Source organism: Pseudonaja textilis, chromosome 1 (genome assembly GCF_049901715.1).
Source record: "Pseudonaja textilis isolate UNSWEBS1 chromosome 1, rPseTex1.2, whole genome shotgun sequence".
Classification (NCBI taxonomy): domain Eukaryota; kingdom Metazoa; phylum Chordata; class Lepidosauria; order Squamata; family Elapidae; genus Pseudonaja; species Pseudonaja textilis.
The window spans coordinates 60,179,066-60,323,244 of record NC_141990.1 but is presented as its reverse complement, the minus strand read 5'-3'; the positions used below and the strand labels follow the sequence as shown (position 1 = coordinate 60,323,244).

Here is a 144,179-nt window from a genome sequence, read left to right as displayed (position 1 = left end):
ACGGACTGTGAATAGTAATAGCACACCTCAATATGCACACATAATCTGGCTACTCTCTGCACGGTACTTGTTGCCAGCTTAATTTCCAATGGGGCAAAGAGAGAGATATTTTAATGAAAACTAAGTTTGCATTACTTTATTGTCTCCTCTCTTCTGCTTTTCCCCTACACTCAACTTAGGAGGAGCTGCAATTCCAAGCAGTGCATGAGGAATTGAATAGCCTGGCTCAGAAGCTTGAGAAACAAGGGAAGAGTGAAAGCAGAAGTATCATGGCACGACGCAAGTACCTGAATAAAATGTAAGCCCAAGCAGCAGCAGAATGTACTGGTGCAGAGACGATATTAGGACAAGCTAATTAAGACAAGCTAATATTAGAGTGTCATCTAATCACATTTCTCTTAAGTTTCCATGCTTGATATCTTTCTGTTAAAATACAACAATCAAGGCAGCTTATTCAAGAAGGAGACAGGGCTAAACTGTTTACTTCTCCTCCTTCCATCCTTTCAGGTGGCTTCAGCTTCAGAGGACATTAAAGGAACATCATGAAACCCTGCAGCAGGCACTAGAAGCAGCTTCTTTCCTCCAGCAAGCAGATGTGCTCCTTTCAGTCATCCATGCAAAGGTACTAAGGGATGAGATTACATTCTAGGCAACTGCACCATAAAAATAGATCGGGATCATTGAGTTACCTAGAAGCATATATTTGGTTCAGCAGGATGCATCACTTTTACCCAAGCCTTCAATTATGTGCAGTTTAATCCAGACTTCAGTTATGCTATATCCAGCAAGCTGATTCTGTGGCAAGATTGGATAATCAACCCTGTAGCCAAGAAGGAATACTGCTCCCTTCCCTGCAATATTTCATGGCATGCAGTTCTAGCTATACTATCTTACTCTATAAAGGGTAGGGTAACAAGGAATGGCTTGATGCTGTCATTTTGTGTTCCTTAACAGATGTCCTGCATTTCAGCTTCTAACAAGGTTGGGTGAAGCTGCTGCACAATTTCTAACTTTACAATATGAAGATTTATAATTGAAGTTATTCACTCAGTTAGATTTAAAAGTCGTCCTGAAGCTCAGAAATCTTAGCTTGGAGCATAAAAATTCAAACTTTAAAAATTTATTTATTTATTTATTTAAAAAAAGGTTCTTGGTTTTTATTAAGTAACATTAATAAATATTCTGATTTATTTTGAGAAGTGGATACCCCCCAAAAAGATTAGATTGCTAGCTGTCTCTCTGGGTTTAAAGTCTATCCTGTCTGTTACAGTTGAGGCATCTTTATGGAGAAAGAAAACAGAATGAATTTGAGTCAAGCTCAGACATGGATATCCGGGATATTGCCAGCCAGGTCATGGTGAGTAATGGAATTATTATCTGGAATACGTAAGCTGAGAAATCATTATTTTTAGATCATAGAGGACCTATTTAGATCATTAGATCACTTGCTACTTTGTGCAAGAATCCAAGTTAAAGTACTCCCAACAGATTTCTGTCCAGCTTCTGCTTGAACATATCCAATGAATAAGAACCCACCATATTCCTTTGTGATTGATCCATGGAAAATCAGAGACATCATAAATCCTTCATAGCATTAATAGGGATAGAAGAGATCTACAACCTCCTGTCGAGGGCAGGAATCCTCATACCATTCTGGGCAAATGGCTGTCCAATCTTTTATTGGAAACCTCCAGTGACAGAGCATTCACAACTTAAGGAGGAAGGCTGTTTCATTGCTGAATAGCTTACATAGTCAATAAAATCCTCCTTAGTTCAAATCTGGATTTCTACCAGTTGTTTCTTACATTGCCTCAGGTGCTAAAGAGAATAAATCTATTCCCTCTCTACTGTGACATCCCTTCATGCATTGGAAGATTGCTATCATGTCTCTCCTTATCTTTTTCTTCTTTAAGCTAAACACCAAGTTCCTTTAAATGCTCTTGATAGAGTTTAGCCTTACTATCACTGTTGTTTAAATCTGTCTCTCGGTCCTCTTTCTCAGTTTTGACCTATTTTCTCCAATCTGGCCACTTCCAGATCTGTTAAATTCAATCCCCAAATCCCTAACCATGCTAGGTTCTGATATTGGTTCTGCACTTCAGCTCCTGAACTATATCCATGGTCAGTGATCTATTGTACTAGTGGTTATACAGTATTAAAAAGTTAGGAAGCTAAATTTTCAGCAGAAGCTTTAGTTACTAAAAAAAAAAAATGTCCTCATTGATATGCATTTGCATCTGAAGAGCTAAGCCAAAACATTTCTTTGGCAATGTTATAAGATAGATGTGCACAATGTGACTCATCAAGCTGTATTTGGCTCATGAAGTAGAGCTTTCTGTAGCCTGTAACTGAAAAACAGAGCTTGGCAAGCGCTTGCCTAGCCACAAAGCCCATGCCCAGTCTGATGTCTTTGGTTTGGTGGGTCAAGTTGTATGGGCTCAGCCAGTGGCAGAAGGCCAGTTACCATTCCCAATTATTCACACTGTACCTTTTCTATACCTTTAGATGCTAGATGTGACCATGTCACAGCTTATAAGTCTTCACCCCAGTCTGGCAGCACAAGTGTCGCTCAAACACCAAGATATCAAGGAGAGCTGGGCCCGGTTACAGCAACTGTTGAGGTATTTGCTGAATATTTGATCTGTAACTCTTTTCATAGCTTTAGTTAAGTACTTCGTTTATGAAGCATCTAATTTTGGAATTGATATGAGTTATTTAAAAAAAAAACTAGAGTTACCATCAGCACATCCTATCTTCTTTGGTGTGACTGACTGAAGAAGGCATTCAACAAAAGTTCAGAAAGTCTCAGGAACTATAATGGTCTCTGCTTCAACAGCAAAGCAAAATTAAGAGTTTAGCAATCATTCCAGTTGGTTCAGGCTTTGCACAAAGCACCACCTTTTTAAGTAAAAGATTTAAGTAAGAAAACCAGTTTCTCAACCTCAACAATTTTAAGATGTGTGGACTTCAACTCCCAGAATTCTCTAGCCAGCATGCTGACTGGAGAATTCTAGCAGTTGAAATCTACACACCTTAAAATTTCTGTGGCTGAGCAACCCTGGACTAAGTGCAGAGAAAGGTTGGAATAAAAAGAGCCCCAAGGAGTTTATGGGTAAAAGGAGAAGGCTTGGTATGTGATCTATACTCTTTAATCCAGCATCAACTTCAATGACTATTCTGGATGGATAGTTTCATATATCTAGAGGACAACAGGTTGGGGAAGATGTTTTTAGGTCTCTTAAAGTTCTTCTTCCTTAAAAACTAGTCCTTATGCGATTGTGGTGAATATCTGTAACTCGGGTGTAGGATGTTACTTACACTGCTGAACATACCACCTAGTCTGGGAACAAAACTTTCAGAAACCAAACCACAAGTTCGGAGAACGAACCACCACCCTTACTTGTCCTAATATTTGTTCGTTTTACTTTCAGCCTCCAAAATATATATATTTTTGCAAGTCTGAGGGCAGGAACTTATTTTATTAATCTTTAAATTTCTACCTGTGGAAGCCTATAGTTTTACCCCCCAAAAAAAGAATCAAATGATTTAAATAGTGCAGCTATAATGAGCAGAGCTAAGATTGCTCTGAGACAGGGCTAGATTTATTTTGTAGTGATTTTCATGTTGGCTTTCTGCCTCTCCTTTCCCCATTCTTATTGGAATCATTTTCTTTTCTTTTTCTCTTCTCCGTTTTCCTACTTTCCCATGTCTTAGGAGTGATAATCCTCCACAATTGGCTTTAACAAAGGAATTTATAGATTCAAGTCCTAATCAGATACTGACTATAACTACGAAGAGTCCAGAAGAAGATCCAGAAGAAAAGCTAGTATGGGAGGTAAGTGTTGCATTTAGGGCTACGTTCCGATTTCTTCATCCATATAAAAAATAAATCTAATCAAATTTCCTGAAATGAAAAAAAAGATGTTTAGATTGAGATTAATGAAAGAATTTAGAATTAAACTTTATTATTATTATTAGGCAAACACATATTGTTTATCTTTATGTTTAAAAACAAATACCAAAGGATTATATTTGAAATAATTGAAATGAAACAAAATCGACTGAGATTAATGAAAGAGGCCAGAATTAATGTGTTTGTTTCTCTCCTTACTGAAAATTTGGAATGGAAAAGGCAATAATAGAATTAAGTATGCATATATCAATGTATAATTGCTGTCATACTTGTATGTAAAGATGATGACCCGGAAATATGTTGTCCACTAAAAAGAGATTTTTGTTTTTAATGTGAAAAACTGAATAAAGTTTCTTTTTTAAAAAAAAAAATCTAATCAAATTTCCTTTGCCCCACATCTAGTTACATCACAGAAATCATAATTAATATGCTACTAAACCCATGAATCTGTGATGACAGTTGAATCTTTTATATTAATCCCTGATGAATACATTGATCTTCACTTTGTTGGCTTAAGCCTGTGATTAAGCTACTACTGGTTAAAAAGGTCCTCTTGATGCAACTTTCTGTTCATACATTCGTGGGACAGAGTTAGGAGGATTTCTTTCTGAGAATATAGTTGAAAGTATCTTTTTCTCCTTGAATGTCTTTGGGGTGAAACAGTAGAGAAGATTATGGTCCATTATTAAGTGGTGGTCCTTTACTAGTCCAACATAACAAGTATGGAAGTTTGGGATTTTTGCTTAAATTAAATTCTGGCACAATAAATTTTTGTATAATAAAGAAAGGAAGGAAACTTGAGAATAAAAAATGGGAGATGTTCCATACCGTAGTTATCTTCTCCCATTCTTGCTTCTTGAGTGAGTACAAAGTAGCCATTCTACAAAATAATCGGCATGAACTTCTGTAAAATGGCAGCAGGCTGGGGTTAAAGGCAGTTGCCAGAAAAGGATTCCATTATCTTAGGGCCAATGACAATCTATTTAGTAACTGTCTAATCATTGGACATATTTTCCTAGGTGCAAAAGAATGCTCCAGAAATCACAGTACAAGGTGTAAGAAGCCAAGAGAACAACTCAGATTTCTTAGGAAGAGAAGCCATCAACGGTGATAGCAGGAGGTATTGGTATACACAGTGCTGCTCTAGGGAAAGTGTTCTGGAAAATGGGAAATGGTGAAAAATTGAGCTGTGGGAATATCCAGGCAGGGAACTTGTTTTGATCTGCTTTATTATTTAGCAATAAAGTTTTTTTTTCCATAGCCTGCTGTAATGGAATGTGTGGATGGAAGAGATGCTATATAGGAAACAATCAGAGAAGAGCCCCCAGTGACTTAACTATCAGAGAAAGAAACTTAGGAAGGACCCACCCTAATGGATCAAGCGGTGAAATGTGGTGATGAGAAACTTCTGTTGCAAGATTTGTTTAATGTAGCCTTACAATAAAGGAAATTTAGTTCATCTTGTCATGTTTCCTGTCTGGTTTACCCGGGAAAGCTGAATTATCCTGATAGTCTGAAAGTACAAACTTCCCTTTGCCACTTTTAAATGCTTGATCCATTAGGAAGGGTACTTCCTCAGTTTCTTCCTCTGTATTAAACTCCCCGGGGGCTTCCGTTCCTCTTGTCTGGTTATCTTCTGTATAGCATCTCTTCCCTCATCGACGTTTTCCATTAATCTGACTGAAGAATGGTTCATTGTATATAGAATGGACCGGAGAAATATTTACAGGTTTATTCTGTCAGCTTCATGGAAAAGCTGTATTGTCATGCATTTTAGATCAAACGAGGTGGGTAAATAGCAGTACAGAAGACTTCTGTATAATTTCATGGAGCTCTATTCCATTCTCCCTGGTTTTCTGTTTTAAAGTTCTCTCAAAGTTGCTGAATATTGTATGTCCACTGAGAATGTTCTGAGGTTTGTGGGGAGTTACTGTAGTTTCTGTTTTGTAATGTTGGAGTCCTCCTAACTCACGGATCCTTTCCTTTGAGTATGGATGATACTATTTGGTGACATGGCAATCTTATCCCTGTGTTTGCTAGTACACAAAATATGGATGTGGCACCTAAAATACTAATAGTCCCCCACTGAAATGTATTGCAGTCCAAAGTGCTCGCGAATAAAATGTATACACTCTTTGTCTGGGGGGGTTTAATATTTTATGGCTGTTTCACACATGTGCACTTGATATGGCAGTAATCAACGGATGAATTGGAATGCATGACCTCAGCCTACTTCTCCTCTCCTGCAGGAGGAGGAAGTTTCTCAGACAGCCAAAGTCTTTAAAGGATCTGCCTCAGCAAGAGGCACACCTTCAGGACATCTGCCAGGATACTGATCGGGTAATGTCTCTATAGAAGTTTCAAGGCCTTTTCATGTTGCAGCCCACATGGATTCCTTTACTGTAGCAATAATGCTCGCGTTCCTCAGGCTGCTGGTTAGCTGCCATTTGGATGGAGAACAGGCCCGGGCATGAGTAGCAGATCTGGTCTACACATGCAGTGGGATGAGGTGGAAGAAATCGGGAATATAAACAGGGAAAATCAATTCCTCAAAGTGCTGCTATTCAAATAAAACAAAGAAGGGAGAATGTTCTTTCTAAATTTCTCCTGGCTCCCCTAGCTTTTTGTATTTCCAGGAAGTCCATAGAGATTCTCAGTCATCAGGTCCTGGTTGTCCCAAAAGTGCTTTTTCAAAAGGCAACTGGACTTCCTTTGTTTTTCTTCGAAGACATTTAGCTTCTCATCCAAGAAGCGTCTTCAGTTCTGATTGAAGAAGTCAGAACTAAAGAAGCTTCTTGGATGAGAAGTGAAATATCTTTAAGGGGGAAAAAGCAGTTGCTTTTTGGAGATATATCTTTGGGATATATCCTAAAATATGCCTTTGGGATATTTTCAGGAAGATATTTTTTTCTACAAGGAAAGTTTAAAAATTTGAGCTTCAATAATGTGATGTCCTATTAGGCAGAGTAAGTCATCTACCTTAGGGGATAGATGATAGAAAATGTGAGAACAGAAACAGCAGAATGTTCCTTCTAAACTTATGGATGGTTCCTCGTTCAATCTTGAGTACAGCCAATAAGCTGTGCTCTCAATAAAAGATCTTTATTGTTGTGTGCTACTTAGAGTCTCCTCTAGAGAATTTGGGTAGATGTATGAATTTGATTAATAAATACATACATATATAAAACAAATAGAAAAGATGCTATTACTTGCTAATGTTAAAGGATAATCTTGCTCTCAGGCTAGTTAGACCAGTCCTCACTTTTTCAGAACTCTGCTGCCTCTTTACCATTTGCTTGTTCAATAAATGAAATCTTTGTCGATATCAAACTAGATGTGATCATTGTTGTTTATTATATATCATTTTGCGGAAAAATTTACTCTTAAACAGTTTGCATAGAACTCTGTAGTTTTTAAACACTGATTAAATCCCACCGTATAAAGTAAGAAGCTCACCCTTGGAGTTGGGTGGTCTTAACAAATCTACTGTTAACAAGTAGGAATCTGTCATCTGCACCTCTATAACTATCTGGTTTGGTTCTGCAACCCAACAAAACAGACACAGACTTCAGAGAGTAATTAGGACTGCAGAAAAAACAATTATTACCAACCTGCCTTCCATTGAGGACCTATATACTGCACGAGTCAAAAAGAGGACTGTGAAAATATTTACAGACCTCTCACATCCTGGATATAAACTGTTTCAACTCCTTCCCTCAAAACGACACTATAGAGCACTGCACATCAGAACAACTAGATGCAAGGACAGTTTTTTCCCAAACACCATCACTCTGCTAAACAAATAATTCCCTCAACACTGTCCAACTATTTACAAAGTCTGCACTGTAATTTTGTTGCTTGTATCCTTATATTGATTGTATCCTAGTATGATTTGATTGCTTGTTGCACCCTATGACTATTATTAAGTATTATACATTATAATTCTTGACTCTTGTCGAATGTATCTTTTTTTATGTATGCTGAGAGCATTTGCACCAAGACCAATTCCTTGTGTGTCCAGTCACTCTTGGCCAATATAGAATTTTATTCTATTCTATTCTAATATATAAAATACAGAGGAAACTTAGACACTTGACCTTTCCCCATCTGCAGCTAACCTTCTCACATTATCACCTTTTCTTTCCAGAATCCTTTTGGTTACATAAAAGGGAAAACAACATAAAAAGGAGTTGATACTCAGCCAATTAATACTAGAGAAAAGCAGATCTTTGTGAATAATAATGTACTCTATTCAGACTCTGCCTGTAGAGGAAGTCAAAGAGGCAGAGGCATTGCATTCTGAAGATCTTAGGTTAAAACCATTGCATCTCTTAATGAAAGGATTCGGAAGTGAAAGCTCTTTATTTGAGACCTTCAAAAGCATTGGTAATATTCTCTAGCAGGGGTGTCAAACTCGATTTCATTGAAGGCCCCATCAGAGCTGTGTTTGACCTGAGGGAGGCAAGGGAGACATGGCTGGCTCGATGTCCTGTGTGTCGGGAGTGCCTTTGGTGGCCCGAGTGCTGTGTCAGCAAAAATGGGCTCCCTCCCAAGCTCCATTTTCAGCTGCACCAGCCTCCTGCAACTCTCTGCCAGCGAAAATGGAGTTTGGGAGGCCGCCACCAGATCTAAGCACTCCATGGGTTGGATCCAGCCTGTGGGCCTTGAGTTTGACACCCCTGTTCTAGAGAATAAAATCAACGAGTAAGTGATATGACATACAGCATATGACAGATTTTTATTTTAGTCTATTAGTTTATTTTCTTATTAAGAATGTATATATTTTGCACCACTTAGGAAATACAGCAGTTGCCAAGTACTGATCACAGGTGGAGTCCAGAAATGGAAGATGCCCTTGAGGAGCTAGGAGAATTATGGGCTGAATTAAAAAAAAGACATCAGGAAAATGGCAAGGCGCTGCAAGAAATTGACACAGTGAGTAGTAGCCATCCCTGGAAGCAATATTGTATTCTTCCTTTCTTCTTTGCAATAGTTCAGCAAGTATTGTGTATGTTTCCTCTGCAATCCTGGATGTGGAAATGGAAGCAGGGGAATACAACATATTAAATTGGGACAAATGCTAGCGGTTGGGCTCTGATGGAATGGGAAACAGGAATTGAGAAAATAAGTCCCTTCTAAAACTTGTACCTTACTCATTGCAAGTTCTAATCCCAAAATAACTTCCATTTTTGTTCTCTCTCCAAGCGGTTCATTTGCTCTGAAATTTTTTTTGCAAGCATCTGGATTTGCTTCTTTTGGGGGGAAGGTTCCTACACAATTTTTCCTACTGTTAGAAAGTTGACCCCGGGGATTTGTGTGAACTCTTTTCTCCTCCAAAGAAGACTACTCGGGTGATATATGGCATATCATAGGCTAGATATAGCTCATGTATGTTATTCCTTTCTCTTTGCAGGCTTTGCAGCTGGTTGGGGAGCTAGAAGCAGCTGAGTGTTGGCTAGAAACTGTGGCAGGCTTGCTCTCTGAGCCAAGAGCAACAAAGAATCTTGATGACCTCCAGAGAGATCTGCAAAAAGTTGGCACCTTGAAGAACAAAGCTGGAGCCTGGGCTGCTAAGATTCACACACTGCAGGAAGAAATGCAGATGGTGGCCTCCTCGGAACACACAGCAGCTGCAATGATTCAGAGAAAAATGAAACGAGTAAAGAAAAAGTGAGTTCCTAAGGATCAAAATACTGTTCTGTGCGGAAGTAGTATAACAGCTGGCCTTTCCAGAAGGTAATACAAAGTGACCACATTTCTTCAGGGAGGCCTTATTTAAAAGACAGCTAAGCAAGAAAAGTTGACTTAAAGAAATAGGATGGTTTAATAAGGTCTTTCTTGTTGCTAGAGGTTTATCTCCCAAGCTAACCTGTTGTTTCTGCTTGATAAAGCAGAGTGCATTTTTATCTGTGCCATATATTGCTTAAATAGTTTATATTTTCTCACCAGGCTGGCCTGTGTGCAGGAAGCTGTCCAACGCCAAGCATCTGATTTACATGATTCCCTGATTTTAATGGAGTTCTTACAGAATGTCGAGATGGATCAGACACTAAACCAAAAAAGCCAAATAAAGGTGAGAAGCAAAAAAAAAAAAAAAAAGGAGAAATGAAATACGGAATTGTGGAATAACGAGAGTTGGAAAAACTTTTGAGGTTTTCTAGTCCAAATCCCTGCTGAACCAGGAGAACCTATACCATAAGCAGACAATTGGCTGTCAAATCTTTTCTTAAAGAACTCAAGTGATAGAGCACAGCACAACTTTTAAAGGCATTCTACTGGTTAATTGTTCTCACTGACAGGAAATTAGGTTGAACCTCTCTTTGATCAGCTTCTATCTGTTACTTCTTATCTTGCTCTGAGGTGCTATGGAGAATAAATCAGGTCCCCTCTTCTCTGTGACAGAAATACGATCTCAATCCCTTCCAGTCTGTGGGAAGTATGGATTATGAAAGACTTCTCTTTATTGTTTAGTTTGGACAGCAGATTGTCATCTGACACCTCAGTTCAGAGTTAATTCACCAAAATAAGTCTTTTGCTGTTAGGGTCAGGATTTCAGTCCTTGCTTGGATATGTTAGTTCTGTGATGGAATATTGTCTCTAAACAGATCATTTGGTGACCAAAAGTAGTTATTCCTTTTTTCAGGATTCATTGAATCTCGAGAAATATGGCATATAAATTACAATTGGTAAAGACTTTTTATAGCTGAATTTTAGCCTCATTCTAGTTCTGATCATCTCCAACCGTGAAAGCATTGGCTCTAATCTACTACCAGTAACTGCAACAACTGACACTTAGGTGAATTGCCACAATAATCTGCCTGGCTGTTCACTGAAATATCTCTTAAAGAAGTTCATGAGAAAGAACTGGGCTTTCGAAATATGGTAGATATCAATCTCCCTTATAGGCTGATTGATAGATTGATGTTAGCAACATTGTAGTTAATGTTTTGTGAGCATATCTGGTAAATAAGTCCAAGGGAAACTTTTTCTGTAGCAGTACAGTTACTTTGCAGTAATCTCCAAATTTAAATCAGTCAGTGTCTCATTTGCCATTGATTGAAGAAACTTTTATTTTAAATGTTCATCAATTACTTTTGTTACTGCTTTCTTATTTTGTTTAATTAACAATAGGTAACAATCTTTACTTTTTAATGTTAAAATAGGTTTTTTAGAAGGTTGTTTGTTACTGCTTCTATAAATTAGCTGTTGCCCTTATTTTAAGATAATGCTTAATATAGATGAAGAGCAGGGTCTAGTTTTTTATCATTTTTATATAAAAAAAGAAAGAAAACTCAAAGGCTTCTAAATTTCATGTACTGCAAAACTATTATGTGTATGGATGTCTTGTTACTATTAATTTTTATATGCCATTGACATTTAAATTGGTTTATTTACAGTAGCAAAGAAATATGAAGTAGACATATCAACTAATACTGTAGATGCAGCTCACATCTCTAATTAATTCTGCCAATTATGGATAAAATCCCAAAGGTGCTTTTTTCAAAAGACAACTGGACTTTCTTAGTTTTCTTGGAAGACATTTTGCTTCTCATCCAAGAAGCTTCTTCAACTATAACTTGGATGACTGAGAATCTCCACAGACATTATGGATAAAATATTTGTCTGAATATAAAAAGAGAGATGAGATCAGTTTTTCATATTGTTTTATAACTGATAGAGAATTGGTACCATTGTATGCTTGTCAGATACTCTGTTGTAAAGCATTCAGTACCCATTTTCTTCAGTTCCCAAATGTTGGCATATAATTCAAAAGAAAATAAGCATCAAGAAAAACAGTAAGTCTTCCAAAACAAAATTAATATGTGAAGCAAATGTCCTAAAGAGAATCATTATGAAAGACCACACCATAAGAACCAATCCCAGGCGTGTAATTTTTGAAAATAGCATGAAAAATCTTCCAGTACTAAGGAGATTCTCAAGCACTTAAATTTACCAGCCCCTGTGTAGACTTCAAACAAAGTTTTAACTGAATATACAATGATTCTGCTTTTCATGGAAAGGGAAAGCCCATTGAGCAACAATTAGTTATTGCTCCAATTACAAGGTTGAAGATATAATCTCCAAACCCTGTCCAAGTTCTTATGAAAGGATTATCTTGCTATTTTCAAATCTGGATTTCCCCATAACGTTCATGTAACATGCTCATACAGAATAAAACAGTTGGAATATTATCGAACGCTAACTCTTCACATCATTTAATACATTAGAATGGGAAATCCATGCTTGCCTAACAGCCAAACATGTTAAATACACCAGTTTACCTACAAAGGTAAAAACCCAGGAAGCAAAATTTACCATCTATGACACTAAAGTAAACTGTAGGATATAAACTGAAATCTAGAGCATTTTTTTCCTGAGTTTTAATGGAGCAGGATTTAGGGTGTATAAAACTTATTCTGTGACTTTGAAATTTTTTCATGATATTTGGATAACAAATGCAAATCATACATATCACTGGATATGTACATTAGTATAATATTGAATTTTTTATTTCTCTGACCACAGTTTACTAGCAAATTCATTTGGATAATCAGGAAATACTTTATTTTCTTGCCTTAAGCTTTTTGAGTACAGCAGTAAGGCTGGCTGGAGAATTTTGGGAGTTGAAGTCCACCCACCTTAAAGCTGAGAAAGACTGGAGTAAAGAAATATGGATATTATATTATCCTGTCCCTGTACATAAGATTTTACATGAAAATGTAACATGAAAACATCTCTATTTTTTACACAGCGTATATTTCAGTTATTATTTCAGTTATTTTCAAGACTAGTTGCTATATAGATTGATTCATTGGCTAAATAAATAAATATGCATTGATTAGCTGGGGACAATGTGTTACCTGTTTCATCCATATTGTGATTTATCAGGCATATGTAGCCAGATCTATTTCTAGATATCTTGCTAATGACAGCACAGTCATATAAAATGGAATGTTGTATGAGTGCACTTCCTGGATTTGAACCCAATAAGGTGCATCTGACTAAATATATCTTAACAAGTCCCAATAAGGATGGTCGCATACAGCCTCACAGTAGTCCATGAAATAGAAGATTTTTCTCTGACCTTATCAGGACCCTATACAGATAGCCCTCAACTTTTAACAGTTCATTTAGTTACTGTTCAAAATTATAACAGCCCTGAAAAATGTCATTTATGAGATATTCTAGTAGAGAGGAGTTCTCTGAAGATGGGCTCCAGCATGAGTCCGAAAGCTCAGAAAAATAAATCTCTGCTCGTGGTGACTGACCCAGATTCAATCTTAATTTATGACCATTTTTCACACGTACAACTGTTGCAGCATCCCCATGGTCACATGATCAAAATTTGGATGCCTGCAAATGGTTCATATTTCTTGGGACTTGTTAAGATGTATTTAGTCAGATCCACCTTATTGGGTTCAAATCCAGGAAGTGAATGCAGCGGTTTTGTGATCTTTTTGCGATCTTCTGACAAGCAAACACAATGGGGAAGCTAGATTCATGTAACAACCATATTAACTTAACAACTGCAGTGATCCACTTAATAACTCTGACAAGAAAGGTCATCAAATGGGTCAAAATTCATTCAACATCTGTCTCGCTTAGCAACAGAAATGTTGGGCTCAATTGTGGTCGTAAGTCGAGGCCTACCTGTATGAGCTCTTTGTGTTCAAAGTGTTTTAATCAGAATCAAGTGAGCAGACTCTATCTCTAAATGAAAAGCCCATTGGTAAATCAGACATTTCACAATTGAAGTCTCAATAAAGGCTCCTTTATTAACATCCTTTCCCCCCTATATTTAACAGTGCTAAAACTGTGTTTTTTCTACGTTACTGTGCTTCCAGATCCTTAACGTGGTTTGTAGTATTTTATTAGCTTTTTCTAAGTTGTTATAGCAGCTTTAGAAATTGTTTTACTAACTGGGAAATCATGTTTCCTCCTATATGCATTTAATCTTTACTTGTATCAAAAGATGTTTGGATTATATCCACTGAATCTTGTATTCCTCTAAGCTTACTAGTAAGGTTCTTGTTCATTTGTTTAACGCTTACAATTTTTCAATGGATATTTCAATGAACAGCTGGTGCTGTAGCATTGTACATCATTGTAGCACAAGTTAGAGGCTCAAGATATTCCTCCATTTGAAGACATCTAGGCAGTATAAAGCAATAGCACTTAGACTTATATAGCACTTCACAGTGCTTTACAGCCCCCTCTAAGCAGCTTACAGAGTCAGCATATTGCCCCCAACAATCTGGGTTCTCATTTTACTGACCTTGGAAACAGTGGCGGGATTCAAATTTTTTTACTACTGGTTCTGTGGGAGGGTCTTGGTAGGCATGGCAGGGGAAGGAAACTGCAAAATCTCCATTCCCTCCCCACTCCTGTGGGAAGGTTACTGCAAAATCCCATTCCCTCCACACCTCACTAACTTGCTTTCCAGCTCCATTTTCCTGCGCAGGGCAACAAAAGAAGACCCAGCTGATCAGCTGGGACTCGGGAGGCAGAGAATAGATGGGGGCAGGGCCAGTCAGAGGTGGTATTTACTGTTTCTCTGAACTATTCAAAATTTCCGCTACCAGTTCTCCAGAACTGGTCACAACCTGCTGAATACCACCTCAGCTTGGCAGGATGGAAGTCTGACTCAACCTATATATGTTATTTAGACCAAGAAACACAGATAGGTCACTTGTTTATTAATTCTAATTAAGGAGATATTTTTTTTCTTCCACTCAATCATGTATGATTCTTGGACACTGCCTGGACAAGTTCCTGAAGTTTTCTTGGCAAGGTTTTTCAGAAATGGTTTGCCGTTGCCTCCTATCTAGAGCTAAGAGAGAGTGACTGGCCCAAGGTCACCCAGCTGGCTTTGTGCTGGATCTTCCAATTTCTAGCCTGATGCCCTGACCATTACACAAAACTGGGTCTCAGTTAAGGAGATATATCTAACTAAGGCAACAAGAACAGAAAAACACACAAACATCTTGATGAGCAGTTTAAATAACAAGTGATTAATCTTATTGAGTGGGGTGTTAGTGTCTTACTACCTTTCTGTTTTAAATTTCTCCTTTGTAGATTTGATAATAATGATTATTTCTTTCCAAAATTGCTGTGATAATTAATAGAATGATCTATTACGTATTTTAATGCCAGTATTACTTGTATACTTATTTTGCTTCAGGGGGCACCAAACCAGTTCAGTTCCCCAGAATCTTTGCAGCTTGTCTTAGCCCAAAGTGCTCAACAGGGGAACAGTAAGGACATGAGTAGACCACTGAAGGAATTACAAGAAGCAGTGGAAATGCTGAACAATGTAGTGAAGGAACGAGAGGAGGCCTTGAAGGCAGCGACTCAAACCAAGATCCTGGAGTGCTTTCCTCAGGTCATGAAAGATAAGGAGGAAATTGGGGTAAGAGGTGCCACATATTAGCATATTTCTCTAATAGTTAGAGAGAGAATGCCTACGGTTTTTACCTTGCTCCAACTCATTGCTTGTTGTGATCATGTTTCTGCTATTGGAAGAAGTATCTGAGGCATACCGATTGGTAGCTTTTCCTAACTATCTGCCTATTAAAGATACACCGATACCAACAATGCCGGATCTTTTGCAGGTTGTCCTATTTTTGGCTTGCTTTAATCCAGTGCAATTCTTTATGCAGACTAAAATCTTGAAAGGTGTTTAGAGGAAGCTAATTTATATCAAGTCATACTGTTATGGTCCATTTAATTCTATATTGTCTACTCTGACTGTCAACAGTGCTTTGGAAAGGAGAATTTTTTCAGAGTTTTAGAGATCCTGGGGATTGAACCTCAGACCCTTCTGCATGTAAATCATGTCCTTCACCTGTGATGAGTTACCCGAAGTAAATGAGTTGCTCATTTACTCCCAGATGTTTTTTATATTACACCACATTCTGTCTCATACCTTTTCACTGTATTCCTACATGGCTTTCCACACATTCTCATCCCTTCCATATAGAAATCATGGGAATTTCTTGGAAGTAAATCTTCAAATATATTGGATCAAATGTATCAATAGCCCAAACTAGCACTACGGTGGATACTATGAAATCCTTCAACAAATCCCAAAAATGGGTCTGCAAATCTAAGAATCCTAAGGGAAGGTGGAATATGTCAAAAATGCATCAGACAATATTTTGCCTAAAGAAAAACAGCTGGTATGAATATCCTAGTTTTCATATAAACAAATCTGCAGTAGGGTGCAAATTAAGACCAACATACAGCCATTTTAGGGGGAAAAAAACAATGTAAAATCAGCTTGGACAGAAAATGTCCTTAAATAATGGAAATATGAGCCAAACTCAGAAACCAGGAATTCAGTCTGGGCTAAACCAAAGAGTTCTGCATCTAGACAAGTGCAATTTCACAGTTTGTGTATTAGATAGATAGCAACAGCAATAGTACTTAGACTTATATACCGCTTCATAGTGCTTTACATCCCTTTCTAAGCAGTTTACAGAGTCAGCATATTGCCCCCAACAATCAGGGTCTTCGTTTTATCAACCTCAGAAGGATGGAAGGCTGAGTCAACCTTGAGCCAACCAGGATCGAACACCTGGCAGTTGACAGAGTTAGCCTCTAATATTGCATTCTAACCACTGTACCACCACAGCTCTATATAACATCCTATCAAGAAATGTAGGGCACCGAGCTAAGCTTCATGTTTGTTCTTTCTCTTCTCAGCTGAGCTGGGTTACCTCACAGATTGAAACAATCCGGGAGAGATCAGAAACACTGGCTCAGGACCTCATCCAAGCAGAGAGGAGTTTTATCACAGTAAAAAGCGAGATGGATCTGCTTGACGTGCAGGGCATACAGAAAAGGCAAGAAGAGATAGAGGTGAGATCCAAAGCTTTGGTTCTGACTTTTCTAGCTTGAAGAATGTTGAAACTGTATTGGTTTTCCCCACTTCAGAAAGTTTTCAGATAGCACTGGTTTTTTTAAAATTGAAATTAATTTAATTAAAATGCACTGTACAACTATTCTGTGTTTTCCTCCTTTATGTTTCCATTTGTAAATATAAATGGAGGAATTGGTTACAAAAAGTTACAAATGGAGGGTAATATCATCTGGATCCCTTGTAAAAATCCAGGAATGAGGTAAGGAAATTGTTTAATAACTGTTCTGTTAGGAACCATTCCATCTCCTGTTAATCTTGTCTGCAATGAGAGCTAACTTTTCTTGTTTAGCTCATTCTAGGGGGTTTTTACGAGTTTGGCCTTGGGCTAATCTCAAATGTATGTGGGTGAGGAATATCCTGGGATTTAGAATTAGATTGGCTCTGGTATATAAGAACACATATATTTTGCTGTAGTCAGAAAGTCCCAAATGATACTTACTGGATGCTTAAATGCATTCCTGGACTTTGTAGGTTGCAGATTTGGGGGTTAATAGTTGGAAATAGTTGAACATATTCCAAGGGTTAAGTGGTGTGAAGTGCTTCTCATGTTTACACAGATGTAAATGCAGCAACAATTAGCCCAATGTCCACAAAGTTGCTGGGCTCATTAGCCACTCCCCCAAGTAAGTTTCATTATCTCATAGCAGATGTGGGAGCTATAGATCTTAAAGAAGACATTATATAGAGTTTTTTAAAAAAATCTATTCTGCCTAGTTACCGTTGCAAATCACAGAAGATTACCTCACAGGTTTAAGTTTGACTATTAGGAATAACAAGGTTACCTAACGTAGTTTGGGTAAAATAATATATATAAACTATGATAGTAAGTTTAAGTGTGTGTCACTTTAAACTGCAAAGCATGTAATTTTGGGTGCGGTGTTGAACCGCCATAAGAGGGACCAAGAGAACCTGTTTGATTGCTGACGATTCCTGGCGATTCCTGACGATTCCTGGTTTGATGAATTGATGGTTTGTTAACTGCGTGTTTTCCCTACTGCTGAGTTGTTGAAGGAAGAAAGGAGGTTTGACTTCTTCATATCTCTACTGCAAGGAGATATATTACTGGATTGATATTTGTAAGTTTATTGATCTCTCTTTTTCGACACTGGAATTTGCAACTGAATAATCCCCGGACGGACTGAATTAGTGAATGATATATGGACTGTTTGACTATGCTATAACTCTTACTGGAATAAACTATTTAACTAGCACAGTGTATCTGTTTTACTGAGTGTAAGCTACAAAAACGTTTATCTCACATATTTTGCCTGACTGCCTGACTGCCGTGCAGATTCTGCTTGGGTGTATCCCTAACAACTATAATTTTGAGCAGTACTTTTAAAAGAAGTATGATGTTTATTGGTTCTGACCATCTGTGCTTTTTTAAAGCTCCCCCCCTCCCCCTCAAAAAAATCAATAGCAAAAAGCCTATCCTTTCTGGGATAGCTACAAGGATTTGCTATCCGGAAGGAACCAGGAAAGTGTCTTCACCACTGTGAATCCTGTTTTCTGTGTCCCATAGAGTGATATGTCTCAGCTGGAGGGACATATAGAGGAACTGGAAAGAGCAGCTACTCACCTGGTGCAAGTATCTGATGACTCCAAACGGACTCTTGAAATAGGAGAGGCTTGGAAAGATCTCCAAAAACTGGTGCTAGAAAATTCAATTCATGGACAGCAGACTGTTCGCTTATGGCAATTCTTTAAAGGCTATCTGGCCATTATGTAAGTTAGTTTCTCTTTCTCTTATACTCCTTAAAATCTTGGGATGCAAGATGCCCAGAATTAAGAACTGTCTTAAATTACAAAAAAAAGTTGTTTTTCAGACAACATACCTACGTTTCCGTACAATTCATACCATATAGCTTTCTATCTAGTCTTATTTTCTTCATACTTTTTATACTTAAGCAAGAATGTGCTTTGCTCCGAGAGAAGTCTTGGAAAGGGCTTGACATTTTAAAATTAATCAAAGATCAGAATCAGGAAATAGTCCTTTTATTTTAAAAAATTAAACCTTCCTTAGCCTCCAAACTGTTTTGTTACTAATCACGTCTGTGAGATGTTTTTGTTTTGAAGGCAATTCAATTACTTCTTAAATCTCTTTCAGTCATAGGCACAGTTCTCTACAGCAAGTATTTCTTGATAGTGAACTGCATGCAATTTGAATGCAAATTGTCACAGTTGACAAACATACAGGGATGTTGCCATTGGTTACACATTTTCTTGCTGTATACTACCTTTTTTGAGCAAAATACACATGCAAATATTTTAGTGTTGTCAAGTATGATGACCTATGTGTGAGTTCCTTGCTAACTTTTAAACAATAGTGGGAGAAGTTGACATTGTTTTTACATCTTTAATATTTCCTGAGTAGACTTTGACACAAGGTAATGGAAAGTGTTTCCATGTCTTGCCAAGAAAACTGAATGGAAATGTCCATGTAAGTCAGTAGGTGTCCAGCACAGCTTGCAGGTGATTTGATGTTTTTAAAAGGCTTGAGGGAAATGCTTGCTAGCTTAATTAAGAACTATAGGCAGAGAAATTCTGCCACCTAGTGACCCAGATGCAGAATAGATATCCAGCGCAATTCTTGGCTCCTAATAGCTAATGTTCTGCCTACAGTCTAGGTCCGTGTTGGCGAACCTATGGCACGTGTGCCAGAAGTGGCATGCAGAGGCACTTCCGCCGGCACACGAGAGGTCGTCCGGAAGAGCCTCACTGCGCATGCGTGCGCATGCCACCGCCCAACAGCTAATTGTCGAGTATCTGGCGTGCATGCCTGGGGCGTGGGGGGGGTGGGAAATGCACGCACATGCAGAGAGATGCGCAGCGCACATGGGAGGGATCGCACACACATGTGCAGGGGATGTGTGGGGGGCAGCACACATTGCCTTCTGGGTACTGGCACGCGAGCGCGCAAGCACAAGCACACACACAATTTTCGGCACGGGAGCCAAAAATGGTTAGCCACCACTGGTCTAGGTCTAGGACTAGATGACTTGTTGGTAGTGCAGAACAAGGATGGGTGAGCTTCAGCTTTGTCTGGTATGTTTTATTTATTTAATTAAAACCTGAAGATCCACCAACCAAACCCTGGTATAAAAGATATGCATTTAGAATGAAGGAATAAGTCTCAGTGGCTAAGACGCTGAGCTTGTCGATCAGAAAGGTTGGCAGCTCGGCGGTTCGAATCCCTAGCACTGCGCAACGGAGTAAGCTCCCGTTCCTTATCCCAGCTTCTGGCAACCTAGCAGTTTGAAAGCATGTAAAAATGCAAGTAGAAAAATAGAGACTACTTTGTTGGGAAGGTAACAGCATTCCATGCACCTTTGGCATTTAGTCATGCCAGCCACATAACCAAAGAGACATCTTCAGACAGCGCTGGCTCTTCGGCTTTGTAACAGAAATGAGCACTTCCCCTTAGAGCCGGAAACAACTAGCATATATGTGTGAGGGGAACCTTTACCTTTAACCATCTTCTGAGCTTATGATTATATTTTGAGTACCAGGATTGCACTGAAACATGCAGCATTTTCACCCCTAAATCCACTCCCCATTACCTCCAGGTTTCCTCATTCAGCAGACAAATTTTAGTACATGAAGTCATTGAGGGTTTTTGTTATTGTTGCTGCCACTATTCTAACATCTCCCAAAAATCTACGTTTTGGTCTACCTTCTGGTCTATTTTTGCAATGGAAAGTTAAATTGGCTATATATTTAGGTAGGTATGAGGACCTGTTTCTTCTGCATTCACAGCTGTCCTCTCACTCTTGATTTTTTTTAGCTCTTGGACAGAGGACACCCGGGCACAAATTTTCTCAGAGAATCTGAATGCCCAGGGTCTTTCAGAAGCCCCCTGGGAGAATCTGAAGAATAGTATGGAGGCTAAATTCAAGGAGTTTGAAGAATTGGCTGCATCAGGGTGGGAGCTAGTAACTGAAGAGCACTATTTGAGTAAAACGGTAAGTGTGAAAGGCTAGGAATATAAATATCCCACAGGCTGTCAGATAAAATTCAATTCTGTAAATATATGTTGCCCTCTACAGAAGTGAAAGCAGTAAACAGTCCATGGTACAAGCAGACAAATATAATCACAACCCTCAGCGTAATTTGTAATCGTTATTGCACTGGATCAACATGCTAAGTTTCAAATAGATGTTTTAATTGCTTTGATTTCTTAAGGAAGTTCGAGTTTTCCTATAGCTTATTTTGGAGAAGTAGAAGAAATGGTTTCAGAGCAATGATTTGAATGAAGGATATCAAAGATTTATTTATTTTTAATATTGAGAACATATTCGGGAAGAGACAGAGGGAAGCTGTGGGGTCCTTGGCAATAACCAAGCTCAGACACCAACAAGGACCCCACAAGCTACAAATATTATCTTCTGTTGGTAGAGTGAAACCAATTCAAGGGCTTGAGAGGGAAACAAATGGACATATTTCCGAGCTAGTCATAAATCAGGTTGCAAGGGAAAACAGCAGCAGAAATTTGGGGGGTAGCACTACAGGGAAGGTTTAGGAATTGACTCACATAGAAGAATCTAAAATGGGAAGAAGCAATTAAAGAATATCACAGACACAGTAGCTGCTGAGGACAGGGAGTAGCATTACAGCAAACACTGAAAGGGGCTAATCCCAATTAGAAGGAAAAGTGAGATTAACTGTAAGGAATATCAGTTCTTGTCTGCTAAAACAAGTGCAAGAGGACTGCAAAAGGTGAAAGAGAGGTTTTTCTCTTGGGAACATTTGAAGAGAATCCAAATAATTTAATGCGTAAAATATACAAAACATCAGATTCCATGGTTCTGATAAAGCTCTCTGTGGTCTACAAAACTTTCACAGTTATCCTTGAACTACCAATAGTTGTTCATCATTAAGGTGCCAGTGGTTTTTGTGACAAAAATGATAGATTCTCTCAGCAGGCCTTATTGAGGTAACTGGACAAATAAGTAGGATAAAATAGCTAAACTCTTTGAACGAAAAAGGACAGATATAAATTTATTAATTTACCTGGCATCCTTAAGAATATGGAAACCAATATTTAAGAGAGCAGAAATAGTTTCAGAGATATTGTAATACCGTAGAACCTCTGGTCATGAACGTTTCTCACCACGACCAAATTGGGTTCTGACAAAAAAATTCACATTTTTTTTTCGCGGCCTATTTCCCCTTCTGCACCATTTTTTTTGTAAGCGCCAAATTTCCAAAATCACATTCGGGTCATAACCAAATCGGGTTGTTGTGACCAAAATTATGGAACGAATTATGGTGGTGACCAGAGGTTCTACTGTATGGCATTTCAGGTGGGTTTTTTCCCCCCATTCTCTTTCACACTTGTTCTGACTTTAGATAAAGGAGCGAATGGAGGAGCTACAGAACATGCTGGGATGGATGATGGTACGCTATCAAGCACAGTGTTCCCCAAAGGACCCTGGAAACAAGAATGATGAGCGAGAGACTCAGGATAGCACTCTAAACATGCCTCAGAACCTCCAAGTTAGTATGCCTCTAGAGTGCCCTTGTTACAAATAGAACTTTTTATTCATGGACTGGGGAAACAATGAAGATTGTATTGTGCAACTATGGGGGAGGATTGAAGTTTCCTTATTTTTTTACTTTCTTATCTTTTTCTCTGATTTGTATCTCTGGATGGTAATGCGTGAGAACTAAGAAGTATTCATGTATTGTTTGCTTTTGTAAATTCTGCCATCAATATTGAATCTGCAGTTAATGTATCTGATTGTTGTCCATGCCATCAGCTGATTGCCTATGCATGAGAACAGAGAACAGCTCAAGATGAAGAAACAATTTTCATTTCTTGTCCTCAGCCTTTCAAATTGGCAAAAGTAAAGATGGATCACCTTCAAACTTCTGAGAATTCCTGATTTAACTGCAAAAGCATTGTCTAGACCAGGGGTTTCAAACTCATGGCCCGCGGGCTGGATCCAATCTGGATTAAATCTGGCCCGCGAGGCTGGCCTGGAAATAGCAAAGGACCAGTCTCTGCTGGCCAAAACAGAGTGTGGGGGCCCCAAGCCCTGTTTTGGCCAGCAGGGTGTTGCAAGAGGCCGTCCAGGCTGAAAATGGGGTGCCCCAGTTTGGCTGGCAGAGTTTATCTTGTCTCCCCACCCACCACTCCTGGCCAGCTGGCAGAGAACTACAATGCTGATCCAGCCCACGAAGAAATCCAGTTTGAGAGCCCTGATCTAGACCAGCAATTTACTGTTCATAAAATGCATGTTCTGATTCAATATTCCTTTGATGGACTCCACCTATCTAGGCAAAGGGGTGAGATAACAGGAAAACAATTTGGATTTAGAATATTGCCCCACCTACCGGTACATAGGCTTGTGTTTGTATCAGTATAGTGGGCTCATAGTGTGCAGTGAATCAACCTATGCAGTGTGCATCTGGAATTATGAAAAAAAAAAAGGTCAAGTGCAACACCAGCAGGACTCAGGATTCTTAAATAACTCAATTCTGTTGCTTTGGCAACAGCTTCTTGTTCTAGGACTTATAAAGTACCAGTCCACTCTATTTTGATAAAGTTGAGGACATCTGCCCAAAGGATATGCGTATTTCTGTCAACATTTTGCTACTAAAAATAGAATATAGGTATTCTATGTCTCTGAGCTTACATCCTTTGTGCTTACATCCTTTTAAAAATTGCTGCTGTAGAAAAAGTGCAGGAACTAATCACCGGGATCCTACTTCCACTTGCAACTTAATTTATTCTGGTCTCTTAAATTCTTTTAAAAAACTGGAAGGACTGTGGACCTCTTACCTTTTCTTCAGGGCCCTTTGCTTGCCTGCACTTGTTAAGACTTGGAAGGAGATAGTGTTTCTTTTTTAAGGAAGAAAGCTACCTGGACCAGCCTTAGATAGTGTCATTAGAGGCTTGAGAACTGGGGGTTAGACTGAGAAGATGTCAAAACATCATTGAAGAAGTATATTTATGACTGTCTTAAGATTTTTAAATAATCACCATCTTGGCTCCCATGCTCCCATTTCTGAATCTGATTCCTTTCCAGTAATAAGAATAACAACAACAACCATGTCCTATATCTACTTGCTATTTTTCTCCAATGTTCTCCAATGAGTTTTCCCTTTTAAGATTTGCTATGCTAAGTATTTTAAGTATATTTTTGAACATCCAGATTAAAACTTTCCAAGAATCAATACAACAGTGGAACTTTTCTTTATGGTCTTCATTCCTATTAGATTTAAGCAAAAATACCATCAGAATAGATTTACACTAGGCTGGGTTTTTTTTTCCTTCTGAAAAACCCGTAATACAAGAGATTGAGGTAAACAGCCTGGTTTCATATGTAAAGCACTTGTTCACTTGGGTGCACTGTTTCCAAATTTGCAGCAGACTTGCCCAGATGGTCTTCTCCTGCCTCCTATGTGTGAAGCAACCACAACATAGAATAAGAAACCAATACTGTCCTTTCCTCTGATGATCTCTAATTTTCTGAGTAGGCCATGCTCTTATGTCCAATTAATAGTAACTTAATGCACATAAGCCTGTATAGTCAAGAAGGAAGTAGATCCCAGTTCAGAAGAAATAACAATGCATATCAAGCTGAAGGAAGAAAATTAGCAAACTACTCACTGCAGCTTATTTATTGTGTTTTCTTACTCCTTAGATTGAACTCGATCCTAGAGCTGATGTGACTGAAACAGATGGTATCCTGAACTCTAAGGTGTTAATGAAATGTTCAGCAGGCGATTTCCATAAACGACAGAATGAACCAGTCTCCACTGCATTTGCACTGAATGTTCCTCCAGGGTACAAACAGGGATTGGAAGAATCAGGAAATGATTTACCCTTTGAAGTGGATGTCCCTAAGGGAATTCTAGTTCTAGAACCCTCAGAGACCCCAGTGTTACTTGTGCCACAAGCACCCCCTGGCAGTTTAGGCAGCACGGTGAGCTTGATCCTGAACATTGAAAAGGAAGGGGAGAAAAAGGCTAGAGGAAGCCAAGCTGCATCTTCACCAACTGTAGAACAAGAGACTTTGCACAAGGTAAGGTCTCTCCTTGCCAAAGAGATAGATACGCTTAATTGCCAAATGCACTAAATGCAACACTGCCTCTAGAGCAGGGTTTCTGAACCTTGGCAACTTTAAGATGTGGGTACTTCAACTCCCAGAATTCCTTAACCAGCATGAATTTTGGGAATTGAAGTCCACATATCTTAAAAGTTCCTCAATCAGAGACATGCTGTTTTAGAGCAATGGGAGGCAAGAATTTCTAATAATGAGGAAATTCCAAACTAAGAATGTCAAAGAGGGGAGCACCTAACATCAGTGGAAAAGTTCTTATCTAAGCATTAGTACATGACTACTGTAAAATCTCCAGTCGGGCGTGGTATTTGCCGGTTCTCAGAACTACTCAGAATTTCTGCTTCTGATTCTCCAGAACTGGTCAGAACCTGCTAAATACAACCTCTGAATATGCAGTATGGATCAAGGAAGCTAGTTTTGTTTTCTGCTTCTTGCATAAAGAGCTGCCGTATATACATCTAGCACAATCTTTTTATGTGGCACCAACTGACTTTCCGCACCTTCATTTCTCTGCTGGCTGTCATTGCTGCTCCTTCACTTTCCATTTTTGTTTCTTTCCTAATATCCAGCTCTCTGAAATTAAACCCTCAGCCTGTAAAACATTTTGGAAACGTTGCCAGGGACTTTTAGAAAATACTTTGGGTAGTTTAAAGAGAAAGAAAAAGCTGTCCCATCAGCATGCAAAAGAGGTAAAATTGCTGTAATGGAGGAATGAGGGAGTGAGGACCAGGGATGCATGTTAGGGCACATGACTGCATGTTGCAAGGTCCTTAACTAACTAGCTCATTGCTACTCCTCACCGTTAACTCCTGCATTGATTTACAGTGATAGTAGGAATCAGGCAGACACCTTTAGCAAGGGTACAATGTATGAAGGCGTGAATATATTACAGCTGCATTAAAGTTTCCATCTCATATCCTAATATGTCCTATGAAAACTGCTCCCATAGAACTTTAAATAGCAATAGCGCTTAGGCTTATATACCACTTCACAGTGCTTTACAGCCCTCTTTAAGCAGTTTACAGAGTCAGCATATTTCCCCCAACAATCTGGGTCCTCATTTTACCGACCTTGGAAGGATGGAAATCTGAGTCAACCTTGAGCCGGTCAGGATCGAAAGAATCGAATTCCTGACAGTGGGGGCAGAATTAGCCTGAAATACTGCATTCTAACCCTTGTGCCACCATGGCTCTTAAATATCTTGTATTTTGTCCAAGCTCTCTATATGCTGTGTTTGTTCTTCTCCACATCTTGCATCTTCAATAATTGACCAAAGGACAGAATTGAAGCCTACACAGTTTCTGCTGTTAGTCTCTAGATTAATGATGGTTCTCTGTTCTGTATAACTATTGAAGATGCTGGACTGGTGTCACCTATGTAGACTTACAAATTCACAGGAGATATACTAGGAGGAGGAACAGTATGTAATTTAGATCCCACTATGAAGGAGTAAATCAATTTGCAAAGGAAAAAGAAACAAGAAATGAGTCCTGTGGTATACTGAATGTTGAGCTAAGTTATGGACAGGAGAAAATTTTTTATTTTTGGAAAATGGCCAATGCCTCTTTCAGCTGATCACTTTAACTTAACCCTTTAGCTGTTTTTAATACTCTGTTGATAGTTTGAATGTTGAAATGAATTGAGAATGGGTAGTACATCACCTATACTGAAATGCTTTGAGATGCATTTAGGAATGGTTCCTCTACATTTAAGTTCAGACTAACATTGCCTCCCTTCCTGAAAAGCCTGGAATAATAAAATGAAGTAAACTAGAATAGCTAGAGTTTCAGTTGGCGAGAACATTAATAAACCTGAAATGCATTGTCCATTTTGGGGGGATTGCATGAACGGGTCTTTCAAATGAAGAGTGAATAAACATTTGGCAGAAGACAGCATGTGTCAGTGCATGCCTTTAAATAAGGTCTTATGAGCGCAAAGTTTGCTACTGTGCTATCCTAAATATTTGGCCTAGACTCCAGCAGCTTCATACAGTTCAGAGATGTTCTTTACTTTTCTTACTATGTTTTACAGGTGAGCACCTATCTACATGTAAAGGAGAAAGATGGGCGTGGAAATCAGGATCCCGACTTTGGAAATTCAGACTTCATATCAGAATCTGTTAAGCAAGTGCCTCCCAGAGTTCCTTCTTCCCCATTTTCCAGGGTAGAATGGAGTAAAGCAGCCTCTCATACCTTCCCCAAGATTAGTTCTAGCTGCTCCTCGAAAAGCCCAAAGGGAAAAACCAAAGGAATGGAAGGAGATATTCAGAGACTCACTTTGCAAAGGATTATGGGAATAAAAGCAAATTATCTGCAAGAAGTGAAGTATAGTATGAGTAACACTTGGCCACCTAGATGCACCCAGAGGGTGCAAGTCCTGCAGGCATTGTCCTTACCACAAAGAGAGCTGATGGATCATGTGAAGAATCCACTAGATTGGGCTATTGATGCTGAATGTGATTTACCCAGAGAAACATCTGGAAAGTGTATATTCCTGAAACAAAACACAAGTCTTCATAGCCACCATGCATCCACAGAAAAGATGAACACATGTCAGCATCTTTCCCTGGGATCTGTTTTGAGCCTGGAACTTCCCAAGGACCTCAGTGCTCTTAGAAATGTCCATGATATTGTCAAGGTAGCAAGGGACGAGGTAGCAGAAAGGAAGGGAGCGAACCAGGTGAACCAAGTGACCCAAAGGAGCACAGAAGAGGCAAAGACACACGAAACCAGTATCAGCCTGGAAAAAGAAACCATAAGAGGACAGCGAGTAATGCATTCAAAGCCTGTGAGAGCAGAAGACGCTTCTCATAAGGTCCCCAAGACTAAGAAAGGCACTTGGTTTGAAGAAGTGAACCTCAACCCAAGCTACGGTAGGCAGAAAACTTACTCGGTTGCTTGTAGTGAAGAGGTGAGGCTGCATCCTAAAAGTCAAAACAATTCCAGTGATGAATGTTTTGATTTCAAGCAGAATAAGCCCCCTCATACCAGTGTATTCCATGAGCAGATAGATTTGGAGTGGGATAAATTAGCTGCCTCACTGGGTAAAATGGGTATTTCCAAAGAGAAGCAAGTAAAAGATGCAGATGACAAGAGAGCCAAAGTTCAAGAAGCTTTGAGGTTGAAACTGAAGCCTTTCTCTGCTGAATCCACAAGCAACCCTGATTTAGTTTCTCATCTAACCAAAATGAAAGATCCTTTAGTGAATGAGACATCAGAAAAAGAAAATACCCAGTGCTCTGAAGAAAGCATTTCAAGACACCCATCTACATTTCTGCACTTGGGATGTAAATCCCCCACCAAACCTTCTAAGCTTGATTGTGAGTTGGGCTATGAGGAAAATACTCAGAGTAACCCAAAACTCTGCCCTTTCAATTTGACCCCACGGGCAGAGGTACCCAAAGGAACGAAGTTGCAAGGTATGGCAGCAGAAGTTCGTCATCCTGCTCATGAGATGTTTGAAGAAGAGGAAGAAGAGCTGCAGGCCATATGGAATAATATGGAGAGGCACAAAAAAGGGTCAGATGTCCCCGATGACCCAGGAAGAAAGGTGGACAAAGAACCAAGTCTGGGCAGTTCAAGTGGAAAACTTCTCCTGACATCTGCAGATAATTGGTTGATAGCCAAATTCAAGCTTCCCACTTCTGCTGAGATGTTACAGAATTCAGAAGGAGGAAGAAGGGCTAGTCTTGGGGTTGACAAGAGGAAAAACAGACCAAATCAGTGCAGCAAAGCAGATATATCTTCTTGCCAGGAACTTAACAAAGAGGCAGCATCTTCACCTGGAGAATTGTCACTGCAAAAAATATATCCAGCGGATCAACAGAAATTCCAAGAAGAAAGCAAAAGTGTTAGCAAGGTTAGAAATGATTGGCTTTCAAGGGGAGGCATGGGAAAAATTGCATTAGAAACTTAGTTTTATCTAACATTTAAATTTTTGCGGTTCTTTTCCATATGTTCCCAAAAGAATTGATACTTTTATCTTCTCACTAATGCAAAACTCACACTTTTTCAAGTAGATTTCAAGTAGAATACTGAGCCCTGCAGCTGTGTGTAAGTGTCATATCAGCCAATTTGGCCAATTCCATGTGGCTGGAATAGCAATGGTAGACAAGCACACCTAGAATTTGTATAGCTAAAAGTCTGTAGACATTCTCAGTCGTCCAGGTCATGGTTGTCCCAAAGATGCTTTTTCAGGAGGCAACTGGACTTCCTTGTGTTTCTTTGAAGACGTTTCACTTCTCATCCAAGAAGCTTCTTCAGCTCTGACTGGATGGTAAGGAATGGAAGGATTTATATTCCTTGCAGACAGCTGGTCATTTGCATTCTTTTAGAGAGTCATTGAGGCCACTTGGAGGTTTGTCTGTGTCCTCAGGGTCACCTGAATAGTGCTAATGGTGCTACTAATGGTGCTAGCACTACTAATGGTTATATAGCATTAGCACTCAGGTAACCCTGAGGACACAGATAAACCAAATGCTTCAACAATCCTCTGAAAGGATGCAAATAACTAGCTGTCTGCAAATCCTTCCATTCCCTACCATCCAGTCAGAGCTGAAGAAGCTTATTGGATGAGAAGTGAAATGACTTCAAAGAGAAACGAGGAAGTTCAGTTGCCTCTTGAAAAAGCACTTTTGGGACCTGGAATTTGCTTACTTGAAAAAAAACCTAAACTAAAGTTAGAGTAGTTGCAAGTTTGGGTTGAAAAAACATTTTCCCACCCTTCTGCTATGTTTTGGGGAAAGTGATACAAAAATGCCACATGTTCCTTTGCAAGGTTTTTTTTTTAATGTTTTCAGGAGACTTTATATTATTATGTGTCATTTTCTAGACTCATCCAAGTAAATTGGAACTTCAGATGATGGAAGGACCTCTGGAAAGAAAAAATCTGTTGCAGGCAGGAGGCAGAAAGGTATTTATATGGAAAAAGGGGCAATATGTTAATTTCTTTTTACTTCTTGTTAATGCTTCTCTGCAGATGCAAACAACTACTGGTTATCAATAAATTGCTACATTGAAAGAATCTCATCCAGTGCCATGATGGTAATGTTGTCAGTGATTAACATTGATACAGCTCCAAATGCTTTTCAGTGGGATGATTCAAACATAAGCTAAAGTAACAAATGATCTGAGTTTTCAGGATAAATATAATCCACAGCTTTGTCAGCTAAAATAAAGTGAAAAACTAGTTTGATTTGAGGGGAATTAGAGGGAAATTATTACCAAGGAATCACCCATACTTTATTTGCTTGGTGCCAATTATGTAGCTTTTCATGCCCTGAAGGAGCTTTTGGACATTAGTTGTTTTTCTTGGCCCATGTTTTAAGAAAGAGCTTATAGGTAATCCTCAACTTATGATCACAATTTCTATTGCTAAGCTCCTGATTTTATGACATTTTTTTTGCCATGGTTGTTAAGCGAATCACGTGGTCATTGAGCGATTCCAGCCTCCCCTGTTGACTTTGCATGTTGGAGGCCAGCTGGGAAAATCACAATGGATGATCATATTACTGTGGGATGTTGCAACCATCATAAATATATTATGGTAGCCAAGCACCCAAATTATGATCACATGACTATGGAGATGCTATGAAGGTTATAAGTTCTAGGACAGGTCATAACTCACTTTTTTCAGTGCCTTGTAACTTTGGTCACTACATGAATTGTTATAAGCCGAGGATTACCTGTTCTAAAAGCAACTATGGACCAAAGAGGTTTCCTATTTGTGCTGCTTCATGTTCAGACCAATCTTCATCTGTTTTTAGATCTGACCTTGGATATTTGTTCTTTCAGGCAAATAGTCGTTCCTGGAATACATTTCATACAGTTCTGATGAGACGAACTTTGTGTTTTTACCAGGACAAGAAAGATACCCTCAAGGTAATGGCTGGTGAAAGAGAGCAAATAAAAATACAAAATGGAATGCTTGCTTGATTATATGCCATCAAATCTTTTTCTACTCCTAGCAGTCACATTGATAGATTTTCTCCATGAGAAATGGAATAAGTATAATATGTAAAAGTCTCTGCCAAACATTTAACAGTGTTGTTCTTTTTTAAAATTCTGTTTGAATTTGTTTCTCCACCATTTCTATATCCTATATAATCCTTCACCAATGTTCTGCATGAACAAGGTTATTATCTACTTGAAAACTTTATACTGTTTTTGTTGACTGAGTTTTAGAAATAAACTGCATTTTTTTCCAAAATAAAACTTAAAATGGCCTAGTACATCCTGGTACTGTCATAAAGGGTAACAGAATATAAACTACCCATAGGTGCCTTGAAACTAGGCTTAAACGGCAGTTATAAATGGCACTGATTAAAACTCACAAAATTTTCATAGAATCTGCATTTCTTGCTATAATGACATTGATCCATCAAGCAAGAAGAATGACCATGATCACAAAGAGATCCTTGCATTTTACATTGCATCTATCAGAGGTCTCCAACCTTGGTCACTTTAACACTTGTGGACTTCAACTGCCAGAATTCCGCATCCAGCATGCTCCAGTCCAGAAGTCTTAAAGTAGCCAAGGTTGGTGATCTCTGGCCTAAATCAACAGTTTGCCATTTAAGACAGTCCCTTTCTCAAGCTTTTTCTTGGTTAAATATTTACTAGTTTACTTCTTTGATAGCCATAGCTCTTCAGAATGATTACCCTATTCCAGAAAAAAGAATATTTGCTTACCTGAAAGTACTGTTCCATGGTGGCTTAGTTAGAAGCAATATTTTCAAGTAGGGGGACTTTATGTTTGCTTTCTTTGCATAGCAGAGCTCTGTGATGGCCATACCACTAAATCTGTCTGGAGCTGTTTGTACCCTGGAAACAGAATACACCAAAAAGAGCAACTGTTTCACATTACAGTGAGTAGCATCAATATTTCCACTCCTGTATGAGGTATCTGGATGCATTTGTCACTTTCAGATATAGGTGCTGTTAGAATGTGGAAATTTTCATTCTCTGACTGGGCATTTGGAACAGGTGCTGTCCTTTATACAATTTTTGTAGATATCCCAATATGCCAACAGTGGAATGCATTCACTGTGTTCAGTTGCTAAGGAAGAACACAGGCAGTTTGTCATATCTCTTCTTCCCATCAAATTTCTAGGACAACCCATAGTGCCTGTGAATTTCCCGAAGAGAACAGAATCAACTTCTTTTCAGAATTCCAGCACTAATTGGTCCCTCTTCACATACAACTTTCAGTCATTCCCATCCTCTTAACTGGTAGTAATGTTTAAGGTAGATAAGTTGTTTCTACCTATTACTTATGTCTTAATTTTCACTGAAATACATTACTGGAATGTGACCAGCCATCTAATAGTTCTATTGACAGGTGCCTTAGGATTAGGAAGTCCTGGAAAGTATTTTATGGAGAAGAGGAAAGTATTCTAGGCAGTTGTCTAGACCAGTTTCCAAAATTATATAGTATTTTTTATCACGCCATATGTGGAGGACAGAGGGAATGGCCTGGACAGATAGGAGGAAAGAGCCACTACCAAGACTTATTTTTCTTATATGTATCCATGTATTCATAACTATGTTTTTACTTATGCCTATTATCTTGTAAGCAATTGACAAACCAAATAAAATAAATAAATAAAAGACAACGGTCAGATAAAAGAGGATTGAGTCCAGAGCAGGAAAGTATCCTAAGTGAGCATCTCAGAAAAGACCCTCGCTAGATCTAATGAAGGGACAGAAGAGGAAGCATATTTAGACTTGTAAGATTTTGTTACTATAGCTTTACAATAAGTAGTACTGACTTAACAATGAAGTCTTAATCTGGGCTACCTTGAAGTTTGATCCCATAATACTTTTTCTCTCATGCACAACTAGGTTGAATGATGGCTCCAAGTATCTTCTCAGAGCTCCAACTGAACCACTCATGAAAGAATGGGTTACCAAATTACAGCAAAACTCAGGTAAGACTGAAATATAGCCCATAGCATAATGGTTAGGCCTAAGTGGGGAAATGTTTGGGCATTTTACAGCAACATTTATCTTCCATCACCATGTATCTCATTGAAACTGTGTCAAACCTAGGTCATAAAATGGGTTAATCTTAATATTTTGGGGGAGATTGATTAAAATATTGGGATTTATTTGTGGGAAACTGAAGCTAAAACAAAAGTCTCCATTCCTTGTATGTAACGGTATAACAGCAGTGGCTTGTACATGGGCAATTGTGCACATTTCATGTTTGAGCTGAATGATGCTAGTAAAGAGGAATGAAAGTGCTTTAAAATTCACGTTGTCATTCTTCTCTGTTCATCAGAGAGGCTATAGCACTCTGTTCTTTCTTGCTTTTTTTTTTTTCCTCTGAAGTGTATGAAGTAGACTTTTGACATAGGTTTGCTTGGCCATGAGACCACTTTTTAAACTACTCAAATGGCTTTATTTTAAAATGTGATGTCTGAAATGACTGCTTTGATTTGTTGCAAGGTTTACCTGAAGTGGATTTCTTCCCATCATCTTCCCAGCCTGCTCAAGGAATGACCTCTGCGGTTAGGTAAGAAGTTCAAGCAACTCAGCTATGATACAGATTTGCAGAGGAGAATACAGAAAGTTTTTTGAGAAGTCACAAACTGATATTCCTATAAATATTTTTGTGCTTTTTAAAAATGCAATACTGTATCAAGATACTGAGAATATCCAGGCTTCTAACTTTCTAAATGTGAAGTTATAGCCATGCTATGTGGCCATGAACTGATGGGGATTGCAGTCTAGCACTTCTGGAGAGACTAGATTAATAGCAGTTTAATATTTGGAAATGCATCTTGTTCAAGTTGAGTTAATATTACTGTACTTTGCTTGCTTTTTCTTCCTGTGTGATTCTGTATCCTCTACATTATTAGAGGCATCTCTGATGCCCACTTTTTGTTAACATGCAGTGTGCTGATTTATTTTCAGCCACATAGAATCTGCCAGTGGACCAAATGAAATTAATTGAGATATCCTAAAGTGGTGCCTATGAATAAAACAGCTCTGTTTGCTTTATGGAAAAGACAATCTACAACTAAACACTGCCTGAAATATGCCACAGGGCACTGTGCGTGGATTTGGATTTGTATCTCCTTTCCTATTTCCATGCCCCCTTTTTTTTTGTTTAGTGCAATTCCGAGCCAAGGAGTTTCCCACTTCCAGAGCTTTCAGAAAAAGCTTCCAACCAAGAGTCAAGAAATCAGATTTCTGCCCAAATCAAGTGTAAAGCTGCAGTTGCCTTATAGTGCTCATAGTGAACCACTGGAGACAACAGGTAAATGTATGGAGCTGACTGTAGATTTTTAAGAGCATTTTCCTGACTTGACCTCAGTAGCTTATTATTGTAATATCAGCAAATAGAGAACGTGGGCTCCTCTAAACCCATGATGGTAAACCTATGGCACGCCACAGGTGGCATGCAGAGCCATTTGTGCCAAGGCAAACTTAACTCACTGCACATGCGCGCGCCTCACAGCTGATTTTTGGCTGGCTTGAGGCCTTTTTTGGCCTCCCAGAGGCTTGAAAAAAGCCTGTGCAGGCCAAATAGGCCCGTTTCATCACTTCCTATAATACCAGAAGTGACAAAATGGGCCTTTCACCCTGCAGAGGCTTTTTCAAGCCTCTGGGAGGCCGAAAAAGGCCTCAAACCACCCAAAAATTAGCTGTGAGGCACAGTGCAGTAAGGGGGTGGCGGGGTGTGTGGGGCAGGGGGGTTGCGTGCACATGCGCAGGGGTGATGGGGCAGGTGCACATTGCCTTATGGGTACTGGCATGCGAGCGCATTTGGCACAGGAGCCCAAAAAGGAAAGCCACCACTGCTCTAGACCCTGAATTAAACAAGATTGGGTCTAATAAATAACTGGATGGGAGAATTACAAGTGCAGGCCTTATTGGGAATTCCCAAAATATGACTAAAGGAAATAGTGATGAATTATTTCTGTATTTCTGTCAGAAATCCATAGAGCCACTGAAAGCTGATCTTGAACAGAAAGACACTACCTTTGCCTTTAGTATAGTAATACAGCTATACTATCCAGTAATATAAGTTCTTTAAATAATATGTAGTAAAATGTTCCTGTCAATTCAATTGAAGCACCATAGGAAAATATCCTTTGAAAATTACTGTTGTAGAGGACGGGTAAGAACTAATGACATAGAACCCATTCAAGCATCTTCTTAATTTATTCTGGATTTCTGAAGTCTTGGAGAAACTGTCCCAGGCAGTGGAAATGGCCATTTCTACACAACCCTTTGCTGAACTGAACTAAATGGTTAAAAGGAATCTACTGAGAGAAGTTTTTTCCTCCAACTGTGGGTTGGGGACCTCTGTACTAAATCGTAATGCGGATTATTTTGATTAGGTTTTATATGTTGTGTAAAGCTAGTTAATCATATATAACCAAATCATGGCTTATCAGTCTTTCCCTCTCATACACATGCAGACCACCACTACATACCTGTTCTATGCTTATTTTGTGGTCCCCATCACAGCAAAGGTTACTTAATCAGTGTTAAAGCTAATATGCTGACATTGGTCCCATAAGCAGGTCTTCTGATCCAACCGTGGCAGGGCTTTAAAGGCTACAACTAACACTCTGAGATACACAACTGAAATATTTAGCCTTAAAGCAGTGTGTCTCTCCTTCTAGGAAATGGCCTCAGAGCTGCACCGATTTATACCACAGAACAGAATCTAAAGCAGTGTTCTCCTTTGGAGTCAGCAAGTTCACAAGAGCCTCAGTTCTATCAGGAAGATGACTGGGGACTGGTGACAAGCAAGAGGCGATCATATTCATTCACTTCAGGTATGTACATGCATATCTATAAAGAAAAAAACAGAATTATTAGGTGTAATTATTGATTTGGTCCTGTACAGCACCCAGAGTTTGCTAGAATGTCTATAGGTATTGTCAAAGAAATAAATAAGTGTTGTTAAGACTATTAAATTTTCTCCTGGCTTTCTAACTGCTTGTACAGCTAATAAGTTATTAAATCCATGTCCTTATGTTCAAATGCAGCTCAGATCTCTGCCATTAAAATTTGTTTACAGTGACTAACATGACATCATATGCTATTTATCATTTCCATTAGAAGTCAAGGTTATTTTCAAGTAACAAGTTTGTTGCTTAAAATCTCCACTAGGTGCCAGGAGCACACTTTGGGAGTCAGATCCATTTGTTTGATTTTTGAAAAGCACTTCTCACTTTAATGTGCTTTAAACAAGGTGGAGCAGACTTTGGTTATTCAGGTGGAATGCTAGATTTACACATCCCATCTACTGGGGCCTAGCATGGAAAACATATCTTTAAAATTAAATAATTCTGCTCCAACAATTGGTTGTAAGCAGAGAACCAAAAGTAAATGGTATTTTCAATTTTTTTTTTAGTCAGAAAAAGAAGTACATTAAAAATATTGTTGATAAAACTACAGATCTCTAGAGATTTACCAGTAAATCCAGATCTACCCTAATTATATGCTCAATCGTTCAGTTCTCAAGATATTTATTTGCCTGTGATAAAAGGAATTGTGACTATTCCTGAAATAGCAAATGCATGCTTATACCTTGGCAAATGTCTTCCAGAAGCAACTGTCGGAGGCAATTTTGAAAAGGTGATTTTTGAAAATTGATCAATGGTAATGGAAGAGCAAAATGCTCATCGACAAGTAATTGTCCTAAGTGTGAAGGAGGGGTCAGCAGGCCCAGATGGGGGACCAAATGCACCCTGAAGTTCCTCAGAGACCGGATATTCATGCCTTTTTCACTGAACACTAGAAACATCCAGATGTCAAGAGAAGAAGGAAATAGTACCATATTTGTTGACCTTTCCTGACTGGGAACAGTCTGTGGTGGCTGAGAATTTGGGGGATAGTCTTCAAGCTTTAGTGAGAGCCCCAGGGCTAGGGAAGACTCCATCCAATAAAGGAGAATTTTTATAGCTCAGGGTTCAAATGAAGGGTCCTTGGTACTCTCTGAGCTTGGCTGTTTTCTTGCAGGCCTTTCATTACCCAAATGAGGTAGCATCATTAGTGCAGTAGGAAACGCTATTGTTTTCTCCTTAAGATCCCAGCCAGCTTCTTCTTCTTCTTTAAGCGTCCTCACTCCATCCTTAATGGAGTCCGGCCCTTGTTATAATGAGAGGAAGAGCTGCTGGCTGTCTTCACTCTGCTCTTTGGGTATTTGCTCTGAGCCAAGGTTTTACTACATTGCCACCTCTCTCAATGTCATGCTACTGAGGCATCAAAGACAATTTTCTGCCAACTTGGTTTCTGAGAAGTTGGAATCTACACAACTTTCATTTTGTTGTTACAGAATTCCACAAGGTTTGAGGACAGGCTATTGGGGACATTTCTCATTCAATCAATGAAGTCTTGGCTGGCTTCAACTGGACAAGCATTACCTAGTAGATTTCACAGGAAATCTTATCAGCCAAGCCAATCTTTCCAATCAGTTTTACTACCTCTGAAAATAAAACTACCCAGCTTGATTTTCTCTGATTGTATCAGTGGTTCACACACAAGCCTTGCTTCACCCTGCCTTCCAGCCTCTGTGATCAAGCAAGACACTGCATGTTCCCCACACACATTTACCTGCCCTGCACTCAACTTGTTGGAAAAGATGCTTGAGTTTAATGGGTGGGACAGTGAAAGGTGATTTTTTGCACTCTTCCCAATCAGTTTGGAAAGAGCACTGATTGGTCCAACCTCTACTTCATCTACCAAAGTTAGTCAAAGTGGGATCACATGTCCAAAATGCTTTAGAAGGGGAGTTGAAACAGTGCCACATGGAAGTGTCCTATGCTTTGCAACTGCTAGTAAAAGAAGTAAGTACAATATATATAATTTTCATAATCCGTGACTTGGAGATGAGGCACAGGGACTAAAATTGGAGTTACCAGGCAATTCCATTAATATTATTAAAAATAATAAAGACACATACCCCTCTCTCTCTTTCAGCTACATATCAGAAGATCACACCTTTATCAAAGTCTAAAGAACCCAACAACTACTCTGTTACTCTGTACATTGGTGAGCAGGCTCCAACCACTCCTCCACGGCCCCGCTGCCATTCCTTCATAGCCTCTCCAGGTGGAGCCCGAGAAATAGTAGGTGAGCATAACCAAAGTGCTTCACCTATCCAGAAGAACAAATCCGTCTTCAGGAAATTCTTTGGGAAGAAAGATTGAATTTTCAGGAAATGGGGACTGTGGTACTAAATGCTGGCAGTGAACTGTCCTTTGCTGGATAGGTTGAGGGTCCTGACTGGTCCAAGAGGTTCTGCTACTCTGCACCAACCTTTGTCATTAGCTCTCTCCCAAGAGGGCAGAAATTGAAGAAGAGGAGATAGGCTTTGCTCAGTGAAATACTCAGCTCTCTATTCACCCCAGAAGAAATCAGCTGATGGAGAGGAAGGACAGGCAGCGAAACAACAAGTACCTTCATTCATGTTGAGGCAGAATGCTATGTAATTTCAATTATTACGGGGGTCTTTCTTTACAGTAGCAGTATACTGCCTTTCTTTGACACAGATACAATCAGGTAGTACATTCCGAGACACAAATGTTATTAATACTATATTTGTATTCTGGGATGGAGGAAGGAATTATGTTCCTTCAAGTCTTTTCTAACAAATCTGTGCATAATTCATGATGGGATCAAAAAACAAAGCAGTTCTTAGATGTAATTATCGAAGCCATGGAATTCATCCAAGCTGAAGGCTGCCCAGCTTTTTCACCTGACTGCTACTTTTGTGCCTTTAACCAGTGTGTAGACATTAGCCAGTAATAATTATGTGCTTCATGTAGAGAGAAGAATCGTCTTTTCTTTTATGTTTTTATTGTTATTCTTTATAAATTAAGCTGTTGTAAACATAGACACTCCAAAATAGGTCACAGCAGGATTTTTTCTGGTCAGTTGGCAACATTGAATGAGGCCCAAACAATACAATGGAAGCCTGATCTTTTACAGGAAGGAAAAAAAAACAAAGCGCTTACAACACCATACATGTGAACTATAGTTATTTTGAGGCTGAGGAAAACCTCTGCAAGATTTTTTTTTTAGATATTGAAGAGAGCCTTTTGCTGTTCAGTGTGGAGTATAATGCCAAGAAGTTTCTTGTCACTTAGTTTTCCGTCCTTCAGCAACTTTTAAGGCTGGTTTAATAGCCAATTGCATCTCCTGGAGAAATATTAATACCATATTAAAACACCAGTTAGTCTGTGTGCTTTCATTCAAAATGCATTAGGGTTAACTGAGTTATGCTTTAACAGCCAGGCTGCTACTGCACTTAAAATACCCAAACACATGCTGCACTCCATTTAAAAGAATGAAAACATCGGTATTGGCCCTTCCAAATAAAACAGGAAAGTTATGGATAGATTCCTAGATGTATTTTGTAGTCTTACCTGGAAGGCAAAATGGCACTCTATGGAAAAACTTGAAATGCAGCCCTTGCTGAAATCCAAGAGCAGGTAATAGCTCAGCATCTACTGGTTCCAAAATGTAAATTTGCTCAGATAACTGCAGAAATTTTCATTTGAAAATGGGAGCTCATTTGAAAATGGGAGTGAGGACTTATCCTTTTTTCACACCTACTGATTCTTTTAAGGAAATGCCTTTCACTGAGGTATTTTTTTCCAGGCCTGGCTGGGAAGAACCTTTAAAATAATAGCAAACGTAACATATGTCATATCACCCTCTTGCTGTAGGGAGGAAGAAAATAATGAGCAAGAAGGTGTCATATTTGTGGGGCTGCTCTAGGATATCTGGGTCTCAAATGCAGGAAGGGCTAATTAGCCCTCTGATAACCTTCATCATATTTGGATGACATGATTGAGTTAACTGAGCCCCAAAGTGCTGCAGCTATTTCTGGCTAAACTAATTCCTCTGGGTTAATTTCTGGAATTAGTTGGCTTGGTTAGATGTGCACAACAGGCTGTTAAAGCATGTCCTGCAAATTGAACCAGTGGGTCTGCAAATCCAGACAGCTGGGTTTCTACAGGAAACCATAGGTATGATTTCCCCTATACACACATTTGAAAGGTTTATGAGGTAAAAGGTGACTGCAAACCTGAAACTGCTGGTTTCACATTCTGGTTCCAGATAATTAGAAAACCGAGCTACTCTGATGTTACATGGTATTGCTGAACTTTAAGTAAACATGGTATATATGCAGGAGAGGAATAAGAGGACGGGAAGCCCACTTTCATTGGCAATACAGGCTGGCTCAACATGAATTACATTTAACATGTAGCTCTGCCACTTCTTGTCTCTCAAGAAAAGGAAAACAGAATTGTTGCTGCATTTTGTAATCTATTTCTGTGGATGGAAAAGAATGATGTTTCAAGGAAAAAATCTGCTTATTATATCCCATGATCCGAACATTTGTATCTGCCTCCCCAAGGCTGCATTTCAAAGAATAGGGATTGAATTGGGAATGATAGATTCCATTTCTTTAACTCTCCCTTTTCTTTTGCACAAATCATTAGCACTATTTTTTATTTGTATCCTCTGTTTTGGCACAAACCCATTTTTTCAAACGAAAACAGTGAGTACCAGACACCCAGAAAAATGGCCACACAGAACCATACAGTAATCCATACAGTAATCCATACTGGTAGCCTTTGACTTACAACAGTTCATGTAGTGACTTCAAAATTACAAAGGCACTGAAAAAAGTGACTTATGACCATTTTTCAGTTATGACCATTGCAACTGGTTCATATTTATGATGGTTGCATGGTCCCTGGGGTCATGTGATCACCTTTTGCGACTTTCTGACAAAGTCAGTGGGGAAGCCGGATTCACTTAACAGCCGTGTTTCCTAACTTAACAACTACCATGATTCACTTAACAAGTGTGTTGATAAAGTGGTAAAATGAGGCAAAATTCGCTTAATAAAGTCTCACTTAGCAACCGAAAATTAGGGCTCAATTGTGGTCATAAGTCGAGGACTACCTGTATATCAATTGTGAAACTCTGGTTCAATCAAACAGCTAAAACGGTCCAGTCCCACAGCTTTGTTAACAGGAATTAATAAACAAGAAATTGCAACTCCAAATGGATCTCTGTTTCACAAGGACAGTTAATTGTGCTTGGTTAACCACAACCTCCTCAGTTGTTCAGCCACACTTTTCACCTGTGGATTTTATTTTGCCACTAACCAAAATAAACACCATCATAATCGCTTCTGGACAAGGTATAATTCTAACTCTTGGGCTCATGCATTCATTGCACTTTTGCCTTTTTAGTGAACAGTTTAAAAAAAGAGTAACCATCTGGTTCAGTTCCAAGCTGGGAGAAAAACACTGGAAACATGGAGGCTGATTGGAAAGAAAGATTCTATTTAAGTGATGAAGCAGAACCACAACCACATGTGATTTTGGGACAGCTGATAAAATGGAGTTGAGAATGGGGGGATTTATGCCTTCTTTGGGTTTTTTTATTTGAGCTTTGTATTTTGGCTTTTTCCTGTGCAAAAATATGTCCTATTGGCTGTTGTCAGATTCCTATAGGGTCATGTAGGAGTCATGGCTGGCTCTATAGGCAAAAGTGGAAATGCAAATCCTAGGTGTTTGTCCAAGCTAATGTGGTCAGCCTTTGGGTTATTGTTTATCTGAGTTCCCAGGTGAAGTTTGGACTGCTCTGGGATGGTGCAATGAAGGGGCTTGTGTTCTGAAAGGGTGTTGGGCAATTCCTATTGTGCCTAATGACTTTCACCCTGTGTTGGATCTTGGGTGAGGGGCTACTTCTAATCCTACCATCCTGCCCTTGTTTCAAAATATCTTGTCTTGAATGATTTACCGAATCTGCATTTCTAAAAGTTTCCCTCCTCAGTTTCTGCTTGGGACAGGGAAATGGGGGCTAGTTTCTGAATAGGCCCGCCCAATATTTCTTCATGGGTACAAAAATCTGTTGGGGGCTATTAAGAAAGACTGAGTCTGCTTCCTGCCTCTAAAAGAAACTTGTTTCTCCATTTCTCATTTAGGGAAATATGATATTTTGCCTTTTTTAATATTCCTCAAAATATTTCTTTCTTCTGAGGGTGGGGCTCCCCACAAGGTTCTTGTATGCGCAAAACCATGAATTTAATAGGATAGCAGTGCTAGGATGACTGGGAAAAACATTCTAGTGCCTAGATTTCCATGGAGACCCATGCAATTTTATCAAAAAGTATCTGATTACTCAACCCATTGCAATACAACTAACACAAGATATGAAAAGGATATCATTGCTACACATTAAAAAATCTCAGAAACAAACAACAGACTATTACAACTACATCTCATCACCATGGCACATAAAGCTAATGCCCTTAAAAACCTTAAATCTTAAGTTTTAAATAAATCAAACACACAATAGTCCAAGAAGAAAAAATAGTCACCTGCAGAGTAAGAACGGTAACAGTTACTGTGTCGGAAAAATGGGCAGAAAACTAACTAGCACATCTAAGAATATCAATTAGAAGTCCGAAGACAACATGAGCATGCCTGAATCTCACAACACATGGACAGACTCAACCAGAGTTTCAACTGAGACATTGTGAGCATCGTAGACCAAACTAAATGCAAAAATGCTAAGGTATTTCGGGAAGCTTGGTATTCAGACAAATCGGCCAACAATATAAAGATAAATCACATTTATACCCCATTTAAAAGAGACAATAAAAAATATTAAGGAAACAAAAGACTAGAATACACCCTTTCCAGCAACCAATACCTAGAGAAGCAAGGATTAACACCAGAGAAATAATTGGGAAGAAAAAATACCTTAAGATACTACCATGGAAAAAAAATCACATCACCACCAATACTGACAGAACAAGCTACTGAATATAAACAGAGAGCAGCCCACGCTGAATGGAATGGAATGGAATGGAATAGAATAGAATAGAATAGAATAGAATAGAATAGAATAGAATACTTTATTGGCCAAGTGTGATTGGACACACAAGGAATTTGTCTTGGTGTAAATACTCTCAATATACATAAAAGAAAAGATAAAAGGAAACAGTCAATATAAATCGTAAGTATACAAGCGACAAAGTTATAGCACTGATGATATTACCTATTTGGGTAATAAAATGTCTAAGTAAACAATCAGGCTCAGAGAACACCAAGGAGTCCAAAGTTCAACCCTGAACTACATATGTTATCTTCTATTGAGTCTGCTTCCAAAACTGCCTTTTTTTCCTGAAATACTAGATTCTACAGTATCTATCAAACTAGATTCTATCTGCAGATATAAAGTCCTGTTTGGACAGCTTTTTATATAGGTATAGGTATGAAAAAACTTATATATGCTTGGATGTGTGAACACAGCCATTGTATTTATGGCTTAGGCCAGGGGTGTCAAATTGGAGGCTTGCACACGCGGGCCACACCCACCCCATCTCCGTGAAGGGTGGGGTGAAACATTGCAAAATGTCACGCAATGGCAATGTGATGCTGAGAGTTTGACACCCATGGCTTAGGCTTTAGCTTTCAAAAGCTGCTCTGAAGAAGATAATTGAAAGCAGACAAAGACCAGCAATTCTTTTAACTTTTCTTTTGTTCATTATTTCCCTCATCCAAAACAAGCTTCTGGGGCACAATGAAAAAAAAAATCAAATGTAGATTTATGAGTTCGACATTTCAAACAATACAATTCCATTATGCTGTAGCTATAAATGCCAGCATGACCAATTCCACAGGCATTCATTGTTATGTCTTTGGAAAAATGTTGCAGCTACATATTTACATGGAGAATGACTTTGATTCTCAAAATTATTCTGCTGGCTTAACTGGTTCTTCCAGGATTCTACATTTCAAAAAAAAAAAATACATCTAGAGGTAAATTTTTGACTTACAACCATTTGTTTAGTGACTGTCTAACGTTACAATAAGGCTGAGAAATTGACTTATAACAGATCCTTGCACTTATGACTGTCACAGCATTCATTTAATTACATGGTCATGTGATTAAAATTCGGGAACTTGGCAACTGGCATTTATGTTGGTGGCAGCATAGTTGGGTGACATGATCATACATTTCAGGGCACTTCCAACATGCAAAGTCAATGGGGAAACTAGATTTACTTAACAACTGTGGTGATACACTTAATGAACATGACAAAATAATTTGTATAATCAGGCATAATTGTTTAACAACTGCCTCAGTTAGCAATAGATGTTCCAGTGCCAATTATGGTTGTACATTGAGGACTACCTGCAAGGATCTATAGTAAAAATATGACTGCTAGCAAGGAAAAAACAAAACTTCAGATTCCAAGAAACTGCAGGCAGACACAAAAACTGCAGGATTCATCATTTTTGTGGAAGATTGTTGCTCCTTTTTTATCTTTCTTTTTGTCTTGAGTACAAAATTCATGTGAAAACTCTGGGGTTATTATAGTTTAGTCTGCCGGCTTAGTCTGGAAAATATTCTTTGTTCAGTTCCTAGTATTCAGTTCCAGATTGACATTGAAAAATCCACAACTGAAACGTTCAAGCAACTTCAACATTGACAATTCTGGTTCAGTGAACTAAAAGTTTGATTCAAATCGTGCTTTTGTTATTTCTTTCTCTTTAGTTGGACAGTACTTTTACCTAGTTGTACCTTGTGCTGCCTAAAAAATATTATATGCTACATAGTACTTTAAATAAAGCCCACTTAGAAAAAAAATAGACTCCAATACAAACACCAAGTTTGCCACCATAGTGGTTGATTTTGGAAATAGAGGCACTGCAAGGAGGTTTTTTTCCCCCCACAGAGCATGTATATAGCCATGAGAGAAAATCTGTAAACTCTTTAAATTCTCCACCATTTTATTAGACTCACTTTAGTATACTGTAGTAGTTAAGGCACCAGGCTAGAACACAGTCTTGGGCATGAAACCAGCTAAATGACCTTGGGCCAGTCATTCCCTCTAAGCCCTAAGAAAAAGGCAATAATAAACCACTTCTGAAATTTTGCCAAGAAAACTGTTAGGAATAATCCAGGCAACCAGTAGGAATGAACACTGGATCACATATAGACACCAATCTTTAATAATCAGAATTTTATCTAAGTGCTTTATCTAAGTTCTGTTAAAAAAAAAGATTCTGGATAAACAGCAGCCAACAATATATTGTAGCATTTTTATTGAACTTCCTTTTCACTGTTAACATTCATGTGTTGGAAGCTCCTAGGATAATTGGCTTTCTTAAGTTGAATCACAGGTATTTATAATCAATGAGGTGTTAATCACATGTAGATTTGAGGGACTGCCCCTATTTTAAAAATGTTAGTTGCCATCATTTGATTCTGTTCTTCCTAACAGTTCAGGACTCAGGAGAGAGCAAAGAAGCTCAGAGAAACAGCAGGGGATCTGCATACCACTCTTGTATTGTTGATGTTAGTGTTTATTAATCCACTATAAGAAATATAACGAGTGGCATGCAAGGAAGACAAAAAGGAAGAAACCACAGCCTTCCACAAAACACATTGCTGTTTCTCTGGTTTGACAAAGACCACTTGATGATCCAGCAAAATTATGTTCTCTGGATTGATGAAACTAAAGTGAAAGATTTTGGCTTTAATGAGGAATGTTCTGCTTGGAGAAAAACTATAATCCAGCAAAACAACCTTGTTCCAACTTTGTAACATGACAGTGGGAGCAGTACAATCATTTAGGGAGTGTAAATTCTGCAATAATTTGGAAAAATGTCAGAGTTTGGTCAGTTACCTGAAACTTATATGAGTGTGGGTAAGGCAGCATGATAAAGATTCTAGGCACACAAGTATATTTACAAGAAACTCATTGAAGCAGAAGAATCATTCATTTTGGAATAGCTAAATCAAAGCCTTCCTTTTAATTAAAATGAAATATTGTGGTAAGATCTGAAGTTCATCCAAAAGTATCAATGCACTGAAGCAGTCCAGTAAAGATAATTGGGTCAAATACCTCCAAGCAAAGGTTCAGGGTTGATTAAAGGTACAGAAAACATTTGGTTGAAGTAGCTGTTGCTAAAAGATATGCCGCCTGTTACAAATGTAAAGCTTCACGTAGCCCTTTTTCAATAAAGACAGTGGGTGTTGGCCCAATAGACATAGCACAACACATGTTTTGTGTGTTATTTTGCTAGCATCTACTTATTACATGGATTTAGACAAAGTGCAGATCACATTGTAGCACTCTCTATACAAGAATTGTAGTGGTGAGATAAAGTTCATGAACTTTTAAAGAGTGAGCAAACTTTATCTCAATATGTGCAGGAGAAGGCCTCCGATCCAATTCTTGGTACCTCCAGATTCAGCAACCAAGGATATAGAAGATATATAGGACCACTTTTCCCCCAGAGAACCTGGAGAGCTGCTGCCAAATGGAGCAGTCAAACCCAAACTCCAAGCCTTTCAAGTTGTTTGATTAGGGATAGCTTATTATTATCCTAGGTAATCTGCCTGTGCCAAAGTGAGTTTGTGCTAGAATTCAGGCCTAGCATCTTTCAGTATCATCTATGTGGACTGGAATATTTAATATAACCAAGAAATTATGCAAACTGCCTTTCCTTTCCCAGGACCTGTTTCCACACAGCAGGAATTAAGGAAAAAAGTCTTCCAAAACACAAGTATCTGGCCAGGCACTTTGTACATTCAATAATATCATTCAAGGCTCTTGGCTCAAGTTCCTTTTTTTGCCTGCCACTCATGTCCAAAAAATGTTTGCTCACTACAGACACAAAGTATAGTATCTTTGTAACATTGGCACATATATTCACCCCCATCAATAACCCTAAGCCATTTAGCAGGAAAAGAGTGAGACAGCCAAAATAAGTGGATGTAATCAACTATTGTGTGAAACTGATTGGTAGGCAAAAAACCTTTTGGTGGCCATAAAAGGAACAAGACCCAAGCTCTAACCTCCAGAATCAAGTTGCCTTTAATCAGGAAGACTGTTATTTGCTGTTCCTAAAAACTGAGAGGGTAATGGAGGGTAATGGAGGACTCACTGGTCTACCTAGAGATGGACAAGGTGGCTACATACTTGAGATTCCAAAATGTAGTGGAATCCAGAGAAGAAGACCTGGAACAACTAATGGTGGAAATACTGGCTGGATTATTGGAAAAGGACAAAGATGACATCTTAAGGGAGTGTGATGAAGTTTATAGGGTGAGCACTAATTATGCGAGATGCCATAAATGCCCAAGAGAAGTCCATATACGATTTACGAGAAGGAATGTCCGAGATATTATTTATAGACTGTCCAGAGATAGAACAATCACGTACAAAGGTAAAGAAATCTTGATTCTCAAACAGATACCGAGAAGAGTAAGAGAACAAAGGCAAGATTAGAAGTTCTTAGCAGCTTACTTAAACCAGAAAAGAATTGCATTTAAATGGCTAATCCCAGAAGGAATGTTAGTGTCTTGGAAAGAAAGGAAAATTAAAATAGATTCCATGGAGAAGGCCCAGGAATTCTATGAGCGGCTGGTGGGTCCAGAAGATCAGAGCAGTAAGGAGGAACTGGAAACAAACTCCCAGGAAGATCACGGTTGTTACAAAAATAAAGATGGAACTGTAGGAAATCAAGGAAATACTCATTTATATCAGGAGACAGAAGAAACTACACACTTTCAGACACAAGGAGAGACCAGAGTTGTTACAAGACAAAGTGTGAAACAGAATTAATTAAATGGAAGAAGAAAAAAAACTACTATCAATTAATATAAACAGTTTAAATTCGACGATAAAAAGGAAAAGGATACTAGCTAAACTAATCAAACAAAATGCCGATATAATATGCCTACAAGAAATTCATATAAAGAAAACGGATGAAAACACTTAGAATGTCCAAAATTAGGGAAGCTATTTACCGCACTAGCAGATACAGGAAAAAAGAAAGGGATTGCTATATATGTTAAAGAGGATTTGAAAGCAGAGTTAATATGGTCAGATTCTGAGGGAAGACCTCTGGTTTTGCAGATCTGGATCAATGCCATCCCAATTCTTTTAGTGGTAATCTACGCCCCGAATGGAGATCAAAAAGAGTTTTTTAAGCATCTTTATGGAAAAATGGTAGGACTGGAAAAAAGAAATATTTGTATCATAGGAGATTTCAATTCTATTGCTGATTATCAAAAAGACCATAGTAATGGGGGGAAGAATAAAGGGGGGGAAAGAGAGCTTCCCAAGATTTGTAGGGAAATGATGAAGGAGTTAAATTTGACTGATATATGGAGAAGATTACACCCCAAGAAAAAACAATTCACATTCTACTCAAATCCCCATCAAATATGGACACGAATTGACATGGCATGGATGAATGGGGAAATAGCAAATGAGATAAAAGAGATTGAAATTTTACCTAATGAATGGGCAGATCATAATCCAATTCAGATAATATGGAAGGGTAGGCCAAACCAAAGAAAAGATGGACGTTAAATACTCAATTAATAAGAGAAAAAGTTTATACCAACAAACTCAGGAAGGAATTAAATTATTTTTTAAAGGAAAATGATAATGGAGTAACCATGAAACAAAACATTTGGGATACAGTGAAGGCAGTAATAAGAGGTATAACAATCTCTTATAATGCCAAGAAGAATAAGGAAAAATATGCCCAGCAAAATAAATTACAACAAAAAATTAAGGAACTAGAAACTCAATTACAGAGTACCCCAAAGGATTCAAAATTGCAAAATCAGATAATGATAGCTAAACATAAATTGAATTGAATTGAACAAGAGAAAATGATTATAAATTTGAATTTGACTAGATAAACTTATTTCGAGCATGCTAATAAGCCAGGAAGATGGCTATCTTATAAACTAAAAAAAAAAACTAAAGAAAAGAGATTGATATATCAGCTAATAGATGGTAAGGGGGATATACAGCAGGAGATAGAACAGAAAAAAGAAATTGCTCATAAGTATTTTGAAGATTTATATAAAAAGGAAGATGTTAATGAGGATAGAATAAGAAACTATTTAGATGAAGTAAAGGATAAAGCAATCGGGGAAGAAATGGTAGAACTATTAAACAAAGACATTACTTGGTTGGAATTGAAATCAGCAATAGAGAACCAGAAAAACAACAAAACCCCAGGTCCAGATGGGATTCCAGGGGAGCTGTACAAGGCAATTGCAGAACAAATTGGACCTCTTATGGTAGAAGTTTTTAATGATGTTTTATTGGCAGCCAGGATGCCGGACTCATGGAGGGGGGCATTGATTTCGTTGATCCCGAAGGAGGATTCGGATCCCCGATATATCAACAATTATAGGCCGATTTCACTGTTAAACACTGACTACAAAATATTTACTTCTATTATAGCGAGCACATTAAAAAGAATGCTAAACGCGTATATACATGAAGACCAAAATGGATTTCTCCCAACTAGACAAATCAGGAACAATTTAAGAACAGTACTAGATGTCTTAGAATTTTATGAAGCTCACCCCGAAAAACAAATTGCACTTATGTTTTTAGATGCAGAGAAGGCCTTTGATAATTTAAATTGGCAATTTTTAATCCAAAAAATTTATAATACGAATTTAGGCACCAAATTTGAAAATATTATAACAACTATTTATGATACACAGCAAGCTAATATTTTAATAAACGGGGAATATACCCACCCAATAAAAATAGAAAAAGGAGTCAGACAGGGCTGCCCACTCTCACCCCTGCTCTTCATATTATCATTAGAAACATTATTAAGAGTCCTTCCTTCTAGGAATTTTTGATAAACAAATATCCAAAAAGTCAAAGTATATTACAATCCACATCTTAACCGCGGCCAGACTGGCATTTGCCCAGTGCTGGAAACTACCCTCTATCCCCACTGATCTTATGGTTATTCAGAAAATCTTACAATGCGCCGAAATGGACAAACTAACACAAGCATTAAAAAATAAAGAATCTTCAACCTATTATAGCAATTGGAATCCTTTGTACATTTGGCTTAATCAAAGATAGATCACCTCTAAGAAAATTAAGGCCGAGGCCTCCGAGGCAGAGATAAAGAAAAGCACTGCCGATGATAGTCTGGAAGAAGAAAAGACCTTACAGACAGTCACAAAAATATGGTTTTATTATAAATGTTTTCTCTACTTCTGTTATCCCCACTTTCCCCCCTTCCCTTCCCTTTCCCTCTTTTCCTCTCTCAAGCTTTCCTCTCTTTCCCTCTTGGCCCATGCCAAGACTTGTTCGTCTTTTTGTTGTATATACTTTGTAGCTGTGTTGTCGTTGACTTTTTAAAAAGTAAAACTAATAAAGTTTATTAAAAAAAAAAAAAAGAAACATTATTAATGTGAATTAGACAGAACCCAGATATAAAAGGACTAAAGGTGAAGAAAGAAGAATATAAGTTGCAAGCGTTTGCGGACGATATGATTTTTTTCATTGAGGAACCAATAGAAAGAGGACAAAAATTTATGAATGAGTTAGAACAAGGTGGAACAGTAGCAGGACTCAAAATTAATAGGAAGAAAACTAAATTAATGACTAAAAATTTAACAGAAAAACAGAAAATAGAGTTAGAAGAAGTTATGGAAATACAAGTGACAAAGAAAGTTAAATACTTAGGAATATGGTTAACAGCACATTGTAAGACACTCAAGGAAAATAACTATGATAAATTGATGCAACAGGTAAAGAAGGATTTAAAATCATGGGATAAGCTGCAACTTTCATTATTAGGCAGGATCGCTGCCATTAAAATGAATATTCTTCCAAAATTTCTATATCTATTTCAGACGATCCCAATTAAACTACACACATTTTTTTTTGACGAACTCAACAAAATAACTGTTAAATTTATTTGGCAAGGAAAAAAACCTAGAATAAATTTAAAGGCAATGCAGGATATGAAGAGCAGGGGAGGACTGGCACTACCAAATTGGGAGTTGTATTATATTGCTGCCTCTTTAGTATGGTTGAAGGAATGGGTGAATTTAACTAACAATAGAATATTATTTTTAGAAGGCCATGATTTGCAGAGGGGGTGGCACACTTTTTTATGGGATGTAGGGAAAACTAGTCAAAAATACTTCCAGACATCTAATCAGAGATTCATTATTAACTAATTGGAAGAAAATACAGAAAAAACACTATATAAAAGTACCAATCTGGATTTCAACAATGGAGGCGATGATCCACCCAAATAATCTGGATATCACTAAAATGATTAAATATAAGGATCTATTGGATACACAAGGAAATTTGAAATCGAGGCAAGAACTTCAAGAGCGGGGACTAAAAATTGATCAGTGGGCATACCTTCAAATTCTAAGTAGATACAAACAGGACAAGAAAGAATTTGGAATCAACAATAAACTCCACCAATTAGACAAAATTTTATTAGGATCAGGCAAAAAAAATATAACAGAATTTTATAATTACTTATTAGAAGTCGAACTAGAAGAAGAAATTGTAAAAGGGAACATGATTGCCTGGAGTAGGAATGTAGAACGTAGCATCACCTTAACAGAATGGGGAAAGGTCTGGGGTAGAAACAATAAGATTACAAAATTGGTAGCATATAAAGAAAATGCCTATAAAATGTTTTATAGATGGCACCTTCCTCCTTCGAGGTTAGTGAAGATGCACCCCAATATGAGTCCGAATTGCTGGAAATGCAAAAAAAAAGAAGGAACATTTTTCCATATGTGGTGGTCCTGTACAGAAGCTCAAAAATATTGGCAGAAAATTAAAATTTGGCTGGAACAAATTACAAAAGAGCAGATTGAATACAAACCAGAGTCCTTTTTGTTAGGGATCTTTGACAAACAAATATCAAAAAAAGCGAAATACATAATAATACACATTTTGACAGCGGCCAGATTAGCCTTTGCCCAATGTTGGAAGCAGCCTCAGGTTCCATCAGAGGAAATGATCTCATTCAAAAAATCTCAAGTTGTGCAGAAATGGGCAAACTAACCCTGGCACTAAAAAATAAAGACACCTCAATATATTACAATAGCTGGAACTGCTGGTACAGATAGATTGACCAAAGATAGATGTTACGTTATAAGGCAAAAGAGGATAGGATAAACCCATAGCAGCGATATACAGATATATGTAAAGATTAGGTGTGTGTATATGGCATAAATTAAGGGTTATTAAAAAAAAGAGATCTTACAAACTGTTGAAGATGAGAATGTTTTTAATTGTTTTCGATTTTTTCTATTTTCTTCTTCTTTTCTTTTTTCTTTCATTTGTGTAGGTGTAGTTGGTTTGTTTTAATTGTATAATTAATAAAATTTATTTATTAAAAAAAAACTGAGAGGGCAACAATCCTAAGCAAGCTATTTTTACCCAGACAGAAACTAAAAACCTACAATACAGCAAGAGGGGAAACTGGCTCTTTGATCAGAGTTTGCTGCTAGCTTTTCTCTAGTTTATCTTAGTCTGAGCCAGAAGCTGCCTCAGAACATAAGTGTTGACAGATCTTCTCCAGAATGATCATTCCCTGACCTGGCCCCTTCAGGGTTTTCAATGGTGCACTTGCACCATCGTATTTGAGCAGATCTACCTTGCTGCTAACCATTCTTTTTTCTCTCTCTCTTTCCCAGCATTATAAACTTCTCAAGAGAACCAAGTCTTGGAATATGTCCAAAATATGTTAGGCTGGTCATTGTACATCACAAGAGAACTCTAGGTTGACTTGTCCAATGATCCATTTGTTTGTTTTCTTAGCTATCCATTGTATTCTCATGAGTCTTTTCCAACGTCAATGTTCAAAAAAACAACTTCTGTTTTAATAAACTGGTGCAGGGAAAACCTGAGTTTTGTTTAGGGACAGCTTAGTGTTTTACATACAGGTAGCATTTAGCATCAAGAATGGATCCAGCAACAGGTGCACAACAGGGACCAATTTCCAAAATACTGATTGGATTCAAATATCTATACAGAACAGAAGAAACTTGTAATGGGGGGGGGGAAACTCCTTTAATTTATTGGCTAATTTATTAGAAAGCTCATGGAACCAGGTTAATTTTTAAGCTGCTTGTTTCGGTGTCAGCATATTCAATTCTGATGCCCAAATGACAAACCTTAAAAACCACTATCTTCTGCCACTCTAAGGATTAATATGCTATTTTATGCCAGACTAAATCCTTTTTTTTTTTAAAGGCAGCTATAAGCAGCAGCAAGCAATTGTGGCCGCTGTAGTCCAAAATGCGTGAAGGGTGTTAAGTTCTTCACTCCTGGTTTCAAATGCATAGGAAGCTAAGAAGTAGAGGCTGGATGGAAAGGCAATCTGCACGTGCTCAGGAACAGTCCCGCCCTCAAGTCAGTGTCCTGGCGCCGATTCCTGCCTCTGAAGATGGTTCGGGGACCGCCGAGCTTCGGTCTCCTGAGAGCACTAGGACCTGGTGATCGCCCTCAGCCGCTAAGAAATCCCAAGCGGGCAGCCGAGAGTCCTTTTAGGGACCTGGAAGAGAGCGGTGAAGGGAAAGCGAGCAGCGAGGTTTTGAGCGGAGAGAAACACCGCACCTCAGCTGTCGATATCGGAGAGAGGAAGACCTGCAGCCACATGTAAGGAAGTGGACAACCCCGCTTCCATGTTTCTTTCTTCGGAGGTGGGGGGGGGGGGAGGCGGGAAGCGGGAAGCGGAGCGTTGCTGGAGCCCTTTTAAAATCCTTCCGCCTCCGCCCCCAATGGGCTCAGTTCGATTCTGCTTGCAAGGGCGGCCACGTTTTCGCTGACCGGCCGCGGCTCCCATTTGCCTGTAATGAGGGTCAGTTTCAAGGTGGAGCTTAGTGTTGGGGCATTGCCTTCCAGCTAGCATTTGCACTTGGCACACGCTGTGTTCCCTCAGGAAAGTCATCCGCCGCGAGAGCCGGGCCCAATTGGGCTGCACGTGCTTTGGCACAAGTGCCTGGAGGCCGGGCGGCGTCGTGAAGGAGGGTGCCGTTGGTGCCCTTCTCGCCGCGCTTGCACGGTTGGTTCGTCTGGGTTCCTTGTATTTGGGGAAATTTAGATATGGTCTGTTCGGATATAGGTAGTCCTCAATTTGCAACGGTTCGTTTAGTGACCGAAGTTACAACGGTGGGGTGACCGTTGTAACTTCGGTGACCGTTTTTCACACTAAGGACCTTTGAAGCATTCCCCATGGTGACCTTATCAAAATGCAGGGGTCATATTTATGAGGGCTGCAGTGCCCTGAGGTGATGTGATATTTTACAACCTTTTGACAAGCAGTCAATGAGGAAGCCAGATTCATTGAGGAGGTTAATCCTTACTTTTAACAACTGCATTGAAATTGGGGCAAGAAAGGCGGTAAAATGGGGCAAAACTCACTGAGCAAATGCCTCACTTAGCAACAGAAATATTGAGCTCAATTGAGGCCCTAAGTGGAGGATTGATGTACCTGTATTGATTGGAATTAGTCCAATGTAGTGTATCAGTCCTTAATGTAGTGTATTTGTCAATGTAATCTAGGTTTAGGGATAACAACAACAACAACGGCCAGGCTTAGTGAGGGTGATAGACATTAAAATGCAATAGCTTGGGAAGAAACCAAGTTGGAAAAGCGAGGAGGAGCACTTTTGATTTGTTCTTGACCTTTAGCAAGAAAATATTGCAAAATCCCCACTCCCATGCACGGCTTTAGAAGGTATTCTCTGCTGCCATACAAAAACTTGCATGCAGCACTCTGAATACCTGTTAATAGTGATGATTTTTTCCCCCGAACTTGTATGCTCTCCAGTTCTCTGAAAAAATGACATACTGTTCTGAACAATGGAAGATGCCAGCAAATGAGAGAATTACATTCCTAGGCATAACATGTTTCTTATAGGGAGCCCATTACCATCTGTGGAGTAAGGTCCAAAGGAACTGTTGATAAGTTGGCCTGATCACACATTTTAATATTGATTAAAAAGTGGACCTTTGCATGTAAGTCTGGCTGTGCTTTTGTCCTATGTGTGTTTTGAATGAATCTTTTCGCTGAGTCAAAACAAGATTAGAATGTGTTTGAATATCAGGTCAAGCAGGGACGGGAACCCTGGTTTGAGTTGTCCTTGATGTTTACTACTCAGACCAGAATATCTGACTCCAGTTTCTCAAGATTACAGGCTTGTGAAGTACACAACAAAGGCTCACTTCCTTTCATTGCTTCCAGAGCCGCCCTCCTCCAAATTCAAAACGGTTTCCAGATTGGAAGGTCAGTGGTGGTAAATATCCATCTAGACATGAGAGCGTGCTACATTTGTCTATTGGGGCAGGAAACCAGAGATTGGGAGAAGCTGGAAGATTGCTTGTGATGCAAATAAGTATATATTTTGGAAAGTGTAAATGTGGCAGAATAGAATCTAGATGACCTTGGAACAGTCCTTGATCGTTTTCTCAGCCTCATCTTGCACTTGCTGTGGCATACAAGTGGATTGGGAGGTACCAAAAGGAAATATCTTTGTTCAGCTCTGTTTGGAAAAATGCAGGGAGTTGCTTTCTCCTGAAAAGTGATATGACTCCTTTGTTTCTGTTTTATTTTTGTTAGGAGACCTCCCTTAAAAAATTTGAAAACTGGGAGAGGGAGGGTGTGAAGGGGACAGTAATCACAATCTTTTGTGGAAGTGTGTCTGGTTTTACTTATGAAGTTTAAGTAGCCAGAATTCAAAATTACATAACAAATGCCTCTCTTTTATTGATGAGAACTATTCCTGATAACTTGAAAACTTTCTGATTTTTTTTAATGCTAAGCATAATCAATAAAACATCATTTTGTTATCAGGCTAGATTAATGAATATACACACATATAACAATTTAAGCCAGATGGGACAAAATGCCAGATGGGAGAAAATAGAAACAGGAGTGTTAGCTTTTGTTGTGTTATTTGTTGTTAATACTCAAATTTTATTTTATACTGTTTTTTTTTCTCCTGAAAGAGCCCAGAGTGATCTACAAAAAAAATCTACTATAACAATAATCAGCAACAAAACAGGTTTCCATAGAACAAAGGGCGAAAGCAGGATTAGGATATTTTTAGAACAGAGTTGATTGTTCTTGCTGTTGTGCTTTTTTTGATACAGTGATGATGGATGCCCATGCTAACTATTAATTTGATGATGCCATACAGGGTAGCAGACTCATTGTATGATAAGTGTATGTGGAAGTTCTTCAGAAGAAATCAGAATTCAGTTGTACAGGATGAGGGAGACTTGCTTTGTTTAATACTACTTGTGAAACATCTTGTAATAATAGCTGATTGCAAATTGAATATGTGTCAGCAGTATCAGCTGACAAAAAATACAAAAGATGTACAGCAATCTGTATTAACAAATTTGGTTTCCAAAACATAGAATATAATAATTCCACCTTGGGCATTGGGGTTCATAGGTGGGACTAGATTTTGAGAAGGATTCAGACCAAGCGTAACAGAGTCAAAGAAGTGTAATTCCTCTGAAAGAAGAGAAAGGGAATTGGGAATGGTCAGCCTTGAGAATATTAAAGAGATATGTGATAGCCTTCTTTAAATGAACAGGGAGTTAGACTAGAAGACCTCCAAGGTCCCTTCCAACTGTTTTCTTCTAGTTTATTCCATTCCATTCTTTACCTGGAAGAATGTCACTCAAAAGATCAAGATTTACCCGTATTTTCCACTGTTCCAAAGTCAGGACACTAAATTATGGTTTCTCATTACAGAAAGACAATTGTTGATTTAATAAGCTAACATAGTCCTTACTTTTAAGTTACTTTCCCCTTTAACAGATAAATTCCCATGGACACCAGAAAACCATCTACTGGACATGCTTTAATTGGATTTCTGTAGCAAGAAGTGGGGACTCCCTGGCTCAAATGGTCCCCATTCAACTCTGAGATTCTGCAAAGAAAAGCAAGTTACAGGGAGGAAAACTATTGGAACAAAGACTAGATGAATGACAGGTGCATGCAAGAGTGTTATTCTTTACTTCCCAATATATCCTTACTATTAACTGCAGTTGAAGTGCTGATGTGATTGTTATGATAGAATACTGATGTAAATTGCCCTCCTCTACATGCATTCCTAGGTAGCTCATTTCCAACCTTATTCCAATCTAATAAACTGTTCTCAGCAGCAAGCCATTCATTTAGAAGTGCCATTTTTGTTTACAACTAGTTCTTGTAAACAATCATTTGTACAACAATTTGTTTAGTAATCAGTTGAAATTACAACACACTGAGAAAAAGTGAATTATGACCATTGCAGCATTCCCATGGTCATGTGGTCAAAATTAATTTTTGGCAACTGACTCGTGATGGTTGTTGCAGTGTCCCAGGGTAATAGGTCATCTTTTGTGACCTTCTGACAAAGTCAATGGAGAAGCCAGATTCATTTAACAACCGTGTTAGTAACTTGACAAAGCAGTGACTCACTTAACCACTGGAGCAAGAAAGATCGAAAATGGGGCAAAACTCATTTAACAGCTGTCTCACTTAGCAATGGAATTTTTGACAGAAGGACTTATCTCCAGAGGCAGCTTCAAAGTAGTTTTTGTATTGTTTCTTCTGAAGTTGTGACTATTCATGCCACTGCAAGCATAATCATACCACACTAGGATTGGCCCTGCCCTCAAATCTCACTAGATGTTTGTTTTTATGAGAGAATAACTTTCTCACATTGTGCTAAAGGTGAATGCAATATTGTAATACTATAATATGATTTCTGGCATATTATGGTGGGCTCTATCCATGCCACATTTAACTCTGAGTATAGTAGCAGATGTGCATGAATGGTGTGCTATAAGCAGAAGCTGTGAGAATGGATAGTGTGCTTAAATGTTCTATGTCAATTCTAGCAGATGTCTTAGAACCTCAGCTGCCAAAATCCCAACCCTGCTCAGCCTTTGAGAATTATAATTCCAGACCTCTGGAAAGAAGTATACTAGAAAAGGGTAGCCAAGCTAAGGATTTCCCATTCTTGCTTGGTTCATCAAGTATTGGAAATGATTTAATTCTGTAAACCACTATATCTAATTCCTCATGAGCCTCTCATGTGATTTCCTGATCTTCACTTGGTCAAAGCATAGTTCCTTTCTCTATCCTTATTTTGCATAATGTTAATATGTTCTGCTCCCCATAGTTAGTGTCAGAACTCTAGTATTTGTTCCAACTGAAGAGTATCCTCTTTTATTTCCATGAATTAAAGCCAGAAAGTTCCTGGTTATAAATTACCTCTTTAGTCTCAGATGTCAGCATAATTTCCATTAACAGTCTAATACATTTGGAAGACTTAACAGCTGTCGCTGCTGCCAGTGAAACAAGGCATCATACTGCATACTGCAGGGCTGTCAAACTGCCAGCCCACGGACCGTATGCATCACATGCTGGCTATGCCCAGTTTAGCGAAAAGGGGGAAAAAGTCCTGATACGTCATGTGACACCACCGTGATGACATGAGTTTTACACCCCTGGCATACTGGTTCAAAAGTTGAAACAACCTGTGATTTCTGTAAATACAGCAGCATAGCATATTTAGTAATTGAGCAACTATTGCATCCAAAGTATATGTCATCCAGAGCAATGATGACATTCTTTTTAATGCATATTGAGTCTTGAGCCAGTTATATAGATTGCAAAGACCAATGGGAGATCAGGTGTGGTTAGGGCCAGGTGAGCAAATTTTGAAGGCTGATTAAGGTTTGTGCTGGGACTTTCAGTGACACTTTGAAAAATATACAGGTAGTCCTTGGCTTACAACACTTCATTTAGTGACTGTTCAAAGTTACAACAACACTGAAAAAAGTGGCTTATAACCATTTTTCACACTTAGGACTGTTGCAGCATCCCAATGGTTAGGTGATCAAATTTTAGATCCTTGGCAACTGGCTGATACGTATGACTGTTGTAGCGTCCTGAGGCCATGTGGTCACCTTTTGCAATCTTCTGACAAAATCAAGAGATATCAGATTCACTCAGCAACAATGTTACTAACTTAACAGCTGCAGTGTTTCATTTAACAACTGTGGCAAGGTTGTAAAATGGGACAAAGTTCACTTAACAATTGTCTTATTTAGAAACAGAAATTTTGGGCTCCGTTGTAGTTGTAACGTGAGCACTACCTGTACTCAAGAAATTGTGGGTGGAATCAAGGTAACAACTAAAGTTTACCTCATGTAACTGATTTCTACATTTAATTAGTGTATTAAGTGTAGGTTATATGATTATTTTGGTTGTGAGTTTAATAATTACATCTGTCACATTAAAAATGCAGTTCAGTCATAACTTTTGGAGGCTTCTAGGTCAAAAGGCAGAACTCTGATTTCATAGCATTGGCAAGAGGAAGAACCACATCACTACATCCACTCCCTCTGCTCCAACTGAGATAATCTCAAAACTTCTTGCTGGTCATTTCTGTCTAGGCTGGTTGTTTCATGGAATCTCTCACCTAATCTGGTTCCTTTCCTGCTTGTACAGTAACAGTCCTTATTCCATTGCCTCATTTCCAAAGATCAATGGATTTAATGGCACTGTGCAAAACTGTAGTTACTTGTTGCAGGGTAAGAAAGGGGACAATAATTTTCCAGAGGCACAGAGGCATTTCTTTTCTATCTATGCTGATAATTTAATATATACAGTGGCTTTAGCTTAACAAACCACACATACATAGTTTTGAGCAGTTTTGAATTTCAAATAGAGGTTTTCTTTCAGAGCTGGAGAGTTTTCTGTCCTGGTAGGATGTAAGAATAACTTCTTTTCTGGACTTTTTGATTCCATTACCTTCATCAAGGTGTCTTCTTGCTGTCTTCTGGTCTTTTTTTCCAAAAAGTGGAGACCTTTCTATCAGCCAACTGGCGCGACAGATCTCTCTGGTTCTGCTTGTTGAATATTCCCATGTCCATAGCACAACTCACCCTGCCACATTACCAAATCTTTCTTCAGAGCTAAAATGAAATGTCATGACTCAAATCAAATATTGGAATAACTTAATGAAAATAAATATTTATGTGAATTTTTTTGCAGATTTTATCTTCCCACTTTTTAAAGAAAGAAAAGCCTTGAATATAAAACTCTTGCCATTGAATTTGACCCTTTGAGTAACCCAGCTTGATATGTTTCCAGCAGTAGTTCCAGGGCTCTTTTATTTCTTTCTTTTTTAAATCTTTTCCTTTTTAAGAAGAGATTGGACAACCATTTGTCTGAAATGATACAGGGTTTCCTGCTTGAGCAGGGCGTTGGACTAGAAGACCCTTCCAAATCTATTATTCTGTTGTGTTGTGGTATAATGCTAAAGAACTTTAGCATTATGTTTGTTGTGGGGCTGTAGGTCCTGTAGAACAGGGGTCGCCAACCTTTTGAACCTCAGGGACCACCAATCTCATAATTTTAAATCCCAGGGACCAGTAAACGGTTCTGTGGGCGTGGCCTAATTTGTGGGTGTGGCTTGGTGGTCATGTACTGGCTGGGCATGGCTTGTATGTAAACATTATAAATATTTATATAAATATTGAATTTTTTATAAAAATAGAGCAACTTTTACCCAAAATCAGGCAAAGCAGGCAGGCAGATTGAGTTGCTCACAGAATCACAGATTCATTCAGAGATCTATCTATCTGCCATCGGCTAGCTCAGACTGTCACATAAATTTTGCTTGCAAGCAAACTCATAAAATTTGCTAGCAAGCAAACTCACAAAATTAATTCACAACACACCATATATGCAAATATTTAATTTTTTTTTTTTAAAAAGCAACTTTTACCCAAAATCAGGCAAAGCAGGCAGGCAGATGGAGTTGCTCACAGAATCATTCAGTGATCTATCTATGTGCCATTGCCAGCCCGGTCTGTCACATAAAATTTGTTTGCTGTGAGTCTGCATTGAATAATAGAACCTTCAATCCTAATGGAGGTTCGGCTATGCTTAAAAGCAGAGCCGAAGATCTAAAGACTAGCTAGAAAGCAAGAAATGCAACCATTTCCTGCTTTCTAGCTAATCTAAATCTCCTGGCACAGCAGAACAGCTGATAGTTGGAAAAAGGAAAAATAGCAACTTAGCAGGCAAGGTTGCCAGTTAAGGAATGGTGGGCAGGGAGCGTTTCTGCGGGCCATGTGGGCAGCGCAGACTTGTGTTTTTGTGCAGCCTGGATTAATTGCTTTGTGGGGGTGCTCTGGGGGTGAGATTTCTCTGTGGCCCACCAGAATTTTCTCATGGCCCACCAGTGGGCCATAGCCCACCAATTGGTGACTGCTGCTGTAGAAAGTGTAGCACCCACCCCCTCCTAGAAGAATGAAATATTCTAGGAAATATTAAAAAGGCAGAATATTTCCCCTAAAAGAGAAATAAAAATCTTAAGGGAAACAGAAATTCAGCCTCAGCTCCCTGTCCCCAGCAGATATTTTGGTGCCAGCCTATTTACAAGACAAAAAAACTTCACCCTCAGGACATAATAGGATTAGCTCTCTACCCATCTATCAGCAGAGCTCACCACATGGCATCTGGAGATATTACATCAGCCCAAGGTTCAACCAAACTTGATTCAGACAAACATGACCACATGAGAATCTGACAACAACCAATAGAATACATTTCTTGAACTGGAATAGGAAGCTCAAGGGCAAGGCCCAAGAGAGGATATAAATACTCTCTCTCAAACCCATGTGTTCAGCTGCATCAGGACTTCATTTGGTCTTGTGGTCCTGCCTATCAATAAACCATCTTTCCAATCAGCCTCCATGTTTCCAGTGTCTCTCCCCACTTGGAACTGAACCCAGATGGATATTTCTTCCAACAGTCCTATGATTCCTAATCATTGACCATACTGGCTGAGATTGTGAGAGATTCCAAAGACATGGAGGTTTCTTTTTGCCCTTGGATTTAGATAATTGTTCGTTGTAACATTTTAGTACAGCAGGTACTAAGTCTTATCATTTTATTGTCTTCAAATATCAGTTAAAAAAAAATAAGGCATGTTTCTACAACTTGTCCTCCAGCCCTCTGGCAAACACTGTACTAAGCATTTTTAAAGGAGCCATTAGAACATAATTTTATTTGTTTACAAGTAGCATATCATTGAGTTCAGAAGGATTTAATCTCAGGGAGGTGCAATTAAGATTACAGCTTTTGTTTTACTGTATTGCACCCTTTGTTTTATTGTAATTAACTCTTCTCCAAAGGTATTCATGTATACTGGCGATTAAATATTAAACAGCAGAATATGCCTGGGGTTGTACATGATATATTCATGTGTAACAGACTTTATTCTAAAATGCATAGATTTGAGGACAAATAAAATATAAATGAAGTAAAGGAATTTCATGATATCTCTTCAATAACTATTTACAGATGTTGCATTTATTCTATTTTATTTTTAATGGGCAGCAAATGTCTCATGATTTAGCCAAAGGTCTTCTCTTCTTTTTAAATAATGGATTATTTAAACTATCCATTGTCACATTTTCTATGTAAATATGATTGTATTATAGGACTACATCTGAATTATTTTCCCCAATGCTCTTAGGATTTTGTTGCTGCTTTTATAAATCACACTACTAGCTTTGGTAGAAGATGATCAAATAAAAGCAAGGAAATCGTATCCAGGGGTTACCCAGCCAAATCCTGAAGAAGCAACAGTATTCTTATTTTCTTTGGATGGTGTCCATGGTAAGGGTGAATGGGGCGGCCCCCAAATGATATAGAAGGTTGTGACCAATGGGCAGGATGATATTCATGATAAGATGTTACGCTATTTGAAGAAGTCAGAAGTCATTTGGATGCCTGAGATATAACATCCAAAGAACACTCACAGTGACACTAAAACTATGCAACAGTAAATCTGAAGGATAAACCACCTGTTGCCCATAAATGTTCTCAAGGTCTGTCATGTAAGGCAAGCAAATTTAGTTTTCCGAAAAGAGTTTTCATCAAGAAATAGAGTGCTAAAGAGGATCTGAGCTGATAAGTGTCAGAATAGATCTGCATTATGCTGCTTCTTGATGTCATTGTTGGCAAGTGATTTTGCATATGCATGTGATGCTCCAGTCTTGACTTGAGCTTAAGCAATGTAAGGGGGAAAGATCATTGATGTAACTGTCCAAACTGGGCTGTGGAACATGGTTTCTAAATATCATCTTTCTCCTACCATTCCTTGAATGCTATAGGTGACTTTTATCCAGATTCTAAGCCTGTATTCCCTATTACTAGAATTGTGAATAGTGAATATTTTGATAAGACGGTTATAAGGATTGCAACTTAACTGTGCATCTATAAAAGATCCTGAATGCTGAAAGTTCTGTCTTGATGATGAAGATGATGGTGATCCAAGATGAAGATGGCAAACCGAGATGAAGAGACACACTTTCCTTCAACAACTTTTCCAAGATGTTCTGTGTACTGATTAAGCATCATTTCCCCAATCATCAACATGCAGACCCCAGTTTTATCTGTGTATGTTTTCAGTCTTTCAGTAATGTAGCGATCACAGACTTTTATCTTTGGGGAAATGGGGGAAAAGATCTCTGGAGCGCAACTTTGGGCCAAGAGTCAGATTGCAAAACCACCTGCTTAGAATGTGGAGTCTCTGAGGCACCATTTCAGGAAAGAGCTTGTTGGCTTTACTTTCCTATGCAAGATAGCACAATGTAGCCTGCTGCCAAGGGAAAATAGAAGAATGTGCCCTTTTCATCGTTGCAGTTAATTGGGCTGTAGATAGAGGAATTCTAGGATCTCTACCAGTCTGGCAAGCTAGTCAACAGAAAGGTGTCGTGGCTGAGTTTTCAGATGACTTCTAATAATTAGATGGTCTTTCTTTCGTTAGGACTCTGGTCAACTCTGCTGGTCACGCCATCATCATCCCTTCCCTGTCAAACTCCTGCCCAGTTCATTCATCTGAACTTTGGCTGTTCTGAATTAGTTTCTATGATCTAAGCAGTAAACACACCCTGAATGTTCTAAGATTTTACTCTAGAGACATCAGCAGTACAAAAGATTTCTGCCCCCAGCCCCCGCAAATATTTTGAACTTCTGACTTGGCTATATGAGGTCAAGAAAAGTATTTCAATTCAGCATCACTGAACTGCCCTATCCTGAGTCCAGGGTTTTGTTTTTGTTTTGGGTAGCTTGAGCTGTGAAATTGAGTTACTTTTCAGAGCCATTTTTGGAAATATGGTGCATTGTGAAGGTATCTTTTATCAGAATGCCCTTTAGTAGACCATGGAGAAACCAAATGGAATTTCTGGGTGAGAAATATGTCCCCTCACCCTACCATTGCTATGTTGGGCACTAGATTGCAACTAGTTCCTGAAAGAGTTAATCAAGTCTAGACCACAGAATATGAGGATGTGATGAAAATGGCCCCAACTCCAGTTGATTCCCAAATAAAGTCATACAGCAGACAAGGTACATTTCTGCCAAGTAGTCACTAGTCCAGTCTGTTGCAGTTCTACACTTATAGGAATTATATAAGCCAGGCAGGAAATCTGCATATTTCCTTATGCTAGGCTGTGGAGGCTTGCAGCACTAACATGGGAACTGGTCATGCCAGTATCCAAACCATGTACTTGGGGTCATAGTTGCTTTCACTGGCAAAGAGGGCCCGGCAACAAAACAACATTTCAAACTCGCCCAGATCTTGCCAAGCCACAGGAAATAAGTCATTTATTTCACAAAGCAACACAGGCTAGAGAAGGTTGCCACCTTGTGTGACTTATCATAAATTATTACTAGCTTCCATTTATTTTGTTTTTGCGTATTAAACCATAAATAAATGCTTTGGCTACAAGTGGGAGGTTTGCATTTCCATCTCTCTCAAATATTTTGATGGACTTTCTTCTTAGGAATACCAAAAAAAATACATCAAATTTGAAGTTATGCCTTAAAGCAGTCTTCTCCCAATCTGGTCCCAAAATATGTTGCAGTTCCCAAATTATCTGAAAAGCATTAGACTGGAAATAACTGCTAAATATTGATCTGTTACACTGTAAATTATGATCATAGGAGTTCTCTGAATATCCAATTAGCCTGTTTACTAGCATCTCATCATTTCTGAATAAAGGAGGGGCCTAGAGTATAGCTTGTGTAAATTGCTTCATGGTTTTTTTTTTTAATCTATAGTGTAGATTGTAGACCAGATTTATCAAACTTGTGGCCCATGGGCCAGATAAGTCACATGCTGGCCTTCCAACTCTGATTGTCTGTTATGCCCCCCCCCCCCCAGTTTAGCGAAGGGGGAAAAAGTCCCAAAACATCATGTGATGATACGAGTTTGACACCCCTGCTCTAGACCAAGGATTACAATACAGAAATCCCTTTGAGAGACGGATAACAGAACTGGAAAAGTAGTAATGTCTTGTTTTACAACTTCTTATATACAACTTTTATCTTGTTTGCTTTTCTCTATTAAATTAATGCTTTGACGGTGGTTGTAATCTTGTTAGCTTTGGAATTTTTCAATTCCATCAACACGATGATTGGGGAAAGACTGCTTTAAGGCATAACTGAATTTGATATGTTTTTTCGGTCTTCCTAAGAGGAAAGTTCATTTTAAGACTCCCATTCTATTACTGAATTGAAAAATACAATATATTTTCTGTCTTTGTTTCTCGCTTTTTCTTGGCTGCTTTTCTCTCCATAGGATGAACTGTCTTCTTGCATGGTATCAGTGAACTCAATAAGTTGATGGCAACAGCATAAAGGTCTTTCATTAGTCATGCAGTGTGCTTGCTTGACTATTACAAGCTGGGAAAACTACTGCTGACTCCATATTAGAAACCCATCCCCCTTCGGCAGGTGTTCATTTTTCTATAACATCGTGGGAAAGAGCCATGGATGGATATTGGAACAGCATATTTGAATACTAGTGTTATGCAATCTTGTTCTAATTTTATACAAATATCAATGCACGTGTGTCATGGATGGAAGCATTATAATATCAGATTGGCTTCTGGATTATTTTAATGACAACCAGTTGGAACACGATCTTGCTCAGCATAATAGTAATACACAAACATTCTTTATAGTATGTGTCAAGACTGCTGATTTTTTGGCTCCCAGTGCTCTTATACAACTAGCTGTTTTGATGCAACAGGTGTTGATTACGCTTGGATGTAATAATAATTTCAATGGCAAAGAGGCTGTTATTCAGTAACTATTTGCCAATAATGTGGGACAGTAAGAGTCATTAAGCAGAAGGAAAATACAGAGTATATGTTAATGAGGAAATAAGGGGAAAGAGCTGAGAAAGGAGAATGTGCGGTGGAAAAAACATTGGTTGTTTTTTTTTCCTCAATGCTCAACAACATCAGTCAAACATTTTGCAGCTACATTTGCACAGCATGGGAAGTTTGGTTAGTTTTTATTTGGGTTAGGTTCTTTTGTGTTGTACGTCAAACTCATATGTTTAGTTAGTAGGGCAACATCTTGCAAGCGATTCTACACAACAGTGAATTAAGGAATTGAGCTGAGTGTTTTGAGCAAACACAACCATTGGGTTATAGTACAGGAAAAAGTCTGAATCAGGTGCTGAGCGGTTGGTTTTTTTTATTATTGTTAGTGTTTCAACCTAAAATTTTCTTATTTTCCTGCATTAATTTGGTACAAAATAAATTTAAAAATCAATGGAAGCCTATTTCCCTCCCCTTCCTGAGAGGAGATCACACCTCAGAAAATCACTAATAAAGGGCCCTTGCAACTGTTTTTAACCCCAGCTGTCTCTTTCCAGCTTATGGCATTCCTTGCATTGGCAGCTGCCTCGTTCTGCCTAATGAGCCAACCTGGGTGGTTTTCCACGCTTAAAGCTCTAATTAAAAACTGTGGCTTAGAGTCAAGCAACTGTACACAATGAGTACAGATTTGGAAAAGGAAGCTGGTAGCTCAACCTGAGCACTCCTTTATACCTTCCTAAGAAAATAGCAAAATAAGCCACTTCTTGGTGCTCGGGATGACTGTTTACTTGTCCTAAATTAAGAGATTAGGGGTACCAAAGCTGTTCAAGTCTTGATGTTTAGAATTTTGAGTCCTTAAAGCTATTGGTTTCCTAATAATAATACCACCCAGCAAGGAGCTGTTGTAAAATCCAGTCTGGGTTAGTTATTTATGTCCGTCCTCTACTCACACACAGCTCAGGTAGAGAATCATGCAGTGCAATTGTGTGGAATGTGCACAGCTGAGAATCTTCCCCAAAGCTGGGTTGAAGCCAGAGCTACAGACAGTACAAGTTTGTTTCTGCTTATTGAGGCAGAAGGGTAATGCTATTAATTCCAGGACAATTAATAGTTCCCCCAGATAGCCACGTTGCTGGGGGGAAAATATCACCACCTCAGACTGGTGGCAGATGGCCAAATGGTGGGCATATATTTCCAAGCCATCCTGAGTCATTGGGCATAATGACCCCTTTTGATGCTAGTGTATTTGAAATCTTATGGGCTGCTGCAACTGCCTCAGTTCTGGCTTGGATGATTACATCTGGTCTACCATTTATCATCCAGGGGCCACACAAATTTCTCCAGCAGAGGGCAGTCATTCCATGTACTGTATTGCATTGATATCACACATCATCCAAAATTTAATCTGTAAGATCTTATTATCCCCAATTTTTATTTTCTTTTATTTTAAAGCATTCTTCATTATATACATGCATCTTCAAACTTTGCATCTTCAATCTTGTGATTGGGTTGTGGATTGTCCATCTATTCATCTCACAGCAATACAAAACAAATAATTGGGAGCTTACAACCACTATAGGTACAACTACAACAACTCAAAAATTTCTGTGCAGCAGGATTCATTTTTAATACCAACCTCTTGTATTTTCAGTTAACCTTTATTAATGCAGTACATTTTGATGACATCTTCACCAACGTGGAGGTATTGAACTGAACTCTAAAATATAAAACTAGGATTAAGTACAATTTAATTTGAAATTGATTTGGGATAATGACCTTATTAGGGCAATCAGGAAGAAAAAAAATATGTCTCTAATTTAGATTTCTCCCTCCCCAATGATTAATATGATTCTCATTGAGGGAAGCTTACTCAGCGAAGCAAAATGATTATTATCAAGTATTTATGTTGATTGCAAGCAGGTTCTAGATTGGATTTGATATGATGCATATATTGAACTGACCTACGCCTATCTTGACTGGAATCAAGTCTTAAGATTTTTAAATAATTACCACAAAGTAAATATATTTGGAATTGCTGTTTAATTGTTTCTTTATGCCTTGCTTTTTTTGCAATGGTTGATTTCTCCAGGGGTTGAACATTAATTCTCCCAGACCTAATTAGCTGTAGTCCAGGAACGTAGTTTGATTTTTTTTTTAGAAGGGTGTGTTGCTTTGGTACTTATTTTAGTAACTTGCATAATTTTATTAACTTTCTTACTAGCACCTTAGGGACTTGCATGTTTTTAAATTTAGCCCAAATATTCTTTTCTACACAGAGACTACTCTTATCTGTATCTGGCCAGCCATCTAACCCAATACTTCTTTGGTAGTTATCAGTTGAGTTTAAGAATATGGAACCACTGGGAAAACTAACTCTGGAGGAGCAGGCAGTCACTGATTTTTAAACTATAGTAATCTTGTAACCATATCATCCATATATGTATGCTTCAGGCTCTTAACAGTTGCGGTCACTCAATCATACACAAACAAACCTCTGTGGATTGAACCAGGACTAAAACTACCTCTATTTCCTTCTAGAGTCTTAAAATGGAATTGAAATGTAGGCATAGTTGTGTGATTTTTTTTTGCTTTTGTTTGGTCCCAAATCTCTTTGGTTAAGGCTAGAAAATACCTTTTCTCTGAAACTTCAAACAGCTATTGACAGTATCTATTGTGCCATTTTAGATTGTTCTAATAGCAGTAATATTTAACTGAATTTATATGTTGCAATAGCTACAAATAAACACGTTATGGTAATACCATTATGTTAAAGCCAGTTGCTATTTTCCTCCTGTTTCTTCTGTCTTTGATGGAGAGATTCTGCTCTTAAGAGATTTGTGGATTCCTGTGAATCTGCAACTAAGGGAGGTGTGTTTAAATATTTACCAAAGAACTGATCTTGTTGGTACTTTAAGGCAAGTATTTTACATGTATTTCCCTGATATATTTATTTTATTTGGGACAGTCAATTAAGCAAAGACCTACAAGGACAGACAAGACAAAAAATCTGTTTCAGCTCAGAAATGGTCTGTTTGTCCACAGTTGGTTTTACCACTGCAAAACAAATACATCCTACTTGCCTACTTCCTAATGTCATTAAGATGAACTCACTGGCTAAGGTCTCTGTGGATTCAAAAGCTCTACGCCATCAACACATTAGCAAACATTAACATGACACAAACCATTAAATGGCCCCATTAAGGTTAGATGCTGCCCTGACACTTCATAGTGAAGCTTTTATCTTTTTTTTTTTACATATTGCACTCACCCCTGCACTAAAGAACATTGGGGAGGGGGGAATTTTTTGGAAAATGCACTTTGCTACATTCTCAGGACCCCAGTTTACATATGTTTTGGGGAGAAGAAAAGTCAAGACACCTCCTAAGATCAGGGACTTTGAAATTTGAGAGAAATTTAACTTTCTGATCCTTCCCCTTTGTAATTTTCCTTCCCTGGATTGTTCCTTCCTGCTTTGTGCTGGCACTGCTAAAAGATTCTTTAGATATAAAGTTGTAGGAAGCAATCAGAGTTCCTTGTTCTTATCACTGTGCCACCAAGCTTAACTCTTGAGGCCCACAAGCAGAAAAAACCTGCCATTCCACACCTGGAATGGTCTTTTCTTTCTTCCTCTGGAACAGGTTACGTTGGCATCACAAACCTCAGCCTTTGTTCTCCTATTTTCCTGCATTCTCTCAAGCAAGGATATCTTCTCATCTTTAGCTTCCTCTTTATTCCTGACACATGGTTTGGGGCATCTGAAGAGCTGCTTATTCCCACACAAAGCCACTTGCACACTTCATTTTCAGAGGCCCTTTTCTAGAAATTTACACTCTGTGACAGGAAGGTTGCAATCAGCAAGAGAGCCTTCTTGACTTTAGGAGAAGAGACATAGTTAAGTGTTACGAGGAAGTCAGGTGGCACCTTTTCAGATTAACAAATTTTACTAAATATGACTTACAGCTGAAGAAAACTTGCCCCTTTGGGTAAAATGAATTATCCTGGTCCTCCAAGAAATGTGGTTTGATCTTTGCTTAATCACTGTGGACGGTTTGCAAAACAGGCCCTACAAACAATTCCTACAGATGGCTCAATGAGGCAGTGCCAGGTGGTCACTTAGATTTTTATATTGACGCTGCTGGAGCTCTTTACAGAACAGCAAGTCATCCAGAGGATGTTGGAGTTGCTTATTTAGGCTTTTATTAATAGTCTTTTTCTTCTCGGAATGAGTTGCCTCAGAAGAGACTTCTTAAAATACAAGTGCTAGAATTGCTTTATATATAGACTCAAGCTGCTTTTTCTGGCTTGATTTCACCAAAGCAGCAATAAGGCAATATATATAGAAATTCTGTATCTTAATTGTACCTCCTGCCAAATCAAATGTTAAGTAGTGGTTTTAGCATCTTCTTACTAGGTAAGGTATGCAAAAGTAATCTAACAAGGCAAAATCAATGACATGAGATATTTAAACAGGAGGCTAGTAGCAAAACAAAAGCCCAGGGCTAGTCCAGGGTTTTAATGGATTAGTAGTGACTAGGCACGGAGCATAATCAAGGCACAAGTGAAGGATAACTAAGGCAGAGTTCTAGATATCTACTTTTCATAAGTCATTTTCCCCAGTGTTCCCAAATAGTTAAGAAATAAATCTTCCATCTCACTCTATTCATTGGTCCTATGTCAAGGAGCAGCAATACTTTCATGAGTCAGATTTTGAGTTTCAAAACAGGAGGAATTAGAACCTCAGTCTGGATTCCATAATAAAAACTAACTTTTTTAGGAGCAGGGAGTCTCTGCAAAGGCTGTGCTACCATCATTTGATTCTCACACTCTCAGCCCTACAAGATAAATTAGAACAAAAAACCAACACCAGATAGCCTACAACTAATTAAAACAGAAGTAAGAAAACGTTGCTTCTCCTTCCTCTTATCTTCATGTGAATTAGGGAGGCACCTCTCTTAGGCGGTTTTCTTTCTTTTTCTTTGTATGGACCTAAACTACATTTATCTGTTCATTCATCTGCTTTGGTAGTGGATCTTCTGTCTTTCACACCGCCTGTAGTCTCTGCAACTTCTTCCTTCCTTCATCAAGATATCTGGAGGAGTCATGAAATTGGTCATATTAAAAAATACAGTGATGGAGGACAGAATTAGCAGAAATATCTGTTCAATGATTGGCTTACGCTTTGGATTTTCTTTTTATTTCCAGGAAGACATTCACTGCTGGTTGTCTCAAGGAAGCTCTTTAAAGGTACTCTTCAATGTACAACCATAATTGAGCTTGGAATTACAGTCACAAGTCACTGCGGTTGTAAGTCGAGGCATCACATGACTGGACCTGGTTTTCCAAAATTTATGGGGGGAATATGGTAGTTGTTAAGCAAATGCCATGATCATTAAGTAAGTTAGTTTTCCCCAATGGATATTTTTTCCCTCCTGGAAACCAGAAATAAAAAAAACTTGATGCAAAATCCATGCAAATCTTAGTTGTGACCATGGGATATTGCAAATGGCCATAAAGGTGAGCCAGTTGCCAAGAGCCCAAATTACTGTCATGTGACTGTAGATCCATTGTAGCTCTGAACTGTCACTAAGTGACTGGTCATAAATTGAGGACTACCCTTAATCCCAGATTCTTGTATCAGGTTTTCCCAAAACACTGTTGAGCTGGTCAGATTATTCAAAGCTCTTTTTTTATTGGTATGAATTAAATATTTCAGGAGAGGGAGGGATCCATAGTACATATACCATTTTTTCTTAAGATATTTTTATTTTATTCAAAAAAAGTTAAAATACAAAACTTCAAGAAAAAACAGGAACAAATAGACAAACAAAAATATTTTAAAAGTGCATTTTAAAGAAAGATACACATATACATATATTACCCCCCTAGATGAATACCAATAAATATATTGCAACAATATTACTTTGCCACCCCTTGTGAAACAGACCCCCCAAAATTGTTAATTACCATTTAAAATGTGTTTAAATATCATTTTATAAGGTATGGAGACTACTATGTCACTGATCAATTTGGCAGTAATCAATGAATGTCAAGGATTTGACTTTTAATGGATTATTTCCTTCAATTGGAAGTCTTTGTGGATTTCGCAAATGAGATAATAACACTCTTCAAAATATTAACACTATATATGTATCAAACAACATGGCAAATGTAATCTTTTTTGGCAAATGCTTAGACAAATATTAGTATGCCCATGGCTGATTGATGTAATCTGAAATATAAAAAGCCATTTCATAAGTAATAACAAAAGAGGACTATGTAGTTCCTTAACATATTTTTGTAGTATTAGTAACTACATTCATTGTGTTACATAATCCTTAACATTGTGCTGTTCAGAAGCTATTTCTTCTGTGACTTAGAACAATTTGGTCTGACATTTCTTTGGTCCATAGCATAGTTTCTACTTAAAAAGTAACTCTTGTATGGATCATCTAGGAGATTCAGTATTAACACTGTTAGATGCCATCAGAATAAGATGTTGGAATATAAATCCATGGCCTCCAGGATAAAGAATATAAAATTAACTATACTCCTGGTTCTGTTTAGCTTTTTTCCCTGTATTCCTCTTCACATGGAACACTCATGAATGAAAGTATATTTTCATTTCTCTTGATATTTGGTCCAACTGTTGTGGATTTGTCAGATAATATTAGAATCAAAGAAGAATAGAAGAATAGAATAACAGTTGGAAGGGACCTTGGAGGTCTTCTAGTCCAACCCTCCGCTTAGGCAGGAAACCCTATACCATTTCAGACAAATGGTTATCCAATCTCTTCTTTAAAACTTCCAGCATTTGCAACTTCTAGAGGCAAATTCTTCTACTGATTAATTCTGTCAGGAAATTTCTCTTTAGTTCTAGGTTGCTTTTCTCCTTGATTAGCTTCTACCCATTTCTTCTTGTTCGACTCTCAGGTGCTTTGGATAATATTTTGACTCCCTCTTCTTTGTGGCAGCCCCTGAGATATTGGAACACTGCTATCAAGTCACCCCTAGTCCTTCTTTTCATTAAACTAAGTCTAGCAACCATTCTTTATATGTTTAGCCTCCAGTCCACGAATCACCTTTGTTGCTCTTCTCTGCACCCTTTCTAGAGGCTCAACATCTTTTTTACATTGTGGCGACCAAAACTGGATGCAATATTCCAAGTGTGGCCTTACTAAGACACTATAAAGTGGTATTAACACTTCACGTGATCTTGATTCTACTCCTCTGTTTCTGCAACCTAGAAATGTGTTGGCTTTTTTTGGCAGCTGCAGCACACTGCTGGCTCATATTTAAATGATTATCCACTAGGACTCCAGGATCCCTCTCACAGTGACTACTATTGAGCAAAGTATCACATATACTGTACCTGTGCATTTGGTTTTTCTTGCCTAAGTGTAGAACCTTATTTTTTTCACCATTGAACTTCATTTTGTTAAATAGTGGCCAATGTTCAAGTCTGTCATGATCCTTCTGTATCTTAAAGTCTATCTTCTGGAGTGTTGGCTATTTCTGATAGCTTGGCGTCATCTGCAAATTTAATGAGTTCCCCATCTATCTCCTTGTCCAAATCATTGGTGAAGATGTTGAAGAGTATTGGGCCTAAAACAGAACTTTGAGGTACCCCACTGTATACTTCCCTCCATGTAGATGCAGTTCCATTGAGGACTACATGTTGAATCACAAACCTGTAGTTGGGCTTGTGAGAAGTTAGGCATCCCATATTAATTATAGTAATAGGCAAGAAATCACCATAGTGTGTATATTAATTTAGCCCTTTCTGACTTGGCCTAACTTTTCAGAGGAGTGGTTAACTTTTGCTTCCCACTTTTAAAGATTTTCCTGAAACTCCATGCTATTTATGGTAGTGAAGATATAACATTTTGCACATATTCAGTGAAACTTTCATTAGTTGCCGGACTAAACCCTAAGAAATCTGGTTCTGAAGTTAGGGCTTGGTGGTGTCTCACACAGCTGTAGCTTGGAGCCAGAGTTTCGGTAAGAAAAGAAAAACAGAAGGCAATTGGTTTTTCAGTGACTCTGAAGATACTGTTAATACTCTGCAAATCTCAAAAAGTAAATACATCCTGGCACTTCCCCTTGCTTGTTCAACAAGCACACCATGCAGAGTGTGTGGTTTACCAAGATAAAGACAAATACAAGGCCTTTGTATATAGGAAAAGGGACTGTAGTCTGTTTAAGATTCAGATCCATCCCTATGTTAAGTAGGAAATCATGGTGACCGATTTTGCTGTCTAGGCTGCTGAGAGAAAGGAAGCCATTTCTCAGTAGCCTGAAGGGTAGCCAAATGTGGAGAACTTTGAGGAGAAGGGAAAGCATTAGGGACCCAGGCATGGGGTGGACCTAGTTACCAGCATGAGTAAAATTCATGCCAGGAAGAAGAATGAGTAGTCAAAGTAAATTCAGTGTCTATCACAAGATAAAAAGAGTGGTTTATGGCGATGATGGAAAAGATAGTCTTCCTGTTCCAGATAATGTATGTCTTTTAAGAAGACTTAATGCACCCAAATGAATAGGCTTAATTTCCAAGAAAACAAATGTAGGTCTTGAGAAAAAATTAAGTTGCAAGATTGGGTCTTCTTAGCTGCATGTTAGAGCAGTTTTAAGTTTCTCATTTTTATATGGCACACTCCTGCAGTAGGCTTTACAGTGGCTCATGGTCACCTAGATCAGTTTTCAAACTTATTCAGGCTTCAGATCCTGTTCTTAAAAAAAAAAAAAAAAACACCCTCCCAGAACTTCTGTCCAAGAATAAGAACTCTAGTGTGAAAAATCGACTGCATTTGTGTGAAGTTTTTATTGGCCATTAATCTTTCATGGAAACTCCTAAAATTCTCAGAATTCAGTTTGCAAAAAAGGAAAAGGAAAAAAAATATCCTGATATAGATCATGGCTTTCGCAAGCCAATGTTCTTGATTTATAATCTACACTAAATCATGAACTAGTCATACTGGCCTGGGTTTACATAACACCAGCAAGAGGTTCTCAAACTCTGTATTGTGTTTTCCTGGGGATTTAGAGTGGGTTGCAAAACTTTTTAAATTTTGCCTTAAAGCATGTTGGTTAAGCGTGATGAAGGCATCAACAATAGTCAAACTTACAGATCAGGTTCTACCTGCTTCCATTTTTTTAATGAACCACTAACAGTACTACACTTTTTAAGCGATCATGTTCTAGAACATTAGTTTGAAATCAACTTTTATACTCACTTACCTATACCAGCAACTGTATAAAATCTGTCATTATGTTGAGTCATACGATGTGGTGTTCCAATAGAAACCCCATGACTTACCTATATCAACAGTGGAGTGTAAATACAAAAGACTGAATTTTGATTTGAGGAATTACATGGCATATCTATGCATATTAGCAACATATTAACATGTTGTATTTGTTTTATAATGTGGGTGAGTTGCTCCTATTATTTGATAGTGTGTGGTATGCCAGATAGTCCTCGACTTATAAGCATTCATTTAGTGACTGTTTAAAGTTACAACACTGAAAAAAGTGGCTTATGACTAGTTTTCACAAGACCATTGCAGCATCCCCATGGTCCTCTGATCAAAAGTAGGGTGCTTCGCAACTGGCATGTATTTATGACAGTTGCACTGTCCCAGAGTCATGCGATCAGCATTTGTAACCTTCCCAGCCAGCTTTTGACAAGGAAAACCAAGGAGGGAAGCCAGATTCACTTAACTGGCACAGTCGAAGACTACCTGTATTGAATTATGGGAAAGCAGTGACATAACAGTATTTCACATTTTGACCAACCCTAACCACAATCATGGGAGGTTTGCAACAAATCGATCAGTTGCAATGACAAAGTTTGAGAATTCCTCCGCCAGGCTGAACTACTTGCTCATTTGTAGTTCAGCCTGTGAGCTAAGCAAGATCAAGGGAGGTATTAATATAACTCTATAAAGCCTTAGTAAGACCACACCTAGTGTACTGCATCCAGTTTTGGTCACCACATTATAAAAAGATGTTGAGACTCTAGAAAAAGTGCAGAAAAGAGCAACCAGGATGATTAGAGGACTGGAGACTAAAACATACAAAGAATGTTTACAGGAACTGGGCATGGCTACTCTAGTAAAGAGAAGGACCAGGGGAGACATGATAGCGGTCTTCCAATATTTGAGGGGCTGCCACAGAGAGGAAGGGGTCAAGCTATTTTCTAAAGTGCCTATAGGCCAAACAAGAAATAATGGATGGAAACTGAACAAGGAGAGATTTAACCTGGAAATAAGGAAAAAACTTCTGACAGTGAGAACAATCAACCAATGGAACACCCCGCGCTCAGAAGTCGTGGGAGCGCCATCACTTGAGACCTTCAAGAAGAGATTGGACTCCCATCTGTCAGAAATGATGTAGGGTCTCCAGCTTGGGTGGGGGGGGGTGTTATCTGCTAGGGGAAAGGCACCCAGAGCACATTGTTTGATCCACAATAACAGTGTGGCCAACTGCTTTTGGCTCATGGCCTGATGCACTCATAACCACAGCGTGAGATGATGTAGAACAAAGCCCCCCCCCTCAAGAGAAAAGGCTCATACAAGTAGTGTTCGACTTACAAGTTCTTTTAGTAACCATTCAAAGTTATAATGGCCCTGGAAGAAGTGACTTATGACGGTTTGATCTTTGAAGCATCCCCATGATGAAATTCAGAGGCTGAGCAACTGATTCATATTTATGATGGTTGCGGTGTCCCAGGGTCACGTGATCCCATTTTACAACCTGTTGACAAGCAAAGTCAAAGTGGAAGCCAGGTTCACTTCACCGGGTTACCAACTGCAAGCGATTCACTTAACAACTGTGGCAAGAAAGGTTGCAAAATGGGGCAAGACTCAGGGAACAAACACCTCACTTAACCACGGAAATGTTGGGCTCGATTGTGGCCGTGAGTCAAGGATTACCTGTACAAAACACACCGGCTTTCTGCGGTAGAGAGACCTCCTTTCGTTTGGGTCCGTCCGAGCCCCTTTAAAAAAATGGCTTAACCTCGGAGCAGCTGAGCCCTGAACGGAGGCAGAAGAACCTCCTCCTGCAAATAGTCGCCTCCGTTCCTCTCTGGGCTTGATTGCGGGGTTCTCGGATCCTTCGCTTACCCCCGCCTCACGAGCGCCCAGCCGCCCCAGGCATGAAGCCTCCGGCTAGAAGAAAGGAGGAGAGGGCGGGCAATGGGAGGGTCTCTGGGGGCGGGGCCTCCTGGAGTGATCCCGCCCTTTGCAATATCAAAGACACGAGGGGGCTGCTGGCTGAAAAAGCAACGCGGCGGGATCGGAGCGGCCGGGTAGGTAGAGATCAACGCTGTTAGCCCCGCTCTTGGTTTCTTTCCATTGAAGGTGCTTTTGGGGGTGGGGGGTGGGGAGGAAAGACCGCCAGCGCAGAGCGGCGGGGCGGCGGTAAAATCGTTCCCTCGGCGTCCAGAAATGCTTTCCCTCCATGGCAAAAGAGCGGCGCTTTCGGGGTCGGTGGATGGGCGCCCGAACGGAGCGCGGGCATCTGTTGCTTTTTGGGCTTTTCGCCCGGGAGTGGGCGGCGATGGGCTTTCCGGGCAGGCTCAGTCCGCGCCTCTGAGAATAGCGGTCCCAGCACCACGAGCTTCCTATCTCCTCCCGCGCCTTCGAGAGGTGTAATTCTCCGCGTCGGCGGCTGGATGATTTAGCGGCTGCTAATGCCGAGGATTTGCCCCGAGAATTGGGGGGTGGGGGTAGTCATGGCCGCCTTTGGTCGAGATTGATAGAGTTGGAAGGGACCTTGTAGGTCATCTAGTCGAACCCCCACCCCCAAGCAGGAGACCCTACACCATTTCTGACAGGTGGCAGTCCAGTCTCTTCTTGAAAGTTTCCAGTGATGAAGCTCCTACAACTTCCGAAGGCAAAGCTGTTCCATTGATTGATAGGTTCTCACTGTCAGAAAATTCCTCCTTGTTTCCAGGGTGAATCTCCTTGTTCAGTTTCCATCCATTATTCCTTGTCTGGCCTTAAGGCATTTTGGAGAATAGCTTGAAACACCACCCCACGTGGCAGCCCCTCAAATATTGGAATACTTTCCGCTTCTTTTCCACACTCGGCTTTTTGGGGTGGGGGGTGGGTGGGCTTCAGCAGCGACGTTGAAATTGGCGGGAAAGAAAGAGGCGCTTCGTATGTCTTGCCGGAAAACGGGGGTGATTCGGATGTGTAGAAGGAGAACTGGCAAACTGACTCTTCACTCATGTTCTCTTTATCTGAATGAATTTGGCGCAGGAAGCGTAATTGATACATTTAATGGCGGTTTGGGGCGGGAAAGCACCGGGTAATATCTATTAATCTGCAGGTCACCAGTTTTGTGGTAGACAAGAAAAGCCTAGTTCCCACTTTTTGAGTGTGTGTGTGTGAGAGATATTCAAGTCACCCATGACACATATTGGTTTCTCTGCTTTGGGTGTCAATAGCAGAACATATGAATGAGCTCCAGGGAAAAGTATGGGGGTGGGGGAACAAAGGGAAAGAGCTCAGTGCTGTTTCTGCCTGTGAGAAGTGTCACATTCAGCCCTTGGCATCTGCAGGTAGTGCTAGGGACAGGGGAATCGGGTGAGCTCCTACTAGTTGTAATACAATTTGGTTTGGATCCAGAGCATCTTGTAATGTAAACTAAGGCTGGGACAGTAACATTAATTTAAAATTAATTGACACTGTGGCACAGTGGTTAGAGTGCAGCATTGCAAGCAGCCAGCTGCCTACAGTTTGGCAGTTCAGATCCCACCAGGCTCAAGGTTGACTCAGCCTCCCATCCTTCCGAGGTGGGTAAAATGAGGACCCAGATTGTTGGGGGCAATATGCTGACTCTGTAAACCTCTTAGAGAGGGCTGTAAAGCACTATAAAGCAGTCTTAAATGCTATTGCTATTAATATCCTAATAATAAATTTAATCACTATGGAACAGTGCAAAATCACGTGATTCAAGCAGACTTGAAAGACTGCGAACTTCATACAAGTACAAAGTAATATTGGGCGGGGGATCCAATGCTATAAAGACAGTATACTTTATTACTTGGTTGCAGTGAGTTTGCAGTGGATGGGAAATTGAGAAGAAAGAATGGAAAAGGACTTTGCTAAATGCCTGAGGAATGTTTTTTATGGCTTTGAAAAATCTTTAATTTTTTTTCTATTTAATTGCCAATTTAGAAGATTACAGGTAGTCCTCAAATTACAGCAGTTCATTTAGTGACTGCTCAAAGTTACAATGGCACTGAAAAAAGGGGCTTATGACTGTTTCTCACACTTACGACTCTTCTAGCATCCCTGTGGTCACAGAATCAAAATTCAGAAGCTTTGCAACTGACTCATATTTATGATGGTTGCAGTGTCCCAAGGTCATGTGATCCCCTTTTTTGCAACCTTCTGACCAACAAAATCAGTGGGGAAGCTAGCTCCACTTAACAACTGTGTCACTAACTGAACAACTGCGGTGATTCACTTAACAACTGTGAGAAGAAAGATTGTAAAATGGGACAAAGTTCACTTAGCAAATGTTTCACTTAGCAACATAAATTTTGGGCTCAGTTGTGGTCCTAAGTTGAGGATTACATGTGTTGATTTAGAACTCATAGAGAACTGTGCAAAAATAGATTTAATGGTTTTGCATACTTAGTGGGAATTGATATGTGTATAGGAGTACATGGATTAAAATTATGAATAAAAAGTCTCCAATCCAGGGTTTTTTCTAACTAATCTTTTAATCCAGGGGTCCCCAAACTTGGCAACTTTAAGACTTGTGGACTTCAACTCCCAGAATTCTCCAGCTGGCTGGAGAATTCTGGGAGTTGAAGTCCACAAGTCTTAAAGTTGCCAAGTTTGGAGACCTGCTTTAATCCTAGGGTTCTGGAAGAATTTGGGATTCTATGGGAGGCTAATGGCAGGAAAAAAACTGTTACTTGAATGCAGTCAACTTTCTATCTCTATAGCATGGCCTCTTGATCAGAAATTCTGGGAAATCATTTTTTAAAACAAATGAGTTCTGTGACATGAAAATGTTTGAAAATCTCTACTTTGTTCAACTGGACATCTTCAAAATATGTTGAAGCTACAATTCCCAGAATTCCGACCTAGAAGTCTTGTAAATAAAAGTTAAATAATAGATGAAAATTAGAAACAATGTAAATTACATCTTTAGGGGGAAAAGGGTAATGTTTACTTATTGACTATATGTGGAAATATTGACAGAACTTGCATTGTTAACAGAAATTGATTCCATCTTACTGTCAGTAATAATTCTTTATCCTTTGAAATACAACTTACTTCCATGCACATACAATCCTGTCAGTCTGCTTCCTTCAGGACTATGTGGTGTATTTTGATAGGCAGTATAAAAAAAATTATATAAACTCTAAATCCTTCCCAACTCTGAAAGAAATCAAACGATGGGTATTGAATTCTGAGCCTTCTCCAAATATAATAAAGCTGCACCCCTGTGTAAAGAATGTTATATTTAACTCAGCAGCAGGGTCCCTTTTCCTTGGAAACAATCTTCAGAGAATTCTTAACTTTAATGATGTGCTATTAAAAATTGGAGTTTTTAAGGTATTTCTTTTCTATCATTATTGAGGAAAGGAGGGTACAAATGGAGAAATAAATCAGTACTGCTTTCCCCAGTTACTACCAGAACATCTGAAGGCACAAAAGAGACAATGTTTTATCTTATAATCTTGAGTTATTTAAGTGTCTCTTTTCTTGTAAAAAGCTTGCACATGAGAGAATGAATAACAGTACATGGAAAACTACATTTATTTACCGTCTTTACAGAGCACCCTGGACAGTGTAATACATTGTGGTTTGTTACTTTTCATAGCAATTCACTTTGGTAAGGCTGAGAAAGTGTTTGAGCTAAGATAGTTTTTTGTCAGTTTTATGGCCAAATGGAGGTCTTTTCCAGATTTTCCCTGGGGTAATGTTTTCTGTTTCCCACTCTAGCTGCCCAGTGTATAAGGAATCAAGCTGGGAGAAAATGTAATTATTTTAAATGTTGTTATATAAAATTGCAATGGGACCATATAGATTTTTTCCTGTTTTATTTTTCTTTTTTTTAAAAAAAAATCTGCCTGTTTTTATAGTCCTTAATGGATGATTCCCCCCCTTTTTTTAAAAAAAAATTGAGTTTCTTTTATATTTTTACTTTTTTATGCCACTAATGAACCAGTGTCTCCTTCTACTTTCCCTGTAGGAATTCTGCTACCAGTGCACCAAACAGACATCAGCCAGTCTTGGGAACAACAAGTACAGAAGGTTGGTGGGTAGATAAAAAAACAAAATGATGACTGATACAGTGAGTTTCACCCACACAGCTGGAACACATCCTTCCATGAAGTCCTCAATTTATAACCACAGTTTACATTGCTAAACAAGATAAGGATTAAGTGAGTTTTGCCTCATTTTATCCTTTTTTTGGCCACAGTTGTTAAATGGATTACCGCAGTTGTCAAGCTAATCTGGCTTTCTCTATTGATTTAGTTTTTCAGAAGCTTCCTGGGAAGGTTTACAAAGGATGATTGTATGGCCCCAGGATGGTACAACTGTCATAAATACATGCCAGTTTCCAAGTGCTCAAAGTTTGATCAAATAGCCATGGGGATTCTGCAACGGTCATAAATGCGAAGAATGATCATAAGTCAAAATCTTTGAGCACCGTTGTAACTTTGAACTGTCATTAAATGAATGGTTATAAGTCGAGGACTACCTGTACTGATGAGCTTCCTCCTAAATTTATCACATGGCAGTTGATTAACCATCTTAAAACATTCAATAAGATCCTTCTAAGTTCATTATAACCCAAGGAGCAGGAGGTCTGGATAGCCTTGTAATTTCCTTCTCTGTGGTGGCTATAAATCCCTAAGATTGAGGGAAAGTGACAGAAACCAGGTAATCCCAGGAAAATTGTATTGCTGATACTTTCAATTTAACATATAGAAAGTAGCATTGGCTTGTGTCTGGGGCTTCATTTGTCTCTACAAATAAATTTGTTGGGATTTTTCTTAAAGGCAAACTTCCCTCTCCCCAGCAAGGTTGCATGAAAAAGATGCCAGAGAATTTTGGTGACACAGTGTATTGATGCTGTCCTTGTATGTTGTTGATATTTGCTGTCTTCCCCCAACATACTTTTAGCAAGTTAATATGACTCTCAACAAAGAAAAGGTACATTGGCGTATTATGCTGTGCTTTACTAATACTTTTGAAAGGTTGGACAAATATTTGTTTTACACGGTTCTAATATTGTACATAAACCTTTTTGATCCAGTCAAAAAGGAAAAGTTGGTTTCATCCCTTGCTATAATATATAATATTTGTAAAATTATTCACACATAATATCATAGATATCAATCATAGAGATACTTTTATGGTCTCGATAGTTGTAGATATAATTTCATGAAGAAGCTATCTTGACCTCTTTCAAACCATGCTTATTTGAGTGGCTTCTTGTTGTATCCATATAGTTAATATAACATGTGAAGGTAACTTGTACTGATTAACCATACCCCTTCACTCAAGCATGAGCATAGCTAAATTTATAGCTTATTAATATGGACAAGCTCTGTCATGAAATAAACAGGGAGCTAAGTTAACTTGCACAGTCCCAAGGTCTTCATCTGCTTACTTAAAATTAATAGGTGTGGTGGAACAACCTTCTGCAGAGAGACTCATCTGATTTATGGAAGAACAGAAGTAGGAAAATGTTTTGTATTAACTGAAAAGTGGAGTCTATAATATAAGTATTACAGTATTATATAAGTTCATGTATTACATAATGGGAATGGGAAAAAACTTAGCTGCCAAAAAACTGAATAGAAAGCCAACATTTATTCTTTTTTAGTATTATCTAAGTCTGGTGTTCTTAAAATGCAAGCTCTGCGATGGATAGAATTTATCACTTGGACTACATCTGGGATGGTCCTTCAACAATGGGACCTGTGTTCTCAGCAGGTCTCAGGACATTAGGAAAGAGGGAAGGCTTTTCTCCACCAATACGAACGTGGTGTTCCATCCGGCAGTGTCCTATAAAAGTTATTTTGTATTGCAAAAGTTTTGTTAATTATTCCTCATTAGCCTTTAAGATTATAGGTAGTATCTCTACTACATTGAAGTTTCAGGGAGGAGCTACCTTCAAAAAATATATGTAGCAATATATTCTTGTTTCAGCAAGCTTCGCCTTTCATATTTATCGAGTTGGCCTGTATTCCTGGACTTCACAAATAGGAAAGCCATCAAAGCTGAAGCTCTCTGTAATCAACCCTTGAGGCCCTTCTTGTTCGTTACTATTTATTACACTGTAGCAACTTTCATGCCACTTCAATCTGGTTGCCTCTTAACAAAAGTCATGGCGCAGTCAGCATTAGCCAAAAACAACATAATGACAACTAATTTAATACATTGAATCAGTACTCTTGGCAACACATCTCAACCAAGGGAATAACTTCATCTTTAATCATTCCCAGAAGGCTCTAAAAACATAGATCTTTACAAACCTCAGGACAGAAGAGGTTCCTCCTAACTCCAAGACAAGCTATTTCCCAGAAAAGGAGTCCCTACGGAAAATTGTCCACTTCCTTCCCTAAGATTCCCTAAGGACCCCTGTAGGCACTTTTTATTTGCTCATTTGAAAAGGCAGATTCTGTTTGGATTAGACCAGGAGTCTCCAACCTTGGTAACTTTAAGCCTGGAGGACTTCAATTCTGGCTGGGGAATTCTGGGAGTTGAAGTCCTCCAGGCTTAAAGTTGCCAAGGTTGGAGACCTCTGGATTAGGCAGTTTTGAAGATTCTGTGATGCTTGCTTAGGTGATCAGTTTGTCAACGGGCCAAGAGATCGTTGTCCTAACTTCTTAAAAAGGTATTTTAGCAGTTGTGTAGCTTAACTATCTTTAAACAATGTTATGCTGTATTTTTATTGTCCTAAGAAGGCTTGCATGAAATAAAATACGTCTTTTGAAAAAAACTGGAAAATGCCTTGCAAGGGTATGAATATTTTAAATAAATAAATATGCTTCTATTTAAAACATGCTTCCAATTATTTTGGGAGGTGACAGTTGATTCACTTCCAGCAATGATTCTAAAAGCAGATGATATCCATGTCAGAAATTCATTTGTATTTGCTTAGAATTATTAGAAACCACAATAGTTATTAGTCTTCTTGTTTCCTGGTTAGTTACATGACATGGAAACTTACTCCCACTTTATTTCATTTCCTGAGAATTTTTTATGATTATTTTGATACTGACTCACCTTTAATCTAACACAGAGACAAAAGACAATACAAATATAGAGCAGATTTTCCAAACAAGAGGCCATCCAGGTTTGTTGGAACTGCAGTACTGCAGTGCACTAATTGGGAATTCTAGAATTCTCAGCACCAAGACATATTTAGTCCAATGAAGAGACAGACTAGGAGTGACTAGATGGAAGTTTTCCAATATTTGAGGTGCTGTCATAGAGAAGAGGAGGTCAACAACCAAGCACCTGAGGGCCGGACAAGAAGTAAAAGGTAGACACTTATCAAAAAGAGATCCAATCTAGAACTAAAAAGAATTTTCCTGACAGTTAGAACAATTAATTAGTGGAACGACTTGCCTTCAGAAGTCGTGGGTCCTCCATCACTGGAGGATTTTAAGAAGAGTTTGGACAGCTATTTGTTTGAAAGGGTCTCCTACCTGAGAAAGGGTCTCCTACCTGAGGTCCCTTCCAGCTCTGTTATTCTGCATTTAAGTACTGTCAAGTTGGCATGTGCTGAAAGTCAGGACATTGTTTTAGGAGTTTACTATAGAAGCTGGTTGAGCTGGATTTCGCAAGTTCGTATTAGGACAAGGGCCTACAAAGTTGGCAATTTTAAGACTTGAGGACTTCATCTCCACCAATTTCTCAGACAGCCATGCTGGCTGGGGAATTCTAGGATTTGAAGTCCACGCTATGACATTGCCAAGTTTGAAGACCCCTGCAAGACTTCCACCCTAATGGTGGAAATATTTTTAAATACAGCTTGTTGGGGCAAAGAGCCAGGATCATGCTGAAGATGCCAGAACACTATGGATGTGGCTAGCCTGCAATTGCAAGCATGCTTATTCAGGGAGAGCAAGGCCTCTTTCAATTGACAGTGGAAACAAAATTAAACTTTGAGGTCTTCTGTTTGATCACCACCTATGTACTGCACATAGTGCAACCAGAGATAATGGCAAATGCATGAGTGACCACAGCCTTTTCTAAGAATTCAGTATCATGTATATATTTCTGGAAGAGAGATTAGCCAGGGCTGGCTTTCTTCCATTTTGATACTTGAACACCTCTTACTTACATAGAAACTATTTGAACTAAAGCCCTATTACTTCAAGTGGGATGGGAAGGATTCAGTTGTTAACAATGGTTCCCAAACTGTACAGGATGCCAGAGAACTCCTAGGGAATTATTTTCAAGAAGAGAACTGTGGCGGTTAAATAATTTGTGTTGCAGCTGAGCTTTAGTTATGCTTTTCCTAAAAGTGGTAAGGAATGGCTACTGTTAGGAATATAAGTCACCTAACAGGTATTTGGGTTAGAAATATATAAACCAGGATAAACATTTTAGTACTATGTCTTTAAGAGATTGCAAAAACTGCAGTTGGGTGTGGTTTTTGAAACGGCCATAAAATGGGGCCAGAAACCTGGATTGTTTTAATCTTAGTCTTAGTCTCAGAAGAGAGTGTGTCTGAGTGAGTATCTCTGTTTCCTTCTGTTGGAAAGTATTGCAGTTCCTGCATTTTTCCTAATTGACTGATATTCTGGATTTGATGTAAGTCTGATACTGAACTGTTTTTTGACACTGGACTTTGATATTTGGATTATCCCTGGATTGAAAACTGTCTGATTTAACCTGTGAATGACTTTGGACTGCCTATTTTGAACTTTGCTTAAACCTTTATTGAAAGTAAAACCCTGCATTTACTGTACAGTGTATCTGTGTACTGTGTGTGTATTAGTCAAACACTACTCTCAAATACGTCTCCCTGTATGCGCTCATTCTCCTAACGGGGAATTACCTCAACACTGGTTATGGGCCCAGGCCATACCAGGCTCAGATAACTGAGAGTTGGTGTGAATACACAGTACTGTATACAGACAGCTGTTTACTGTTTAATTGTGGGTTACTATCCTGGTAAAGATGGCACACGTCACTTCAACATGTCTATCACTGATAACCCGGTTGGATGGAACAAACTATGTTTCCTGGTCTATGAAGTGCAGTCTACTTCTGTGTAAAGAAGGTTTATGGAATGTAGTTCAAGACCCACCAGATGTAAATGCTTGGGATCCAGAAAATGAGGATGATGCCAAGAAGATTGCTGACTTTAAACAGAACAACGAACGAGTTCTTTGTATAATTGGACTAACACTGAGTGACCAGCAGCTAGTCCATATTCGTGGAGAAGAGTCTGCTGCTAGGTGTTGGGAGAATTTGAAGAGGATTTATGTTCGTGACAGTGTAGGTGCACACATATGTCTTACACGTAAACTGTTTAGAGCACGTCTTCTGAAAGGTGGAGATATGTTAGCTCATTTAAACTTCATGAAAAGAACTTTTCAAGAGCTACATGAAAAGGAACTGATATTTTCAGAACTGCATCAAGTTTACATCATTCTTTCCTCATTGGATGAAAGTTGTGATGATTATGTATCTTCACTGGAAGTACTGCCCAGAGATGAACTGACATTGACTGACATAACTCGAAGGTTGGTAGAAGAAGCAAGAAGACGGCTGTATAGGGACCAACTGAGGAAGGAACAACCACAAGAAGAGGATATCATCTTCAACTGCCTTTACTGTTGGGAAATGTTTTTCTTGTGGGGCTAGGGGACATATAGCTGGATTCTGTACGAAAAGAAAAGGACAGAATACTGGCAAACACCAGAAGGCTAAGAAGAATGTTAGTGTAGCTATGTCTAGCAATTCAACTGTAAACCATGATTTGTGGGCTGTTGATAGTGGAGCATCACAGTGCATTACTAAAGATAAAAAAAGGTTTATAAAGATGTCCACGAATAAACAATATGTATCATTGGCAAATGGATGGAAGATGAAAGCATCAGGTGAAGGTACTGCATATTGTTCTTGTATAAACAAACATTTAACTATGTTATATGTACCTAAACTGAAATTTAATTTGCTATCAGTAAGGGCTTTAGTTAATCTTGGTTATGTAATAAACTTCAGGGGAGATAACTGTATAATAGAGAAAGAGGGTAAAAGTGTTACTGCTACATTAAAGAATGATTTATATGTGATACATGATGACCAGTTGAAGATGGCTAACTCAGTTTATAACAATGTTAAGCCACATGATGAATGTATACATTTACTACATAGACGTCTAGGGCACATTAATTTCAAAATGCTCAAACAAACTGTTGAATTGTCAGAGGGAGTACAATTGAAACCCTGTATCAAGTATTTACACTGTAATGCTTGTAGTCAAGAGAAAAGCAAGGTTACTCCAGCAAACAGACTAAATGGGTTTAAGACCAAAGAACCTTTAGAGGTTGTTTTTGCTGACATAATTGGTCCTAAGAAACCAAGTTTAGGAGGTGCCTGCTATATTTTGAGTATTATGGACCATTACTCCCGATACGGTTTCTGCTATCTTATGAAAAACAAAACAGAAACATTCCAACATTTCTTTAACTGGCTAAGGTTTGCTGAGAGAAAAATGAAAAGTAAAGTAATTACTTTAGTAACTGATAATGGGACTGAATTTGTTAACAAAAGATTCCAAACTATGCTAAAATTGGCTGGTGTTGAGCATAAACGTTCTGCACCTTACAGACCACAACATAGCTCGTTTATAGAACGAAGAGGGCAAACATTACAAGCCATGGCTCGTACTATGTTATCTGATTCAGATTTACCTGAAACACTGTGGGGTGAGGCCATAATGTGTAGTAACCATGTTTTAAACAATGTAGTAAATACAACAACTGGAGAATTACCATTCACTTGTTGGCATGGCAGAAAACCAAATTTAAGTTATTTACACGTATTTGGAGTTCAGCATGGGTGCATATTCCCTCACAAATAAGACTGAAAAGGCAACACAGAGCTAAGAAGTTATTTTGGGGGGGGGCGTTATGAGGCCAACCATAGATCATTTAGATTCTGGGATCAAGGCACAGCTCATGTTTATTGTAGTGCTAGTGCAAAATTTCTCGAGCACGTTGGATGGGATAAACTGGAACAGGAATCCAGCAATTATATTATTATTGACACCCAAATAGTCCCTAAAGATGATATCAGTAAACAACAAATAGCCATTAAAGAGGAAGAACAGGAGGTAATAGAAGAACAGGAGCAGGTGGCACAGGAAAGTCCACCAGTTAGCCCTGTAATACCAAGACGTTCAACCCGTGTAACACGACCACCTGATAGATATCAGGCTAGTGTTGTATGCCAAGTGAATACAGTTCCTAGTAATAGTGAACTAAAACTGTATCCTGCTAAGGATCAGGCTGCTTGGCAGAAAGCAATGGATAAGGAACTGGAATCATTAAAAAGACTGGAGATATATGAAAATGTTAAGTTACCACCAGGTAAACATGCCATAGGATGTAAATGGATATATAAACTAAAGACAGGTGTAGATGGGACTGTTACCCATAAAGCCAGGCTAGTAGCACAAGGATTCAATCAGACAGCAAATGACTACGATGAGGTGTTTGCACCTAGTCTGAAGGCTACTACATTAAGGACAGCATTGGTGTGGATAGCTAAGGAGAAATATATTATAAATCATTTGCATGTAGAAACGGCATATCTGCATGCACCATTGCAACACACTATATATTTAAAGAAACCTTTAGGTCTCAAAAATGATAATACTGATAATAATGATTGCTGGAAATTGAAAGAGTCTTTATGGTTTGAAGCAATCAGGATATGAATGGAACCAATGTATAGGTAAAGAATTGGCTAAAATAGGTTTTGTAGCTGGCATGGCTCATCCATGTTTGTTTAAAAGAGAAAGTAATGGTGTAATGTCATTATTGTTATTATTTACTGATGACATAGCATTAATCACCAAAACTGAACAAGAAGCTACTGAGATAATCTCACTGTTGGAACAGAAATTTAAGATAAAACAGTTAGGCGAAATCAAACAATATCTTGGTTTAAAGATAGATAGAACTAGGGGAGGATACAAGATCTCACAGGCAGATAAAATTAACCAATTACTAAAAAGTTTTAAAATGGAACTTTGTAAGGTGGCTAAGACACCAATGAGTCAGGAGTTTAGCCATAGTGATGTTCAAAGTCCTGTTTTTAATAAGAACATTTATCAGTCCTTGATTGGTAGTTTATCTTATCTCAGTGATTGGTCAAGGCCAGATATTGCATACTGTGTTAATCAATTAGCGAGATTTAACGCTGAGCCAACTGAAAGGCACTGGCAAGCTGCTAAACGTGTGTTAAGATATCTATACAAACAATGCATTATGCATTGTATTTGGAGCCAAAAGATGAACTGAATTTGACTGCATATGCTGATGCAAGTTTTGCTACAGACATAAATACACAAAAAACTACATCGGGTACTGCTGCATTATTGGGAAAAGCATTGGATGGAGATCTATTAGACAGAAACTTCTAAGTTTAGCAACAATGGAGGCTGAATTCTCATGTTTGTCGTTATTATGTACAGATTTAGTTTTGTATAAGCAATTATTGATTGATATGGGAATTGATGTAACAGATCCTATTGTTATTTACAAAGATAACCAATCAGCAATACAGATGGCTTCAAATATTGCTGTTAAAACAAAAACGAAACACACAGATTTAAGATATTTAAATGTAAGACAATGTGTGCAAAGTAAAATGATTAAGCTGGAATACTGTATGTCAGAAAACAATACAGCAGATCATTTTACAAAGGCCCAAGGCTCTATAAAGCATAAGGCGTGCTGTGAAGATTATGGACTTAAAATGTAAGGTTGTATATATTATCTTACCCAAAAGGGGAGAATGTTAGGAATATAAGTCACCTAACAGGTATTTGGGTTAGAAATATATAAACCAGGATAAACATTTTAGTACTATGTCTTTAAGAGATTGCAAAAACTGCAATTGGGTGTGGTTTTTGAAACGGCCATTAGATGGGGCCAGAAACCTGGATTGTTTTAGTCTTAGTCTCAGAAGAGAGTGTGTGTCTGAGTATCTCTGTTTCCTTCTGTTGGAAAGTACTGCTGTTCCTCCATTTTTCCCAATTGACTGATATTTCTGGATTTGATGTAAGTCTGATACTGAACTGTTTTTTGACACTTGACTTTGATATTTGGATTATCCCTGGATTGAAAACTGACTGATTTACCTATGAATGACTTTGGACTGCTTATCTTGAACTTTGCTTAAACTTTCTGGAAGTAAAACCTACATTTACTGTACAGTGTATCTGTGTACTGTGTGTGTGTTATTCAAACACTACTCTCTATATGTCTCCCTGTATACGCTCATTCTCCTAAAGGGGAATTACCTCAACAGCTACACTGAATTTACATTATTAAGGCCATAAATATAAAAAAGAGCCTTAAGAATTTCAGTCTGCCATTTGCTGGAGTACAGATAGTCTAGGATCATTTCTGCAGCATGGTAGAAATTCTGAACCTTCAACTTGATCTCTGACATTTCTTAGCTTCTAAATCGTTTGTTGATCACATGAGATACACCTGATTCAATAATTACGTTTCCCTGCTACTTGTCACCTTCATACTAACCACACCTTAGTTACTTGGCACAGAATTTGGTAAGAGTGGTATTTTTCAGCTGTGTGACATGTAGCTAAATACTGCCACCTTCTTCTTACTCTCTTCTTCTGAGCCATGTTACAGAGATCCCACATAAAAGAAGCACAATGTGGAAATATAATTGCTTTTGGTTGTACTGAGACATTCTGTAAAAAACAAATGTTAGATTAGTGAACAGAGTACAATGCTATTGATTGTTTCTAGGTATGATGGCTGTATATAATCACCAGCGTCCGAGGCGATATGTTTGTCCTCCTACTAGCTGCTGAGGGTACTATTGTGTCCATATATATCTTGAAGTGCATTGTGGTTATTTTCTTCTGTAATAAATCTATTACTAATTCATGTATTCTGATTCAAAACTCCAAATATTTACTCTTCCCGAGAACACTTTCAGCCTGTCCAGATCTGGAAACTGGAATCCCCTGTTCCCAATCATGCTTTCAAATCGAGAATAAAATCCCTTTTAGAGTCCCAAATGTTGTTGCTAAGCCTTACTGACTCATACGGTGTGGGTAATGAATGTGGTGTGTTAAACAGTCTCAGATTTATAGCTGTATATGTAAATATTACACTCAAAATAAACAGTGAAAAGTATACAAATAATGATAAAGTTTGTTTAATTATTCCAAAATGTATATAAACTTACTTGGGTAGAAATGCCGATGCTGGTTTCTTTAGTAAAGCAACTGTTGGTACATTTTATGGGTAATGCCACGTTAGAACCATTTGTTTAAAAAATGATTTTTTTAAGGAAACAAATATTGTAGTTAGGCAGAAGTATTGCTATCTGTACTATTGCACTACCTAAGTTTTATAGACAAAATATTTATGGAATATTGAGAGTAATTCCACCATGAGAGCCTTTTTTATAACGATGTTACTAAGAACTTCATTATAAAGCTAAAACTAATACAAACTACAAAAGATGAAAAATACAAAAAGTTAAAAAGTCAGGAAAAAAAGAAACTAGCTTCCATCCAAAGTATAGTTAATATCAATAGATATACAGCGAACCATCTCTATTTTCATAAAATTGTCAATGATTTTGGGAGAAGAGACATTAGGAATAAAAAGAATGATATGGATCACCTCTTCATACTGTATCTACAAAAGGGGATTACTGAAGTTCCCAACAGATTTGTGAGGAGAAACCAAGAGAACATAAAAAGAAAATAGGTGTCTAGGTCTTATCTGAGGGGATGAAAGATGGTTTTGAGAAAAGGAAAAGAATGCAGTTTATTTAATCACGGTTAAAATACATGAATAGAAGACTGCTAGAAGAGAATATTTATAGCTCAGGCATAACTGTAGGGTGTTTCATGCTCTCTGAACTTGGTTGTTTTGTTGCAGGCATTTAATTACCAAACTAGGTAACATCATCAGTGCTAGCAGAGAGTGGGGTTTGCTATCATTTTATATACTAGTGGCTTGCCCTGTCAGGCTTGGTGGAAGTGGTCTTGGTGATTCTTTGCTTACTGCAGCTTGTTTGTCTGAGTTGGTAGTTCCTTGATTGAGATATTGTTATTCAAAACGTATCCATCCTGTGCCTATAAACAGCTGCTGAAGTTGTGGGTGTCACAGATACACAGTGTTCAATGATGAATTCTAACTCTAGGGAGAATTTTAGGGCTGCAAGCCTTTAATTGAAGCTCTTTAAAGAATCTGAAGAAATATATAAACCTTTCTATCTGCAGGAGGATAGCATGCAGAGGTGTTAAAATGAGCATTTAAGCCAGATACATGAAACATTTGCAGTTATCCCAAAAGTGCTTTTTCTAAAAAGTAACAACTTTTTTGGGGGGGGCGGGTTCTTTGAAAACATTTTGCTTCTCATCCAAAAAGCTGCTTCAGTTCTCTTCTTCAGGAGCACCTGGGGGACAATCCTGACCTAGATCAGAGTTTCCCAATCTTTTCGGCTTTGGTGGTGGTGGGGGAGTGGTGATGGTCCAGCACGTGTGATGGGCAAGCACGTATATGCGCAGCTCCATTTGCGTGAGCGCTGGGCATGCACACCTGCCGCTTGCACAAGTGGAGTGCGCACACGCGCTTGCCTGCTACTCGCATGAATGGGGATATGTGTGCATGCGCACTCGCTTGCTACTTCTGCAGCCCTGTTCCAAAAGGCTCAAGGCCTGGTAGTGGGCTGCGGTCTGGGTGTTGGGGACCCCTGACCTAGTTGATTGAGAATCTCCATAGACACTTGTGGTTATCTAATAGATTCCATTTATCTAGTTAGAAGTAGTTTTTTTTTTAATCTGGCAAGTTTTTTCCCTAGTCCTACTACATAAAACACCTTAGAGACACCATGAGTTGTCTATTAAACCTTATTTTTCAATGCATTGATACCACATATCTTGATCAGATAATCTTCAAAGTAGCTTACACACAATTTCAGAAAAACATGTTTAGAAAGGCCCTAAAAAGAGACAAAGAAAGAAAAGATGTTACAATAAAGTAGAAAAGTGTAGGAAAGTAAAGTAAAACAATAACATACATTTTAAAGCCTCTTAAGTTCACATCCTAGTGGCACTGAGTGGATGTCTCTCTCATGAGTTCGTATTTCACAAAAGGCCACTACTTACATCTATAATAGAATTTCCAATTTGAATTTCAACATATATAGGTCATTCAGAAGAGGTTTCCATTAGTAAAACTAAAAAGAGCACTAATTATTGACATTGTAGGAGGAGAGCCATGTTCGTCTTACGGTAGCTAAATATTAGGAGGAGTTTAGTTTTGTACCACTGAATGAGCCCTGCTCCATTCAATATGTCTACCATCCCAGGTGCTCCCTCTATCTTTGACTGGGGTTATTCTAGATGATGTGAAATCAGGGCAAGAGCTGTTCAACTTCCATAACAGGGCAGTAGTTCACAGTCTTTTTCTTGGAAAATCTTTGTATCAATTGTTCTGAGATTTTGCAATTCTACTGGTGGAGAAAAACACAAGACACAGTACACTTAGCCAATACTTGTTATAGTTACCCAGTTTTTATTGGTTGTATGCAGATTGTTGCTATTGCATGAAGGTGAGTGTCGGAACCCACCAGGGGCCAGGCTGCAAGCAATCAGTTTAGGTGTCCAGGTCAAAGTGCTTTTCAGTGCAGTGATAATCAGGGCTGAATAAACATATTTCAGGGCAGGCACAAGTCTAATTCCAAAAGCAACAACTAAAAGGGAAGATTGCTGCATCCAAGGTAAGTGACCTAGCCCCCAAAGAAATAAACTTGTAATTTGGCAAAATCTCCTTGCAACAAAATGAGGTCAAGCTAACATTTTACCATAAGATTCTGCCTTTTATCAACAGAGAGAATGGCAGATTTAATCAGCTTTTAATACTCTTTTTTATGAATGCACGCAGTTTAAATTGACATAAAGCAGGCATTGCTAGAAAGCAGCTCTTTCAATACTTTCTGTTTTGTCCATGCCCAGTGCTGCTACATCTCTAAAGGGCCTTCAACTAGTCCACTGTTCTTCAAGCATTCTCTCATTACTTCTGTCTGTGCTAAACTGCTGTGTGTCCATATATGCCTTGTGTTGATAGTAATGAGCATGTATCTCTGTTAGGTTGTCTCACCTCTTCTACCGGTAGTGGAACAGGTAGGATCCCACTGCTGAGCCACTATATATATGAGCTGCTTAAAACTAGAGTATCATGGCAGCCAAAGTATATAAAAGATTGCATTTCCTACTCTTTAGTGGTGATTTCTTGCCATTTAATAGAATTTTGCAACTCATAGGTGATAGTTCTGAGAGTAGTTGGTTAAGTACTGAATTAGAAGTAGGATGATGCAGATTGAAGTCATCCCTTAGGGGCAAAAACCAACTTGACCTTCAACCAGTCAGTTTCTCTCAGCCTCAAATTGGTATCAGGTTGAGGAAGCAACTCTTTATCACATCTTTCATTGATGATATTGCTGTATGAACTACTCAAGCACAGTGCAACCAAGTGGGATAAAATACTAAGAAAGTCTAAATTCTGCTTGGTCTACTATTGTTGTCATGATCCAGTCAGCCATCACTATTCTTGACCTTTCTGAGAAAAGTATGTATGTCAGCAAACACATCAAATTAGTTTAGAGAAATAAATGTGATGATACAAAAAGGTGAGGCTTGAAAAGTGTTTCTGCTTTAAAGTTGTAGACAGGGCTGTGCAACCAGACATGGCTTTTGTATAATTAATCTTCCATGGAGGTCTCATTTTTCTTCTGCTGTTGAATACTGATGATCAGGTAGCCCTGTCATTTAAGATTTAGCCATTGTGATCAAGTCATGACTTAGTGCCATGTGTAAACACAGCAATGTCTTTTGAACGAGTAAACTGAATTATAGTTAGAAGGTAGATTAGAAGACCTGAGATTCTACAACTCAGAGCAGAGTAAGAAAATATTTCTTAAATAATTGTTTTCAATTTCCAGTGATAGTTGAGTTTTCTCCTATCTTTTTCCTCTCTGTTTTTACTGTTTAGTGATATTGGCAGTCAGTAGGGGTATTTGTTGGAAGTTTGGCAGCTCTTTTGCATCCATTTGCACGCTTGTTCTGTTTTTGTCCTTTCCTTCCCCTTGATAAATACCATTCCTGTCCATGGATTTCATATTAGAATTCATAATGCTATGCAATATTTGCTTTTGCATTAATTCCATCCCTTTTTTACATTTCAATATTGGTTTAATGTGACGTGAATGGATGCTTAGAAGCTTGGCTTGAAATGGACCCAACTTTTTAGCTCTTCCTATCTCATGAAGTAAACTGAAACAAAACCATAAACATGAAGCTCTTCCAGTAATGATTGCCGTCCAAACTGTCAATCATGACCACAAGGGCTATGTCTCCCACTCTCGGCTTGAATTTCTTTTCTGAAGAAATTATTTTTAGCACATGGAACATGTTGTTCTGAATTTTGGTTTCAGCTACATTGTCTCTGAATTAGAACCAGCTGCATGGAGTGGCCACAATGCTGATTTGGAGAAGAGCAAAAGCCCCATAAATCTGGAAGGGAACAGCTAGGCATAAATAATGACTGAGTGAAAACCGGGGCCTTTACGAGGATGGAGAAGGGTGCCTCTTTTGCCATACCACAGCAGACCTTTATATTATCCAGTGGTGGGATTTAGCCAGTTCGCACCAGTTCAGAAGAACTGGTTGTTAACTTTCTGAGCAGTTTGGTGAATTGGTTGTTGGAAGAAATCATTAGGGCAGAGAACTGGTTGTTCAATTTTTTGAATCCCACCACTGATGTTATCTCATAACTTTGCCAATGTGAGACGTTCAGAATTATTTTTGTTCTCTAGTACATTCCAAATTGTATTATTAATCAGCTGTTCGGTTGTCTCAAAGGTGCTTTTTCAGGAGGCAACTGGACTTCCTTGTTTTTTCTTTTGAAGACGTTTCGCTTCTCATCCAAGAAGATTCTTCAGCTTTAACAGGACAGTGGGGAATGGAAGGATTTATATTCCTTGCAGGCAGCTGATCATTTGCATCCTTTTTAGAAGGTCATTGAAGCACTTGGAGGTTTATCTTTGTCTTCAGGGTCATTTGAGTGGTGCTCCTGGTTCCTGTAGTCTGCAATTTTTCCTCTGGAACTCCATTCCTACTCCCACACTTTTCAAAGGGTGTTCATCCCAAATTGTCTGTAGAGATCCTCAGTCGTCCAGGTTGTGGTTGTCCCAAAGGTGCTTTGAACACCCTTGAATGGTGTGAGGGTAGGAATGGCTTTCCAGAGGGAAAATTGCAGACTACCAGGAACCATCTGTGACCCTGAGGACACAGATAAATCTCCAATGACCCTCTTTAATGGCCCTCTAAAACAGGGCTGTCAAATCAAACAGATGCGTCATGTACTGGCCACGCCCACGCCCAGTTTAGCGAAGGGGAGAAAAGTCACGATAAATCATGTGACGATGCCATGACGACGCAAGTTTGACACTTCTGCTCTAAAAGGATGCAGATTACCAGCTGTCTGCAAGGAATATAAATCCTTCCATTCCCCACTATTCTGTCAGAGCTGAAGAAGCTTCTTGGATGAGAAAATGTCTTCAAAAGGGGAAAAAAAAAACCCCAAGAAAGTCCAGTTGCCTCCTGAGAAAGGACATCTGGGACAACCATGACCTGGATGACTGAGAATCTCTACAGACTTTCAGCTGTATGGTTGCATTGTACAATATTAATTTCAGTTTCAGGATGAAGGAATAGTGATTATCCATATGCCATAGAACTGGTTTGAATGTAATCTACTGGAGTGTTAGTGCAAATTTGTATGGTTCTGGAGTATGCATGTGTGATTTTTGCCTAACTATCCTTGCACCATTCTGCTTTCTATGTGGGATTTTTGCAAGGATTAAGATAATAGCTGAGGAAGAAGAAAAACCATAACATCCTGCAGAAAATTATATAGTAGAGATGGCATTCAGCATGAATGCCAGTGGTTTATGTAGCATAAAGATACGGATCAAAGCTCAAGACCTGACTTGCTCTACCTGAAATATTAAATTTCATCCCTTGTGCTCTGATAAATGTATTATATTTCAGTTAATATAAATGCTTTCTAGGGAGCATTTATATAAAAATACAAGAGAAATAAATAGAAACTTGAGATGTTGTTATACAAATGGCTTAGATATGTAGATTTTTCTAAAGGATTGTTTTGGTGCAGTTCATGTATGACCAACAGCTGTTTGGTCACTATTTTATCATCCCTTCCTACAAGTGCCAAGTAAGCATCTCTGCTGCATCTCTGCACCACTCCACCCAATTAGATGCTCCGAGTGCAAATTTACCCAGTAGTTTCTAGATGGGAATCCTGTTCAGCATGAGAAATCTTGGCGTGCCACCTGCACCACCTGCTAAACAAGGCTGCACTGTTTCTGGGCAATCCATTGGGTTGAACTAAGGTGAGCTGCCAGTCTGCCACCTCCCTGCCAGTCTTTTTTGAAACCCTTGTCATGGCCCTGCCAATGTGTCTGCATGGCACTTGGGCACCCTGGCCTTGCACATTAATACAAAATTTCTGAATGTAGCGTTCAGGGTCAGATTAATGTTATCCCAGGCTACTAAAGTAATTGGCAGAGGTGATTGTGGAGCCGCTGGTTGTACAGTTTGAGAACTGGAAAAATGTCACAATTCGAGAAGAATGGAGGAGAAAATATTGTCCTTGCTTTCAACGGGGAAGGAGGAGGACCAGGATAATTTTAATATCCACTGGATAAGGTCCTTGAGCAGATTATTAAACTGTGTTTATGAGCATATGGATAGCAATGTAACAATTAACAAGAATCAATATGGGCTTGTTGTCACAAGTCATGTCAAACTAACCTCCCATCCCTCTTTTTTTCCCTCCCCAAAGTTATTAGATTAATAGATGGGGAAAGTCATGACTTTGACCTAAATCTTTGACAAACTCTCATAGCTTCATTAATAAAATAAAATGGTAAACTGTAGGCTTGATAATACAATCGTTAGATATCATCATAACAGGCTGAATAATCACATCCCCAAAGTATGCCTTAATTCCATATCAGCTTTAAAAATATTATTGAATAAATATATTTAGCATGTAGAAGAAAAGAATAAGGGGAAATAATGGTAGCGGTCTTTATATTTATAAAGTTCTCATAGAAAGGAGGGCATAGATTTGTTCTGTTTTGCTCAGATGGCAGGACCAGAAACTACATGGAATTAGTTAGGTTAAATATTCAAAAAGATTTCTTGAGAGAGTAGTTCAGCTAGTGTGATAGATAAGTTTCATGATGAAACCCTATATTCTACCTCATTTGAGGTCATCAAATAGAGGCTAGACAGGCTTCTGTCTGAAATGCTTTATTTAGCAGGTCCCACATTGAGCAGAGTGGTGGACAGACAATTTCTGAAGTCCTTTTAATGCTACTGTAGTGGTATAGGACTAAATTAAAAAAGAATTTCATCTCATTGTAGTTTTTCTCTAATTTCATCCAGGACAAGAGGTTGTCTTGCTGTATACGAGGCATTCCCCACTTTATCATTTCCAAACTGAAATACATTAAGACATGACTCACTTTAGTAATGTAGGCTGCAGTCCTAAACAGCACCCTGCCCCAGCCTAAGACCTTACAGAGCTAAGACCTTGAGGAAAGCTCTTAAATGACTTCAGAGATCTTCACTTTAATATAAGAAAAAATTCAGAAATAGAGTATATTTAGAAAGATGCTGGAGTATTTTGAATCCTTCATATAAGCAGCTTTTTCTTTTGATTAAACGATAACCTAAAGTACACACTGCAATACTAAGGGCAGTATCTTGTAAGCCACCCAGACTTGCTTAAGATGGGTGGCCATTTTACAAAAATAAAACAAACATTTACATTGGAGGCCACAACTGTGCCATTTGATACAAAATGTATAGGTAGCTTAGTGGACACCATTTCATTTCTTTTTTGTAATTTCTGTATTTGTCACAATTCCAAGGGACTCTTGGTAGTTTAGAAAGATAAAGTACACAATTGAAACATCCACAAGCTAATTGAATTACATCTGGATACAAATTATATCATCAAAACCAATCTACAAACCCAACCAAATATCTAGAGGAGCTGTTTTCAGAAGGGAGACAAACTGGGAACTAATAATGAATGTTGTACCATACAACATATTGATGAGATAATCTGGTGTCACAAAAGACTGCTTACTGTTCTAATGGTTAGAGAAGTACATGGAATTGGAACAAAATCATAGGTGCTTAATTGTATGCGTTTAGCATGCGCACTTGTCATGAGCTATTACAGTTGCATTCCAACTGTGTTTCTAAAAATTATTTCCACAGATAAGAATTATAATGGTACTATATCACTATTGTAGAGCAGTTAAAACTTATTAGGAAATTTTAATCACTGCAAAAAGTTATCTTAAAAATCCTGGAGTGGGGGAATCAAATATACAGACAGCAACAGTTTGAAGAATGAATTGGGAACAGTTAGAATTGGGAACAAGTAATTGAGACAGTATTGTGGGAAGAAAGCACTTAAGAGTAAGCACTAGCTGAAGATGCCTTTGACAAAACAGTACTTTGACAATTACGCTAACTACATTCGACTGTTGTGTAATGTTGTTCTATTGTGCTGTTTTTGTTTTTGACTTTGTTTGTTTCTTTGTTTTGTTTTTTTTGTTTACTTTCGAGTTGAGTCTTCACACGAGGCGACTGGAATCTGGACAAGTCCCTGCAATTTTCTTAATAAGATTTCAGGACAAGTTTGCCATTGCCTTCTTCCCAGTGCTGAGAGAGAGTGACTGGCCCAAGGTTATCCTCTTGGCTACAATCTTCTGGTTTTTAACCTGATGCTTTAACCACTACCCCAAACTGGCACTCTGCTGTGCTATTTGCTTGTCAAATAAAGTTGATCTTCCACTAAAAATAGCATGACCTCTCTTGTGTTTAGTTCATGCAAAATATTCAGTAATCCAATGTGAAGTAATAGTTGTTTTCTGGGCAATTCTGTTTCCAATCAGAATAAACAGCTGTATTAAGAACACAAATTGGGACCTCCTTTGGATAACACAACTGTACATCAGCTTTTCCACATTGATGAAGCCCATGTCTGGAACTATGAGGATTGTGCAAAAGCATATTGCAAAAGAAGAAACCCTGTGAACTAGGAATAAATTAGCCATTTATGCTTCCCAAATATAACTTTTTGTTCAATCCAGGGAACCAAAAAAAAAAACAAAACAATTAAAAACATTAAATCCTTTAATTTGTTTATTTCCATTTTTTTAATAAATCCAGCCATCTGACTCAAGCCTTCCTTGACTCATTTTTACAATTAATAGGCTAGTGATCAACTGGGAATATGGAAATGCTACTGTCACACCAGGTTTTGTAACACAAGTCCAAAGAGTGTGACCATGCTTAACACGAAATGAAAGATTTGTTCATCGTTTGCAGAATTCTGATCACTCCCAGTGAAGCCCACCCATAGTAATCAAAAACAACTATCCAAACAAAAATAACCAATATAATAGAACACGTAAAAATGTCAGATGAAACTTAACATTCTAAAATTAATATGGGAAAACAGCTGAGATATTTTTTTAAAGCTACCCAGAGAAGAAATAGATATCACCAAAAAGGCATTATATTGAAACCAAAATAAATGGTAGCTTTAAACTGTCAAAAAATGTTCAGTGGGATTATGGAGCTTTTTCACTACATCTCACTACACCAGCAGCTTACTGTTTAACCGCTTTTAAATCATTTTTCTGCTTTCTTGTACTTTTTCTCCTACAGAAAAAATCAGGGGCGCACAGAGGATGTGCTTTCTTTCCACTGAGAGTGACCCTGTCTTATTTCTCAGTGTTTAAAGAAGAAGAAAATGTTTGACAGGACAAGAAAAGTTAATACTTACATCTTCCCCTTTCATTCCTTTATATCTAAAGAAGGGTTCCTTTCACATACTTGGAGATGGCTGCAATTTATCTTGGCAGTATTGTTCTGTTAGTAACCTTGCAGCCAAAAATTGTTAAATCTTATCATGATGTGCTGGAATGGAAACAATACAAAATAAGGAGCTCAAATGATAATTTGTCCTTAGTTGTAGCCTTGCTGGCTGCTGCCTCTTGGCTCCAGCCTGTTGAAATGAGTCCCGGTGAACCTTGTGGGGAAAATACAATGAAACCACCTTCTCTGCAATTCAGAGGCTTGGCCTGCTTTCCATGTTTATCTCTGCTGCAGCATGATGGCAGGTGACAGCTGGATAAGTGTTTCTCAACCTTGGTGACTTTAAGGTGTGTGGACGTCATCTCCCAGAATTACCCAACCAGCATACTCTGTATAAATAAAATAATATGATTTACTATTACATTTTCCTAGGAAGTTCGCTGTTCCATAATCTCAAGAATAATATGAGTAATTACTTTTAAAAAGTAGGTTGGAAAAGAAATTGAATTTTTTTTTTCAAGATATGACAGCAAGGCTTTTTCCCAGAAATTTGTAGAATGACACAATCAGTTAAAATTAGATCTGTTGGGGTCCTCTTCCTACCTTGAGGATACTGGTTATAACATACTGTGTTATCTTTTATACGTGTCCATAGAATACTGTAGACATTTGCCTTTAAACAAAACGATGGTCTGGCATAAAACAGCAAATCTCTATGAATTTATACCTCAGGTAGAAATGAAAGGCCCATCAGTCTCTCTGCAGCCAGAAAAAGGATACTCTCTAGGCTAGAACTTAAGGAATTATATTGAATTATATCCATCTACAAAAGTGATCAAAATGTTCAGAATGAACTTTGCACTGTTTTATAAGTACAATATATTTTGCAATATAATGAGTATTTTGGCAAGAATTGGGGTAATACAGGCCAAGGGGAAAGGCAGTTTAGCCCAGTGGAATTAGGTGGAGCCATGGCTATTTTTGCTCATCATTAATCTTGATCGTTGAGTGGAATTTAGTTCTAGGTTCAGGACTACAATTATAATTGGTAAATTCTTTTCGAAACTTGATGCACATTGAGAAAAAAAGGACAGGGATCGATCAATCTTTGTGCCCAGAAGGATAGCCTTCCACTGAGAAATCCTGGGCTGCACAGTAAAAAATTTATCAGGCTGGGATGGTGGAGAGTTTGCCTCTCTGAGCACTGGGAAGGAATGCTGGAGATAGAAGATATGATTGCTGTAACTTATACAAGTTCTCTATTTACAACTATTCATTTAATGGCCATTACAACAGCACTAAAAAGTGTCTTATGACTGTTTTACACACTTAGTGACTGTTGCAGCATCCCCATGGTCACGTGATGAAAATTTGGGCATTTGGCAATTGGTGTATATTTATAACAATCACACTGTCCCAGAGTTATGTGATCACCATTTGCAACCTTCCCGGCTGACCTCCCCCAAGCAAAGTCAATGGGGAAAAGCCAGATTAGCTTAACAACATATTCAGTTAACAATTGCAATTGTTTGGTTAGCAAAAAGGTCATAAAATGAAGCACAACTCCTTTAAAACCTGCTTTGCTTAACAACAGAAATTTTGGGCTCAATTGTGGTGGTAGGTTGAGAACTATTTGCTTAGATCAGGGGTGTCAAACTCAAGGCTGATGGGCTGGATTTGGCCCATGGGGTGCTTAGATCTGGCCCGTGGGGCTACCCTGGAAACAGTGAAGGACTGGCCCACTGTGTCTCTGCCAGCGAAAATGGAGCTCAGGAGGCCAACACGGCCGAAAAGAGAGCCTGGGAGGGGTGCCCTCGACACGAGTGATGTTGAGCTGGCCACACCCACCCAGCCCCCATGGTCAAACACAACCCTGATGTGTCCCTCAAAAAAATCGATTTTGACACCCCTGGTTTAGATGAAACTTATTCTAATGCTAGGATAACTTGTGAGGCCTGGGAAGAAAGTCAGAGTCCGGAGAAGAAGCTTGGTGAACTAAGAAGTACTGTACAGAATGTACTCAGATTTCATTAAGCCATCAGCTAACAGATTGCCCTCATGAATGAGCAACCAGTGAGTTATATGGAAACCATCCTATACCCTTTATACTTCTCAGAGCAGTGTAATAGGTTTCAGTAGGTGGAACCACGGTGAAGGGAGAATTAATTTACTTTGATAGGTTTAGAAGAACGATGTGATCTGAAGTCCAGTTCCACTTCTAGTTCCTATTAAGATTTGATTGTCCATCATAAAATAACTCTCTATAACGTTGTCTTAACAGTGAATCTCTTCTACACAATCATTGCCAACTAGTGCAGCTGCAGATCAGATATCAAAAAAGGGTGAACACTAGGAGAGACAGCAGGAGTAATATTTATTACAATAGTCTTTATGCTTCTAGCGCTAGTGATTGATGCTCTCTGTACACCTCGGTGAGTTGGATTGCAGTGAGGCATGACTCATAAAAGGGTTGATTTTATTGGGCAAGTTTCATAGCTCTTCATTCCCCCACCCCAAAAATTTGCTTAGTTTAGGTGTCTGCAAAAGAAGCTTATATGTTAGAGAGGATTTGAGTTTTTGAGAGCCAAAATCAGAGCAGACGTGAATTCTAATCTTGCCTTAGGCACAAAACCAGCTGGGTAACCTTGGGCTAGTGACTTTCTCTTAGCCCTTGGAAGGAGAAAGTGGCAAACTACTTCTGAAAAACCTTGCCAAGGAAACTGCAGGGACAAGAAATCTCTGGGTATCAGATATGATTGAACGGAAGGGGGAAAAAAGTGTCTAAATACAGTGCTTCTCGACCACAGCAACTTTGAGATGTGTGGACTTCAACATCCAGAAAATCCCAGTCCACACAACTTAAAATTGCTGATGAGAAACACTGGTTTAGCAAGAATCGGGTGCCTGCTAAGACAGAGGAAGAAAATAATTATTTAATTCGGGTCAGAATGGGAAGTTTGTTATCTCACAATAAGTGAGAGTAAATTGGAAGAGCTAACTTGATTAAGCAGCCTCTCTTCCATGTGTTAATTAAAAAATGAGGATCAAACAACTTAAAATAACAGTGTCCTGTTTTTTAAAAATGTAGTCATTAAACATGACTCTTATTTCGCTAAAAGTTAATCATAATATCAACAATATGATAACAATATGCTTAAAATAGTTACTTTAAGAAAAATAACCAATAAATCCAGCATTCCCAACCACTTTTTCCTTTCTAGCCACCAAATGCCAGTAAGAAAATGTTATTTGAATTGTTTGATTTTGCAGAAAACTAATTGAGCCAGGACATCATTGAAATCACTGGAGAGACTTATTTCCTAACCACAAGGCTATCATATGACAATGCTGCTCCTTGTTCTTACTGTTTACAGTATATACATTGTCTCTAATTTAAGTGAAAGCCAGAAGATGACAGGAAAAGAAGCTGTAAGGTTTGGCAAGCAACACATATGCCTAGACGTGTGTGCGAGAGAGAAAAGACTAACTAGCCTATTCAGGGGTTTCACTTTTCACACATCAGCGCATGATGGGTGAGAATAGGGATGAGTATATTAGTTTTACCCACCCATTATTGTTCTGGAAAATCAGGATTTCTTCAAAAAGAGAAAATGCATAGGTAAAAACAAAGTCTTGATAGATTAATTTTTAAAGATCATGGAAAGTGATAATGTAAAGGTCAAGCTACCATACTCATTTTTCCCTTTCAAGCCCTCATATCTCTGCATAAAAAAACTGAATCCTCAATTAGAGCGAATGATTTCAGGAAAATGCTCTTAGCTTACTCCAACCTCCAAAATGGTTGGACCTTTTTTTTTTTATAACAACTTCTCTCTTATATGACCCCACCACTACAAAAAAAGCTGACTAGGGAAGAATATATAACAATCTTCAGATCTCTGAAGGGTGGTCACATAGGCTTAGTTTCTATTGTGCCATAGGAAGACCCGAATCTGTGCCTTAAAATTGCAAGAAGGAGAGGCAGGAGAATGTCCTGTCAATATGAGCTGTGAACCAATGGAACAGGCTGCCACATGATGTGGTGCATTCGCCTTTGATAGAGTTCTTAAGTCATCCTCTGTGAGACACATTTTAGTGGACCCTGCCCCGATCTAGATAACCTTCAAGACCCTTTTCAAATATATTGTTCTTTGCCTCTATCAAGTGTATTTTATAGCCCCAATGACCCGTGTGTACCATTTGGGGGAGAGGACTGTATATTCAAGTGTACCAGCATGGTGTAGAATTGCCACCTGTAGGAATATACTTCCTTCTATTTGAAATCTTAATTAAGACCCTGATTTTACAGGGGGATTAATGGGATTTCACTAGGTAATTTTGAGCAAGTTTTGGTTCTTTCTGGCAATATAGCAGAGAAGGTATTACGTGAGGCCTAGAATGATTAGTGTCTGCTTTTCTGGGTTGCACCTTCTTCTCAAAGGGGCACTTGTTAGTGATCTATCCCAGGGCTCTCCAACCTTGGCCACTTTAAGACTTGTGGACTTCAACTCCCAGAGTTCCTCAGCCAGCAAAGCTGGCTGAGGAACTCTGGGAATTGAAGTCCACAAGTCTTAAAGTGGCCAAGGTTGGAGAGCCCTGATCTATCCCGTGGACACTGTTAAGAGCAGGTGGTTCAGCTTAGATACCAAACCTGCTGATTCCTCAAATGCATTCTGCAGGAGCGCTTAGCAAATGTAGCCTATGCAGAGGTGACAAACTTCTCTGAAGTCTGCATAGGTTTTATTTCAATGTTATTTTAAGATTAGAGGTGCTAAGGTCAGAGGGGTGGAGTTGTACCTACTGCTATTTAGGCCTAATCCTGTCCACCCTCTCTGAGATTTGAAGGTATCGTTTGACTCATTTGTGTAGTGTCTGAAAGAAGCAGAATTAGAAATGGGATTCGATGATAAAAAAAGTTAGGCAACATGAAAAAAGACCCTTACTGTTTGCTTGGCTAGTAAGGTCTGATTACAGATGTTATTAATTTCAGACACTGACTTATCTTGTGTCGAACTGTCCTGGGTAGAATTACCTCTCTGGTGGATGACTGTATGTAGAACTAGAAGTCGTGGAGAAGGGTACAACCAACCAATTAGTCTTTTGGATATTGGCTGTTGTTTCTAAGGGAAATCTGGCTCCAGTTGATATTTGCTGTGGCAGAGACCTTTTGAAGATTGAGGAATAGCTGCTTCCTGAAAAATTGGGTGTTGACTTGATTATGTTTATAATGTGATTATAATGTCAACATGATTATAATGTCCAGGGGCTCTTAAGTTTATACCGTTCTAACGGAAAGAATGTAAATACTTGAAGGCCTATTCTGAATGTTTACATGTAGGTAGAGGTAATGAGCCCATGCAAACTGGCCCAGCTTTGCCCTCCAAACATATAATGATAAATGAGCCAGCCTGGCAGTTAGTGTAACAACTTTGATATTTTCAGTGTGGCACCCAGAGTTTATATATAAACAGAAAGGATAAATCTCTTTCCCTCTGAGCATTATTTCATTAATTTAAATTTTATGTTGTTGTAATTTTTCTTTTCTTTTAGATATACTTAAATCTAAACAGTTGAGTACAAATTGCTCTGAGTTTCATCAATTCCTTTTACCAGTATCTAATCCTTGCTGGCTAAAAATGAAGTTTTAGTGGATGTTCATGGTTGCATTAGCTCAGTGAATTCAAATCATTGTAAGTAAGAAAATTATCACAAAAATGTTTTTATTCAATATATTACTGTCATTTACAATGCTGGGCCTTATAAGATTGCAGTGAAAACTTCAGTAATGGAGCCAATTTCCATGGCTGATGAAAATAACTTCTTCTGCACCAGTAAAGGGATGATAATTCAACCCATTTTTCCGTATGTGAGGACAAAATTTATCTATATTTGCAGTTATTAGGTGCTAAACAAATTTATCTACATCCAAGTTTCATTTGAATCATGCTTCAGAGCAGAGTCCCTCAACTTTTCCAGCTTTATGGACTGGCGGGAGGGAAGGGATGATTCCAGGCGAGCAGTGGGCAAGCACGCATGCACACAGCTCTATTTGCACAAGTAGCAAGCACACACGCCCCCTACATACACAAATAGAGCTGTGCTTGCCCTCCGTTTGTACACATGGAACTGCATGTGCGGTCACCCTTGCATAAGTAGAGCTGTACGTGCGTGCCATTTCTGTGGCCTGGTTCCAAATGGGCTGCAACCCGGTACTGGGTCACGGCCCAGGTGTTGGGGATCCCTGCTTTAGACAACTTCCCCCAATTCCATGTATCAGTTATAACACAGAATAGAAATGCAACAAAACAGTACCCTCCTTTTACACCCATTTCATTCAGAAGCTGTTCTCACTGGCTTCTCCCACTGTTCACACTTCAGAAGATAACAGCTGCATATGGAGTCTTTCAAGAAACAAATACATGAACAGTTAAAGCTTTAGCCAAATAGTTCCCCCTCATTTGTTGGACTACAAAGCAATTACCTATATGCGAGCCGGAAACTTACAGAAGTTAAAGCCTGACATAGGGCGTTCCAAAGATAGACCATGTTATGATGGTGACACTACAGGTGGTTAGTTTGAGATTCAGTCATCTCTGACAATAGATTTGAAAGGCTAACTTTGAGCTTAGATAGGTACAGGGTTAAGCTCTTCGTGAAGCAACTTTCTTTGATAAAGCAGTGTATGCGTGTGTGTGTGTGTCTTTGAATATCAGCAAACCACAAAGGAGTGTCTTGACACAATGTATGCTATACATTAATTTACCTAAAATGAGGAAGAGTCCTGATTGTCAAACAAAGGAATTTTTATAAAATTCTTCCTGTAGTGCTTTTCTTTACTTTTATTGTGTATTTCCCCCAACAAACTTTACAGTGATGTCAATGAAGGCAACCATGATAGCTCTTGAGCAGAGAATATCAGCTTAAAGAATAACAGGGAGGCAGAAAGGGAGAAAGAGACAGGAAAGGCCAATATCTCCAAGATCTTTGGAGATTCTTTGAGAACCCTTTCAGACAAAATGATATTTCAGGACCAGGGTTAAAACAAGTGAAACGGGAGCATAAATGTAAAAGGGAAAAGTAAAAAAAGGCCCCTTAGCATGTAGCTGCTGATTGCTACATTCTTGTCTAATGTTGTTGATTGGGTTTTGCAATGTGTTATGGTAGATAAATGCTTATCAAAGGTTGAACTGTTTTAAAATGGTACAAAAGTTTTCCACAACATAATCTCACCCACCTCTGCTGAAAAGTAAGTCCTAGTTGTTTTCAGTGGAACTTGATCCCAAATAAATGATATGTAAGACTTTACTCTACAATTATACTTGGATAATATGGCTCTATTGATAAGTAATGACCAGTAATGAGTAGTTATACGAAGTAGCTTGCATCTTATCTATTCAAACTGCTCTGTAGATGTTTCAGACTAAGACAAATGATGGTACAATACTGAATTTTAAAATTCATACATTTGGAGTCAGCCCATATCCAACTTGCTTTATCTGAGTTATTGCAGTTTATCTATCCGTTTAGGACTTTTAATCCAAACAACTAATTGGATTCCCATTATTGATAATTTTGATATTTATATGCTTCATAACAGTGAGAAATTTTAAAGAAGTTTAAGAAGTGACATGTGACAGATAGCTTTATCACTCTCAATTCAAATATTATATATATATTGCTTTGTGCGCTATCATTTTAAATTATGATTGTAACTTATTTTAAACCAATCTTTTTCATAAATATCTTCAGAATACAAAACTCCTCTCTCTTATACATTTTGTGGACATTTTATAAATATTTTTAATAAATTTTACTCTGCTAAATTATGTCTATCTGGAATAGTGGCACCTGAAATAAACTATGCTATTTCAGTGATCATCTGTGAATATCATGGCTGGTATTGTGATCTGCAGTTCCATTTCTGATTAAGAATATTCTTAGGATTTAAGATGATTTATTATTATGGTTGGTTGCACAGTTGGCGAGATGCTTTAGACTGGATTTGGCATTTTATCCACCTTTCAAGTCCTTCCCAAAGACCTGGGATGGCAAATATTGCTGTTAGATAATGCCAAAAATATTGCAGGATGTAAGTTGTTCCAGGTAAAACTGTCTTTTGCAATTGACCAATGGTAATTTTGTAAACAGTGATGAAGTTCAAAGAGTGCTCTTGATATTTTGGGATTGCATCCAAGGTGTCTAATAACTATGGCTTTCTTTTGCAATAGTCATTCTATTTGCTAGAGGTCCTTGTATTTTGTAATCTTCATCAGTTCTTTCTGTTGTATTCTATTGTCTCCAGGTTCTGCCACTATATTAACCTTTTTTGTCTTTCTTGTTGACAATGGTTAAACCTGAGGTGATATGTGACAGATAGCTTGTCTGTTTGGATTCTAAAGTCCGAGAGTGCGTTATCTTCTTCATTTTTGATTACTTCATCTATTTTGCGATTCCACTAGATCTTGCTTGCTGGTAAATGGTATTTCTTGCAAATATTCCAATACACCTTTGATACTACTTTGTCGTGCCCTTGTTTGCAATCAGTTTGAGCAAATCTTCTTGTAGCCGTTGTTTCTTCAGCTTCTTTGCAAAGATTGTAATTGCTGCCTGTTGGTTTCTTCCCAATTCTATCTTTGTATGCATTTGTTCCTAAAGGTTGGTCTTGTGCGCTCAGAATTATTTCCTTTGACTCTTTCTTCAATGTTCCTGTTCCTGCTCTTAGCCATTACAAAGTCTTGTTGTTATCCATTTTACCTGCTATTTTTTTTAAATGTACTGGCCATGCCCCATCTCTTTTCTATTTTTCATTTGTCTTTCTTGTAGGCCAGTTTAGTTATCCTATAACTTACGAAATGCTGGAGAGTACTGCACTAGCTTCTGTGCATGTTCTTCACTAACCTTCAGATATTCTTCCAATGCTCTTTTTTCTTTTTCAACTGCCTGGGGTACTTGCAACATTCCATGCCCACCTGTTTTCTTGGCAAGTAGAATCTGTCAACATTGCTAGCATTGATGAAGTGCATCATTCATTGTCGTTGCTTTTCTGGTATTCTTATCCAGGGTTTTTAATTCTGCTTGAGTTCAGTCCACTATTCCAGCCATTTATCTAATGACTGGAATTCCCTCATGCTTCGTTGTGCAAGACCTCTGTTTGCTTTGGGCCTCGTTTGCTTTTGAGGTCTACTTCTCTGATAGATTATAATCTTCTTCCACCTTCCACCTCCTCAATTCTACAGGTAATTCTTGACTTATAACCATAGTTGGGATCAGATTTCTGCTATTAAGTAGTTATATTAAGTTGAAGTACTGGACCCAATTTTATGACATTTTTGTGGTGGTCATTAAGGTAACATAACTCATTGTTATACAGTGCGTGAAGAATGTTTCACATCTATAGTGATGTTACATTCACAATTGGATAATTTATGCTCTCGGTTAATTTTTTTCTTCTTTAAAATGACCCATGGGGGTAGAAGAAATATTTGAGAAAAGGACATGGATGAGATATGTAAAAGACTTGATTCCCATGGAACACATTGCAATGTATGAGTAAGGTCACTAGCTCACATTTACCAAAGGATTTCATATGATGCTTCTCAGCTATTTTTGAGGTTTTGCATAACAACTACTTTCCAGTTCAGAGAAAATAGTTGGCATTAACTCTTGGAAGCAGTTTTTGCAGGAACTGCCATAGTTCTGCTGGCTTCTCAAAAATAAATGAGATAATGATTTGATAAAGGAATATGCTAGTGACAGGTTGTTATGGGCATAAATCCAAAACCCTGCACAGTTAGGGAACGATGCTGATGGAAACTGTTGACAATGGATTTCCTGGTTGTTTTTGGCACTTTTAAAAACCAATTCCAAAGAAAGTTGTGTAAAGTTGAGTCATTGTCAGAGAAAAACAAGATTTGGGTAATATTTATTGGAGAGATATTCTTAACTGTTAAATATTTCTTATTTATCTGTTCTTGATTAGTTTCCCTTTCCCCTTCCTTTATTCTCACTCCCTTAGAATTAAATAACTTTCCCCCTTTTTTGCTTGCTTACATTCTAGCACTAGAAAAGATTGTCAAGCAATGTGTCTCCCAATTATTAGAAAAGAATGTCTCTGTGTTATTCTAACTAATCTCAACTACAGGATGGAATGAAGGAATTTTTTAAAAATTTTTTTAGATACGCCACATTTGAGAGGATTGACTAACATTTTAAATGACTTCAGTACACCTGAGTAATAGGCCAGATTCAGCAAGATGATGTTAAGTAGGGATGAGTATAGGATATAGTGCATTTGAATAAGGACAGTGAAATTTATAGGCACAGGATTGTAAAATTGGCTTGACTGCTTATTAAAAATGTACTTTTTTTGCATTTTTGTTTTTTTCTGCATTTTTAGGCCCTCTTGTTTGTTTTATTCTGGAAAGCTTTGGTGGAAAGGAATTCTTAATTCCCCAAGTTGAAATAATAGAGGGGACTTGGTAACTGTAGATTCTGTCCTCTCTAACAGGAAGAAAGAGACTGAAGTAATGGTTTTAAATCTCAGAACAGATGATGATATAGCCTTGCTAATCCTTTCTATGTTTCTGACATTGATGAGCTTTCTCTATCCCATCCAATGCTAGACTCAGCATCTTTTATGGTGCTGAACTTTCAGTCCTAAGTGGGAGATGGGAAATCTGTATTTACTTACTGAACGTCACTGGCCAGATATGATATTTCAGACCCTGCTCTGGTGGGAGCTGCTAGATCAGTGCTCCAGTGCCTAAGCCTTATTCTGAAACATAGAAAGTACTATTGGTTCTGTTTCCTTCCCATGGGTAATTCTCTGCCTAAAATAAAGTCAACAACCCGAAACATAGTGTACTGCAAGAACATTCAGCATTTGCTTCCTTCAGTATATAACCAGGATATAAACAGGATTATGTGCATTGGTGTTAATTCTTAGTAACCACATAGATAAATAATCTCCAGGATGACTCAGCCCCAACCTGGTTACACAAGCAGTATAGAATTGATCTTTTTTTCTGTGTTAAGTTGTATTGTATTTTTAACAATATTAGTTGTTGTTCCAGGTTACTAGGTATACAATGTCCCAGAGCCTAAGTTTGATGTCATGTTTTCCATGTGAATAGCCTAGAACCATTTGTTATCCCAATAGTGAGGCCTTTTCAACTAGTTAATAAAACCGACAAATCCTCCTCAGTGCCAAATCAGACAGTTCCAGAACATTAAAATCAGGTATTGAAACAGAGCAATTAAACTAATTTAGGAGAATCTTAGATGAATTAAATTAGTTTCATTTTCTTTAAATGGAAAGTTTTTTTCTCCTCATGGTATAAATGATAATATATTGTAAGCAATTTATTAACCAATGAAGGTTTAAGCAAAAATTAGGTCCATAGTAAATTTTTCTGAAAGTGTTGTCCGTATATGCACCATGAAGTATATATTTTCTAAAATTACAGTGTTTAAATTATGTTATCTTTATTATTGTGGGTATTTCCAAAGAATTCCTCAGCACATAAACAATCAGTACATTAAAGCCTTTGTTTGTAATCATAAATACCATATCTCTTTTGGAACTTGTCTTGAGCCACCTGATTCATTTTATCTTTTATTACTTTTCGAAACTTTGTTCCTCTAACGCAGGGGTATCAAACTAGATTTAATTGCATCAGGGTTGTGTTTGACCTTGGGGGGCCCGGGTGGGCATGTCCTGCCATGACAGTATCCTGTACATGCCCCCCCCAGGCCCCATTTTCACTGGCAGAGGCTGCACAAAGCCATTGTGGCTGAAAACGGAGCCGGGGGGGGGCACAAGCGTGTGTCCAAGCTCCGTTTTCTCTGGCAGAGGCACCACGGGCCGGTCCTTCACTGTTTCCAGGGTGATCCCGCAGGCCAGATTTAAGCACACTGTGGGCCAGATCTGGCCTGCGGGCCTTGAGTTTGATACCCTTGCTCTGTGCAAAGCATCACTCCTAAGCATAACCTCTCTTTTTCTTACACAGTCTGACTTATATCTCAGAAACTTTCTTAGAAATAAAATGGTAAATATTTACAGTTTGTTTGTTTGTAAGTGTGCCAAACTACTTAAAGGGAGGAAAGTTAGCAGAGAATATCTAGGAGTATTACTAGCCCAACTAGGCTGAGAAATCCTGTCCCCCGTCCCTTAAACCAACATATATTGTATATATTGTACTTCTGTAGATAATTTCCATTCTGATTATTTCTTTATCTTGTTTCTTGACACCAATAATTATCCTATTTCTTCTTCTTCAATTAATTATTTTTCTCTGCCCCTTTGTTTCCTTTTCAGGTGACCAACGGTGACTTAAAACAATTCTAAAGTGCCGTTATGACAAGCAGTATTCCCCAAGACAGGTACAGTAATTCTATAATGAGATGAAAAGTTGTTGTTTCATTCATGAACAAGTATACCCGTGTCATGTGAATGCAGAACATACTGTTTGCTAAACACTAAGTCAGGTGTCACTAAATTGCATTTGTTGGTGCCCTACTGTCCTGACAAGGATCATATTTGGTATTTGCTATGGGTCACCCATTATAATTTTTTTTCCTAACATTGGATAGAACCAGACATCTAAACCTTGGAGTTGCTGCAAATTTAGCAAATATTTGACAATCAAGGAAAAGGTTTTTTTACCTTTTCAGTCTGATACTAGAACTTTTTTCAAGAATAACAGATGAGTTCTCCTTTCTCTGAGGCTTTTATGAACTTGAATAACCCTTCTAAGAATTGGTAGTTTCCTTACGTGGTTTAGTCTATTATTGTGAAATATTTTTTAGTTGGGGCCATTTATTTCATAGCTTAAACAATATTTTAAGACTGCTTTTGTCTTTACTGTGTCTTTATTTTTAATTTCTATTCCACACTGCTCAGGGATATGTATGATGTAAGGATGATGTGACACATAGGCATTGTAAAGTTCTTGCTGCTCTCTGACCTTGGTGGTTTGTTTGCAGGTGTTTCATTACCCAGTTAGATAGAATCATCAGTATGGGTGATGATGATGTTACATACATGGGTAATGAAACGTCTGTGAGCAAACAGCTAAGCTCAGAGAGCAGCAAGAACTCCACAGTTCAACCCTGAGGTATATGCATTCCCTTCTTTTGTAGACAGATACGAATCACCTCCCTCTGTCGTTATTCATCAACCTTGTTTCTTCTAGATATAAGGCTGTTTGGCTCATCTTTTTTATACTTGGTCTTGGGACGCTCTTGCCATGGAATTTTTTCATGACAGCTTCAGAGGTAAGTTAAGAGTGTATGTGCATAATTCCAGACCAAGGAATTGCCCATACCACTGATTCTAGATTGTATGGTTTCACTAAGATTATATTACAAGATGGAAAACCTTACATGGACCTTTGTTGAAAACACAGTACAGATGGTTCTTGACTTACCACCATTCGTTTGACGATCATTTGAAGTTAAGATGGCATTGGAAAAAGTTTCTTATGACCGTTTTTCACACTTATGACCGTTGCAGCATCTCCATGGTCATTTGATCAAAATTCAAGCGCCTGGCAACTGATTCCTATCTGTGAAGATTGCAGTGTCCTGGGATCATGTGATCACCTTTTGCAAACTTCTGACAAGCAAAGTCAATCGGGAAGCCAAATTCACTTAACCACTGTGGCAAGAAAGGACGTAAAATGGGGCGAAGCTCAGTTAACAGCTATCTTAGCAACAGAAATGTTGGGGTAAATTGTGATTGTAAGTCAAGGACTACCTGTAATGTTTTTTTTTTATTTTAATGGGAGTTCAGTGCAGCTATCCCACTCTCTGTTACTCTATGCAATTTACGTAACTGATCTTTTTTAGCCCATTTTCTATTTTCATAAAGATTAAAAGTCCTGGAGAAATGTGACTCCTTTATATGTGCACATGAAAGGCAGAATTCTTCTGCGTGGATTACTTGGGAAATAAAAGAAAAAGTGCTAGATGTTGGAACTGGTTTCCTTCATTGCTTTGTCTGACCAATTCTTTGTTTCCTGTAGTACTTTATCGACCGCCTGAAGGACTCTCCCAGCAACATATCATTGTTGGATTCCTATGCCAGTGTGAACGACACAGGAAAAGAGGTAGTTTCTCCCAAATGCTCGCAGTCACTTGATCAACCGAGTGAACTCAAGGGGGATGGATGTTTGTGAATTGTGTGAAGCAGCTCTGCTTGATCTTGAACCCCTTCCATTAGGGCAGGTAACTGGAAGGGGTCAGTGGTTCCAAGGTGTACACTTTGGTAGCTGCAAGGGGGACTAGGCTTTCAAAAATGATATGCACCTAGCATTGTCCAATTATTAAGTGTGGGAGCTTTGGTTTCTTAATTTTTTGCCTATGTATGCTTAGTTTCCTCCTCCTGAGGCTGACAGTAAAATTGCTCTTGAAGTTTCTGCTGCTACTCTACCGCATTGCATTTTGGGGAAATGGAAGAATTCCAGATGTTCTACCCCTCTCCAGCTACACTTTGCCAAGGTGCAGTGCTGCTGTGTCAAAAAAGAGTTGCCTGCTTCTATTTATGAGGCTGAGGAAAAGGAGAGTCAATAAATACACATGAAACTTTTTTGAACATAGCGGGAAAAGATTGCTTTAACTTTTAACTAGGAAAAAATGTGTGACGGAAGATTCTTGGAAAACATTCTAAAATACTTGGGAAAGATTCCATTAAAATGTAGAGTAAAAGCAAGGACCTACATTGATGTTTTCCCCCTAAATGTTCTAGTTCCTTTTTTTCATGAGATAGCTATAAGCATCTTTCTTTAGTTTGCACACATTTGCCACAGTGCTCATGTCGCAGGTTGAGAAAGCTCTGCAGAAGATGGATTATCTGGCACACTTTCAGTTGGAGTTCAGGTACGGGTTTGGAACCAAATCAACATTGATCGTGCTTGTGATAGTCTGGACAGGCGCAGATAATAGATATTCTTCTTGCTCCTTTTGATTAATGGTATCCTTCTGGATTAGTTCTGGGGTTGGGAGTTGGGGTTACAGTCTTGGGATGGTCTCCCTCCTTCCTCTGGGTTCATATTCAGTTGGTGTCGATGGGGGTTGGGGAGGTTGAACCTATTCCTCCTCCTTTGTGCATTTCCTTAAGGCCCAATGCACTCACTCCTCACTCATTTAACATCTACATGAAACTACTGGATGAGATAATTCAATGGTACAGGGTGAAATGTCACCCCTATGCCAATGATACTTACTGGTAGTTGTACATCTCTGCCCTGGACAACCAAATGATGCTGTGGAGATTCTGTCTCATGTCTGGAAGTTGGGGTGGGGGGTGTCTGAATGGGAGAACAGGAAGCTTCATCTAAACCCTTGAAAGATTGAATGACTTTGGGTTTTAGGGCACCTTGGATCTGGTGATTTTCCATCTTTAGTTCTAGATGGGATTGCATTACCCCAAACAGAACTGATGTGCAATCTGGGAGTCCTCCAGGATTCATGGCAGGAGCTGCTGGCAGACATGGCCTGGAGGGCTTTTTGCACAACTTCATGTGGTTACCAATTGTGCTCCTGCCTAGATACAATGACACCATACATGGTCACTCATGCTCTGCCCCCTAGCCATCCGCAGTGGATACTGAATTGTGCTTTATGTGGAGTTAACCTTGAAGAACATCCAGAAGCTCCAATTGGTCCAGAATGCAGCAGTCCAAATTGTTAGGTCATATCGGTATACCCATATTACACCTTTGCTGCTCAAGCTGCACTATATTTGAGGAACTACCTTTCATCGGTTGTTTTTACCCACTCCATCAAATCTGGCAGAAGGGTATATTCTGCCCATGGCACCCTGCCCATTCAAGAGCATTGCCTGGAAGGATCCTATGTCATCTTAGTTGCAATGCCTCCCCTTTAGAATACCATGTCACCTAAAATTAGATCGGCCTTGGTCCTGCTGGCCTTCTGTAAAACTCTCAAGACCGTGGTGTTTTCCCAGTCAGAAGGTAATAGAACTCATGAAATGCATAAATGTATTGTTCATGGATTTACCTTTGGTTTGGTGTTTTTATTGTTTTAATTATTCCCACTGTTTTGATACTCATATTGTGTTAGGCTCTTAGAATCACTTTCTGAGATGGGTGGTCATATAAATTTAAAAATAACAATAGTTAAATTAAATTGTCAATAAAAAAAAGCAAGACAGTCTGGAAAGGAGACATTGTAGTACCTGGATACAGCAGAATACAAGAGAAATAACTGGCAGAAATCACAGAAGAAAAAGACCTGCAAATAGATGTAGAATGACTGTGGCAAAAGAAGGCAAATATAATACCAATAGGAGCCTTGGGTGCAATCCCTACACATCTGGAGCACACCTTGAAAACACCATCAGCAATGACAAAATCGCCAAAAGTCAATTGCAAAAGGCAGCTTTACTTGCAACAGCTTACATCTTGCAATGATACTGCCTACAACCTCTCCCTAATCTTAGGTCCTTGGGAACAATTCAGATACCAAATCTAATTTAATTGGCTAACTATGTGACTAATAATAATAATGATAATAACGCCTTTCTATTCACTTGCAGGACTCTTATAATCTTGGTAATGTGAATGCCACAGGGAAAAAGGATGTTCCTCTCTCATACCTACAGTCCATATTTACTAATGTGATGACATTGTGTGCCATGCTACCTCTACTTATCTTCACCTGCCTTAACTCTTTCATCCACCAAAGGTATAGTCTTTATAGATTTTCTAAAATGAAAATTCCAGACATCAATTGCTCTGAGTCCCTTGATTCACAGCATAATGGCAGCATTCAGACTAGGTCATTTTGAGCTTCTCAGTGGGAAAAGAACTTGATTTGGATCAGTTTTAGATATTTATGATGCTACTCCAATCATCTGAATTATTTCCATATAGTGATCCAGAACAGTATTAGGAGCACAGTACCTAAAAGCAAAAATAAATTGTTTCATTTTGCTGTATTGTCGTTAAGGTTTTGAAGTATATAATTATTTCAGTTTTACAATGTCTTATTTTTGTTTTACGTAGATGGAACAACTGCTTATATCATAACTGAACCATAACTCAACAGATAATTTATAGATACATAAAATCTCTTCATTTATATTCACAAATTCAACATAGTCGGTCTAGATAGCTCCCCAACCTGACTGTTTCTAGATGTGTGAACTTGAACTCCTTGAAGCATAATCATTGTTGAGCACTCTGAAGAGCACACATCTGAAGGATGCACATGTCAGGAAAAGCTATTTCAGATTGTGATTACACATCTGAAAACAGGTTATCCGTTGCTTGAAGTTGTATTTCAATAGAAATAATTGGATTTTATTATGATTTTAGAAAGTCAAGGCATTTTTATCCTTATCTTTTCCCATTTTTTAGGATCCCTCAGCAAATACGAATCATATCTAGTTTGGCTGCCATCTTCTTGGTCTTCATGGTAACAGCAATCCTGGTCAAGGTCCCAATGGAACCTTTGACTTTTTTCATCATTACTATGATCAAGATAGTCTTCATCAATTGTAAGTGAAGGTTTTTTTTGGGGGGAAGGGGTTATCTGTGCACATGCACACATTTATGAATTATATACATACATACACATATAGATGAACATATTATGTCTCTGATGTACAATATTTCACCCTTACCAGTGTTTGAGAATCTAAACATTTTTTCAGTATTGAGAATTTTGAAGTGGGTAGAATGTAATTCTTGCAGATCCAGTTTTTGGCAGTGGGAGAATGGGCAAGAGCAGATAGAAACATTTCCTGTCAATGATCAACATAGCGTGCAGGCTATGATGATTTAAGTTACATCCTGCCCTTCAGCCTTGGGTTCATTTTATAGTGCTTACTTTCTATGGATAAGATCTATTTGTGATTCCCTTTTAAATGGTTTGTCTTCTTTTTTTTTTTTGACAGCCTTTGGGGCCATTCTCCAAGGCAGCCTTTTTGGATTGGCAGGTCTTCTTCCCACCAGTTACACGGCACCTATTATGAGTGGGCAGGGCCTTGCAGGGACATTCGCAGCAGTAGCTCTGATCTGTGCTATTGCCAGTGAGTATTACATATTGCATTATTGTTTTAGCTTATGCTGCTCCTTTCAACCATCTCTCTGTGTAATATTGATGTACAGCTGTACATCACTTACAGGCACCCTCTGGCATTTCAGAGAGCAAGAGGTTTTCCTCAGAAGCCACCCATCACTAAGGACATAATCGCTTCTTTTCTCTAAATCTTTTTCAGCTGGTTCTGAACTAAAAGAAAGTGCCTTTGGTTACTTCATCACTGCCTGTGTTGTGATCATGATAGCTATTGGCTCCTATGTCATGTTGCCTCGTCTGGTAAGGTTATTTTTTTTCTGAAAACAGCCCTGAGTATGCCGAGGTAATGGGCAAGGGAGGGAGTGTCCTGAAATGCAAACACCCTTGTGCGAAGATTGCTGGGCTTTTCATTCAGTCCATGAATACGTAAGAAGGTACCCAGCTTGTTTCAGAAGAGTTCCCATTGTCCAGCCACAACCTGGGTTTTTTTGACCCCTGTTTCATTTTCCTTCTACACCACCTGCATAGTATCTTAATATTTCCCTAGGATTTTTTCTGCTTTTATTCGATGAAGAATAAGAGAGAAAATGCAACTTCTGTAACTCAGGCTGAGATGGAAACAAAAGTGGATCTCATCAAGAAAGGTAAAAACTAGAAAGTCAGAGGGAATTGTGTTCATGCCCATAAATGCAGGGTGGAAAATAAGTGGCATATCAGACATTCCCAGGTTACAAATAATATTGCAACCAATGTTAAGGGATGCTGGAAACTGTAAATCGGCATCTGTTGAGGCTTAAAGGTAACAAATCTCTAATTTAATACATGTGGGAACCTCAGAACCTCAAGGCAATTTAAAAAACATAGCCTATTTTTATTCTCTTTATTCAATTGTTGTCCTCTAATTTCTTCCCAAGTTAGCAAGTTAAAATAAAACCCATGGTTCTCATCACATCAGCACATAGGACCTAGCATGAGATTTCTTATACATTTTCTACCAGTAATAGTTTCATGTAAGGCTCTCCAGAATAACCAGCTGCCAGCAGCCACCGAGCAATTTTTTATTTTCTAGCCTTTGCTATTGTCTTTCAAAGATTGTACGTGAGAAGAGATGTACTGACCTTTGAATACCTATCGGTCTAGAAGGCCAGGGATTTAAAAAATGAACTCTTGTTTATTTAGGTAATCTCTCAAAAAACACATTCTGAGAAAAAAAAATATTGAAATGCCTTAATGGGTTTTACAGCCTGTCTGTTCTCATTAAATTTCCCTCATATTCTCCACTGAACCAAATGTTTCATTCTGATTTCTACTGTCAACAATTCAAAATATTTTTTTTATAAGCATCCATAGACAAGGACTAAAATGTCACAGGCAGCAGTGACTAAAACAGTTCCATGCAGATAAAACCACTTTAAAATAGCAATTACTGTGGAAGCATTTAAGAAACCTCTGGGCAGAAAACATCTTGTCCTTTCACCAAATTGATTCCTGGCCAGTGTCTCTGGAAAAAACATTTCTTGACTGAGGACTATTCAGACAAAGTCACTTGCAGTTCAGAATGTAAAGGCACTTGCACCACAGACCTCATTGACACCTAAGACGTGGTCAGGAATAAAGGATAAGAGGCTCTTTTTCAGATGCTGTGGCCCTGAATTATGAAGCGTTATAGCATAAAATTGGCCTTTTAACTTGGGTACAGGACGAATGGGGCCAGGGAAAAAGATATAGTACTGGTTCAATATTAATGTGCAGTCCTAGTTTCTGCAAAAAATATGTATTAAAAGTTTTGTCCAACTTATCTTTTTCATCTGTTCACAGATGTGGTTAACGGTGTCGAACGAAACCACTGTAGGAATGGAGATTCCCTTGCCTCCAGCCACAGATCTTCAGTCCTTGGTATCTTCAAGAAGGTACTTGACCTATGGATTGGGCCTAGATATGGGTTTTCTTTTCACACCCTAATATTCTGCTTCTGTGTTCGTTTGTTTAAAACTGTTATCTGGAATTCTATGATTGTATTTGCCTCTGCAAATACAATCATAGGGAGCATGACGGCTCAGCAGTTAAAGATGCTGGGCTTGTCAGCTGGGGTGGAAAAAAAGACTGCCCAGTTTCGAGATCCGAGCACCGCACCACAGCTCTCGTTCCTGTCCCAGTTTCTGCCCACCTAGCAGTTTGAACACATGTAAACGCAGGTAGATTAATAGGTATCGTTCTGGTGGGAAGATAAAAGCGTTCCCTGCACCCTGCCACATTACCACAGAAGACAATGTTGGCTCTCTTGGCCAAGAGACAGAGATGAGCACCATGCCCCAGAGTCAGGCACAACTGGCAGGGAAACCTTTGCCTTTACCAATTTGCCTTTGCATATATGTTCTCTTTCCTAGATATGGGTTATGGCTGTTTCTGTCTGCTTAGTTTTTACTGTTACAATTGGAGTGTTCCCAGCTGTCACTGCTGCAGTAAAGCCAACTATTGGAAAAAATACACTTTGGGGTAAGTTAAACTTGGTTCTTAGAAGTGATTAAGGTGCATAATGATGAGACAGTTTGTGGATCTTTTAGAACTACCTGCAATCCTGCACTCCTATGACAGTGTAATCTGTACTCTATCTAAATCCCACAAAACAAAGAACAAACAAAGCAAGACATTTATGGACCTGCTTCAGTTCATTGACTTTTGGGGGCTGAATTCTCACAACATTTCATTTCACACCATTTCAGTTGGGTCACGTCAGGGTTTGACTCATCCATTCCAAAACATGAAATGTCTTCTGCTTCGACTGGCCGTTCTTCTCTAGATGCACTTGTGCATTGCTTAAGATTAATGTTGTGATGCAAGGCCCACATTTATTTAAGCTTCAGATTGTTCTGATATTTCCTGGGCATTTTGTTAATACAATCCAAAATCCATTGTTGGCATCTCTCATTGTGATCCATCTAGATCCTCAGGCTGCAAACTTGGCCCTAACCATGATACTCTCATGGCTTCCTTCTCAATTGAGAAGAAGTACTTTTATTTTCGTTTTCTCTAACTCGTCATGTTTCTAAATAATGAAAATTCCACTTTCCATCTCATGTGCCCCAGCATATCGTTCCAATAGCCAGCTGACTTATCCAGGTAGTCTTGGTATGCATACTGCTTTTTCTTAATTTAACTAGAACCTTAGAATCTGTTAATAGAAGCTATATGAAGTTCAGATCACATTGTAAGTCAAGGTATGGCATGATTACAGAGATGTGTAAAGAATTCACAGTTTCTCTTGTAACTGAGGCTTCCTCTGGAAATCCTAGATCAGTTTACAGAATGTCTCCTGGCAGTCTGCTTCGCCTTAACTTTATTTGTCATCTGCTTTTGGAGCCTCAACTATGAGTAAAGATGATGAAGTGTGGGCGAATTTAGTCTGGGGAGTGGGAAGACCTGAAAGAGAAGGATAGGGTGTGGGACAAAGTAGTTATGAAAATACCAAAAACTAAATAGACTCTATTTAATTTTCCATATCCAATTAAGACACAATTTGTTTGTTTTCCTGTTTTGGAAGTGTTGGTCTTCCCACATCCATGTACATTTATGTCATTTATTATCCTACAGACTATATAGATGCTTGCTTTATTTTTTTTTTGCACATATTTTAGTATTCTAGTCCTTAATAGTAAGGAAGGATTTAAAAAAGAATTAAACATCATGATCCCCGTATTCCATAAATTGAGCATTGTGATGATGGACTTAAATAGACTAGAGAAGTAATGATAATCCAGACTAGAATTGAAGAAGAATTAAGATTGGTATAAACCTAATATGGGGGAAAATCCATATTGAGAAACTATGGGGTCTTACTTCTTTTTGAAGACAGAGCAGGCTTTGAAGATAGACTTTCTAGAAGAGATCAAACCAAAAGAAAAGTTTAAAAAGAATTGTTAGACGACCCAGATCTGTATGTAAGATGCTGTTTTAGTCTCATGTCTGTCCTCAGGGTCTTCTCCTTCATCAGACCTAAACTGCAAACTCAGATTTCAGGATTCTGCTATGTTTACTTAGAGAAATAGATTCACAAGTGCTTCAATAATGACTTGGTAAAAATCTCTCACAGCTTCCTGTGTTGTTATTTTTATTTGTTTGAGGAAGATGGAAAAGAGGACTATGTACTATTTGCCTGAGCCTAGCTAACTTAGGCTCAATATTGAGGTGACTTATCTCAATATTGCCCCATTGGATACCGCAGCAGACAGAGTTTTTGTCCTGAGACTGACCACCTCTCTCTCTCTCTCTCTCTCTCTCTCTCTCTCTCTCTCTCTCTCTCTCTCTCTTCAGTTTCCTATTTCAGTCCAGTTGCTTGTTTCCTGATGTTTAACATCTTTGACTGGGCAGGAAGAAGCCTTACAACTGTCTGTGTTTGGGTGAGTATAGGATAACCAGGCACTTATGGTACTCAGCTAATCCACCTTTCTTAAAGTTCAGATGTGTCTTCTGAGCTAGGATCAAGAAAAAAAAGGTACTTTTGTGAAACAGTTCTGAGGAAAAAATACAGAAGGATCTAAGGAAGAACGGTATTTTTTGTTCAGTTTTTCCACAATTGGGGAAATTGATGGCACAACTATATATACATTGTAGAAGGAAAAATACTAAAGACCCTGATCCTGCTGAAGCCATTTCAGAAAAGCTTGGATAAGTTGCTTAATGCTCCTTATTGCTTATATATGTGATATAAAGAAAAGAAGACTGATCTGGCAATAGCATAGAAGATGGTAGAATATTCTGAGCTTACCTTTGAATGACAGGTGCTAATTGCCATTATATACTAATACAGCAATACAGCAGCAAAGAAGTAAGAAGAGACAGAAGACAGATTTTCAAGTTGCTTGCTAGTAAATTAAAAAAAATCTGAATAATGAATGAATATCACGGGTAATTTTTCTACTGTAAAGATGCCACAAAAAGTCACCTTAACTGTGGAGAGAAGTTTTAAGCTGACAAATCACTGGGAATTATACAAAAGGAGCCTAAGAAGGGATGAGGGAGAAGGAAATACTTCAAGCAGTCAGTGAAGAAAAATGATTAATGGAAAAAATTAAATATGGTAGTCTAGACACATGAGTAACAATGGAAGAAAGAAAAATTGCAGGGATGACACACTACTTTGCTTTGGCCCAATAATATGGCTTGTTTTTTTCCTGTCATCTATTACCTTCCTATTCGGTGAGGGCACTTTAAGTTGTCTAGACAGTAATCCCGTATTCACTATATACAATTTGCAGTCCATCTGGCACAGCATAGGGGTAGTATATGGTTGAAAGGCTGAAAAAGAAATATTACAGAACTACTCAAGATCTTGAAGGAGTATAAAGAAGTCAAAAACCTTTCTCATTTCCCCACTGTCACTTCACCTCAGCATTGGAAACATTATTCCAGCCCTTACCTTTCAGGCCAATAGCTTCAGCATAATATTTATAAAATTGCTTGATTAAAGTCAATTAAGGTTGCAGGGTACAGCAATTGGGCAACTCATTTAAGTCAGAAAACCTCAGCAGGAAACCCATCCCAGTTCCAGTTTCACCTTTTGTATTGGGATAGGTTATGTTGGCTGCTTTCCCTCCTGCCCAGCGTCTCAGGCTTATCCCAATGAGAAAGATAGGTGGGTGTGCAGAAAATATGTTTACCAAAATTTTTATATGGAAAGTTTGACTCAACAGAGATGATGGGTGGGTGGTTTGAGGCTGATGAGCCACACAGATCCTTCCTTTCTTTGGTCTGGCACTTGTTCCTGCTGCTTTCTCCCTGGCAAAAAGCCTTATTTTGTATGTCTGCCACAACACACATAGGAAAGGAAAGGGAGAGAAGGATTTTCATCCACTTTAACATCTAAAGTGAGCCCCTGATTATCCAGCTCCAAGGGGAATAGGGCTATTTTTGCAACCAAGCAAAACCTCAGAAAGTCTCATTCTGTTCTCGGAAGTCTCATTGCCCTGTCAGTGAACATTTCTGAGTTAAATTGGAACTAGCAATCTGGGATATGTTTGGCTACGTCACTCTGTTTTTGGAGAACCTTCTTTTTCTTGAGAAGTTGGGACGTTTCAGTGGGATGATAAGAATCATTTTATTTCTACTCCATTTAAGCAATTAGCCTTCATATAAACATTTATAAGGCAGTGTGACATAATTTGGTTTGCATCCACAGAAAGATGCCATTAGACTTGATAGATGACCCTAGTAAGAAAGCCAAATGGTATGTTACAAAAGACAGCAAAACATTTCCCGTTTAGAGAGCAAATGTGTATGGTTGAGGTAGCTGATTTAAAATAAAACACATAGCCTTTATTTACAATCTTGCATCAAATGATGAGATTGACATAAATTCTCTGTTGATAAATTCTTTGTTGATAAAAAGCTACCTTTAGCCTGAATCAGACCATCTAGCCCCATGAGGCCAATTCTTAGAGATTCATAGCAGTTGTTAACAGATCTACTTTGACTGGCTATAAGTTTCCAAGGCTTCAGGTAAAACAGCAACTGTCAAAATTAAAATCCCGTGTTTTATCAGTAAGCTGTGGCCTTTTCCAACAGCTTACTGATGAAGCAGCGGGCTCCAATTCTGACATAGCCTGAAGAGGATTCTCTGAACTCAGACTTAATGTTCAGATTTAAACTGCAGATTAAATTGATGCTAACCATACCAGAAATACTTTCTTTGGTAGAATGAGCCGAAATTTGATCTAGATAGGGACAAGGAGAGGGGTTAACAAGTCCTCTGAAGTTATGAGTGAGAAATGACCTAATGGTTGCACTGTCCCTTTGCCAAAGTTGAGGAAAGGACATGTTTTTTAGAGTATCCTGTTTGGTTGGTTGAGTTTTACAGCTGTTTTCTTTATTCAGATTATTTTTCCTCTTCCAATTGGTTTATTACTGGTTTTGTGAAATGATTGCTCAATGTTTTCTCTCTGACAGTGACCCAGAACCAAGGAACAGCTGTCCTTTCAATCAGTAATTTTTGTTCAAATGTAGAGGGGAGTGGGTGTGGAGGAAATAGGCCTGAATAAAGCATATAATGAATGAAGAGGACAAGAAAGCCATAAACTCCCTGGCCTAAGCTCTACCCAGCAGCCAGCAAGCTCCTCCTATAAGGCCTCTATGATTATAGGATGTGGCCAATGGTATTTTGGCTGGCAGACCCTGCTCTAGAGACCTCCAAAGCCCAAGAATGTATGAGGAACAAACTGTGTTCTGATGTATAATTTGAGTTATATACTGTACTAAAAGTACTTCATGAAACATAACACCGTAAATCAGTAAAAGCAGATGAATAAACTAAATACAATAAATATATTTGCAAAAACTATTCAAACTTTTCCCTTCACACACAAACACAGTTGAGAAAGACAATGAAACCTTGTGCAAAGTGAACTATTAACAGGTATTAACAGAGTTGGAAGGGATCTTGTAGGTCTTTCGGATTATTTCTCACAAAGAGTAATAAAATATTGCAATTTAAGAGAATAATTTTTAAAGATATACTTCCCCAACTATAATATCATGTTGGTTGGGCAGGCTTCTAAATCTAGTTAATACAATAATAATAAAATTTAACATGACATCATACAAATATGTTCAAATATGTTCTTTCATGTCTCTAGTCAGAGAAAATCCCTCATCATATTTTTACTCTGAATATTTTTTTTCTTATTGTTAGTTCCTGATACTTAGAGAAACAAGCAAAACTACATGGGCCATATATCTTGTTTTCCTTTCTGATCAAAGACAGAAACTCTCACCACTTTAAAGTAATTTCTAATGTGGTTTTTTAAATCAGAAAACCTCCATGTAATAAAGTTGAATTCTGATTGAGGTCTGCAGCGCAGTGAGTTGGCAAGGGAAAGAGATGATAGAATGATTGCAGTATTTTGATCTCAAATTACCTCATTTGAATGCCCACCTTGGAAAAACTCCATATAAAAAGAAGCCAGAATAATAGAGAATATACTAAGCTACAACCTCTCTCCTTAATGCACATGTAATTTCAGAATAAAATCTGGAGATGCAGTCAAAATAATAGTCTCCATCCACAGGATGCTTCCTTTCTAATTCTGTTGTTGCTCCTGCATAAGAAAACTCCACTTGCACTTACCTTTCTACACACAGGCAAACAAAGACCCAATTCACTCCAGATAGAAAAAATATTCCCAAGCCAGAAATATGAAAGGATTGAGATCAAAGTAAATAAATATTGATTGCATGGAGATCTGTGAAAACATTTCCCCTAATTTTAAAATGTTTAGTTTAGTTTATTGTCATTGCACCTTTTACAACAAAATTAAATACCATCTTCAGTGTACATTATACATACCTTCTGCTCTCCTAGATATTTCCTGGTTTAGATCACTGTGATAAAAAGTATATAGCATGTGAAGTCCTTGCCAACAATTCCACACAATCTCCAGTTGGTGTAAAAACCAGATAAATGAATTACAGGTAGTCCTTGATGTACAACCGAAATGGGGCCTGCCCATTATGGTCGTAAATCATAATGGTGGTTTCATCTTGTGACTGGACCTGATTTTACAACCTTTGTTGTGGGCTGTTATTAAGCAAATATAGCTATCATAAGCCAAGCATGGTGGTCATTAAGTGAACCCACTGTTCGCTATGGAGCGTTTTTGCTGAAAACTCAAAGTAAATATCAGTTTTTGGCAAAAACATAACAAACCATGTTCATGTTACTATGTGACACTTAGAAACAGCTCTAAATGCTGTTTCTAAGTATCTTTAATGTAGTCATATGACGATGGGTGGAGAGGCAGACATCATAAGTACACTTGATGGGATCTATCGTAATTTCAAAAAGTTGCTGAACAACCAATCTTAAGTGATGGGCTATTACCTGCATACACCAACTCAAGGTGTCTTATGGCCTAAGAGCTTTAATTTATTCTTTCAATGACTGAATCTGTTATATATTTGCATACTCACCTTGGATAGGTCAGTCTGGACGGCGGGAAATTTGAAGAGCCGTCATTACGAGCCGCGAGCAGCCCGCTATAAAAAAGGCTTCCGCGGTTTCGCCAGAATCAGGTTCTAGAGAGAATAAAGAGAATAACAGATCAATTGGGTCTCGAGTCTTTGTTCCCACAACGCAACACTGGCGATGAAGGTGGGATACTGAGACAAAGGAGACCAGTTGTGCACGTGGCAACAAGGACTGAGCAAGACAAAATGGCTGGGAACAACTTGCCACCCGCACCATTCAACCCTGCAACTGAAGACTGGGAATCCTACATCAACCGATTCCTCATGTTTCTAGAAGGAGCGAGCTCCAAGGAATATCCGAACATAGGAAGAGAGCTGTCTTCCTCACCCACTGCAGGCCCGCAGTATTCAAAATGGCAAAGGCATTGGCAGCACCCCATGATGTGAAGAAAATGGCATGGATGGACTTAGACAAATTACTGTGAGCCCATTATGCGCCAACCATTTCATGCCTCATCAAAAGACACAAATTTTATCGGCGCGACCAAAAGGAAGACGAGAGCATTGGAGATTTTGTTGCAGCACTAAGAGACATTGGCGGAGCATACAAATTCCTAAACATGGATGAGGCCATGAGGGACCGCGTGGTCCTCAGATTAAAAGACCTTACACTACAGGGTTGACTACTAACAAGACCTAAAATAACATTAACGGAAGCCATAAAAGAAGCCACCGCAGCAGAAGCAACACAAAAATCGGCAGCCACCATGCGACAAATGAATAAATTAATAAAGGAAACCCCAAAAGACACTAGCCAAACACGCAATAAGAAACCCAAAGGAACTCAAAAACTCACCACCACGACACACCATGAGAACATTGAATCCCTATCAGAGAGACGAGAAAGAAGAAGAGATAAATCAACTCCGGTCAGAAAAAGGTAGACGGGAGCGAAAGGAAAGGAAGTCAGAATTCTGTTGGGCCGGGTGCGGAGGAGACCATCCACATTCCAAATGCCGTTTTTTCGATGCTATTTGCAGGTATTGTGAACGGCGGGGACACATAGCTAGGGCATGCTGAAACAAAAATAACTATAGCCCTAGACAAAGATGGAATACCCCTCCCAGGGAGAAGGAAAGGCAAATAGGGAGCCGTTGGAGTCAAGAAAGCAGAAACAAGCGGTGGAAAGAAGCCAAGAGGAAAGAGGAAACACATCAAACAATAACTATCGGACACTCAAGCTCAATCAATGCGAAAAAGGTACATGTGCAAGTCACCATAGAAGATCAGCCATGCGAGATGGAGGTGGATTCCGGCTCATATTTATCAATGGTATCGTGGAATACCCTCAAAAGTCTAATACCTGATATAAAAAAAGAGAGAGCTAGAAATACAAAAACTCACACTAAAAGACTATCAGGGAAATAGAATTCCTGTAGTAGGAACCAGACATTTCAAAGTTAAATTCAAAAAACACACTAAAGTCCTTCCACTAACCATAGTCAACCAGGATCGCCCCAGTCTACTGGGACTCGAATGGTTTGCACCATTAGGAATCAGAGTAACCAGAATAAACAATATCACTGAGACAGACTGGGAAGGGAACCTGATGAAAGAATTCCAGGACATCTTCAACGGAGAACTGGGCAAGTACCAAGGGTCCCCTATCTCGTTTAATTTGAATCCAAATATAGCCCCAATAAGGTTAAAGGCGAGGCGAGTTCCTTTTCACGTTAAAATCAAAAATTGATGAACAATTAGATAAACTTATCGCACAGGGGGTATTAGAACCAATAGACCACGCAAGGTGGGAAACCCCAATTGTTATTCCTATTAAACCAGATGGGTCCGTACGTATCTGCGGAGACTACAAGGCAACCCTCAACCATATGCTACAACAAAGCGCATACCCAGTTCCGGTGGTACAGCACCTCTTACATTCTTTGGGGGGAGGTAGAATCTTCATGAAATTGGACCTTGCGCAAGCCTACCAACAATTGCCGGTTGACCCAGAAACAGCAGAAGCACAAACAATTGTGACTCACAGGGGGGCATTCAAATGCAACAGACTGCAATTTGGAATTAGCGTGGCCCCTGGGGTATTCCAGAGCTTAATGGAACACCTCTTGCAAGGAATAAAGGGGGTGGGACCATATTTTGATGACATATTAGTATCAGTCAGGGACAAAGAACAACTGAAAGACTGCCTGAGGGAGATCTTACAAAAATGTAAAGAGGCGGGACTTAAAGTTAAAAAAGAGAAGTGCCAATTAGCCACCGATAAGGTTGAATTCCTGGGATACCTCATAGACAAAGAAGGGATCCACCCCACTGAACAAAATCAGAGCAATAAAGGAAGCTCCCAGACCCGAAAATAAAACAGATTTACAAGCCTTTTTGGGACTTATTAATTTTTACAATGTATTTTTGCCACAGAAAGCAACGATAGCGGAACCACTACACAGGTTGCTTGATAAGAAAGCTACCTGGACCTGGGGGCGACGAGAAGAAGCAGCATTCCAGGGAATAAAAGACTTACTTACATCAGACTGTGTGCTAATACAATACAGTGAAACCCTGCCACTAACATTAATGTGCGATGCGGCATCATTCGGCATTGGTGCCATACTCAGCCACATATTACCCGATGGAAAAGAAGCACCTATCGCATTCTATTCAATAACTCTATCAAAAACGGAGCGGAATTACAGCCAATTAGATAGAGAGGCATTGGCCTCAATAACAGGAGTAAAACAGTTCCACGAGTACATCTAGGGCAGAAATTTTTCACTTGTCACAGATCATAAACCTCTTTTAGGAATCCTCGCAGGAAACAAAGCTACACCTAACATACTGTCACCGCGGATGACGAGGTGATCCGAATTCCTTGCTGCATATAACTACAACTTGATCTACCGACCAGGAAAGAACATAACACACGCTGACGCCCTGAGCCGTTCCCCCCTACCTGAGTTAGAAGATGATCCTGCACCAAGCACATCAACTCTGGAAATCGAGACGTTGGCAAACCTACCCATAACAGCAACAGACATTGCTAGGGAAACCGCAAGAGACAGAAACCTGGCGCGGATTTTAAATTGGGTAGGTAAAGGGTGGCCAGAGACCGCAAGTGACGAGGCTGTTAAACCGTTTCGGAATAGACAAACGGAACTATCTATCTTAAAAGGAAGTGTACTATGGGGGGATAGGGTGATCATACCGGACATATTGAAGGAACAAATACTTGAATTATTGCATGAGGATCACCCGGGTATTGTCAGAATGAAGTCCCTGGCTAGGAGTTATGTATGGTGGCCAGGGATGGATAAGGATATTGGGGAATGGGTAGCAACGTGCAAACGATGCCAAGAATCTAGACCTGCACCCCCTTCTGCACCTGCACTCGACTGGGAAACACCTAGGGGGCCATGGTCTAAAATACACATTGATTTTGCAGGACCAACTAAAGGACACACATTCTTAATAGTGGTAGACGCTTACTCAAGTTGGCTAGAGGTAAGCATTATGCACTCAACCACAACAGAAGCTGTTATTAGACAACTAAGGAAGCTTTTTACGACACATGGATTGCCGGATATAGTTGTATCTGACAACGGACTGCAATTCACGGCACTAACATTTGAGAGGTTCCTAGCCGAACAAGGGATAAGGCACGCACTAACAGCGCCGGGTCGGCCGGCTACGAACAGACAGGTGGAACGCATGGTCCATTATACTAAGGAAACATTACACAAATTGGGAACTGGAAATATACAGGAAAAGATATATAAGCTACTAAGTATACAACACATTATACCAAACACCACAACAAATAAAAGCCCAGCAGAACTATTAATGGGAAGGAAACTAAGATCTAACCTAGACAGACTACATCCCACATATAGCCCTGAGACTCCTCCAGTAAGTGCCGCACATTCAAAACAGGGGACCTAGTCTATGCAAAAAACCTCACGGGGGAACCATTGTGGATACCAGCAACAATAACCCAAATAACAGGACCCCGGTCATACAGGGTAAAGACAGAGGATGGAAAGAGCTGGAGGAGACACATAGACCAAATCAGATCGTGGGCCACACTGAGAAACACTAACAAGCAGGGGGAAGAATGGGAAGAACTTGCACAAACACAGGAATTGCCTCAAATATTAAACAAAAATAGCCAAACCAGAGAGGGGGGAGACCCCTCAAACACAAACGAGAGGGGAGTGGGAGACCCTCCACAAGTACGAGAAGTAACAAAACAAACCCTAACAATGATACAACAACCAATACTAACATTAGCCCCGATCAGAAATCGCAAACATGTACCTGAAACCATAGAAGAAGACAGCTTTGAAAGACTGGAGCAGGCTTCGGAGAACCATCAAGAAGCCATTCCTAGCGGGAGCGGCCAAGCCAACTCAACCAGCCCGGAAAGGCCAGGCGGGAGCGGCATGGCTGACTCTACCTTCCAGGAGGCTCCACGGAAGAGAACGGGAGAAACCGCGAACCCATCCGAACAGTCCGGAGACAAAACCATGACTGAATTGCTCAGGTCCAGTCGAACCCATAAGAGCCCCACCTATTTACGTGACTACGTAACATAGGGGAGGCCTGATTGGTTAGACTGGACCACATGGGGAGGGGTGTTATATATTTGCATACTCACCTTGGATAGGTCGGTCTGGACGGTGGGAAATTTGAAGAGCCGTCATTGGCCACAAGCTGCGAACAGCCCGCTTTAAAAAAGGCTGCCGCGGTTTCGCCAGAATCAGGTTCTAGAGAGAATAAAGAGAATAACAGATCAATTGGGTCTCGAGTCTTTGTTCCCACAACGCAACAGAATCTTCATTGGGATGTTAATCTTTTTTATTAAGTAAAAAAATGCATGAGTTGAATAAACCACTAACCAGAAGTCTGAAGTAAACCAAATCAGTTATGAAAAATACATAGAAATGGCTTCCTCAGAATTGCTTTGCTCAAATGTAGTAATTTACAGGAAGCCCAGTTTACACATAACGCATTTACCTGCCATAATGCAAGCTTTTCCTGGATAAAGCAACTCAGTGTTTTCCATCTACAGCTTGTGGCATTACATGCAGGGTTCCAAGTGATTCCAATACTTGCAGGGATTTGGATCAAGTAGTAATGGATCAAGTTATAATGCTCAAGTATATAGAGAAAGTAAATTCTGAAAGTCTCTTAGTGCCATCACTAACGGTAGCTTAACGGCAGCTAAAATAACTGCCAAGTGATAAATCTTTCCCAATAGATAATTGTAATTTGTATAGTGAAAATTCCCTGCAAAAGCAATATTTTTATAGGAAGATAAAAGGAAGTAGTTACTTCTGCACCCTCTAAATAAGAAGTTCGAATGTTCTATCCTGATTAGCTATTGGAGAGCTGCTCTAAATCTTCTGAAAATAATCAGCTGTGATTTTTAAAGGAGGCTAAGAGGGGAAAAAAGTATTTTATGTTTACTGGATATCTCACATGAAAATGGTTAAGAGTTACTTATAGTTGCTTTCTTCTTGACAATGCAGTTTAGTGTTAGAACATGAATATGTCCTATTATTGCCACATTCTTGGTAAGCGTTAATATGACTCTGCTTTTATCATCATCTATTAAAGATAAAATCTTAGCTGTACCCCTTATCATCAAGGCAATAAGAATTATGGATCTTTTGAACATAACAAAATTATTAATACAGAACATAACACTGAGAGGGGAAATCTACATTTGATCTACAGCAATGAATTGTCAATATATATCTTGGTAGCATTTATTTATTTGTTACACTGGGGCAGAGAAGGCTTTTAAGCAATAGGGATAAATTTTTGTGGAGTTGTGTTTATGATACAATTTTCCAGTCTTCTTTTTATCACAGTTGATATCATGATATATTATTCTTGTTCTTCCCACAGCCTGGAAAAGAGAGCCGCCTGCTACCCTTCCTGGTGGTTATCCGTCTGATTTTCATCCCCCTCTTCATGCTGTGTAACGTGCAGCCTCGCAATTACCTGCCTGTCATCTTTGCTCACGATGCCTGGTACCTCACTTTCATGTCGTTATTCTCCATCTCCAATGGTTACTTGGCCAGCCTCTGCATGTGCTTTGGACCCAAGTAAGTGCGGCTTGAGGTGAACAAATTGTAAAGAAGGAAGATGTGCTGTCCAGCCAGTGTATGGGAAGCAACTGGTATTTGGATGGCCGGATGTTGTGCTGACTAGTTTTTGTTTTTCCTTCTAGGAAGGTGCTGTCCCATGAAGCGGAAACTGCTGGAGCCATCATGGCCTTCTTTCTCTCCTTGGGCCTGGCCTTAGGAGCCATCTTATCCTTTCCACTCAGATATGGTATCTAATGGAAGATTCCATGGGACATCTCTGGGCAGAGGAGCAGTAGAGTTATAATACCAAGGAGCATTTCTTGCCCGGTTCCTGGGAACTTAATATCTCTTGGCTTAGAGGTGGGCTTCTCTCTTACTGACCGGGTGGCCTGGCTTTTCCTTGGGCTCCTTGCCTTCCCCCTTCACACACATACACACACACGCATATACACCAGTGCCAGTTATGAATGATTTGCATTGTCTCAATGTGTTCTGCTTCACTATCTGTGGCAAAAGAGAATTGTTCCCAATCCACCCACCGGCTTTTCAGCTGCTCCTGTGAATTTGTTGAATGTGCTCACAGTTCATTTTAGTGTCTGCTCTACCCTCAAAAGACAAGACATTGAGACAGTTGCTGCACCCCCAAAATGTTCTTCATTAAATGACTCCATGGAAAAGGAGTCCTCTTCTTCAGCTCAAGCTTCTAAAATCCGTGGCTTGTGGACATTCAGAATTAGGCAAGAACCTCAACAGCTGTTACTTGTAGACGGGGTGATGGAAAGTGGACTTTGGCTATTTCCACACTTTTAAGTAATTTGGACAACAACTTCAGGGTTGTTGGTTACTTTCAGAATTGAAGTATTTTGTATACAAACTGAATATGCCTTTTCTTCTGAAGGCTCAGCCTTGTCTCTTTTCCAAGATTTTGCATGATCTGGCTCTAGGGAGAAGTGGTAGATGAGCTCATGAACTCTTCAGCATAGTACAAATGATAAAACGGATTAATCCCCAACCCGGCTGTTCAGAGTCCCTGCAGTTTTCTGTGCTTCTTCATGAATTTATGAAACTCAGGATTTGCGCATTTGAACTCTGTTTAAAAATGGCAGAAATTTTTAAGAGAAAGATTATAACAAATAAAGGGTGGGCTTTTTTTGCAAAGTTTGATGTTATAATGTTACCTTGTATTTAAATTATTTAGTATTGTTAATTATGAAAGTCCATTTCATATGGGAATACAACAAAGACCAATCATAGTAGAAAGTAGTGATTGTAAAGGTCCTAAAATCAGTTGCTGGGCCTTAGTATGGTACAGTACTATGACTGGTCTTTTTGTGTTTGTGTGTGTATGTGAAGGAAAAATGGAACTAGAGCGCCATCTATTGTCAACCTTTATATATTACCATCTGTGGGTCATAATGATACAGATAGTCTCAATCTAGGAATGTTAGTTTGACAATTTGAAGTTATGGTGGCCTTGGGAAAAGTGACTGATGACTGGTCCCCAAAATTAGTACCATTGCATATGGAGGCACACCTCCCTGCAGTCGCAATTCAAGTTACAGTGTCTTGCAAGTATGTGACCTTCCTAGCTAGCTTCCAACAAGCAAAATCAATTGGGAAATCTAAATTTGTTGAAAGACTTTGTGATTCACTTAATAACTACATAAAAAGAGTCGTAAAATTAGGTCTGGTCACATGATTCACTTAAGCACTACATTGCTTAGCGACCAAAATTCAGGTCCTAATTGTGCTTGTAAGTCAAGGGCTACCTGCATAGTTATATACGTAAAAAGCCAAAATACATCAGGCCTTCTGTCAAGTGGTTAAATTGTGTGACATCCCCAAATAGAAAGGAGTATAATGCTCCTTTATTTCTTGCTCAGTGGTTCGAATTAAGGCAGCAGTTTTATTATTGGGTTCTGAAGTATTTACAGCAAAGCAGAAAGTGGGAAATTTCAAATACAGTTCAGAATATTTCTGATAGGCTCACAGTCATCTTTTCTAAACATGACACTCAATTGTTTGAATCATGGATCTTCAATGCTGGAACATAATCTTGCATCTTTTTAAAAGCATTTACAGGTAATCCCCAGGTTATGAGTATTCCCTCAGCAAACGTTCAAATTTATGTGATAAGCGCCCCCTAGTGTTTACAAACAAGGCCTGAAACTACGAATCTTACAGCACCATGGCAGTTGAACAACCACAGAGGTTCTGCAACATTCATCCTGAGCGTTGGTGGCCACAATGGTGCTTCTGAGGGGCGTATCCACCCTTCAGAAGCCCTGTACGGGCATCCAGGGGCCTCATCCAGTACATTGCCAGCCAAAATGGAGCTCCTGAGGGGCAAACCCAGCCCTCTGACGCTCCATTTGGCCCTCTGTGGGCCTCCCCCGGCCCATTGCAAGCCGAAATGGAGGTTCCGGACCTAGGAAGCTCCATTTCGACTTGCAATTTGCCGTGGAGGCCTGCGGAGGGCCGGATTCACCCCTCAGAAACTTCATTTCAGCCAGCAACCTACGAGAAGACTTGTTGTAGTTTGAAGGAAAGGAGAGGCTAGACCAGGGCATGCGGTTAACAATGTTTATTAAAGGAACGGTGGTTGTCGCGTCTGCCAGCCAACGGGCAGACTAGCGCAGAACAACGGCTGAAGCTTGGCTTGACAGCCGGCTTTATATAGCCGGCTGTCAAACGGCGCCAGCCAATAGGAACGGTTGGTGATCCTGCTTAAAGAGCGGACCCGGTTGGAACCCCAACCGGTTCCCAAGACATAACACCCCTTCCCCCTAGATGGGAACACATATAGTCTTTGAGATACGCCGGTGGTCTGTGTTGGCGACCAGAGCGACGTAACTCAGGAGAGTCATTGGGCGAAGACAAGTTCGCGGACCCCTGGTCAGGGTACGTAGGGGGGCAAACAGGGCTCGGTGCAGGAACTGGAGCCAGGGAAAAGTCTCTGCCTTCGCTGGGGATAAACGGTGGCGCTCCCGGCTGGCAGTCCCGGTCTACTGCCTGCTCCCTCTGCTCCGTTGGAGAAGGTTGGTCACTCTGGGGATCCTCAGCTGGACCTTGGTGTGGAGCCCGCGGCTCATCTGGTGGGGACGGGTCTGGGCCGGTCAGGCTGCTCCGTCGTCTCCGCAGCTGGTCCAGGTGCCTTCGCCACACACGACCGTCTTCAAGTTGGACCCGATAAGATCTCGGACCCGTGACAGCCACAACCTTCCCGGCCACCCACAGTGGGTCCCCCGCGTAGTTCCTAGCAAACACTAGGTCCTGAACTGCGAAATTCCTGGCCAGACTGTCAGACCCCAAAGGGGTGTCTGGACAGTAGTGGGGGTGCAGCCTATCTAAGGTAGTCCTCAGGCGTCTCCCCATCAGCAGCTCAGCCGGGATTTGTTCGTAACTGTGCACGGTGTGGTATGCTGGCTTAGGAGGAAATGAGACAGTTTAGAATGCCAATCCACTTGGCCGAACCTGGCTAACGCCTCCTTGGCTGATCTGACTGCCCGCTCAGCCAACCCGTTGCTGGCGGGTGGAAAGGGGCCGTGAAGACGTGTCTGATGCCCAGATTGGTGACATACCTGCTAAACTCGTTCGAGGTGAACTGGGGGCCATTATCGGAGACCAGTGTGTCAGGGAGTCCGTGAGTTACGAAAAGGCGAGTCAGGGCTTTAACAACTGCCTGGGTGGTGGTCGTGGGAAGTAAGGCCACATCTATCCATTTTGAATATGCATCCACGACCACCAAGAAGGTCTTGCCGTGCATTGGCCCGGCCAGGTCGATGTGAAGCCGTGACCACAGGGCATTGGCACTTTCCCACTTTGTGGGTGTGGCGGTTGGCGGGCTGCCCTAGATTCCTGACAGGGTCGACACGAGCTTACTCACTTGGCGATCTGATCGTCCATCCCGGGCCACCAGACGTAACTTTGAGCCAACGCCTTCATCCGCACGATTCCTGGATGGCCCTCGTGCAGCATCTTCAGGACGGGTATGCGAAGGGTGGTTGGTATGACCACTCTGGTACCCCACAATAGGCATCCCTGCAACTTAGAGAGCTCTAGCTGGCGAGTTTTAAATGGGCGAAATCAACTGAATAGTTAGTTTCTGGCCACCCTCCCTACCCAGTCCAGAACCTGGGCGATTGTTCTGTCCTTCTTGGAATGTGACGCGATGTCGTCTGCAGTCACCGGCAGCTTGAGTTCGTTTACATCAAAAATGGCATGCACAGGAGCTGGGTCCTCGACTTGGGCTGGCAAGGGCAGCGGCTGAGGGCATCAGCGTGGTTTAGATTTTTACCAGGACGATATACCAGTTTTATGAGTAAGCCGCCAGGAATAAGGTCCATCTGGTCATTCTGGGCGACAATATCTGTGGGGTTTGCTTTTCCCCTGATAATAATCCTAAAAGCGGCTTGTGATCAGTAATAAGTTCAATTGGTGCCCGAATAGAAATTGTGGAATTTTTGACTGCTGCTACTGCAGCCAAGGCCTCCTTATCAACCTGGCTGTAATTACGCTCAGTCGCTGAGAGGGTTCTTGAAAAGAAGGCAATTGGTGCCTCGGAGCCATTGGGGAGCCTGTGACTTAAGACAGCTCCTATCCCAAAAGGGGATGCGTCTGCGGCTAGGACCAATGGAAGGTGTTGGTCAAATTGTATTAAGACAGCCTCAGAGGTGAGTAGAGATTTGACTGCCACAAATGCTTGGTTTTCTTTGGGTCCCCAGTGCCATGGTGTGTTTTTGTCTAAGAGTCTGTGCAATGGCTCAGCAACTGATGCCTTGTGTGGGAGAAATGAAGCGTAGAAGTTCAATAACCCCAGGAAGGCTTGTAACTCGGTTTTGTTGGTAGGCGTGGGTGCCTCGTGGATGGCCTTGACTTTCGATTCCACCGGGTGGATGCCTGAGGCGTCTAGCCTGTATCCTAGAAAGTCCACCTGTTTAGTGGCGATGGTACACTTCTCCCGTTTTAGTTTGAGGCCATGCTGCCTGAATTCTCTAATACTGCCCTGACTCTCTGGATGAGTTGGGGTCTGTCCCTGGCTGAGACTAAGATGTCATCGAAATATGGCACTACGCCGGGAGACCTTGGAGGATTCGCTCCATCAGTGATTGAAAATACCTGGGGCTACACTTACGCCAAACTGGAGACGCTTACATCTGAATGCCCCTCTGTGTGTAACTATGGTCTGTAAGTCAGCTGTTTGGTTATCCACGGGAACTGTTGGTATGCCTGTGACATGTCCAGTTTGGCGAAAATGGTGCCAGGTTCGAATGTGTGTAACAGGTGCTGAATGACTGGGACTGGATATGCACTAACCTGTAGATAACGGTTGATTGACGTCTTGTAGTCAGCACAAATTCTTAGATTACCGTCTTTTTTAGCGGGTGACTATGGGGGTCTCCCACTTAGCGAAATCTGTGGGTTCTATCACCCCTTGTTTTAGTAATTTGTCTAGTTCTGCGTCCAATTTGAGGCGGATGGCGAAAGGTACTCTACGTGGTTTTAAGCGAACGGGGACTGCCTGTGGGTCTACTGAGAAGGAGATGGGAGTGCCCTTATAGCAGCCTAACTCACTACTAAAAACGTCAGAGTAGTCTGTAAATAAGGAGTCAACATCAGAAGTTGAGACAGCATGGACTCCTTTTATACTAAGGCCGAGAGAGGGGAACCAATCCAACCCCAAAAGACTAGGGAGGGCACCATTAACAACCACTAAAGGCAAATGGCCTTTAAAGGTTTGGAATTTCACAGAAACTTGCCTTTCCCGAGGACGGGGATGTTCTTTCCTTGGTAGTCTTTCAAGGTGAGATGGCACTTTTGAAGCTGGTTCTTTGTCAGTCTGGGCTGGATCTTCTTAAGCGTGTCCCAAGATATGATTGAGAGCGCTGACCCGTGTCTACCTCCATGCGGCAGGGATTACCTTCTAGTAAGACAGAAAGTGTAATTTTATTGGGGGTGTAAAGTGTGTGGTTGGCTTGGTAGCAAGTATGGCAGTTTTCTACTTGCCTTCGGGGAACAGGAGAGGAAGGAGATCTTTGTGGAGAGGTGCGCGCTGCCTGGCAGACTCTTGCGAGGTGACCTTTCTTGTGGCAGTTGTGGCAGGTGGCTGAACCTGCATGATGCCCGGGAATGGGAACCTCCACAGGTCAGGCATAAAAGAGTTTGTTTTGGGCCACTGTTGTTTCTTGGCCTCGCTCCTACCTGCGGCTGTCTCATCGGTTTGAGGCGATGCACATCGGAGTATTCTGCAGGGTCATCCTCACTTACCGCTTCTTCAGAGTGAACGGAGGACGTGCTGGGCCTGGGAGCGGTGCCCTGGATCTCAGCTGCGGACTGTGCTGCAAGTTCGGCAGCTAAGGCTTCTTCAACTGCCTGGGGGAGGTTTAGGTCTTTTCTAGCCAGCAATCGCCTCTGGAGTTTTAGATCCCTCACCCCACAGACGAGTTGGTCGAGCAGCATGTCGTCCAAATAGTTCTTGAACTCACATTGTAGAGCTGCTGTCCTCAGGGCTGCCATATATTGATTTATGGATTCCCCCTCGGCTTGCTTCCTCATCCTAAAGGCGAAGCGCCTAGCAATCTGAGACGGTTTTGGTAAGTAGTGGTTGGATAGCGTTTCCACCAACTCTGCCCATGGGACATTCCCGATTTCTCGTGGTGCCAGGAGTGCTGTGGCGGTGTCGTAGACTACAGCCCCACAGTAGCTGAGGAAGTAGGATTTCTTCCTCTGCTCCGAAGCTTCAGCCAGTCCAATGGCATCGATGAAGTGGTTGAAGCGATTCTTATATGAATCCCACTTTTCCTCATCAGGTTTGAAAGGGGGGAATACTGAATTGACATTCATTTTGGACCCCTCAGTCTCTTGGTAGACTGGTCTGCCTCACTGGGTGCTCGTGGTCTTGGATTGATGCTGCCTGAGAGCGTTGGCGGCTGTGGCTACAGTGCCTAGTCTCACTCTGTGACTTCGGCTTTCCTGAGGCGCTTGAATTTTCGCGCTCTTTTGTGAGCGTTAGGCGGCTGTGGCTGCGGTGCTGTACTGACAGCGCTTTAAAATTCGAGCCCTTTTTTTTTTTTTTCGTGTGTGGCGGCTGAGGCGCTCGCAATTTTGCTTGGTTGCTTCTGTTAGTGACCTCTATAGTAATTCGCGCCCTTTTTGTAATCGAGGCGGCTGAGGCTCTCAGCGCCGTAGCTTGCTCTAGTGGCTGCAGCTCAGTGACAGCCGTTAGAATTTTCGCGCCCTTTTTCTGCGCGCGCGGGTGGCTGCGGCTTCAGCGCCCGACTTTCACTATCTGTGGTGCTCTAACCTTCGCGACTCTTACTGACAGCACCCGGCCTTCGCTACCCGCGGCAGATCTAACCTGAGCGGCTCTATCACTTTCACTTTCCCGATGACAGGCTTCTGAGTCCAATGCTCGGTAAGCAAAACGGCTGCGGCTTCCGTTCCTTGAGAAAATGCTCCTGACTAGCCTTCCAATCCCATCCTCGTCGCCAGTGTTGTAGTTTGAAGGAAAGGAGAGGCTAGACCAGGGCATGCGGTTAACAATGTTTATTAAAGGAACGGTGGTTGTCGCGTCTGCCAGCCAACGGGCAGACTAGCATGCGAACAACGGCTGGCTTGGCTTGACAGCCGGCTTTATATAGCCGGCTGTCAAACGGCGCCAGCCAATAGGAACGGTTGGTGATCCTGCTTAAAGAGCGGACCCGGTTGGAACCCCAACCGGTTCCCAAGACATAACAAGACTGCTTACTAGATTTTTACAAGGTAAGTGACCCAGCACGACAGGTTGGAGTGGGGAAGCAATTGTGTGGAGCATGAGATATTTCAGGGGGTCGGGGAGGCCTTGGGTATCTTAGGCAGGTGATCTATCACTAGGCCCACTAAGGCCTCCCCCACCCTGAAATACCTCATGTGCACTTAATGAGCCTCTCATTCAATTAGTGAACACACAGGTGAAAGGAGGGAGTGATCCTGTTGAAGGTACGAGATTCACTCCCACTAATCCTCGGTTATGAATGGGATGGGCAGGCTCCATTACATTCATAACTCAAGGACTACCTCTAATGAGATATTTAGGAAGCAATTACATCTTACAGCCTTATTTGCCTTACAGAGGATAAGTTATGAAAGATCTGATGACTGATCCTTTGGTTATTTATTGGCCACAAGCATTATTTTTCCTGCATGGCATATAAGGGGCATTGTCTCTGCAATAACACAGTGATACCCTTGGAAGTAAGCTAGCTAGTTGGAGCCCTATGAAGTTCTTTAATGCAAGTTTTTTGGCTTAATGTGGGGGGGGGCTATTGATATAAACAATATAATAAATTGAAGGATGAAAACAGTTAACCTCATGAATTCCCCCATCCCCTGGTGTCCCCCACATACGTTGCCATAGCCGGATCTTGAGGGAAATCTTTGAAAGCTCAGGAGATATGAAGCCAAACTAATCTCTGGGGAGAGAAGATTCCACAGTGTGGGCACCACAGCAGGAGAGCCTTGTTTCACAGGGCCTGCCAAAGGCAGCTCCTTAGGAACTATGGAAGCTATAACATGCCTATTGTGTTGGATCTGGTGGGATGGGCAGATAAAATCAGGCAGAGGGAGTCCCTCAAATAAGCATGATATATAAAGAAAAACTGACTGTAAATATGTTGGTCTTTTTTATCATAAAGTTCCACTGATATGTAATAGTGAACTTAAATGTGACTTTGGTTTTCACCATTTCCTCTCAGTTTATCCAACAAATATTTGGAATTTAGAGTACTGATCCTGATACTACTGCTATTTCACAAGTTGCACGTCTGTGAATGCTGAAACCAGAAAACTGGCACAAAGTTCCTTTCACCAGCTCTTTTTCCTGTCATCTTGGCAAGAGACAAAGGGGGAGGAAAGCTGGTCCCTCCCTCTTTTCATGCTCATCATTGTAACCTTCCTTAGTTCTTCCACTAGGTGTCAGCAGTGAAAAATGCAACAACCCTCTCCTTAAAAGTGTAGCATGGCAGATTCTGACAGTCTTAATACATTCACGTTGCTGCTGCTACTGCAGAAATACTCCACGGGCGTAACTTGTTGCTTGAGCTATTTCTGAACCTGGGTCTCCTAGTCTTCTGAAAGCCCAAATGACCAGAAGACCAGTACACCTCGGTCCAGAAGCTGCCTAGCTGGTGGAATAGAGGCAGGGTATGGAATGAAGCTCCTAGCAGTTTATCCACCAAGCAACCTACTGAGCACTTTTGCCTAGCATATTACTGGGCTTAAAAAGGTCTATTTTACCATGACCGTAACCTAAGGGGGTAATCAACCATATGTGGCTGCAGCATATAGTAGTGTCTCATGGAGTAAGCAAAATAGCATCAGGTAGGCAAAATGCCTTTACATGACAAGAATATCAAAGCTGCTATCAAGTTACCTGCTGTGATAGATGAATTTCTTGGACTATTCGGTGTCATGGTGATATCGTGCCCATATAGCCGGGGGTGGGGGGTCAAACTCAATTTCATTGAGGGCCGCATCAGGGTTGTGTTTGACCTTGGGGGGCTGTGGCTGGGGTGGGCATGGCCAGCTTGACGTCCCTCATGTTGGGGGCACCTGTGGCAGCCCGAGTGCTCTGCCAGCAAAAATGGGTTCCAGGGCTCAATCTTTGGTTGCAATGGCCTCCTTCTGCCAGCGAAAACAGCTCGGGAGGCCATCACAGCCAAAAACAGAGTTTGGGAGCCTGTTTTTGCTGGCAGAGGCACCATAGGCCGGTCCTTCACTGTTTCTAGGATGGCTCCAAGGGCCAGGTATTAAGCACCCTGAGGGCCACATCTGGCCCCCAAACCTTGAGTGACACTCCTGCCATATAGGAACCGGCTTCCAAAATACCCATTTTAGAAGCTCTGTGAGGCCCAAGGCATACTTTGCAAAGCATGAGAGCGTGTTATCTGAAGGGGCCT

The 144,179-nt window shown here is 39.4% G+C and overlaps 2 protein-coding genes and 1 long non-coding RNA gene across 24 annotated transcripts in view; 2 read left to right on the top strand and 1 right to left on the bottom strand.

Annotated features, from left to right (window-relative positions):
• The window catches only part of LOC113433168 (uncharacterized), a 64,468-nt gene extending 23,396 nt beyond the window's left edge, over nt 1-41,072 (top strand). For 2 of the 5 annotated variants that reach the window (XM_087935523.1, XM_087935511.1), the window contains 26 exons: nt 180-298; nt 508-622; nt 1,271-1,357; nt 2,506-2,621; nt 3,715-3,835; nt 4,933-5,033; nt 6,163-6,253; nt 8,711-8,848; nt 9,327-9,583; nt 9,863-9,986; nt 15,096-15,323; nt 16,619-16,774; nt 18,358-18,560; nt 20,620-20,797; nt 22,185-22,331; nt 24,485-24,865; nt 25,474-25,593; nt 26,936-28,762; nt 29,735-29,815; nt 30,697-30,783; nt 31,675-31,769; nt 32,746-32,831; nt 33,352-33,418; nt 34,020-34,165; nt 35,541-35,696; nt 37,846-41,072. In XM_087935523.1, the coding sequence (XP_087791649.1) occupies nt 180-298; nt 508-622; nt 1,271-1,357; nt 2,506-2,621; nt 3,715-3,835; nt 4,933-5,033; nt 6,163-6,253; nt 8,711-8,848; nt 9,327-9,583; nt 9,863-9,986; nt 15,096-15,323; nt 16,619-16,774; nt 18,358-18,560; nt 20,620-20,797; nt 22,185-22,331; nt 24,485-24,865; nt 25,474-25,593; nt 26,936-28,762; nt 29,735-29,815; nt 30,697-30,783; nt 31,675-31,769; nt 32,746-32,831; nt 33,352-33,418; nt 34,020-34,165; nt 35,541-35,696; nt 37,846-38,075 (5,457 nt within the window). In that variant the 3' untranslated portion in view covers nt 38,076-41,072. The remainder of the gene's footprint in view (nt 1-179; nt 299-507; nt 623-1,270; nt 1,358-2,505; nt 2,622-3,714; nt 3,836-4,932; nt 5,034-6,162; nt 6,254-8,710; nt 8,849-9,326; nt 9,584-9,862; nt 9,987-15,095; nt 15,324-16,618; nt 16,775-18,357; nt 18,561-20,619; nt 20,798-22,184; nt 22,332-24,484; nt 24,866-25,473; nt 25,594-26,935; nt 28,763-29,734; nt 29,816-30,696; nt 30,784-31,674; nt 31,770-32,745; nt 32,832-33,351; nt 33,419-34,019; nt 34,166-35,540; nt 35,697-37,845) is intronic. The other 3 variants (XM_087935513.1, XM_087935518.1, XM_026695569.2) reach the window with 3 other exon arrangements.
• Nucleotides 41,073-53,018: 11,946 nt separating this feature from the next.
• Nucleotides 53,019-135,410, top strand: SLC29A1 (solute carrier family 29 member 1 (Augustine blood group)). Of its 17 annotated transcripts, XM_087935436.1 has the most exons (16): nt 53,019-53,386; nt 56,562-56,735; nt 81,146-81,207; nt 113,454-113,518; nt 114,331-114,412; nt 115,162-115,245; nt 117,696-117,844; nt 118,519-118,658; nt 119,058-119,192; nt 119,382-119,479; nt 119,727-119,823; nt 120,998-121,089; nt 121,567-121,675; nt 123,491-123,576; nt 134,063-134,262; nt 134,388-135,410. In XM_087935436.1, the coding sequence occupies exons 4-16, from the start codon at nt 113,493-113,495 to the stop codon at nt 134,497-134,499; spliced, it is 1,410 nt and encodes a 469-aa protein (XP_087791562.1). In that variant the 5' UTR covers nt 53,019-53,386; nt 56,562-56,735; nt 81,146-81,207; nt 113,454-113,492; the 3' UTR covers nt 134,500-135,410. The 17 variants fall into 17 exon arrangements, with proteins under 17 accessions (XP_087791562.1, XP_087791539.1, XP_026551357.1 ...); XM_087935413.1 differs by lacking the exon at nt 56,562-56,735; XM_026695572.2 differs by lacking the exon at nt 56,562-56,735 and having other exon boundaries at nt 53,022-53,386; nt 81,146-81,211.
• On the bottom strand, nt 67,342-77,102 carry LOC113433171 (uncharacterized). Of its 2 annotated transcripts, XR_015743965.1 has the most exons (4): nt 76,858-77,083; nt 76,516-76,678; nt 67,563-71,015; nt 67,342-67,520 (listed from the first exon to the last, which is right to left on the bottom strand). It is a non-coding gene; the product is annotated as an uncharacterized LOC113433171 (long non-coding RNA). The 2 variants fall into 2 exon arrangements; XR_015743964.1 differs by having other exon boundaries at nt 67,342-71,015; nt 76,858-77,102.
• Nucleotides 135,411-144,179: the final 8,769 nt, after the last annotated feature.

Bases quoted from the DNA above. Each gene is read 5' to 3' on its own strand.
- SLC29A1 (XM_087935413.1), top strand. From the start codon at position 113,493: ATGACAAGCAGTATTCCCCAAGACAG. The intron at 113,519-114,330 runs GTACAGTAATTC...TGTTTCTTCTAG, and splicing joins AGCAGTATTCCCCAAGACAG to ATATAAGGCTGTTTGGCTCA. The intron at 118,659-119,057 runs GTAAGTGAAGGT...TTTTTTTGACAG, and splicing joins CAAGATAGTCTTCATCAATT to CCTTTGGGGCCATTCTCCAA.